General features: G+C 42.4%; 1 long non-coding RNA gene across 1 annotated transcript; it reads left to right on the forward strand.

Annotated features, from left to right (window-relative positions):
* Positions 1-18,194: 18,194 nt before the first annotated feature.
* LOC132648287 (uncharacterized) lies at positions 18,195-100,011 on the forward strand. Its single transcript, XR_009586657.1, has 4 exons — positions 18,195-18,390; positions 85,090-85,602; positions 86,933-87,169; positions 99,687-100,011. It is a non-coding gene; the product is annotated as an uncharacterized LOC132648287 (long non-coding RNA).
* The last annotated feature ends 44,168 nt before the right edge of the window (positions 100,012-144,179 follow it).

Here is a 144,179-nt window from a genome sequence, read left to right on the forward strand (position 1 = left end):
ATGATTCTCTCTCCCTCCTGTTCTTACCTTCCAAGAAGCCCGCAGTGACTGCCACAGCCACAGGTTGCTTTCTCCACAGACTGTCACTTGAATCCAGCACGCCACCTGGAGTGGCTCCAATTCTCTGTCCTTTTCATATATTTTTCCTCACCAGATATTCATGACACATATTTATTAGTTACACTGTGCCTCATAAATTTCAGTATATAGTGGATATATAACAGTCAGATGAAGAAAACTGGCTAGACTGTCTGTTGCCTTGGACACTTATCAGTCCACTGTGTCAGGGATGTTCAGAGTCCTCTCTTAGAGCTCTTTTGTGAGAGTTGCCAGCTGTAGCTGACTGTGATGTAGATCAGCAGTGATTTCTTTTCTCATAATTAATCTTTAATGGGCTCAATTCCAGATTTGGAGTTTGTCTCTCTTGGTTCCAGCCAAAGCTACTTTCTGCCTTCATGGCCACCCTGGACAATTGTTCCCAGAGGTTTTGTTTTCCACCCATCCCCTCCTATCTAATTGCCCTGTTCTTTTCGCAGTGACCTTATACCCGAGTCCCAGCCCTGCCTCTTTACTCTTAACTCTAATCTTCTCTGGTTTGAGCCTCCAACCCCAGAGCTTGCTGGGAAATTGCAGTCTAGGTTTGGGTTTATGTTGCTTGGGTTGGTGGCAGCATAGTAAGTATGGCAAAGAGCAGGTACTTAAGACTCCAGCTTCCAAATAAAGCTGCTATGAACATAGTTGAGCAAGTGTTCTCCTTGTATGGTGGAGCATCTTTTGGGTATATGTCCACGAGTGGCATAGCTGGGTCTAGAGGTATGGCTATTCCAGGTTTTCTGAGAAAGCACCAGATTGATTTCCAAAGTAGTTTACAAGTTTACATTCCCACCAGCAATGGATGAGGGTTCTCCTTTCTCCACATCCTCTCCAGCATGAGTTGTCACTTGAATTTTTGATCTTAGCCATTCTGATTGGTGTAAGATAGAATTTCAGAGTCTTTTTGATTTGCATTTCCCAGATGACTAAGGACATTGAGCATTTCTTTAAGTGTTTCTCCTGGAAACAACCTAGATGTACCTCAACTGAAGAATGGATACAGAAATTGTGGTACATTTACACAGTGAAATAGTACTCAGCTATTAAAAACAAGGGAATCATGAAATTTGCAGGCAAATGGTGGGAACTAGAAAAGATCATGCTCCACCACGCAACAAGGACAATTGCTCAACTATGTTCATAGCATCTTTATTTGTAAGCTGGAGTCTTAAGTCCCTGCTCTTGGGTGAGGTAACCCAGACCCCAAAAGACTTACATGGTATATACTTACTTAAAAGTGGATATTAGCTGTATAATACAGGATAAACATACTAAAATCTACAGACCTTAAGAAGCTAAACAAAAAAGAGGGCTCTAGGGAAGATACTTAGTTCTCATTCAGAAGAGAACTGAGAAGTGGTAGAAGAAAGAGAACAGGACTGGAGCTTACCACAAATCTCCTCTAAAATACTGTATCCAGCAAGGGATATAGGTAGATATGCAGAGACTCACAGCCAAACTTTGGACAAAGCATAGGGAGTCTTATGGAAGGAAGGGGAGCTGGAAGGGCCCAGAGGGGACAGGAGCCACACAAGAAGACAAACAAAGCCAAAACATTTGGGCCCAGGGGGAACTACAGAGCCTGATGCATCAACCAAAGATCGTGCATGGAGAGGACCTAGACCCCCTGCTCAGCTGTAGCCCATAGACAGTTCAGTTTTCATGTGGGTTCCCTAATAAGAGGAGAAGAGACAGTCTCTGACATGAAATTGGCTCCCTCCTCCTTGATCACTTCTCCTGGGAGGGGTGACCTAGCCAGCCCAAGGAGGAAAAGGATCCAGGTAGTCCTGATGGGACCTGATAGGCTAGGTAAGGTCAGACAGTAGGGGAGGAGGAAGACTTCCCCTATCAGTGGACTAGGGGAGATAGATAGGGGAGGAAGAGAGAGGGAGGTTGGGACAGGGGAGAGATGAGAAAGGGGACTACAACTGGGATACAAAGTGAATAAATTGTAAAAAAAAAAAAAAAAAAAAAGAAGACTTCAGCTTGCTAGAGTTTCAAATCCCACTTCCCACTGGTTCTTTTGTGGTTTCAGGGAGTCACCTGATCTTCAGTTTCTACTTTCTCTTGTGGAGACAATAAAAAAATGTCTAAATACTTCTACAATTTAATCTGTATCATATAATATATAGCATAATATAATGGAGGTCTAGATGGAAAAAGTACATAAATCACTTGTACATTGTTTTGTTTTTTTGAGAATCCAGAGAATAGTAGACTCTAACCTGAGTCTTGATTGTGACAGGTGATCAATTTTTAATTATTTTTAATTAGCCATATCATAGTCTGGCTGGTTTTTGCTATGCAGCTCATAGTCTTGAACTCTCTTAAAAAGAAACTAACTTTGTTTTTATTGATTCATGTGTGTGTACCTCAGTCTCTCTCTCTCTGTGTCTGTTTCTCTTGTGTGTGTATATATGTGTGTATGTCTTTGTGTACGTTTCTGTGTGTGTGTGTGTATGTATATATATATGTCTGTGTGTATGTATGTATGGGTATGTCTGCCTGTGTGTATGTGTGTATATGTCTCTGTGTGTGATGTTTGTGTATGTATTTGTGTGTCTGTCTGTGCGCATATGTGTGTGTGTGCACACACACTCCCACATACAAGCCATGAGAATGCCAGTACCCATGGAAACAAGAGGAAGATTTGAGATTCCATGAATCTGGAGTTATAGGTTGTTGTGAGCCACTGAACATAGGTACTGGGAGGCACACACATGTCCTTTGGAATAGAGGCAAATGCTTTTAGCTGCCAAGCCATCTCTCAGTCTTGAACTCATAATTATTTCACCTTAGACTCTCAACTGATAGGATAGCAGTCATGTGCCACCATGCCAGCTTTATCATTATCTTTCAACCTTATCACTACTCCTTATTTTTGAGATATAGCCTTGGCTGACCTGGTATTCACTATATAGCCCAGGCTGGTCTCAAACTCTTGCCAATTCTCCTATTTCTGCCATTCAAAGATCTGTCATTATAAGTTTGTACCACCTTGCCCATTTTCACCATCATTATCATTACTGTGGAAATGATAATCTCCACAGCTCTTTGAAGAGTAGGGCCTGGGAGCCTTTCTTCACACTCTAGCTAGCATTGTTGGTTCAGCCTGAAGCAGTCTGAGAAGTCAGGATCAACACAGGAAACAGCAGCAAGTCAGCTTCTCCTCAGCTTTGCCAAGCCAACCTTGACATCTTTCTTTCTCCTCACCCGTGAGACTTTCAAGTTGCCTCTCATCTGTGCACATCTGGAACATCTGATCAGCCCATTCAGATTCACTGGAGCCTGATGATCCCCAAGGAGATCTCTCTCTCCTTCCCTGCCAGTTGAGGCCCTCAGTGCTAGCTGGGTGGTAGCTGCCAGAGATGGGCTTACCCAACATCACCTTAATTGGGCATCTCATTATCCCATTCCCCAGCTGAGAATATCCCCAAGCATTGGCAAGGTGAGCTAACCACAGACATGGCGGAGAGAGCCTGTGCAGGGCACGAGGGAGAGGAGGACCAGAGCCCAGGTCCCGAGCCTTGCAGATGACTCCCAGGAAACCCATGATTGCATTTAGAAAGTAATTTCTTCCTGGGAGGGAAAAGTCCCTGTTAGATTGATTTCCTCTGCAATGAGGCTGGTTTATTCCTGCTCCCACTCCATCACCCATCCCTATTACTGTCCCAATAAAAACCGCCTTCCCTCTCCCTCATTGCCCCTTAAGCAGCTTCCCTTCCTCTCTCTTCTTGTGAGAATTGAGTGTATCCTATTCTGTTGTCTTTTTCTGATTTGTCACTGTTTCTGCCACTCAACTAGGTATCACTTTCAAACATGGGTGCTTCTTTCTACAAATTTCATTGTTTCTACAAACTTCTACAAACTTTCATTGTTTGGGATTAAAGGTATGTACCGCCATGCTTAGGCTTTACTTTACCTGATACTTCTCTATGCCAGGCTGGCCTTGAACTCAGATCTGCTTGCTTCTGCCTCCTGGATTAAAGGCATGTTTGATTCCAGCTGGCTCACACAGACCTAGAAGGTCTTTGGATATGATCTCTTGCTGGAGCAGCCATGTTCTGAATTAAAATTCCTCTACAAGAGGGAGGCACACACACACACACACACACACACACACACACACACAAATACATATGTGGGGTGGAGAGAGAGAGAGAGAGAGAGAGAGAGCACCGAGAGCACACATATCACGGTGTTCATACCACAGAAGTCCAAGAAGATTTGGGAATTGTTTCTGACTTTTCACAGTGGTTTCTGGGGGTCCAGCTCAGGCTGAGAAACTTGTATGTTGTTGTGTGACATTATTCCTGGAGACATGGGCATAGGTGTCATTATCGCAGATAATAATCTGAGAAAACACCAAAGGACACATAACATCAAGGTCTAACTTGATGAACCAATGAATTTTATTGGGGTTACTTACAGGAACATGGGTGAAGGATTACTTGCAAGAACAGAAATGACTCAATGACAGCTGAATCACTCAGTATAGGTGAGGTGTACGAACCTATAACCCACGTAGCTTGCAGGTGGCTCAGTGGGTTAGAAAGTGCCCTTTCAAGGTGGCTGCCTTGGTCTGAAGCTCTTCCAGGCAGCTCATTTGGTCTTGGTTGCTTCTAGGTGGTTCAGTTGGTGTTGGCCTTTTTCAGGCCACTGGGTTGGTTTCTGTTTCTTTTTTGTGGCTGGGCCTCTCTGAGAGTGACTCTCAGTAATCTTGATTGTTTATAAAACTGGGTGAGGGTAGTAGTGAATCTTCTCAATTTCAGGGACTTCCTGAAGCTATTTTGAGTTGTTTATTCTTGTTTTAAAGAGCTTACCCCTGAGAATGGACTGTTTCAATCTAGAGGAAATTGCTACACAGAACATGGCAAATACTTTTACCCTATGAACCATCTTGTCCCCCCATTTTTTTTTATGATTGAGTTTGCCTAAGTTTAGCCAGTGAAAGTGGTATAAAGCCAGATACTCTACTATTCAATACCCCATTTTATTCTTTAAGTATTCCCATGGTTTCTGATTTAACAAGGTGTTTTTTCCTATTCCCGCTGTGGGGCGAGCATTTGTAAAAGGTTCTCTCTGTTTTTGGTGGAGAATAGTGTTGCGAAGCCAAGCTCCACCTGTGCAGTGTGCTGGCCGCTCCTGTTCTACCTGTCCCAACCAGTGCACTCTGGCTGTTGATTTTCTTACTGTGGTTTGTTCACATTCCCCTGCCATTATATTGACTTAATTGCTCAAGTCTAGAATAACAGTCTGTGGTTTCAGGATTGTTCATCCATGTCTCTGTGAAGAGACCCTATTGACTAGAGTTAAGTATTTGTTTACATTCCCCTTTCAAAAGGTAAACTCTCCTTAGACCCGCATGTGTAAATTTGGAGTGTACGTATCAATTAGTTCTGACGAATGCACGGAAGTGGTGTAATCCACATCCTTCTCAGGAAAGAACATTTGTATCGCTCAGATAACATTTTTATTTCTGTTCCCAGTAACCCGACCACCCTTTAAGAGCTGGGCACTGGTTTACTTTCCAGTGTTCTAAAGCTTAATGTAAATTCTTTCACTTAGCATAATATTTGTGAGGTCTATTATTAATTTATAGTAGTTTATGCTTTTCTACTAAGAACTAGTATTTCACAATGCCTCACTTTTAAATCCATTCTTCTATTGATAGATGTTTATTACATTTCTCCTCTGTTTTGGCTATTATGAACAAAACATCTGTGAGCTTTCCATGCCTGTGGCATGTTTTCATTTCTTTTGTGTAAATAACTAGAGGTGAAATTTCTGGGTCAACGGGGTAGGTAAATGTTTAACTTTTTTTATTAGTTAAGATACTGATAAACTCAAACACCTTTCCTTTTCCAGATGGTTTAACAGCCAGTTTTGTGAAATTCAGACAAGGTGTGGAACTTGGTTTTATGTCTTCACCAGTCTTTCTTCCTCTCTAAAGGTTTTTAAAGTTTATAACAACTGACAGCTCCTAAAAGTATTTATCTTCCAGCTTCAGAGTGCAGCGTTCTGATGGATGTCTGTGTACCATGTACACAGGGGAATTAAGCCCACACTAATTAACGTGCCCATCACTTTAATCACCTGACATATATATGGTGATGTCATGGAAATTGACTTTGCTGTCATTTTGAATATAGAGTCCATTATCACCACTTTGACATCCTGGTGTTTAGCAGATCTCACGACTCGCTTTTCCTGTCTAGTTGAAACTCTGTACCCCGTAGCCTGTAACTGTTTGTTTTCTCAGTCCTTTTCCAGCCCCAACCAACAGTAGCTACCACTTCTCTCCCTCCATTGCTTGTATGAACTAAGTGCTTCTTTTCTTAGACTCCAAACCTGATTGAGGTAATTATGTTTTCAACTTTGTATGTGTATTATTGCACTTAGCATCAACTCTTCTAGGTTCATCCATGTTTCCCTGGGAACAGCACCTTCTCTTTTCTAAGATGAATACTGTTCCATTGTATACACCACATTATAAGTTCATGGCAAAATTCTTAGCACTACAGACTGTAGGGAAATAGCAAAGAGAACCAGTGAGATATCACATCATACCTGCTAGAATGATATTTTAAATAAAAAAGATGAAAGATAAAAAGTGTTGGCAAAGAGACAAAGAAAAGGGCATGTTGTGCTGTTGGTGGGATGTAAATTATCTGTCTCAGAAAATAAGAGCTACCTCATCCACCTCCCTTTTCATTTTCATTTCATTTCGTTTGTTGAAAATGCCAGTCATTTGGCCTGTAGAAGACTCCACATTCCAAAGTACTGGTTTAGATTCCTTTTTTCCTGCTGCTTAGCTCAGTACCAGGTTCTTAATACTGCTGTGGTGGAGACATTAAGATGCTCTGGGATCAGTTGTTTTCTCCTGACAAGAACTCCTCAGAGAACCACAGTTACAATTCACTCATTGTCTTAGGGTTTCTGTTGCTGTGATGAAACACCATGACCAAAGGAACTGGGGAGGAAGGGGTGTATTCTGCTTCCACACTGTAGTCCATCACTGAAGGAAGCCAGGATAAGAACTTAAGTAGGGCAGGAACTTAGAGACAGGATCTGATTCAGAGGCCATGGGGGTTGCTGTTTACTGGCCTGTTCATCATGGCTTGCTCAGCCTTTTTTCTTATAGAGCCCAGAACCACTGGCCCAGGGATGGCACTGCCCACAATGTGCTGGGCCCTCCCTCATTGATCTCTAACCCAAAGAGCCTTACAGCTGTATCTTTTGGAGGCATTTTCTCCATTGTTCTCAGTTGAGGCTTCCTGCCCTCTGATGACTCTAGTCTGTGTCAAGTTGACATAAATCTGGCCAGTACACTTGTGTTAGTGACCAACTCCTTGGTTTCGTGGTGGAGCATCACCACCATCCCTTCTTGTCTAACTTACTGTGATTTTTTTTTCCCAGTAAGAACTTGCCACCAGCATTCTTTCATTCTGCAAAACAGAGTCTATATTGGCAAGGCAGGATAAAACATTGGCTTTTGTATGGTGTTAACTTTTGCAGTTGATTAGCAATGTCCCATGGCAATGAGTATCATTTCTGCTTTTTATTCTGATTAGCTCATGAGCGTTTATAAGTCCCATGCCACATTAAAAGGAGAAAACATCCTGAGAGATGGATGCATTGTTAGGTGATGCTGTCGTGGGGTCGTCAGATCTTCACTTCACTCAGAGCTTGATGGTGCAGGTCAAGCACCACGCCTGTCCTCCTCGTGTCATCAGGAGGTGGTCAGCATGGGGTGGCAGAGCACAGCACACTGCTCGACAGTGAATGAAGCGGGTGTGTGCTCTGAGACAGTGACTACATTTGCACAGCATAGTGGGGACGGAAGCAAGCAACTTAGTCCTGCAGTATTACGCATTTTGTGCTGTTTCCACAGCCATATTGCTATACTTAGAACCAGAACTGCAGCTGACTGTTCACACAGCATCTCCACACACACCCAAGAAGCACATCATACTACAACACTGCAGTGGCAATGGCATCGGCAGGAGAGAGGAATTCTTCAGCTCCACTGGAACCTTCTGGCACAGCCCCGTGCATATTGCCTGCTGTCAGCTACAACACCCTTCATGGTGCGTCACTGTGCTTGATGTTTTCATTCACTGTAATTGTACTTTTCCCTACATTGCGCCATCCTAGGACAGTGTGTGCCTTGGACTTGGGTCCTGTGACTTTTCAGTATAGCCCCATTTGTTGTTAACAACATCTTTACTTTCTTGGCACAAGATAGCTCAGGCCTGGAGTCTCTCTGTGGGAGGAGATTTTCAGAAAGAACTGTCTGGCATTTAGGGCTCATTGCTTGGGCTGTCATTGTTTTTAGTGGTTTAAAATAGGAAATATGTATATATGTTTAGAAAGAACAAAACTAGAAGAACATGCTGATATTTTCTACTTAAATTTAACTTCACAAGGCCTTTCCTTGTGTCTTTGGTATACACGCTGTGATGGTCAGCTTAAACATTCGACTTGACACATGAGTGCTTGTCTACATTGGGTGTGTAGACATGTGAGCACATATATGAGGGATTGTCTTTGCTTGTTGTTTTGTTTTTTGTTTGATTTTTTGAAACAGGGTTTCTCTGTGTAGCCTTGGCTCTCCTGGACTCACTTTTAGATCAGGCTGGCCTCAAAGGCAGGGATCAGCCTGCCTTTGCCTCCTTGAGTACTGGGATTACTGGTTTGCACCACCACACCCAGCTGGTGGGGGATTGTCTTAGGTTAATTGATGTGGAAAGCTCGGGCTTCTTTAGGCAGCACCATTCTCTAGACAGACTGTACTGAACAGTAGGAGATGAGTACAAGACAGCAGCTGAGCACATGGACATTCATGTCTCTGCCTTTGACTGTGCTGTTGTTTGACATTTTTGCTGTGTCCTCCCCACAATGATGATCTGCAACCTGGAATTTTAAGCTAAAACAGGCACCTTTCTGCCTTTTCTTTTTGTCAGGGTATTTTTATCACTGCAGGAGAAATGAAACTAGGACACACATATAAAGCCAGTGACATAAAATCAATCACTTGCCTTAAAATATATACGGTAATTTAAAAGCAATGCCATGTTGCTGTGGTGTTCAGTTCATACGGTCCAAGGTGCCAATGATTCTCTTGCAGTGGCTGGGCTTGTCTGACCAGTGAAGAAGGTCCAAGGCAGCTCAGTCCCATGCCTGGTGCCTCATGGGAAGGGCTGATTGGATGGCCTGTGGTCTTTGACTCTGGAGTCCTTCTGTGTGGTGATCTCTAGAAGGCGAGAAGGTCTTCTTACGTGGTGGCTCAAGTTTCTAAGACTGGTGGAAGGTGCCAGCCTTCTGAAGGACTAGGCTTCTGCTGCCTCTTGTCATCTCTTAAAATCAGATTATTTTGGTGAAATCAGCCCAACATGAGAGGGCAGGAACATAGATCCAATTATGCAAGAGGGGTGTCAGAATATTCACACCTACCTTTAAACAGCCACTTCTGTCCCCCTCTTTGAGTCATAGCTTCTAATGTCTTCTAGTTTGTGCCTTTTGCCACTGAGTGATGTAACCAGGGAGGCAGTATCACATCAGCCGCCGTAATGTGGAGTCTTCACTGCCTATGCACTGAGGCCAAAGTCTGAAAGCAATACCTTTACTTCAACTCTCCTGCCAATACAAAAAACTTGGCAAATATCCTTGGGTGCACTCCATTTTGTATTATCTGACAGTTATGATTTCTAGACCCTCCTTACTAGATGAAAAGACAAATGCACATGAAATTTGGATAGAATTTGCCACAGTCCCTTTCATGTATTAATGTATATGTTCCTGAGTCTCTACAGTCTCATAGGGAGCATTGTGAAGATGCTGGAGTTTTGCCAGTATAAGGAGAAATGGCATTGAGTTTACCCTATTTGTATGCTTTAACTTTATTGTGGCTCATTCTACAAATGAGAACAGAAAACTAAATTTTAAATGTAAACATTATGACATATATTTTGTAAATGTTTGCTATTTGTATAAAGGTATAAATATTCCCAGAATCCAGAAGATTTTTTTTATTCTTTTAAGCCAATATTATATAAGAAATTGTAATGTAATTTTACTAAATTTATTATTATTATTATTGTTGATGTTGTTTGATTATGTGCGTGTGTGTGTGTTTGTATGTGTGTGCTTGCCTATGTGGAGGTCTGATGACAACCTGGAGGAATCAGTCTTTCTTTCTACCATGTGGGTCCTAGAAATCAAATTGAGGTTGCCAGCCTTGCAGGGAAGTTGTCTTTACACATGGAGCCATCTCTCTGGCCCCAGAAGCCATGCCATTTTGATTATAATAAGATGGATTTCTTGACGTCATATTAATGAATTACATAGTGTGCACATTTTTTGGTTTTTACTTCTTTCTCCTCCTCCTCCTCTTCTTTTTTCCCCTGAGGGTAGAGTTCTAGACGGGGTTTCTCTGTGTAACAACCCTGGCTATCCTGGAACTCACTCTGTAGATCAGGCTGGCCTCAAACTCACAATGATCCTCCTGCGTCTGCCTCTCTGAGTGCTCAGACTAAACGTGTGCACTACCACATTGGCTGTTCTTTTCCCCTTCATTCAGCGCGCTATCTCTCAGATGCATCTATAGATGCTACACATTGCAGATTGGTTATTTATTACTGCTGATTAGTTTACTATAAATATGTCCACAATGGAATCAGTCCTGTTAATGGATATATTAATATAACATGCAATGACATATTGATTCTGTGTGTGGATTATTTCCAATTCTGGGTGTTCTTTTGAATAATGTCAGTATGAATGTTTGGTTTATAAAATGTACCTAGTCCTCATGAGCATGTATTTAAAAGCAGAAATTCTGCTTATGAGATAGGCATATATTTACCTGTTCTTAACCTTGCCCCAAATGCTTTTTCAACATGGTTGTACCAATTTGCATCTCACCTGCATCCCAAGTTCTCGTTGACCCATCTCCCACCAACACTCATTACTGACCTTTATAAGTACTAGCATTGTAGTGTGGTGTTGTGATGTCTCATTGGGATAGCTACTTGCATTTACCTCTAAGCCAATGGTGTTCAGCTTCTTTCATAGCTGGCTTACTTTTTTTCTTCAGTGAAATGTCTGTTCATGTCTCATTCTTAATGATTTGGGATCCTTATTCTGCTCTGTGGACCTTTTGTTATAGATTGTGTCAGTCTGTTCTCATTCTGAATGAAGTTGAGGTGTTCCAAGCTGTCAGTTGTTAGTCTGGGCTTGATTGAAAATTCAGTTGTCCACCTTTCTTCCTTACGAGATCCCTAGCTAGGACATTCAGTACGCTGGTTCCCTCTGCTGTCACTGACTTTTGACTTATATGTTTTTCTTTTTTTGTCTTTGCAAAGTATTTTTAAAATGTCTTCACTAATATATATTTTCTTATTGGCCTTAGATTTTAAGTCATAGCAAGGACAGATGTCTTCAGTTAACTTTTGGAAAAAGTACCAGTCCATTAGGAATTTATCATGATTTATGATGTATGAGGAATGAATCTATTTTGGGCTTTTCCCATATGGTCACGCACTAGTCCCAATAACAGTTATTAGAGCTATCTTTTCTCTTTTTTAGTTGTCTACTGTCTCAGCACACATTATGTTGCAGTATCTGCTTAGATCTGGTTTGAGCTCCCTGCTTTGGTCCATTGTTCTGTTTACCGAGAATGTAAAGGGCAGCTTTGTCCACAGGACTGTAATATGCTTTGCTATCAAGCAGGACTGGTTTCATCTCCTCAGCATGGTTTTTGGTTTTAGAGTTTACTGATTTTTAATATTTTCATATGAACTTTGTTAACTTGCTTAGCTACCACAAAAAATAAATAAAACTTGATGGATCTTTATTGCATCTCAAAAATGTAAGTTAATGTGAAGAAACTGGCATAGTTTTGGTGTTCACTTTTTCTAAGAGAATGCGAGTCCTCATTGGTTCAGATTATTTTGTTCTCAGAAGCAGTGTACACTTTTCTCACTCAGGCCATGCACTTTTCTTCCTAGTTCAGTGCCTAGGTATTTGGTTTCATTTGTTCTTTGTGAATGGCTTTTAAAATAATGGTCTTCTGAGAGCCCCACCCAGCAGTGGATTGAAACAGATGCTGAGATCCACAACAAACATTAGGCAGAGGATGGAAACTGGTGTGGAAGAATTGGGGGAAGGATAGAAAGAACTGGAGGGGACAAGAACTCCACAAGGAGACCAACAGAGTAAACTAACCTAGGCTCATGGGGGCTTACAGAGACTGAAGCACCAACCAAAGAGCATGCATGAACTGGACCTAAGCCCTCAACACATATGCAGTGGATGGGCAGCTTGGTCTTCATGTGGATCCCCTAGCAAGGGGAGTGGGAGTTGTCTCTGACATGACTCTGTTGCCTGCTTTTAGATCACTTTCCCCTAGTTCGGCTGCCTTGTCTGGATTCAGTGGAAGAGGATGTGCTTGGTCCTGATGTGACTGGATGTGCCAAGGTGGATTGTAGGGGGCTCCCCTTTTCTGAGGAGAAGGGGGGAGGAGAAAAGAGGGTGGGAGAGTGGGACCAGGGGGAAGGCAAGGAGGGGACTGTGTTTGCAGAGGGTGGCAGCCGTGGGAAGCAGACCTCCCATGAGAGGTCTGTTTGGGCAGTTGTCCCTGAAGCTACACAGTGAGACTGGCTCTGTTCCTCCTAGAGGAATAAATAAATAAATTTAATTAATAAAAATGTTTTTATTTGTTATCTTCTAATTGGTTACTTCATGTACATGACATCTGTGATTTTTTTGCATGTGTGTCAAACAGCTCCGTGAAACGACAGAAATAGCACTAGTTATTTCAGCAGAGATCATTGAATGGAATTGTAAAGATGTAAAGTGGGAACTGGAAGGGAGACTATGAGGATGTCATAGAAGAAAAAAACATGCTTCAGGAAACAGCTGCCACCCCCAGGGCTGAGTAGCAAAGGGGCAGAATTGCAGTTATTGACTCTGGAAGCATGGAGAAGGGCTCCGAGAGCCTGCAACTGAGCGACACAGTGAGGCTGGCTCTGCTCCTCCTAGAGAAACTGAGAATTACATCCAGGAGCTGCCCTTGGTGTGCAGAATGACTTATAGGGGCAGTCACAGCAGCAGGGATCAGGCAGGTGGCCAGTGGGACAGAGTGAGAAGATCCTGGAAGGTACTCTGCCTCCAGGGTGTAGCCACAAGGGAACTCCAGTCTCTGTAGCTGCAGCTTTGTGTAGAGGGGTGGGCTGGGAGCCAGTGGGAGAGAGCTTAATGCTGACATGTATAGTAAACGCATATTCAAATATTTTATTAAATTATTTTAATATAGTCTCACTCATGATTTTTTTAGGCTTCTGTATTGCCTACAAATACAGATAGAAAAATACTCTTCTTTCTGTGAAATGTTTGCAGTTTAACTTTGTCCCAAAAAACGTCTCTACCCTACAGTTAGGAAATGTAATCCCCCCTCTCTTGAAGTCAGTTATTCTCTGAGCAACAATGTGAGGATGGGTGAGGGTGTGCAGGAACAAAGGCCTTTGCTTTCCTGTTTTTTATGACTCTGTGTACACATGTGCGCACTCCTGTGCGCTCACATGCATGTGTGGGTATATGTGTGTGTCCATGCATGTGTGTCCATGCATGTGTGTCCATGCATGTGTACCAGGACCACTTGTCCTCACTTTTCCTATTTGAAACAATCTCTCTGTTGTATTGCTGTTCCTTTTTTTCCGCTAGGCTACTTGGCCTGAGAGCTTCCAGGGATTCTCCTGTCTGTCCCTCCTCTCATTATGGGTACACAGGGTTTATAGACACATGTCACTGTCTTTAGCTGTAAATGGGCTTTAGGGATTTGAACTCTGGCCTTCATGTTTGCATAACAAATGCTTTATCCAAGGGCTGCCTCTCCAGCTGTCATGTTTCTTCTTGTTGTGTGCCTAGAAAGAACCAGTGCAGTGTTGGAGGCAGGTTCTTGGCTGTGTTTAGGATGCTTGAAGGGCCTGAGAAATGGTAAGTGCACAGACTTGCCTTCACATCTCCTCCTTGCTGAGACCTGTCTGTCCTATTACTGCTTCTTCTGGAATATGAAGGAGACTCGTGGCTGGTTCGGGAATGGCATGGTTTCAAAACTAAGCCAATAAAGCTCAGTGTTAGAATTCTTGCAGAAGCCAATGGAAGGAAGCGTCTCTTTGTTCTTGGGTCAGTTATACATGCTATGTTGGGTGCTTATGACGTTTATTTTCTCTTTCACTGGCTGTCATGAGGGCACTGGAGAAAGACACATTTGTGTGTGTGTGTTTTTGTTTTGGTTCCTGGACCTAAGTTGTGTCTGTAAGTTTAGGTCTGATGTTTTTAATGTGAGAAATGTCATTGTAAACATTTAAACCATCTTCACCTGGAGTTTCCATTCCTTATAGCTAGGCAAATCCAAATTGGCTAAGATACAATTGCAGTTTGCTCCTGGTCCACATGAGAGTGCATCATAGAGAGCCCTTACCATAGACAGGCATGTTTGCTGAGCCGTGCTCCTATGTTCACAGCTCCTTGCCTTTGCCTTCAGAAGTTGTCCTGACCCTGGGGACTATTTCCACTTTTATTTTTTTTGCCTCCCACCTTTGTGGAGGAAACCTGTGGGCTATTGCCAGTCATGGGTGATTATTTTGAGGACAATCGTAGATCAAACACAGAAAGCTTGTCCCTTGCTTGGGACGGTGATGTGCTTATGTAGAGGCAGAGAGGGGGCACCACCGTGAGCACTAGCCTATGTCCTCTGCCTTCTTGCCAACCCCCCGTGTGTTTGTGCACACATGTGTACATTTGTATGTGGATGGGCAAGTCAGAGGAGAACCTCAGTTATCATGTACCTTTGAGGTATCATCATCATCATTATTATTATTGAGATAGAGTCTCTCAGTGGCCTACAGTTTGCCAACTGGACCAGGCTGATTAGCAAGAGAGTACCATGGATCACTTGTCTCCACCTCACCAGTGCTGAGATTAAGGCACATGCTACAATGTCTAGCATTTTTTTTAATTTAGGTTTTTGTGGGTTGTCAGAACAAGCTTGAGAACCAAGCACTTTATACTTGAGTCATCTTTCCATCACATCCTCTCTGGTTTGTGTTGAGGTTTCTAGGCCCTTTCCTCATCATCATTATTTTAGATTTTTAAAAATTTCATGTACACAATGGAATATTACTCAGCAATAAAAAACAGGAAATCATGAAATTTGCAGGTAAATGGTGGGATCTGGAAAAGATCATCCTGAGTGAGCTATCCCAGAGGCAGAAAGATGCACACGATATATACTTACTCATATAGACATATAATATAGGACAGACCTACCAAAATCTGTACACCTAAAGAAACTAATCAAGAGGGAGGACTCTTGCTAAAATGCTCAGTTCCTATCCAGAAAGGCAAAGAGGATAGACATCAGAAGAAGGAGAAAAGAGGGAACAAGTCAGGAGCCTGACACAGAGGACTTCTGAAAGGCTCTGCTCTGCAGACTAACAATGCAGATGTGGAGTCTTATGAATAACCTTTGGGCAGAGTGCAGGGAATCTTAGGAAAGAAGTGGGAAACAGTAAGATCTGGAGAGGACAGGAGCTCCACAAGGAGAGCAACAAAACCAAAAAATCTGAGCACAGGGGTCTTTTCTGAGACTGCTATTCCAACCAAGGACTATGCATGGAGATAACCTAAGACCCCTGCACAGATGTAGCCCATGGCAGTTCAGTATCCAAGTGGGTTCCATTGTAATAGGAACAGGGACTGTCTCTGACATGAACTGATTGGCCTGCTCTTTAATTACCTCCCCCTGAAGGGGGAGCAGCATTACCAGGCCACAGAAGAAGACAATGCAGCCACTTCTGATGAGACCTAATTGACTAGGATCAGAAGGAAGGAAAGAAGCCCTCCCCTATCAGTGGACTTGGGGAGGGACATGCATGCAGAGGGTGGAGGAAGGGAGGGATTGGGATGAGAGGAGGAAGGGAACCGCAGGGGGGATGCAAAGTGAATAAAGTGTAATTAATAAAGAATAAAAAAAGTATGTGAAAAAATTCATGTATATGTGTGTTTTGCTTGCATGTATGGATGTGTACATGTGTATGCCTGGTGCCCAAGGAGCTCAGAAGAGGGGTCACATCCCTTGGAACTGTAATTACAGATGGTTGTGAACTACCATGTGGATTCTGGGAACCAAACCCAGATCCTTTGCAAGAAAAAGTGCTCTTACCTGCTGAGACACTGATCCAGCTCTTGTTTCTGTCCTCTGTTCCACAGAGTGATTGAGGTGACTCCCTTGAAGGGAATCTCTCACACCTGACCTAGGCACTGTATGTTCGTAGCATTTGACTTCTGCAGTCCATGTCTACAGCTTTCCGTATCTGCAGCCAGCCTTCTGGAGAGCCACTGTGTCCTCATTTACTAAAAGTTATGTGTGGCATCCAAAAATGAAAAAGGGCAAAACTGGCAGAAGGGCTTATAATGAAAGGTGGATGACTGATGTGGTCTGTGGAGTCAGCTGTGTTGGCCAAGAGCATACTGTGCCAGTGTGAGAACATGTGTTCCTGTCCCAGAATCCACATGAAATGTCAGGCCTTGATGAAGTACAGCAACTTCAGCCCCGGGAAGGTGGACACAGGCAGGTCGTTGGGGCCTGCTGACCATGCGATATGGTTGACCCAGTGAATTCCAGGCCAATGAGATACCTTCTCTCAAAGGAGTTGGGTGACGTCCTGAGGGCGACACCTGAGGCTGTCTTCTGGCTGCCACGTGCATGTGCACACACGCACACACTCTCACCCACATGTGCACACACGCACACACTCTCACCCACATGCATGTCCTGACGCCGACCTAAGCATGCAAACGTGATTTCCTCCCCAGGTACAAAGGAGAGGAAACATGATACCTGTGCATGTGCAAATCACACTTTGTACTTTTTAGTGACTATGGGTGGTGGAAAGCAGCTAGTGGAGAAAGCTGTGGAGACATTGACGGAAACTTTCTTCTCACACTGCGTGGTTATTATTCCTGTCACTAATGGTGAAACTTAACTGTGTGCTGGCAGCATCTCTCAACATGGACATGGATTCAGTCTCTCCATAGAGGAAGACAGGGACCCACAAAGCAGCAGAAGACAGAGCACCAGATGAGGGAAGGCTCATTATCACTGGCTTCATTTTATTTCTCTTTAGAACCTTCTCACAATTGATAAGAGGCCTTTTCCATCCTCTGCAGTGGTCCTTATCATAATTTTAAGACCCTGTCTACATTTTGTGTGATATTCCTCTTGAAAAAGGACAACATTTTGCCTAACAATCAACTGCAACTCAAGTTCTTTGAGATTAGGTTAGGAATGAAAAGAGTAGTCATGTTGTTCGGATCCCTCATTATAAGAACTGCAGAGAAAAGTGATAAAGGAAGGTGCTCTCAAGAGAAGGCTTTGGGAGAGAAGCTTAATATATCAACCAGACAGAAGGAGGAATTGGACAAAACCTTCTCGCTTACAACTGTACCAGGGCATGGAGAGAATGAGTCGGGCTGATTAAAACAACTTATCACCTAAAAAAGTTGAGGGTGGGGAAGTCTGGGTTTATGAATCATACCTCTGCTGATCTAGCAGTAAGGTAGTCTGAATGAAAACAGCACACCATATCTCAGGCCTTTCTTATCTCCTGCATTCTTCTTGAACTTCAAGTGTGTTTACTTCAGTCACAGAGATCTCCCTCCTCTCCTCCTCCCCTATCTAATCTTTCCCCTTTCTCTTTCCCTTCTTTCCCCTTCTCCTCTTTCTCCCCTTTTCTCTTCTCCCTCTCTTCTTTTCTTTCCTCCTCTCCCCTCTATCTCCTCTGCTGCTTCCTTTCTTCTTTCTCTGCTTTACCTTCTCATTATTTTCATGTAGCCCTAGGTTCCATTTAATGATACAAGCATAGAAAAAGCTCTGTGTCTGGCCCTTCTACAGGAAATCTTTGCAGCTTGGACACTTTCACAGCAGCCATTGGACACTCAGTGTTTGTGAGTTGAATTTAAATTTGTAAACAGTTCTTGGGTCCTCACAAAGAGCCAGGCATCTTGGATGTTTTGAAAAGAGGAAGAAACAGAAGCAGAAGAAGGAGGAGGACAAGGAGGAGGAGGTGGAGGAGAAGGAAGAGGAAAGAAAGCAGCAGCAGCAGCAGCAAAAGGAACAATGAAGAAGAAGAAGGAAGGGGAAGAGGGGAAGAAGAGGAATAAGCAGCTATTTTTGCCTTTAATTTTCTTATCAACCAAGAAGAGCAATCCATTGACACTGTCTTGTGTTAGGTAGGTGACAGGTGTCTGATTTATTCTCCCCTTCCCTTGCCCATATAAATTCCCAATAGGATGGTAGGGGTCATTACATAGGGACAGGACCTGGGCAGTGTGGCAGAGAGGAGTGGTTAACACTTCCTGGATGATTGTGGGTGATGTCATGTGTGAGGCCACTTTGAATGGAGAGGGAATTGGCCAGGTGGACAGAAGGAACAAACAACAAGTTCCATGGGTGAGACACAGTCCAATGTGCCTAGAAGGTGGCAGGCACTTGTGTCCCGGAGCCAACAGCCCTAGAAAGTAAGGCTCAGTCACTAAGGACAGAAAGGTAGTGTCTCTGCATAGCAGCTTGTGTCTCCTTTGCCACGTCCCGCGGGAAGTCTACCCATATGTGAGCTTGTGGTGAGGATGAATGTGACATGGACATTGTCTCCTCCTTCTTTGGAGAGCAGTCCCTTGTGCTGTGAGATATCCAGCTCTGGGGTGGTCAAGGGCATCTTTGATTCTTGAGTGGAGGGAGCGCATGTCTCTGTAGTCCTGAGCCAGACTGCCACACAGCTATGTCCCATGCCTTCTAGCCATGGATGGAAGGAGCAGCTACATCGTGGCAGGGTGACTTCCGGGGGGCTCAGAGTTTATGAATATAGAAGAGCTGGTTGTTTTTTATTTTGGGGGGGAGTCATTAAGAACCATTGCTTCTTAGTCTTTAGGTAACATCAATGAGGGGGTGCTTTGGAAAGAGCTCATAGCACAGAAGTTGTCAGGGAATGCTGACAGGCCAGACTAAGCTCTACGACTTTGGGTTCTAGGTTAGCTTTTCTCAGGAGGAAAGGCAGGTCCTCTCTGTCAGTGGAAGCTCTTGATGGGAATGTAGTAGAAGCCACAGAAACCCCACCAGTGAGAATTCCTTGGTGAGAGACTTTTCTGACTCACCAGAGCAGAATTTTGGCATTTGGAGAAGGAGTAAGGAAGAAAGGGGTGGAGGGAGAAGGGGAAAGAGAAAAGGGGTTCTAGTGTCTAGGTAAACATGAGTTTAATTGGCCCATTCATCCAGCTCCTAATGGACTCTGAATCCTGTTCTTAGCACTAATTCCCTGGTACTACAATATACAGAAACCAGTAAGGGGAACGTGACTAAGAAAACTCATGACATTTCAACAGTTACAGTGTAGTATGCCCCATTGTCAAGTGCCCGTATGTGCCAGGCACTTAGAGACTTTTTGACTAGAGTGAACTTGCCACACAAAATGGCCAGTTTTGTTTCCATTTTACAGAAGAGGGAACTAAAGCTCACAAAGATGAGGCCACTGCTCCAGGATCTATGCTGGTTCTCAGGGTGGAGACGGGGTCTGTTATAGCTCATTATCACATGATAGATGTTCAGTAGATAGCTGATGGTTAAATTAAAAGCCAATCACATCATTGGAAAGTGCCCAAAGGGGGTTTGGCACTTGAGACTGTAATTCAAGAGCAATTCCTCCATTGTCACATATCAAAGAAAGCAGAGTGCAATCACCAGGAGGAATATGGTGACTCTAAGTGGCCGAGGAGATCAGAAAGAGAATTCACAGTGGCCTTGTGTGGTTGGAGGAAGGACTTTAAGACAGTGCAGTATGACCATGGCTTTGAAGGTCAATTTAAATTGGGTAAGTGAAGGGGAAGGGGAAGGGCTGTGTCCCAGGCAGCTTGAGAAGTGGAAGGAAGTCAGATGGAAGGAGACTGGTTTCTGGGTGCCACTGTCCTGGGTGCCCTAAGAAGCCCTGTGACAGTGGGCAGGTTCTCTGTGCCTTTGTTCGTTCCTTTACAATGGGCTGTAATTCAAGATAATATGCAAAAGGACTTTGCAGGAAGGACCTGGCACCCAGAAACTAATTCAATAGAAACGATTTGTCATTATAGCAAATCAAAGTACTTCTTTAATGCGGCACAGGGAGGAGGGTTAGGAAGATGGGATGGGATTAGAATGCTCTGTGCCTTGCTAGCAGAGTAGGGATTCAGGATTTTACTCCAGCATTTAATGCATTGACAGGCTAATAATGCCTCTCACCCGCTGCTGATTTGATGTCCTCTCTTGCTTACTGAGAATCAAGAACTTCAGTCTGTAAAAAGCACACTACTGCCTCAAACCCCTCTATCTTCCTTTTTTATTTTAGTTTGTCTTCTGTTTCTTTGGGCGTGGAGGTGGGGGTGGGGCACTGTCTGAATCTAGTGGTACCTTTGCTGAGGCCCAGTAAATGGAGGCCAGGCTGGAGACAAAACCCAAACCAAAAAAATTCAATAAACACAGGACGGACCCGTAAATAAGCCCACAGCCTAGAGGAATCTAAACTTTATAAAAACACTTGATGATGAGAGGACTGTGAAGTCAGCTCGGGTCCTGTCACTTTAACCCCTGTCCTGAGAGATGGCTGCAATATCTCCCACAGCCCTTTGCACATTAATGTCTGAAAATCACAATAGTCCTATTTGTGAAATGTTCTTTTCAGGCAGCCTCTTTTGTGGTGATCACTAGCTGGGGATGCCTGCACTTGGAGAAACTTCACAAGTGGCTGCAGATGCCAGCCTTCATCCCCTGATGGATTAGCTTTGAGCTATTATATTCAATGAGAGTCTTCAGCCAGAGCTTTAAAGTGCTTTATGGGATGGGATCCTATAATTCTGACCACATAGTGACACATCAAACCATATAATTATCCCAGGTGACTTGTCTCTGTGCTCCTACCCATATTGTTTCAGTTTCCTTCTTGAATGTTTCCTTGAAAAGGCAAATATCTACAAAGTAATTATCAAAGTTGGTGTAATCCAAAGCTCCATGTGAAGAACCTCAAAGGTCTTGGGCTGTTGTGATGCTGAGATGTGGACATCTGAGACCTTCTGTTGCTTGGGCAATGTTTCTTGCTTGGAGTGTAGCTGGGTGGCAGAGTTCTCACCTAGCGTGCACAAGGCGCTGAGATCCACCCTTGTTATTACAAAAAGACAACACGTTCTACCTGTGCTGTACCATGGAAGGCGAAGAAGTTAAGATGTTTCGTAAAACGGTGGATAGAGAAGATCTAACACACGAAGCTCAGGAGGAACCTTTGAAGGAGATGTGCTCGAAGCAAAACGAGGCTTTGGAAAGTTACTGTCTGAGAAGCAGAAAGCTCCGTTTAGTGTGTGACAGGCCGTGCCAACGCTGGATACCAGAGAAAGGCTGGCTTTGGTGAAATCGCATCCACACCACATGTACCTGTGGAACATCTGACCTAGTACATGGCTTCTTGGCCCTGCAACTCCTACGTCTGTAAGATAGGAACTGTGACATCTATTCATAAGTGTTCTGGAAAACAGAAAAGTGCAAAAAAACAAAAAACCTTGGCACTGAGTGTCTGCATCATTGGTAGTTACTAAATACTAATTAATTACAGTAACAGATGGAAATAATCCTCGGTGGCAAGAAAGACATGAGTTAGGTAAAGCATGTGTCGTTCAACATGCTACCTTGTGACATAGCTTGTTTGGAACAGAAATTTAGGTTGATGACATAATTTGTGGGACATGCCCAAGGGAGGAAGTCTGAGAAAAGAGAAAAATAGCTTCTTGGAACTTACAGACATAAAGTTGTCTTTTCTCACTGTATGAGCTCACTGTGTGGTTACCTGGGCCCAACCCTTGAGTAGAGTTACCGTAGAAACTAGCCCATGCGCTCGGCATGTGTCTATCTCTCAAAACTCCTAGCCCATGTCAACAGAGCTGGGTCTGGAGTGAGGAGCTGCTTGGAACCCTTGACATCTGGCATTGGGATGAATTGTCTCCATTCGTGAAGCCATAGGAGCCCCGGAGAAGAGAGACTGGGCGAAGGAATCCCTTACCACTGTTTCACACAATTGTAAGTGATCACTACCCTACTGAGAAGTTGAAGCCATCTTGAACACCTGCAAGATTTCCAAAGGACGTGAAGGGCTTCCGTCTTTTTGCTATGGGGCAGTGTGCAGCTCCAGGCACAACATTTTTTCTCAGTTCTGTTTCTTAAGAAATGACATGACATATCAGAAATCAGGGGCTGCTGAGAATATTCAGGTCCAAATTTTGACCTCTGAGTTTCTGTCCCACAAATTGTAAAAAAAAAAAAAAAAAAAAAAAAAAAAAAAAAAAAAAAAAAAGGCGAAAATCTACACAAAGGCAAATTTTATTTCCTTGGAAACTGAGTACATATACCCCATTTTTAATCTTGGGGAACATTTTAACAGCTGAGTCTTTAAGTCATCCTGATAAAGGATGAAGATAGAAGAGCCACTTTTAACCAGCACACTTTCTGTCCAGGTTTGATTACAGGTGGGCAGATGGCCACGCAGATGGCAGGGACTGGGACAGTTTAAACAAGGGTAGATTAGGGGCTGAGGGAAAAAGTGGATTTTTAACATTAAATAACAGCTCTTTCTAGTGTCTGGGAAGATGATTTAAACTGTTTGGCTTATGAGTGTGAGGGCCTGTGTTCGACCTCTAGGACCTGTGTAAAACCCAGACATGGTGGAACATCTGTGTAATTTCAGCAATGGCAAGACAGAGGGGCGGAAGACACAGGGAGCTCCTGGATCTCCCTATCCACTAGCCAAGCCACCTTGGCAAAGGTCTAGGCCAATTTGCCCTGTATCAAGCAAAAAGCTAGCAGATGTCAGAATAAGGACACATAGAGTCACCCTTTGACCTCCACATGGATGTGCACAGAGCGTGCCTGTGTGTGTCATCTCCCCACACATGCACACAGCATGTGTGCACACACCCCCACAGCATGACTAGTAGGCTGCCCTCTCCCAGTTCCATAAATTTCAGCGGTGCAGCCACGGGAACTTTGGTGGAACGGCCTCTCGTCATGAGAAACTCCTGTGCTGGCGGAAGGGTGGGGCTTTAGGTGCTCCAAACTTGAAACTGTAGCTCATGTATTGACATCTTTTTTCTAACCAGTTCTCCAGTATAGTAGACAGAGCGCTGAGAGAGGAGCTAGCATTACAAATGTCGTTTACAAGATCCTTTAAATTTAAGACAGAATTAGCTAATTTTCTAGGGATTTGGATCTTCCCTCTCCTATTCCTGAAAGTGATGGATGCATGAATTCACTCAAAGCATGATTTTGACACTAAAACATCAGATCAGTGTCCCCCAGAGGGAGGTCAGGTGTGGCCGAGAGAGGAGCTGCTCAAGCTCATCTCAGAGACCGCCGAGGCAGCCGGGCGGATAACTTTAAGTCACTCTGTTTTGCAAAAACATAGACAAACACACGTGTCTTTACATGATGTCATAATTTACAAAATAACCATAAATTTGCAGGGCTTAGCAATTTCAGTGACAGCAGTTTTGTCCAAACATCTGCCCTCCTTGGTAGCCTGGCAAAGGGAAATGCGTATTCTTTATTCCTATCTTAATGACTAATCTTAACTCTCAAAGCACACAGCACACAGTAAATATTTTGCTGTTTACATGCATGTGGGCTGCAGAATGAATACACGTTAAGGTCACTGCAGCAGAGGGTCAGGGTTTTCAGAAGTGTGCTGAGGAAGAGTCCGTACTGATAAAACACTGAACCAGATCAGTGCGGGAGGGAGCTGCTGGAGTCTGCCTTGAGAACAAAGATGCAGAGTTCAGCCATGAGGTGGGGTGCTGATCTAGGTCTGGACCCGGAAGTGGGTCAGGAAAAGGAAATGGCCAGTCATGTGCAGGTCCAGATGGGTGAACAAGTGGAGAGGCAGGCAGCTGAGTAGGCTGCTTGTCACCAGCTGAGGAGTGAGCTGTCTAGGAGTCCTTGGTCTCTGACACAAATCATTGCCAGATAATAAGCTGGTGTGGGCTGAGCCACTGCAGTGGGAGGAGTCTGTCGGGGGCAGGCGAAGGGGTCACCATTCTTCCATCACAGGTGTCTGCTTAGTTCTTGGGCCTGGTTTCCCTGAGAGGATTTTAAGGTTTCTTATGTTCCTTGCAGTTCCCATTTCTTCCTAACGAACTTGTAGGCTGGCTCCCTTCCTCTTCCCAGGAATCAGTCAGCTGTTGGTTTGTGCTGGGTGGGTGATGCCAGGCAGATGGTGCAGGGGTTAACTAGTTTTCCGTTGCTGTGGTAAAACACCATGACCAAGACATCTTATAGAAGAGAGTTTATTTGGGCTATGGCCGGAGGGATGGCAGAGCACATGGGAAGCATGGCCACTGGCAGCCAGCACGGTGGCAGGGACAGGAGGTGGAGAGCTCCATTTAAACCACAAGCACTCAGCAGAGAGACTGACCTGGAAATGGTGTGAGGATTTGAACTTCAAAGCTACCTCCAGTGCCATACTTCCTCTAACAAAGCCTCAGCTTCTGCAAACCAGCTGGGAAGCAAGTGTTCCAATGCCCAAGTCAATGGCAGGTATTTCTCATTTGACCTCACACCTGCAGTTTCTAGGTCATCCTTCACTCTCAAATAGAGCCAGAAGCTGCTTGTAAATAAGAGTTGTCTAGAGCAAAGCACAGCTGAACATACTGTTTATACAAAATGGCATAATTTAGGGGAGGTCCTCCTCTCCTTCCTTCTGATCTTAGTCTATCAGATCTCATCAGGAGTGGCTGCATTGTCATCTTCTGTGGCCTGGTAAGGCTGCTCCCCACTCAGGGGGAGGTGATCAAAGAGCAGGCCACTCAGATTATGTCAGAGGCAGTCCCTCTTCCCATTACTATGTAACCCACTTGGACACTGAACTGCCATGGGCTACATCTGTGCAGGGGTTCTAGGTTATCTCCATGCATGGTACTTGGTTGGAGTATGAGTCTCTGGGAAAACCCCTGTGTTCAAATTTCTGGTTCTGTTGCTCCCCTATCAGTGGACTTGGGGAGGAGCATACATGAAGAAGGGGGTGGGAGGGTGGGATTGGGAGGGGAGGAGGGAGGGGCTCATGGGGGGATACAAAGGGAATAAAGTATAATTAATAAAAATAAAAAAATTAAAATAAATAAATAAATGGTTTTTAAAAATAAAAATAATGGCATAATTTAGAGTAGGGCATAGCCCAATTTCAACATAGTCCCTTCACCTACCCACCCACCCTAGGGCACAAAAATTCTGCATGGAAACTGACTTCTTCTTTTGTTACTAGGATATGCAGTTTTTTAACCCTGAGGAGATAGCAGAAATCCCTGAAGTGGGGAAAACTCCTTAGCCATGAAGATGTCTGCCCCACACCCACCATGCTGACTCATGCATATGTGTAGGCTCCAGGAACCAGTGTTTTAATCAGTGGCATGGATGCTTCACAAGTTATACTCTGAAGCTTCTTGGAACATTTCTCCTATTGAAAAAAGAAATCTCTCTTTCTTCATTGGGCTAGTTAGTTGTGCCAGAAATGAAATCAACCTCCCAAGGTGACTAACTTATTTATATTCCATATGACTTTGGTGTCATTATGTCTCTGTTTCGACATTTGCAGAATCTCCCTCCTTTTAGTTTCACACTTTCCTGGGGAAAGAAGGAGGCTGGGATGTGAATCAGTTGATCAGACTTGAGATTCCCTGTCTCAGAGTCTTTGTATTTGGAAGTTCCTAGCCTCAACTTTCCTATAAACGACAGGTTGATAATTCACCGACCTGCAGAGGGGCTGAGCTCTCGTGGAAGTTTCCACTGCACAACTCAGCACAGAGAAGGGTCCAGGCTTCCATCCCAGACTGCTTCCTGTGAGTGCACTCGTGGGTCTGTCACGTGGGGGTTGAGGCTCACTAAGAAAAATGTGCTGGGTGACCTGTGGATGCTCCTGGCTTTGTTTGGTTCATGCACCCGAGCAGAGGCAGCTGGAGACCAGGGGGGTGCAATGCTCTCGGAGATAGCTTGGGGGGGCAGGGTTGCTGGAGAGCATCATTGCTTACCCCGATGGAGTGAGATGAAGCATTTTGCATGTTGCATGTTATCACAGAAGAGGAGCAAAGCAAGCATGTCTGTGGTAGTTGGGGTAAGGTAGGGGTAGAATCTTCAAAAGCAGCTTTGAGGAATTTTTATCTTGTTTCATCTTGCCCAAACTCAGCCTGTGATGGCCAGGAGCAATGAATTGATTTTCTTCAAACTAAAAGGTAGCATGTGTGTGTCAGAAGTTAGAATGCCTTGTCAATGGAGCAATGAGGCCAGGACGGTGATTGCATGCTCCATGGCTGATGCCTCTCTGTGTGAAGCTGTATGGCCCTTATCCATTCAGTTAACGCATTCCATAGTTAACATTCTTCCACCCAGGCCTTGTGCTGAAGCCTGAGGCCCCAGGGATGCCTGGAGCAGTGTTAGCTTCATGGAGAGGCACACAAAAATGTAAGACTGTGGCTGTGATGTAACACAGTCCTGAGCTCAGACTTTCTAGCCTAGAATTCTGGCCACTTACAGCCTGTGAGACTTGCTTAAGTCACCTAATCTGTGTGGGTCTCTGGATTTCATCTCTACGTTTGAGATTATAATTTTACCTCCATCATAAACTTGTAGGGGGAATTAAAGAAGATAATGGAACAAGGGCGGGGGAAACTGCTCAGCTGGTCAAATGTGGCCTGGAAAGCAGGAGGATCTGAGGTTAAACCCTGAAACCCATTTAAAATCAGTGCCTCTGGGGGCACTCTCTTGTATTACATTGCTGGGAGAGGGAATAGGTGGGTCCCTGGGTCCTCATGGCCATCCACCCTACTCTAATCAGTGAGCTCCCAGCCAGTGAGAGACTGTGTTTCACCAAAGCAAGGTGGATTTCCCCTGAGGAAATCCAAGGTTGACCACTGGCCTCCTTACACATGTACCCACATAACACCCAAACAGACACACAGGCTCACACAGAAATAGAGGGTACATTCTAACCATAGTTAATCACTTAACTAAGATTGTTTCTGTCACAATCATCATTATGTTATTGCGGTCTTTAAAATGCTTCTTGGTGTATTGATGGGATAATTTTAGACAGGCGTTGCCTACGCGTGTAGAGCACCCCGGGAAATGGTAGTTCTGTTGAGTATTAGGGAATATGCATAAAGGCAGGGGTGTGTGTGTCTGTGTGTATGTGTATGTATGTATTATGTACGTGTATGTGTATATGTATAACATGTATGTGTGCATATATGTATATGTGTGTGTCTATCTGTTGGTATGCATGTATGTTTTCAACTGTTTATCACAGATTTTTGCATTCATGAATTTTATGAGTGTATAATGAAGATGTTTTTCTCAGGCTCCTCACCTTGTAAAGGGGATATGGAAGCATTCATCTTTAGCCACTAGAGACCTTGTGTAAATTGTTCCTCTTGGAATCAACCTCATCATCCCTAGAAAGGAGCTAGTTATCGCTCCTCCCATTAACTAACTAATTTGCCTAAGTCCTTTGATCATCCACTCAATAAATCATTTTAACATCTGTTCATTCCAGACATGTCAATTGTGTGTCTGTGAGTATCAAGGTGTCTGCTAGGTGCTGCCTGCTTATGGGAAGTCTCCTTTTACAGAGAGCAAAGGAACAGAGGGATAATTTGCGTATCCGATGACTTAGCATGACACAGATGGAGACCATGTTCCTAAGCATTTTCTGGCTGTAGCTGGCGATCTGTGCTTGGCCTGCAGTCACTTGAGGCAGGTCAGGTCAAGAGCGCTGTTGTTATTGCACTTGAGGGTTTTCTCATGCAGATGGGCACACAGAACCTCGAAGGGGTGCCTGAAAATGCAGTGTCCATTTCCCTCTGATGGGGCAGAATCCATTTTCTTTCCCTTTTAATCCAGCTGGCCTTGAATATCACTGTGACATTAAGAGTTTGAGGCCCTACACATTTACAGCCCAGTTCTTAAAATACTTGGTGCTATCTTTATCTGTCATTGCAAGCCACACAAAATATTCTGACTACTCAGAAGACTGAGAGAAGGGGGAAAGACAGAGAGGTTTACTCAGCCCTAAGCCCAGCCAGACCTGTGGATAAAGTAATCTTTGATTTTTCTAGCTCAAGAAGGTCATGCTTTAACAGGACACAAACAGTCGAGTCTGAGCTTTGCCTGGACTATTAACATTGTGAACAAAAAAAAAAAAAAAAAAAAAAAAAAAAAAGGCTGACTTTTAATGGTAATTTATGCTATTTTCTTTTTTTTTTTTTTCTCACTCTGTAGACCAGGCTGGCCTTGATCTCATGGAGATCCACTTGCCTCTGCCTCCCAAGTGCTGGGACTAAAGGTGTGTGGCACCACCATCTGGCTCTAAGCTACTCACGTTTGAAGTCTTTTGCTTTACAGCAGTAGATTGCTGTTCACATGCTAATTACTTCTTGGCATGAAAACATTCGCAGTGCTCAGACTTTCACTGTACATGTGACCCAAATTCAGAAAGATGAGAGCTTTGAAGATGAAAAAAAAAAAAAAAAGACAAGGAAGCAAAGCGTCTTCTTATGTCACACCCCAGTGGATATGGAAATGGTGGGGGTCAGGTACCAGTGTGTGGGCCTGTAACCCCTGTTCCAAATGAGCCAGGTTCTTCCAGCTGCTTCTGCCATGCCTATGCCTTCTGGGCCCTGAATGACAGGCTTAGCAATGTGTATGATGCTGGGTTCAACTGTGTGAGAGTTCACTACCTTCAGTACAAATGAAGGCCACCCTGGATGCTCATTCTGGCCATCCCCACAGTTACTGTGTTACAGTGCAGGCCACACTGGACATTTGTTCTGGCCATTCATCCACAGGTACTATGCTATAGTGTAGAGGAAGATGAGGTGTATGTGTGATTTCTCACCATTGCACAGGGCTCTACTCATATAAGGAAGGGCTCAGCATTTTCCTTCAGACAAAGGGACTGCAATGAACCCAAGTGTCCCTAACCAGGTCTCCGAGAAGCTCTGTACTATTCGAATACACAAAGATCTTCAGAAATCTTGCTGTGGGGCAGCTCTGGCTTCAAGGTCATTTGCATCTTTGTTAATGTATTTAATACTAGCCTTCAAGCAACACATATTGCAACTTGCCACGGGCTTGCATGAAGCCTGTATCCTACCATGCCTGCAAGGCCATGAACCATTAGCGGCATTTTGCTAATGAGGAGATGAGAAGGAAGAATGGGAGCCTCCTCCAGGACTCTGCTGAGCCAGTCCTGGCATCACATTTAAGAAAGGCTGTCGGTGCATGGCGCTCTTTCCGGCATGAGGGACCTGGCAGTAGGTGAGGCAGGTCAACAAACTCTGTTCCGGCAGCTCCCAGGCTCATGCAGAGCATGGCTTCTCAAATCAGGAGACGATCTCCCCCAGCACTGTCTACTTCATCCATAACAGGTCAGTCACCACATCGAGATGGTAGCTAGGCAGGCTGGACTCTTCACCCTGCTGTCCATTCATGTCTGCTCCTTCACTTTGCAGAACAGATAAAAATACCCACTCTGGGCTGCCCAGGATCTGGGATGATCAGACACAGTATGAAAGTAGCAAAGACTTTTTGCAGCACGTGGAGTTCCAGAAGAAAACTATTTGGTCTCTAAGATGAAGACCGCCTGTGGCTCTGAGCACCTTACTCTGGTGGGCGGGGCTAGCTAATTGAACATTCATCTTTTTTTTTCAGAGTTTTTCGATGTTCCACTGTACCCCAGTTGTTGGTACCAAAATAGAAGTAATAACAAACACAGGGGGTATGGTCCAGGAGAAAAGGGAAGTTCCAAGTGAAAGAGTAGAGAGATGCTATAGAGTAATGCGCAGAGGAGGAAGTGGACAGACCAATGGTGAAGGTTTCAGGAGTTCTCAGAAAGGCCTGGGGGCATGACAGTGAGTGGGTGGAAGAAGCCTCAGTGTGATCCTTGCTGGGACTCAAAGGGTGGGTAGGTCTCAAGGAGAGGAAGGGTAGGTAGGAGGGGATGTTCTCTAGCAAGCAGAAGTGAAGGTTTAGAGCTGGAGGAAGGAACAAGATGAAAGAATAGAGGGTGGTGGGAGGAGAAGGTCTATGAGGAACCATTTCTGGTTATGGGGGTCAAGAACCGAGGACTTTGAGGGCCACTTCACACTGCAGGAAAGCAAGAGACCCAGAGTGAAAGTGTCTGTGCCAAGGCCAGAACCCTGTGCTGATGTCTCCTCGAATGAACTCTTTACCTACTGGGTACTACTTGTGGAGTTTGGAAAAGGTGAGAGCAGGCCTGGGGTAGAAAGTTCTAGCACAGGCTGAGGATGCTTCATAACTGCACCATGAAAGCAACTGGAAACTGTCCTGAGAGGGATGCGATGTCACGCATGAGTGGCCTTACTGCAGAAAGTTCCCCACTAGGCAACTGTCTGCCTCAAGCCTAGTCCCCATCACCATAGCACCCTTGTTTTTCTATCTTCTGTCTTCCCACCCAGCAACCCTGAGCTTTCTCTTCCTTTCTTCATCTCCAGTATTTCTCAGGCAGCTGGAAATGTATCATTCGTTCATTATGCAGAGTGAGTGATTTTCTGAGTACATTTCAGTCTTGAGTTTGCTCTTGGAATGTTTCTTTCCCCTCTGAGGCATCTCTCCAGAGTAACTGTTGTGCTCCATACAGGAAGATCTGGTGGGAGGAATATTCCCCAGCTTCCTTGTTGGTATAGTCAACATCAAAAGTTGTTCCTAAGTGTACAGATTTATGTCAGGGTCTTCTATTCCATTCCACCAGATGGTTTCTATGCCAGTTCCATGCAGTTTTTAGTGTTGTTGCTCTATAGTACAGCTTGAGATCAGGGATGGAGATAACTCCAGAAGATCTTTTATTGTAGAGCATTGTTTTAGCAATTCCGGCTTTCTTGTTATTCCAAATGAAGTTGAGATTTTTTTTCTTTCAAGGTCTGTAAAGAATTGTGTTGGTAATTTGATGGGAATTGCATTATATCTGTAGATTGCTTTTGGTAAAATGGCCATTTTTACTATGTTAATCCTGCCAAGACATGAGCATGGGAGATCTTTCCATCTTCTGATAGCTTCTTCTAATTGTTTCTGCAGAGACTGGAAATGTTTTCATACAAGTCTTTGACTTGCTTGATTAGGGTCACACCAAGGTACTTTATGTCCTTTGTGGACTTGGGGAGGGGCATGGGTGGAGAAAGGGGAGGGAGGATAGGATTGGGAGGGGAGGAGGGAGGAAGCTACAGGGGGGATATAAAGTGAATATACTGTAATTAATAATAATAAAAAATCTAGTATGATATGGAAAGGATAGGAGCTTTACAAGGACCAAATATATCTGAGCACAGGGTCTTTCCTGAGGCTGATACCAAGGACCATCTATGGATATAACCTAGAACTCCTGCTCGGATGTGTCCAGTGGTAGCTCAGTAACCAAGTAGTTTTCCAAAGTGAGGGGAACAAGGACTATTTCTGACAGGAACTCAATGGTAGGCTCTTTGACCTCCCCCCCCCCCAGGGGAGGAGCAGTCCTGTTAGGCCACAGAGGAGGACTTTGTAGCCAGTCCTGAAGATACCTGATAAAACAGGGTCAAATGAAAGGGGAGGAGGTCCTCCCCTATCAGTGGACTTGGAAAGGGGCAGGGAGGAGGCCAGGGAGGGAGTGTGGGGTTGGGGAGGGAATGAGGGAGCAGGATACAGCTGGGACACAGAGTTAACAAAATGTAACTAAAAAGAAAAATAAAATTAAAAAAAAAATCTATCCGTAAAAAAGTTACTTTTACACCCCCCCCCCAAAAAAAAAAGAAGAGTTGTACTTAAGTTATAATGTTTGTAAAATTTGAGTTTTCTTTATCATTTGCCCAAGGAATGACTCCAGCCTGTAATTTTGTTTTCAATGAAAATGTTACAATTAATCTCTGGCACCTCAAGTCAGAACTGAGTTGGCAAAATGAGAAATGAGAAGCTATTTCTGGGTATACACAGGCTCTTATTGTGGAATCATGGTACTGTCTAGGGTAGACCTTAAGCCTTGGTAGGATAATGTGCAAGTTGGTTTTGACGACACTCATAGGGCAGCATAGGGTTGTGTGCTGAGGTCAGCAGAAGGTGTGTGTTTGTGTGTATGCACATGTGTTTGTATGAACATGTATATGTGTGTGCATGTGTATGTCCATGTGTGTGCATGCACATATGTGTGCTTGCGTGTGCACATGTATGTTTGTAGGCACATGTGAGTGCAGGTATGTGTGTGTGGCATTTGTGTATGTGTGTGTGTGTGTGTGTGTGTGTGTGCATGCTTGTGTACTTGTGTGGTGGTTTAAATGAAAATGGTCCCCATAGGCCTATAGGGAGTGGCACTATTAGGAGGAGTGGCCTTGGAGTAGCTGTCCCTCTGTTGGAGGCATTGTGAAGCTACGGAGCTGGCTTTAAGTATCAGACTTAAGCTTGGCCAGTGTGTTACTGTCACTTCCTGCTGTTGCCTGCAGATTCAGACGCAGACCTCTCAGCCTCTGCCCCCACCATGTCTGCATGCACCCTGCCATGCTTCCTGCCTTGACAATGGACTAAACCTCTGAACTGTACGCCAGCCCCAACTAAACACTTTCCTTTATGAGAGTTGCCTTGGTTATGGTGTCTCTTCACAGCACTAAAACCCTAGCTAAGAAAACAAGTATGTTGGTAGACAGTCTTCGGGTCTCTGCATACGTAGATCTACCAGCCTTTCCTATTGAGAACTAGTGTAAAAGTGAAGAGAGGAGCTTGGGTCTTACTTAGCAATTAAGAGACTAAAGTCCTTACAGAAAAATCATGGTTTTATTGCTTCTCCGTCTATATTGGAAAAAAAAAAACAACACATTGATTAAGGCAAAATTTTGTTCAGTCTGCAGACATGTTGGTTGTTTGGTAATATATTTCCAGGACTCCTGCCAGAGCCAAGGAGGCACACTTCACTATTATTTAATAGACTTTCAAGGTAGTATTAACAACTAAAAGGAATTTGCCTGGGCTGGTGGATGAAGAAGGCACGTTTGTTTCTCATTCTGCATTTATTATTTTATTTTTTGCACAGAGACGCTGATTATAAAAAATAGCCCTGAGGTTGACAAAAGCCAGCCTTCCCGAGCTTTCCCCAGCCTACTTAGAGAATTGCCCTTATTTCCAATTATCCAACTCGCTGCCCGCTAAAGTATTGCTCCTTCAGCGCTGCAGACAAGAGGGATTAGTTACAGAGGCAAATTGCTTTGTTGTGTTTCTCACTTGAGCCATAATTCATGTTCAGGGCATCCAGCATCACACGAGGCTCCTCATTCAAAGTGCATGTAAGCATGGAAGCATTCTCCTACCTCAGGCACCACTTGGTGAACGACCATACATCACCCAAACTAGAGCAGCCGAAAAATCTCCATCAATGTCTGGTCATTTTGGTGAACAACCACGTCTGATTCTTTAACACACATTACATAAAGCCTCTGGATGCTTTTGGAACTAGTCACCGTTATGAGTTGGAATTCCCTCTAGAGTCAGGACATTTTTATGATGGAAATGAGCATTCCAAAGCCTCTTGGCTGTTACCCACTTCTGAGTCTCAGCTGTACCTCTGCCATCAGTTATCAGTTCTGAGGAATCTGTTTTCTCATCTACAAATGGTGGTTAGTGTTCACCCAAAAGATAGAACAAAGACCAGCCAACAAGCATGAACTCCTTATGTCCATTGTGGTGTCCATCACTAGCTCCTTCCCAAGGTTTGCATAGACTTGTTCATTGTAGCCCACACTTAATGAGTTTCTATTGTATGGTAGGCAGTGAGTGGCAATCTAACAGCAAATCAGGCATGGTTGCTGCTCTCTGGAGTCTTACAGAATAGACTAAATGTTAGTGAATGCTATAATTTATTAAAGCAAAAGTGTGAAAATACACCTTCAGAGCCCTTTGGCACTGTAGGACACTGCCCCCTGAAGCAGCAAGGTCCTGGTGTGTACCAAAGTCAGCTTCCTCCTCAGCCCATGTTCCCAGCCTTAATATTTTGTTATTTTCTCATCATAAGAACTAGAACAAACCCTTCCCCTATGTATGGTTTATCCTGTCTCAGAGCTTTGGGAAACATGCAAAACAGTCAACCACAAATGACCAGTGGTCCCACTGCCCCATGCTTATTTTTAAAACAGATTTTTCAAAATATAGTTAAAATATTACTTTATCAAAATGTTGATCCTTTGGAGGTTTGTATAACTTTGGAGGTGGCACACTGTCTTGGTTGTGTAGATTACTTTGCCTTGTTGTGTCACTGGCACAAGGACTGTGCTGTACAAGCTTGGCTAGTGTACACAGGTATACCATAGTGTACATTGGTCTGTAAGACACAAGAGGTACAGGCAAGCTTATAAAGAAAATTTCAGGGTTAGGAATACAATGGTACCAACATTTAAGAAGCTTCATTAAATAAGTGTTCTGCTTGTGTGTGTGTGTGTGTGTGTGTGTGTGTGTGTGTGTGTGTGTGTGTGATGTAGAATGCCCTTTCAGCAGAGGAATGATTAGATTGGATGTAAGAGGCATGCTTGCTTCCAGGGATTTCCTCCCAAACATTTTTTTTTCAGAGTAAATTAACATGTTTGACTTGGACTGCAGATTCATTGGTGAAGGGTGTACTTATGGTTGAAATTACTCACCAACACATAGTGTGAGAGGACCTACTGCGTGACAGGAATCATTTAAGGTGTTGACATACAGTGGCGAGTGAAAATAAGTCCTAAGCCTTTATGGAATCTCTTCCATTCCTGTGTTCTTTGCTGGTCTTGACTGTCTGGTGTGGCTGTTGCCTGTATCACCATGGCTACATTGCCTGGGATCCCTGGAGACAGAGACTGGTGGGGTTTGCCTTCTCTCTATGCACTGTGAAAGGAAATGAGCAGGTTGCCAAGGGTTCTTGGAAGGGGAAGAAGCCCAGGCAGAGGGAAGACATGATCAATAGCTTCTAATATTATATTATAACAATTCCTTGAAAATAAGCAAGTGCAACCCAGAATCCATGCAGGCTTACATTCAGTATTTTACAAACCCAAACCTGTTTCTTAAACAGGCCCTTTAAAGAATTTATGAAGTAGACTGGGAAAGATGTTACTGTCTACTGCGGCTTACCTGCTCTCGGTGGTATGGTTTCCTTGGGCCTTTTGATGTTGATTTTTGGTTCTAGTTTGTGTCTGGTTACCTGAACGTTTCTCTATAGACTGCCACTGCAGTCTTGGTGGCAGGCTGAGGACTGCTGGTGACATGAAAGGTGAAGCAGCTAAGAGGCTGGTGTCTAAGAATAGACGCAAGCTTTCCTTAAATGCAATGAACCATGTGTGCCTGCTGTGAGCAGTGACTCTCTGTCATTTATAAATATAGCTTGGACCATTGATTTCCTAAAACCTGCGTTTGGTTTGGACATTGCTAGGGTTTGTGTGTAGAGGTGGTCAGCTAGGAGATTCTCTTCTGACCTCCTCTTTTAAGGAGTACGGGCATGTGTCCCTTCTGCTTCCTTCTCTGTGTTCTGTCTCTTCGCTCTATATCTCTCTTCAACCAAGCTGTGCACAGTGGTGTATGCCTATAATCCCAGCACTGGGGAGCCAAAGAAAAGTGGTTTTCCCTTTCCTATCAGTATCAATCACAAGTAGCTTCTTGGTTAGGGGTGGGACTTGGCGTCTTTCTTTCCCAGTGCTGGAGTTTTGTCTGCTTTAATCTTATGCACGTCCCTTGCTGTCACAGTCTCCTGTGAGTTTATGTGCTTATCAGTCCTGTTGTGTCTTGGGGACACTGTTTCCTTGTAGTGTTTCCATCTACCACCCCTGGTTCTTGCAATCTTTCTACCTCCTCTTTTGCATAGATTCCTGGGTCTTGAGGGAAGAAAGGGGTTTGGAAAAGACATCCCACATAGGGCTGAGGGGCACACATATTTAAGCCTTAGCAGGACTTCACTTTTTTTCTAAACAAATCTTATAGACTAAGAATTCTTTTCACAAAATGTTCTTGAATCAGAGGTTCATATGCAGTGAAGAAAATTTTAGGGTTAGGAATACAATGGGCTCTGGAGTATAAAAAAACACTGCCTTGAGGGAACTGGGCTAAAGTCAAGTTCAGATATGCCTCATTCTAATTGCATGATTTGGACAGGTTATGCAAACTCCTGAACTTCACTTTCCTCTATGTAAAATGGAGAGCATAGGGTTTAGAGAGCCCAGAAAGTATAAGATAAAAATGCTAAGGGCTATGGAACTCTTGCCACAAGAAACCTGCTCAGGAATAGTGTCCCTCATTCAACCTCTATCCTAATGCTCTTGGCCTTCCTCATATGTTGCATCATCTACTACCCCCTCTGTGTTTGGTAGCTGTGTTTTAGCCTTGTGGAACAGGAGGGAGTGATGGAGGGATAAACTTTAATGAAAACATAGGACAAAGTTCCCCAGGGAAGATGTTTTTTAGTATAATTCTGTTGCTTTGACAAATACCATGACCAAAAGCAATTTAGGGAAAAAATTGTTTATCTTAGTGTATAGGTTACAGTCTGTTACTGAAGAAAATAGGTCAAGAACTGAAGCAGGAACTTGAGGCATAAACCATAAAGGAATGCTGCTTGGCATCCCACTCACAGACTCAGGCTCAGCTGGCTTTCTTATATAGCCCAGGACCAGCTGCCCAGGAATGGTGCTTCCCACTGTGGGCTGGGTCCTCCTATGTCAATTAGTGATCAAGACAATGCTCTACAGGCAAGTCATAGGTCAATATGACTGAGCAATCCTTCAATTGAGCAATCCTTCTCAAGCAACTCTGTCAGATTGGTAGTTAAAGTGAGTTAGGACAAGGTGACAAATGAGATGGTCACCTTAAGTGCTAAGGATCCTCCCAAATAGAAAGAGGGAAGCATGGCCTCTTTGGGTATTGTTCGACATCTGGATAGAAGGGAAATGGATTATAGAACATTTCTTATGACAGCTAATGCAGAAGCTGGGCATGTACCAGCATCAACTGTTTGAGCACCACTCTTAGGCATGAGATGGTTTACCCCGACACGGGCCTCAGGAAGACAGAACTCTTCACTGGGGTGAATCCTGATAGAGCTTGACAGCATTAGTTCCATTGTTCCTAAGTCCTTGTAGACTTGGGTTCTCCCAGGGGTCCTTCTTCATCTCCTGGTCTTTAGAGCAGAAGTTGTACTCATTGTCTAGTAACTAAAAATTAAAGCAGAGATGATATTTAAAACTTGGGAATGTTCTTTTGTAGATGAGTGTTTAGTTTCTTCACAAAAGTGGGTAGACTTGACATAGCCAGCCCGCATTATGTTCACAGTGTCAGAGGTTTCTGCAAAGCAGGCCATGATAATTAGCCACTTGGAGTCAAGAGGAGCCCGTCTCCCTTTCCAAGAGTGACAGTGTCCTCCTGCCTTTCTAGACCACCCAAAACCACAGGAAGGCTTCTGTTGCTCTTGACCACTGTGCTGGCTGCCTCTGTCATCACCACATTTAATTTGTTTGTCACACAGAGGACTCTTTCTCTGTATCCATCCAAAGTGGGAAAATAAACTGTAGGAGACAGAAAATCAGGACTGAGCAGTCTAGGAGGGAGTGAAGGTCCTTCCTGCCTGGCTGCTGTAGGTATCTTATGCCACTTGGCCTTGTAGTTACAAGACATCTTAGCTGTTTGCTGGTTGGTGAAGTTTCACTGAAGCTTTCTTCACTCAGAGTCAACAGTTTCCCACCTGTGGGTTATGAGCCCTTTGTAGGTTGAATGACCCTTTCACAGGGGTAACGTAAGACTGTTGGGAGCCACAGATATTTACATGATGATTTAGCACTAGCTAAACCACAGTTATGTAGTAGCCACAAAAATAATTTTATGGTTGGGAGTCACCACAACAGGAGGAACTGTGTTAAAGAGTCACAGTTTTAGGATGGCTGAGAACCACTTCCTTTAAGTGAAGCCTTTAAGTTTTATGTAATTTGCCAACAGGTTTGGGAGAGACAAGCAGACTCTGACGAGATCTTTTCTTTCTTTTCTCCTTAAAGAAAACTTCATAAAATGAATGTCATAATGTGTTCTAGGAATGACTCTGTTCCAGAAGAAGACCTAAAGGCAGATATTCCTCATGGCTGCAAAAGGTCTATTATTGGGTGAGCTCTTCCTCTGTCTTCCTTATAGACTACCCTTGCCCCCTCTGCACCCAAGTACCAAAACATGTGGCTTTTAATATCAAGGGGATACTAACAGGCTCAAAGAATGTCTTCTGATTTTGTAGCAAGACACTTGTCCTCAGGGTCAATTGACTATGGCTCCCACAGTGCCTGCCCTATAAACGGTAGCAAGCAATCTTTCAAAATCAATCAAGTTCTCGGTCCGTTAAGCTCTGTCATAGAAAGGAAAAGTTTCTCTCAAGGCAATTTTCTGGTCATTCATGATTGAGAAGTCACATCTTGACCCATGAGATGAAAATAGCTTCACTCAGAGAAGTGACTTAAGACAAAGGAGACAAATTGAAGTTAGTCAGTGAGCACAGTCTAGAGAGTCTGAGCATAGTTGTGGCCTAAAGTGTTTGGAAGGATCTTGGAACTGGAGTGTGACATTCTACAGGGTCTTTGAGCACCCTTCCCAACCCCCAGTGTGTAGTTACTTTTCTCATTGCTGGGACAAAATAACATGGAAAAAGCCACTTAAGGGAAAGCAAGGTTTATTTTGGCTTACAGTTTGAGAACACAGTCCATCATGGTGAAGACGTCAAGGATGCAGGAGTTTGGAGGGGCTGGTTCATGGCATCTGCAGTCAGGAAATAGAGGGAACTGAACACGAGCGCAGTCAGCTCACTTCTTTGAATTCAGCATAGGACTGCCGTCCACCAAAGGGCGCTGCCTAAGGTACTGTGGGTCTTCCCATCTCAGTTAACCCAAGCAAGATAATTCTTCAAAAGTAGCCCCAGAGGCTGTGGCCTGTGTGATTGATTATGCATCCTTTCATGCTTACACTATTAGCCATCATCATATCCTGCCTCTGTGTGATTAGCTGGAATTTTCTGGTAGGGAGCAAGGACAGCTTTCTGCCTTCTTTTCTGTTTGTAGCCTGGGGAACAGGTTGACTGCCAGTACAGAAGCATGATGACTCAGGGTGGAAATCCCTTTCCAGGACTCAGTTAAAGTGCACAGAAGGCAGAACTGTGTGTCAACTGTCACTTCTGTTTGTACTTACACTGGAGTCAGCTAGTGCGCCCTTTCAGACCCCATTTACAAACATTTTAGTTTTCAAAATGCTGGAAGTAGTACCCAGGAATCTGCATTTCCCCAAGTCTTGAAAGATTCTAGTGCAAACATCTTTCGGCTCACATATCTGCCCAGTGCTTCTCCAAACTTACTTCATAAAGAGTCTCCAGCTAGTTAGAAAAGCACTTAAGGATTTATGAATATGTCCTCAGAGCTTGGACCTCAGCACTGCTTCAACAGACAGCCTTATTATTTTGGTTTTAACACAATGGAATTATAAATTATTCATTCTCAGCTGAAAAATAAGGAACTCAACTCATCTGGGAACTGAATGCACCATGAAGCTGACTTATGCTGTTTCTGCAAAAATTGAAATTCATATTCCATGGAGGTGTGAAAGTTGACCTTGCACCCTTGCCCTACTCTTTCCCTTCAAATGGTTAGAACTGTAGGGTAAGATGGGTACCAAGATTCCCATGAACTTCTTTCAGACCTCTCTAACTCCTCTGTTGGAGGAGCCCAGATCATTTGTTCCCAAATGCTGGTATGCAAACCATCTCCTGGAGATCTGAAAAACATATTAAAATGTGGAATTCTGGGCTACAGAGGCAGAAATTCCTGTTCAGTAGGTGTGGGCAAGACCTGAAACCCCTAAGGAGCAATGCACTGTTGCATCTCTGGGGCTGCTCTTGGGAAGTCCAGTAACTTATCCTTTAGTCTTGCTAAATGTAGTATCTGTTGATGAAATGTTTTTCTGGAGCTGAGAGAAGTATGCAAATCCTGAAAAACTGGGTTGGTTCCAAGAGATGAATAGAAAAGTGCAAAATCAAAGTTGTCTAGCAAACATGCTGACTCCATTCATTATTAAGTTCAGTCTTTATAAAAATTTCATTATATTTGAAAACAGTTTGTACGCTAGATTTTTCTCCCACTTTTCAAGAATTCCTGTGTATGTATAATAATCAGTAAGAAGCTACCGTCAGTTATAAAATGACTTGTACCTAGAACTTAAAGGCTAAATTATAAGAAATTCACTTCAAAATTATTACTTATTTGTGCTTATCATGGAGTATAGCTATAATTTAATATGTTTGATCTTATGCTTGAGTGGTCCTTTACAAAAAATACCCATTATAGCATATTTAGGGTTTTCTTGGTCTTTGGACCAATGGGTTCATAAGTCCCCATGCCCTTGTGAAATAGGGGTGCCTTTATATACATTTTAAAGAGAGAAGGAAATTGAATAGCATATAGACTTATCCAAAGGCTAACAGGATTAGTTTCTACCATTCTTAGGATTCCATACTTCATATATTCCAGAACTTCAGTGTCAGTGCCATGCCTCCAAAGACCCTGTACTGATATCACTTTGGGGTGCAAGGTATCCCATCAGTCAGGAACCAATTTAAGTCAGAGTAGAAATGATTTTCTTACCTCAGACCAGAAAGCAACATGTTGACTTTGATCTTAAGGAAGTTAGTAGGGAATACAGTTAGCATTGGCTTATGAGTCAAGAATATAGCACCCCTGTTTTCACTGTAGATATGGGGGTAGCATGTGGAGACTCTTGCTTGAGATGGCTATAGATCTGCCTTTCTAGATCATCCAAGTTGTATAATTCCTCTTCCAGTAAAGCCAGTGAGAGGCAGCACATGAGTTTTGTCATAAAGATGGCTTAATGCTTATCAGAAACCCAAGTTAGAAAACAGAAGAGCAGGGAGTGCTAGCTGTGCCTTAGACAGCTCTGTCTGATCACACTGTGGACCTCTGGGGCATCAAGTGCCTATAGCTGCTGCTCATGTGTGTCTTGCCACCACTCCTTCTGAGGCTTTAAACATTTGACAAAAAAATTGAGGGAGAAAAATCTGTCAATCAGTGATGATTTTTTTGTCCATCTTTGAACAATACATTTACATTTCATAAAACTGAGAATGAGGAAAAGCAGAAGTCTTCCTCAAAAACATCTACTATTAATTTCGTTGTAAATGTCATTTCTAAAGGTTTCTTTTTCCCTCTGTGTTTCTAACATGATCCATGGGCACTTTTGTTCACATTGCACATCCCTTCCATCTATCATCTCCCACCTGTGCCAGTGTAGGAGATGTGGCGGTTGACGTATTTCCAGAATAACAAGAGAACAAAAAAACACTTGATTCTTCAACATATGGTGCCTCATTTCAGATCATTTGTCCCCATGGTCCAGTGGAAATACTTTTAAAGTTCATGGTGCTCCTGGAAACATAATGAAATGCATTGTTTTGTGATATGTGCTGCCTTATGAGGGAGGTATTGTAAAGGGGTAAAAATGTATGCATGTTCTTAAGAAACATTTTAGCAGAAATCTTATTAGCTGACTGAAGAACATACACTGATGTGACCTAGAAGTCTTCCATTGTGTTCTAGGAGGCATATATACTATGTATTCAAGGAATACTGGTGTTCTCTGTGTCCTCAGTTTGAGAAGTCTTTGGCTTGACTTAAATAATTTACTCCTTTTGTTGTTGTACATTACAGTGTTCGTCCTCCCACCCCCATAACTCCCTGGAAATAATTGCTCATGAGACTCAATTATTACTTTACAAGTACCTAAGGTGTATAACTAGGCTCTTCTCTGACTAGCTCATATTTTACAGCAATCCATGTATTTTAATCTACATTCTACCATGTGGCCAGTTACCTGAACTCAGGTACCATGCATCCATTCTCCTCACATCCTACATGCCTGGCTCTCTCCCACAATCCCTTCTGCCTGCTGGATGTCCCACCTATGCCTCAGCTGTAGGCCATAGTTTGTTTTTTTTTTAATTGACAGGTGTTGTATCCATACAATATACAAGAGATTCCTTCTACATCCTTTCTTGTGCTCTCACCCATATCAGAACACAGAGGGATTAGGACACAGGTTACCCAGTTCCCAAAGAGCTTGCAGTGTAGATGTTGTATTTAAAATGACCTTCCCAGCTCATGTTTTAGACACACGCTCTTTAACTGGTGGCACTACTTGGGGGATTTGAGAGACTGTGGGATGTAGAGTCTCCTTGGAAGAACTAGGTAATTAGGTTGGGCCTTTGAAGATTAGCCCCTAGCCCCTAGTTTTGGCTGCTCTCCTCTTTGAACCATGGTGGTGAGAGGAGTCTCCTGCTGTTGTGAACTCTGCCACACCTGCTCTGCTATGGTCGACACAGACCCATGAAACAAAATAATCCATCTTCTCTTAGGTTGTTTCTGTCTACTATTTTATCATAGCAATATAACTAACAAAAGCGTTGTCAGTCAGCTAAACATTGACTAGAGGAAATGGTCCACCCCCTTGTTACACTTTCAGAGGGATGGGTTTTATTTCTTTCAGTTAATCACTTAAATCTTAGAAAACATTTTGATTTTCTAGTGTTGGTATGGCAGATTTTTTTCCTACATAGTCTTACAAATGAACAATTAGACTGTGTGTATGTGTGTGTGTGTGTGTGTGTATGTGTGTGACTATCACTTCTTCATAGCTTCCCTTCACCTTGTCCTCCTCTCTGTTTTCATGAATTGTGCACCTTTTGTAGGAAAAGCTTTTATTTTGGAAACCCTATCCTCCTTTGTGATTTTCTTTCTTTCTGACTCTCATGTTTGTGAGATGAAGATTTGCTCTGACCTTTTGAATCTTTAGATTTGCTCTCATATCTCTTCAGATGACTGATAACGAACTTTCCACTTTTCAGAAACTACTCAAGAAGTCTTTGTATTCCAGCAACTTTAGCTGACTACTCTGGCAATAAATGCTGCTGATTGTGTGACTTCTTACTCTTCAACATGTCTCCATTGAGAGTAGAGGTCTATTTCCTTTTCAAATCTATGCAAAAGTCTACCATCTCTAACAATAGAATACATCAAAAGTGCAGCTAAGAGACTTCCAAGGCCAGGTTATAAAAGACTCTAGACTTCTGGAAACTCTTGTTCCTAGAATCCTGGGAACTGTGCGATCCAGCAGCCCTGAGACTCTCATGTTGAAGATACCAGGTTTCTTCTAGGCTACCTCCCACTGCCCCAGCCTGGTCTCCATTGCAGTGTGTGTGAAGGGACATTCTCAAAATGGAGTCTTCTAAGTCAGCTGTTCTAACCAGCTTCCCAAGTCTCATGAGTCATTTTAGTTAAGGACTTGGGCACTGCATAACAAAAAAGGGCCAGCTTCGGTACCATTATCCAGATCTAACCTACAGTACTCACGAGCATGAAAACAGTGTTACACCACTGAACTCAGGGATGATTTGTTGCTGTTAGTTGCTGTGGTAAAATAATGTAATTTATGGAAGAAATAGTTTATTTGGTTTACAGTTCCAGAGGGATAAAAAGCATCTTGTCACAGTGAGGAAGAATGGCAGCAACTAGCAGGTACTGTGGCAGGAATAGGGAGCTGAAAGATCATATTTTAATCTATACAGGAAGCAGAGAGAGTGGAGCAAGAGGCTATAAACTCTCAAAGGCCTCCTCCAGTGGCCCACTTCCTCTAGTAAGGCTCACTCTTGTCTCCAAGCAGCTCCCCCAACTGGGGACTAGGTATTCAAATATCTGCATCTATGGGAGACACTTCTCATTCGAACCATCAGGATACCCCATTACCTAAAATAATTAGGTCAGAATCTACTGTCTTGAGGTGGAAAATCAGCATAACCCAAACCTCATATGAGGTGCATTGACTTTGTATGCCACACAGAACTCCAGGAGAATGCGGAAGGGCTCAAAGAGGAGCCTGAGGCCAACATATGGGAAGTTGAAGATGAGGCAAGCTTTGAAGGACATTACTGAGAGGCTGGGCAGTACTGTGACCTGTGGTAACATGGAAATTGAGGGTGTAAGTAATGAAATCAGCAGTACAACCAAGAATAGTTTCAGACAGTGTCAAAAGAACCTCTTGAGTTCTTCCTCACATCCAATCACATGTGGGTGGAGAAAGATGCAACCAAGAGTGAATATTTAGTATTTTGAGTGAAATATGGAACAAAAGTCGCCTGGACAGACTTTCAGATGCCAAACGTTCTTAAATTTAAGGAGATCCATGGGAAAAGTTTAACCCAAACTATTGCCAGTAAACAAGATAAAAAGGAATATAGAAGTATGCCTTTACCACACACTCCTTTTCATTAAGCTCAGACTGGGCGCTAATTTTGCCTCATAGATACTTTCAAGTACAAAAATAAAAATAAAATCTTCTCAGGTTGCAAAGAATGTGCTAAAAAACCCCAAGCATCTTGTTTTAATTTATTTTTAATTGTGTGTGTGTGTGTGGTGTGGGTATGTGCACATGAGCACAGGTGTCCGTGGAGGCCAGAGGAGCTGGATCCCCTAGAGCTGGATTGTGGACAGTTATAAGCCACCTGATGTCAGTGTTGGGAACTAACCTTGGGGCCTCTGGAGGAGCAACAGTCATTCATAATGACTGGGCCATCTCTCCAGCCCATGCTTCAAGAATCCTTTAAATTTTTTTCAAAATCATTTCCCCTTTTCCCTTTTTTTCTGACACACCTACAGTCACTCAAATTACTAGCCTCTTTTTCTTTAGTTTCTAAATGTATACATATAACATGCTCAATCTATATATCACTTCAAGGCTGACCACTTGTCATTAGATAACCAAATGAGGACTTTTCCCTAGGAAGACTCTTTCTCTTCTTCTTAGCATCCTTAGTTCTTGTAGTTCTTAGTCTAGGATTGAGGTCTCATGGGCATTCCTTCTTCCCAGCTAGTATGTCTATTGGCACTGTCCTTGTTCAAGTCATGTTTAGACAACCATGTTGATTAGACTTTATGGATTGTAGCTTCTCTGATATTTCTAGGAAATGAAACTGCTAAGCAGACTTCCTAGTCCTCCTGCTGAAAATATTTTTACTGCATTATTGTTGATTATTAATATTTAATAGTGATTTATCTTTTAGTTCAACGGTGGCTATTCCTAAACTGCCTGTATACACAAATTACCATACAGAGACTAGGATTTATTTAATTCATCTAGAGCACAATGCTGGGCATTAATTACTTCATCCTAAACTGCCAAGCCCTCATAGCTTTCTTCTATTCAGATTTCCCACATTATACTTTTTAGTATATCTTAGGTCCAGTTCATTTTTTCCTGATGTTTCCAGGTCCTCTCCTCTTGGCTCTCTCCTCCCACTCTTCTCTTTCTCCTCCCTTCTGGACCAGGATGCCCCATCCTCTTCTCTCCATTGCTCAGCATTGGCTGGTTGTTTTCATTGACAACACAGAGAACAAATAGTGGCATGTTTACATAAACTTATTCTAAGCATCACAATGCAATGTCTGGATTGAAACCATATTGTGGGGTATAGAAATCAGCATTTGAGGGATGGGGAGATGGCTCCGAGGTTAAGAGCATTGGATGTTTTTTCCAAAGGTTCTGAGTTTAATTCCCAGCAACCACATGGTGGCTCATAACCATCTATAGTGAGATCTGGTGTCCTCTTCTTGCCTGCAGGCACACATATAGGCAGAATACTGTATAAATAATAAATAAATAAATCTTAAAAACAAAATCAGCATTTGAATGAACAAGGGTAAATTGTATACATTCCACAAGAACATTATACCAACACTCCATTTCCAAAATGTTTCTTGAGCTTTAGGTGAGGGAATTGTGTTGTAGATGTATCTCTTAGGATTGGGCTTCACACTGCTACTGTAATGGTCTCTGCTTCTTCTAAAGAGACATTTCCTTAAAGAGGTGTCAGAACTGCACTTACCTGTGAGTATGGGAGTAAACATTTAGACTTTATTAGTAACTGTGCTGATTTAGTGAACTGGTTTAGGTAGTTGGCTGTTTCAAGTATCAAGCATGCCTTCTTGTTAAGTGTGCTTTAAGTGCAATTAGAGAGCTGTTGTTAGTGCCAAGGCATGAGTGCCACTATTGCAGCCTAGCTCACTCTAAGAACCTAATAGTTTTGCCTTTCAGTCGTCTCATAAGGAGCTGAAAAAAGAGAAGTGTTTATTTCTAAGAAATTTAATGAGTATGCATTCTTTGCTTTGGAGTAGATTTGAAATGTATTGTGAGAGATGCACATAGTTGTTTTAAAAGGAATAATCCCAGATTGGATTTCTTGAGAAAGCAGAAATACAAAATGGAAAGAAGTTTGCAGATTTCCCATGTTCTCTGGGTGGGAGGCAGTCAGGGGAACTACTCAGTTTCAAAACAAGAATGGAAAAGGAAAAACACCTTAGAATGTAGTCAAGAGCTCTGGAAAAATCACTCCAAGAGAAAGGATGGAGCCCTTAGCAGGGAATTCCCAACACTGGCCAGCTGAGTTACAGCATTGCCATGGTCATGGGCTGTGGCATGGCTTTTAGTTTCCCTTCTCTTTACCTGTGCTCATCTTCCTTGCCTGTCATGTCATTATGAGTAATGTCTGCTGGACGCATCAGTAGTTGTTCTTCATCTCTGTTTTATTAAGAATCAAACCTAAGCCTTCCCTGATGCTAGGTGTGCACACTACCACGAATACATATCTAACCAATTAGTCCTTTATAATATATTTTTAGATCAAAAGACCATATAGTCAAGAATATGAACTTAACAAGTTTCATTTTCACTGGTTGATCATGTTTTCACATTCAGTGTTCAGTGTCTCTGATGGGCATAGGATAGACGTACTATGTTCACCTATGCTATGTTCTGGGTTCACTGTTACTACGAACTCCTCCCGACACTCCCACTTTGACCTCATCGCCTGCCCTTTATTCGCCCCTCTCTGCATGGGCAGCAGCACCCCCTGATTTAAATATACTCCTGTGGAAATCAGCCCTATAGTCTGCCTTCCTTTAATCAAGGGAGGTTCGTCCTCATTTTTCATGTGCTTTATGCCATTGTCAGGATCGTAACTTGTTCTTTTCATCCCTGAAGGCAGTTTGTTCACAGATATTGTAAAGCTTCCTTGCTGCACAATGTGTTTCTCTGAGACTTCTCTAGGTCAGGGCGCAGGGGCAATAAAAAGTCATAGATCTTCTCCGGAATGCAGACATGCAGCGGACATGCAGTGATTTCCTGGTATAGACCAGACACTATAGACCAGAGAAACCTTGGCAGGCTGTGTACTGACTTCTTCCCCAAGTAGGCACCATCTTTTTGCTGGTTTGACATGGCTCAAGAAATCTCCATGTGTGGCTGGTAGGACCATGCTTTCATTTTGGGCCTGAAGTCTTGACTCTAATATACGGTTACATGTTCACAATGCAGTTTTTGAGCTATTTGTTCCAAGATTGGAAGAGCACATTTGTCATTTGATACTGAAAGCATGACCCTTAGTTGGATGATAGTTTTTGATGATAGGTTTTAAAATCTGCTATGATTTTTATAAGTATGGGATTAATATTTCTTTGTCTTTAACATAGCTTTTTTTTTTTTAAATTTCTGAGATACATTCTTAAATGGCAGTCTGTCTGTGTTGAGGGAGTTTAGCGATGCAATAGAAGTTCTGTGGACAGGGGTGCTTATTGGCGTGTCTGCCTATGCAGACATACTGAAGTCCCACGGTGCTCCAAATGAGACTTGCCAGAGAGTTGGCACACAAGCTCAATAATAGGTTCAGAGATGTTCTGATATTTTGACTGTCATTGTGTCAGCTCTGTTAGAGAAATTCTGATATTTTGACTGTCACTGTGTCAGCTCTGTTAGAGATTGCTGGACGTAAAATCTGAGCTAGGGTAAAGGGAAAGAAGTGGTCAGCTTGTACTGCCTGGGCCTGGCTGCACAATAAATGGCATCTCATTGGCCACTCACCCAGGCCATCTCGTTCCTGTTGTCTTGGCCAGGGGTCATCTTGTTTTAAAGGGCTGCTTTGTAACCTTGTTTCCTTGACTCCTTTACAAGTTATGCACAAACCCACCCCTGTAAAACCAAACGCGCACTTTCTCTTACATTTGGCAGGGGATGGGGGAGCCTGACAGAAGAGGTAGTAAATGATCTTGTTCTCTCAGTGTGACCAGAGTAGGAATAAACAAACCCCTGCAAGTTTGTGCATTGACAGAGTTACTGCTGTAATAAATACTGTCAGGCAGAGGCAGTCCCATGATACCCTATTATTGATGCTACCCCAGGAGAAAAAGTCTTTCTGCCAACAGTGTATCACTTTCTGTGATGCCAAGAGGGAGAATTGAGAAGGAAATTATGTCTGAGTGTCCTTAAAAAGCAATGTGAACTTTTACAGAAATTGTCCTTTTCTCTTTTGGTCAGGGCTCTGATACCAGTGTTCTCCCATGGAATTGACATTGGCACTTCCTCTTTCCACAGTGCTAGCAGCTCTCTTGGGGAAGTGGCTTTGTCTAATTCTTTATCCTTGGTATAACTTGGTAAGCACTCCCTCCCTATTTTTGGATCGAAGTGACTGTATGTTAGTTACTTACGGCAGAGAATATTTTGGCTCATGGTTAAGAGGTGTTTCATCATAGCCTGAGAGATCATGTCAGAGCTGCTCCGTCTAGGGTGGCAGAAGCCTGGAATGGCAGCTGTTCACCTTGCTGCAGACAAGAAATTAGAGAATAAATGCAACCAGGAGCTGAGCTGTCACTTGCTTCTACTTCTATTTCTACAGCTAGGCCCTACCCTTCCCTCTCTCCACACTTATTCACATACATACGAGTATATATATCCACATGTATATAAATGTATACATGTGCAATATACGTACATTGCACACATAGCTCATACATATCCACTAGAAGCTAAAATTCACATGTGATTGAGAGCATGCAGTATTTGCCTTTTGGGCCTGGGGTACTTCATTTAATATATTTTCCAGTTCAAGTCATTGCCTCATCCTACACAGCTTGGTCCTGGAGACTGGACTGGGTTGCTGAGGGGATGAATAAAGGGCAGACAAACCTACGGAAAAGCTGGGATGGGGTGGGCTATGCTCACTCTGATACAGCAACTATGCAACAAACCAGAACCTGGGTCTTTCTTGTGCACAGTGTAGGGGTGAGGAGTGATGGGCTCTGTAGAAGGTCTCTCCAGGCACCAGGCTCAGGCTGTTGGCACCTAGGAGGTGGAAGCTGTGCTGGTTGATATTTGCACACAAGTAGACTGCAAACACACATGTACACACGGTCAACACTGGGACTCATGCTGGAAGGGTTTGCCCCCCTCTGAGCCTGACTCAGATGGGAAAGGTTTTGCCACTCTCATGGATCTGGGTCCTGCTCATGTCAGCAATGCATATTCACCCAGGACTTCATCTACTCTTTACAGATTTCCTCAGGGAGTCTTTAGCTTCCCACAAGCCACTTCCTTGTAGATTTCATGATTTCACTTTTCTTTATGGTTGAATGAAGAACCAGAAATGCTGAAACTGCTAAAGGAGGAAAGAAAACGTACGGAAAACACCCCAGGCAATTGGAATAGGCAAAACTTTTCTGAGTAGAACCCCAGCAGCACAGGAGTTACTGCAAAGAATGGACAGACGAGAATACATAAAAGTAAAAAGCTTCTACACAGGACAAGAAACTATCAACTGAGTGAATGAGTAGCAAACGGAGCGGGAGAAGAGTCTTGGTCAGCTATACTTTAAACAGGGGATTAACATATGGACTATATAAATAACTCCAGAAAGTGAACACCCTGTTTCCTTAAACTGCATATCAATAAGTTAGTAAACAAACTAAGCAAACAGTTCTCAGAAGAAGCACAAATGACCAGTAAATATTTTTAAAGGTGTCCTGCATTCTTAGCCATCAGAAAAAATGCAAACAACAATTGGGAAAAGATCTTCACCAATCCTACATCTGGCAAAGGGCTGATTTCTAAAATATATAATGAACTCAAGAAATCAAACACTAGTAAATAACAAAAAAAATTCAATTAAAAATGAGGCACAGAACTAAAGAGCGAGTTCTTAACAGAGGAATCTTGAATAGCTGAGAAGCACTTAAAGAAATGTTCAACTTCCTTAGTCATCAGGGAAATGCAAATCAAAACGACTCTGAGATTCCATGTCATACCAGTCAGAATGGCTAAGATCAAAATCTCAAGTAACAGAGCAGGCTGGCGAGGGTGTGGAGAAAGGGGACTACTCCATTGCTGGTGGGAGTGCAAACTTGTCCAACCACTTGTTCAATCAATCTTGAGCTTTCTCAGAAAATTGGAATTAGCTTTACTTCAAGACCCAAGTGTACTTTCCCCTGGTGGGACTGTCTTGCCAGGCCATAGGGGAAAAGGTCATGCTCAGCCCTGATGCAATTTGATGAGCTGGGCTGGATGGGAAAAAGGGAGCTCCCCTTTTCTAAGGAAAAGACAAGGGGGGATGGGGACACAAGGAGAGATGTGGGGAGGGAAGGTGGGATTAGGTGGGGAGGAGGAATGGGCTACAACAAGGATGTAAAGTGAATGAAAAAAACTACGCTGAGATTCCATCTCATGCTGGTCAGAATAACTATTATCAAGAAGTTAAGGGACATCAAATTTTGAGGATGTAACAAAACAGGAACTCTTATTCACTGTAGATGATGGAGCAAACTGGTTCATCCATTAGGGAAGTCAGTGTGGAGGCTTCTCAAAAACAAAACAAAAACAAACAAAAACCTTAAAAATACCACATGTATCACGCTGTCCAATTGTACATTTTATTTGTATTGTAAGAGAGGTTGAGATATGGCTTTTCCACTCACCTTTCCTTCTGTTTACACCTCCACCACAGTCTTGTTTTCCCATCCTCATCAGACCTGCCCTGTTCAAGCCTCCCTTCTAAAGATGTTCACTAGCCCTGTGCTTCTCCTTGAAAGCTCTTTCTTTTTTTTCTTTCCTTTCTCTCTCTCTCTCTCCCTTTATTTCTTTCTCTCTTCTTTTTAGAGAACTTCCTGTTTCTGCCTAGCTCATTTTTATTTTTTACTTTTCTCTCTGTAATCAATATGTTTCCAAAGACAGCTGATCATTTAATTTAGTCATCGTTCAAGGATAAGGAAAACATATCTTGGTACTTGTTACAATACAAAACATATAATGAGCTGTAGCTTAGATTTTTCACCAAACATACTTTATTTAGGGTGCTTAAGCACCTCGTTTCCAACCACTCCACAATCTTAGGTAGGAGATTATTAAGAAAAAGGGCCGTAGTCCTCTCTGCTGCTTAGGGTCGATGGGTCTTTAAGGGGATTACCAGACTCAGCCATCAGGATACCAGTAGTCCAGTTCAACGGCCAACACGAAGCAGCAACATGAAGTTAGTGAAAGCTGCAAGACTCAGTTGGTTTGCCTGGAGAAGCTCTCTGGAATGTTTCTCTCCTCAAAGTCAAACGTTGAAGCACGAAGATCAACGCAGTGATGTGGATCCAGAAAGTGATATCTCACTGTGAGTTGGCCTCTATATATGTCCTCTCCTCAAAGTCCAACATGGATGTTCTCAGCTGGTTAAAGTCGTGCCCCTCAGCTTGTGAGAACTCTCAGGAAAACATCACATGCTCTTTCACAAGCCAACATAGGCAAAACATCAGGTGCCCAACTTGCAGCAATACATCACCTGGCAAAACTCAGTCTTCAGGGAAACCAGAAATTTCCACTTCAATGAGCAGTTAAAATTACAAATGGCATTTAAGCCTAAGGACAGTCAAAGTTTTGTTCTAAATTGGGAGCCTCAAACTAAATGGGTTAAACAGCCTTTTCAGCTGATACACGCAAATGCAACTAAATCTGTTAAATGTTAGTGTTTCTCTCAGTTGACTGGGCCAATTTGATCACATAAGTTTTGCTGAGATAATTGACCATAAGTAGGTAATTGTTATTAAATTAGCAAGGCCAAGGGCAATAATAATTCTTTTTAAAAGATTTATTTAATACCTACACAAAGGTTTTTTTTTTTGCCTAGCCCATTTTAAAATTCATTTGTTTACTTTCTTAATGTTTAGCTCAGGGGTGTGTGTCTTTACGTATTATAGTTGTGACTTCTGTCAGATGAACAGCTGGCAAATATTTTCTCTGCTTCTGTGGTTTACGTCTTCACCAGTTCAATAGTTTCTCTTGCTGTACACAGATTCCATTTGTCAAATGCTGGTCTTGTTTCGGTCTCTATCCCGAAAGTCCTGATCTGTAATTTGGAGGAATTCCCTATAATTTTGCCTGGTAGTTTCAGAGCTATGATCCACATGGAGCCGAGTTTCTATAGGCCAAGAGATAAAGATCTAGTTTAATTTTTTTCATGTTGAAATTGTTTTTCTTTTCCTTTTTCTTCATTCCTTTCTTCCTTTCTTCCTTTCTTCCTTCCTTCCTTCCTTCCTTCCTTCCTTCCTTCCTTCCTTCCCTCCCTCCCTCCCTCCCTCCCTCCCTCCCTCCCTCCTTTCTTTCTTTCTTTCTTTCTTTCTTTCTTTCTTTCTTCCTTCCTTCCTTCCTTCCTTCCTTCCTTCCTTCCTTCCTTCCTTCCTTTCTTTCTTTCTTTCTTTCTTTCTTTCTTTCTTTCTTTCTTTCTTTCTTTCTTTCTTTCTTTCTTTCTTTCTTTCTTTCTTTCCCTTCCTTCCTTCCTTCCTTCCTTCCCTCCCTCCCTCCCTCCCTTCTTTCTTTCTTTCTTTCTTTCTTTCTTTCTTTCTTTCTTTCTTTCTTCCTTTCTTTCTTTCTTTCCCTTCCTTCTTTCCTTCCTTCCTCCCTCCCTCCCCCCCCTCTCTCTCTTTCTTTCTTTCTTTCTTTCTTTCTTTCTTTCTTTCTTTCTTTCTTTCTTTCTTTCTTTTTTCCTCTCTCTCTCTTTCTTTTGTAGAAAAAGAACAAAGCTGGAAAGGGGGTGTCTGTGGGGAGGTGGGGTGGAGGGGAAGGGTGGTGTGTTGTATGATGTGTGAAATTTTCAGAGAATAATTGTTTAAAATCTGTCAACCACTACTCCTGTTAGCAGTTTGAGACAAAAACATCAGTTTCAACTTGACATAAAATATTTTCTTGAAGAAGTTTTAGATTGGCAAGTACTAATGAGCTCAAGGCCCTTTTTTATTGTGGGCATTTTAGGAATATTTATGAACCATATAGCTATTTAAATAATTTAAATGTTTTACACTTTCTACATAATTAGGTATGCATAAAAAGGCTTAGTTTAGATATATTAATTTATTTCTTGTTTTCATATAGGTTTCGTGCTTCCAATTTCTTCTAAAGAAATATTTTAATTTTTTTCTATAAAATTCATATCAACTACAATAAAACAGAAATTTCAAATCTTAGAAACTGGAACTAGATCTACTGTGTAACTCAGTTATGCCATTCCTGGGCACACTCTCAAAAACCTCAACATTCTATGACAGAGATGATTGAAGTCCATATTTATTGCAGCTGTCTTCACAGCAGCAAAGAAACAGGATCAGCTGAGATTTCCATCAGCAGATGAATGGATAATAAAATGTGGTACCTGTAACTTCTTTTTAATGACACTAATCTCTTCAGCAACAATGGCCAGGGGCTAAAGAGATGGCTAAGCAGTTCAGAGCACTTGCTGCTCTTGCAGAAGGACTAGGGTTGGATCCCAGAACCCATATCAGGCAACTGCTGGTATCCAGGGCATCTCTTCTGGCATCAGACATGCACATGCTTCATAAACATACAAGCAGGCACTCACACAAAATATAAAACCCAACAAAAATGGCAGACAATTTGCTGCAACCTTTTTTCCTGTGAGGCTTTAAATGCATCCGTGTACCTTTATTGGCCAATGCACAATTTGCAAGTTCTATACGTCTCACTTTAAACCCAGCCAGACCAGCAATAATCAAGCCAAAGGTTAAATGCTTTGCTGTCTTGAAATTTCTTCACCAAATTAGCTAATCTTTTGCTTTTTAACTCATTCAGCTTTGCTCACATTTCCAGGAGATGTGTAGGATATAATTCTTTTCTAGATTGTAACATGAGTGGCCTGTAGTTCATCCCAGATAGTCCTCATCAGCATAGTCTATTTTGTTTGCATTTTGATCAGCATTCTGCTCTTCTTAATTGCGCCCAGAATCACTGAGTGGGGTGTGTAGTGGGATTCTCTGCCAAACTCTGAAAAAAATTCTTCTCACAGGCCAGTTCCTCAGGTATAAGGACCAAACTGTCAGGTCTAGTCAGAGCAATGATGACATTCCTCCAGTACCAATTGTATTCATTGTGTTAATTTCATTTTTGTCATGGCCATATTTTGGGCTATATCCAAAATATCCAACTTAGAGGGAAGATGTGTTTTGGCTCACTGTTTTTGGAGGGTTTCTGTTCATCATAGCAGAGAAGGTATGTTGGGGTGTCTCTATTCGTGTGGCCTAAGATAGTAGTCTCATGACTGTGGGTTGAGAGCCTTCAACTCCCCCCCATGACCTAATTCTACCAGCTAGACTTCATTGGCAAAGTTCCAGAGCCTCCCCAAATAGTGCTACCAGATGGGAACAGTCACTGAAAGCATGAGTCTATAGGGTCATTTTAGATTCAAATCACATCAATGGTCAAATGGGATAAAGCAATAGATGCCTGCTATTCACAAACAAAGGGACAATTTCCCACTAGGACCCAGAAAGTTCCCATCCATTCCTGTGGATGGGTCCTTACAACAACCTGCACCAGATGCTGTTGATCTAGTCTTTGTGCTTGTTGAGTGGATATGAAGCTGTGACCAACGGTGTAGCCAGCCTGCCTAGGAGATAATAGCCAAGGAGCGCTGTGGATCCTTTGAAGTGTAGACCAATGGCTTCATTAGTCATGGGTGTTTGTTTCTGAAGCTAATTTGTTTCTGTAGAACACTTGAGAGTTTACTGTATGCCAAGAGCTGTTCTAAGTACTCCTGTTACAACTGACTATTGAATTTTTCTTGTGTTTTTATGAGGAAAGTCTAATGTTACTCTTAGCTATGTAGACTAAGTAAAAAGATTTGTCCCAGTTGACATGTTTTTGGCAGGGCAAACCTTGGAACAATACTTTTATGGTGTCTCAAAACCTTTGGTTGAACTAGAAAAAAAATCTCTGTAAGCTGAAAAGTCTAACATATTTTCATGCAGCAAAGATGGTGAGTGGGTGAGTTGCTTCTCACAGGACATATAGTCCTGAGTGAGCAGAGGTTCTGGAGACTGTTCATTCACTGGACTTAGTCAAGTGAAAAGCACAGGGAGCCTCTGGATAGGCCACTCTGGTTGATTACAAGAAACTCTTGGGTGATACAGAAAGGGGAAGCTCTAAAGGGTTCACCAAATAAAATGGCAGGTCACAAAGAGAACGCCATGCAGTGTTCTGTCAGGAAGGGATCCCCGGGAACCAGTGAGTGTTGTGTTTCCTGGACAGTCAGATTTCATAGGTCAATTAAAAAACCATTTCAGTTGAGTTGAGTTTACAGTTTTTATTTTGTTATTGAGGATATTTTTACAAAGCAGCAATTTGCTATAATTTCTTAAAAGAAAAGATGCTTAAAATTACAAACTATTAGAACAGGGATTCAGAATAAGGGTCATTTTCTTAAAAAAAAAAAGCCAGCTGTTGAGAGGTAAACTTTATACTCACCTGTGGATATAAGGGAACTTCTCTTTGCAACAGATGGAGACTACAACAGAAGACCACAACCTGTTGATTTGCAGAGGACAAGTGATTGCAAAGTGCCCAGTCCAAGCTGATATATCTGCTATGCACTCTTATACCCAGTGCTCAGGGAACATCCTGGAAGAAGTGGGCAGAAAGATCGTGAGAGCCAGAGGGTCAGGAAACAGGCCTGCTGTGTCTCTTAGAAATGGTAGGGAAACCTCACCTATGATGTCCCAATAGTTTGGCTGCCTAAAGAGGACTGGAAAAACTGCAACACTAACAGACGTGCCAACATGGAAGGGGGACATCCCGCCGGGCCCCATCCTCCAGCAAAGGCCTATAGGCACCTACTACACTGAGCTGAGCAGAAATACAGGCAGCTAAAGAGCTGAGGAGAAATAGTCTCCCTCAGGGGTGAGCCCTCTAATTGGTTATCCAGTAACAAGTGGTCAGCCTAAAATCATATGCAGATGAATAACACTAAAGTGATGTAGGCTGTATTTACATAGCCAGGGAATGCATGCGAGCACACAGGCAACAGTAATAATTAAAGGGAGAGGAGCCATGATTTCCAGATGGTGTGAGGGAGTAGTACAGAGGGATGGGGGGTGTATTAGTGTATATTATATGCATAATTTAAATTGATTTTAAAAATTGATAAAATATAAACATATAAAGAAGGAAAAGATAAAGGACAGTGAACAACATACTGTTGACATTTATAAAGAAACTGAACAGTGTTTCCTCAGTTTGGGGGTTTTATGATGTACAAAGTGTCAATCAATTTGAATGACAGCCACCTTAAATATTTTACTGTTGAAGATACGTACTAATTCAGAAATTACTGAGCTAAGGTATCTTTTTTTTTTTTTTTTCAATGCAGTTTATTCAGGAACATTGAACAATCCTCGGACCCCGGGGAAAGCCAGCCCACAGCTTAAATAGCCTCTGGGTAGCCAACCCAGGCGTGCCACGGGGGCAATGCAGATAGGTCCACATACATAGAAGCAAGCCAGATCCTCGGCCTTAGCCAAATGTGGAGTTGTTCGTGACAGAGAGCACTCACCATCAGGAAGGTGGAAGGCGGAAACCAGCTCCATCTTTAAGGCATAGCATTCCGCAGCTCTCTACAGTTCCCCCTTTTTGTTTTAGACGCGTCAGGCAAGAGTAGAGGTCTGATCTCTGATATTAGAAATAAATTGGGACTTTGTACAGATGTTCATTTAGGTGTCATCCACCCAAAGAGCATCAGACCCGTCCGATACCTTTTTCTCAGAGGCGGGACCTGGGGCATCAACCCGCATGCAATCAGACATGCTCTTCTCTGGGTCCAAAGCGGCTGACCCTGAGTGCAGTGCTTGAGCTAAGGTATCTTAGGTCACTTTTATTTTTTGTATTTTTAAAAATATACAAACAATTTCAGAAAAGACCCCTGTTCCCAGACTTTTGGGATCTGTTGCTGTCCTTGTGGAGTTCCTGTCCTCTCCAGGTCTTTCTATCTCTCACTTCTTTCATAAGATTCCCTGCACTCTGCCCAAAGTTTGGCTATGAGCCTCAGCATCTGCCTCCATACCCTGAAGGGCAGAGCCTTTCAGAAGTCCCTCTGTGGTAGGCTCCTGTCCTGTTCCGTTTTCTCCCTCCTCTGATGTCCATCCTCTTTGCCTTTCTGATTGGGGATTGAGCGTCTTAGCCAGATTCCTCCTTCCTGATTAGCTTCCTTAGGTGTACAGATTTTAGTATATTTATCCTATATTATATGTCTAATATCCACTTACGAGTGAGTATATACCTGAGTGTCTTTCTGCTTCTGGGGTATCTCACTCAGGATGATCTTTTCCAGTTCCCACCATTTACCTGCAAATTCCATGATTTTCTTTTTTTTTTTTTAAATTTTTTTTTTTTATCGCTGAGTAATATTCCATTGTGTAGATTTACCACAATTTCTGTATCCATTCCTCAAGTGAGGTGCATCTGGGCTGTTTCCAGATTCTGGCTATTACAAATAAAGCTGCTACAAATATGATTGAGCAGATGTCCTTGTTGTATAAATGAGCATCATGGAGATGGCCTGAAACCTCTGCACAGAGGTAGCCTATGGCAGTTCAGTATCCAAGTGGGTTCCATGGTAATGGGGACAGGGACTGTCTCTGACATGAACTGATTGGCCTGCTCTTTGGTCACCTTCCCCTGAGCAGGGAGCAGCCTTTCGAGGCCACAGAAGAAGACAATGCAGCCAATCCTGATGAGACCTGATAGAGTAGGATCAGAGGGAAGGGGAGGAGAACCTCCCTTAACAGTGGACTGGGAGAGGGACACGGGTGGGGAAGAGGGAGGATGGGACTGGAAGGGGAGGAGGGAAGGGGGTACAGGGAGGATACAACGTGAGTAAACTGTAATTAATAAAAACAAAAAAATCGAAAAAATAAAATAAAAACAAATAAACAAATAAAAAAAAACAAACAAAACTGTCCAGAATACCATACAGTATGTATTTGATACAGACATGTCTGTGGGGCCTGAACAAGTGGATCTGGGAAGACAGTTTAAGTATTCATAGACATCCAGTTTCACAGAGAGATGCTGTAGAAACAAGCCCTGGGCTCACAGCTGTGATCGCTGTGTGGAGTGTTCTTAGTGATCTGAGAGAAATGTTAGCTCCTTGGCCCTTGCCTTGAAGGCATGTGTAGCTGGGCTCTGGACAGCCTTGGGGTGTGTGGAGAAAGTCTGAAGATGCAGGGGCTGGCCTGCTCACAGCCTGCTGGTAGTGCTCATCTGAGTCAGTCCTGCTCAGGGGCTTGCTTTGTTTAAATTGTCTAATGTCTCTGCGTCTCGGCTGGATACTCTCCCTCCGTCACACAGGAGCAAGGTTCTGAGAGGCTGACCATGACTAAGATGCTCATTATTATCCTGGTTCTTCTCATCCTTTCCCCATGCTCACCACACTTTAGACACATGTGTGCCAGGCCCTGAAGGTAGGTTCTTCAGGTGTAGCCTTGCTTGCCAGAGCATGGGTGTGCTTTCTACCTCTCTGTACCTGAAGACAGACAGGGTACCCAGCTACCCCAGCACGCAGAAGGTCCACACAGCATGGGTCTCTTTTGGCTTCCTGTTGCTCAGCTCTGGTCTACCGTTGTCAATTGTCATTGCCAGTGTGTCGTTCATGATCCTTCTGGCTGTAGAAAAGAATGGGAAGTCCAGAGTTTAAATGGGATTCCCCAATCTGTCCATTTTGTCATTCAAAAAATACATGTATATGAAGACTACAGAAACACTATGTGAGTCTCCACGTAATAAAATGCAGTGCAGGAGTGACTTAGCCTTTTGACAGCTGAGTTTAGACTCCCAACAAACACATATCTGTATTCCCCGTTGCTGGGGCAGGGTGTGGGCAAGACAGGCAGAGCCCCAGGGCTCTCAAACCAGCCAGGCTAGTAGACTGGGAGCTACCAGGTTCAGTGAGAAAATCTGTCTCAAAACAGTGTGTAGAGCAATAGGGGAAGACACTAGTTATTGATCTCTGGTCTCTCCATGTACACAACAACCATATTACACATGCAAAACACACACACACACACACACACACACACACACACACACACACAGAGAGAGAGAGAGAGAGAGAGAGAGAGAGAGAGAGAGAGAGAGAAGCATGCTATCTTTAAAGTACTATGATTTCCCTCAGTCATACAAACTGTGCCTAAAAGACAGGCAGGTAGCCAAAATCCAGTGACCATGAGAGTAACTCTGTGTTCCATACCTCTTTAAAATTTCTAAGTTGCACAAGTTCCCTTTAAATTAGGAATAAGAGGCAGTAGGATGGCTCTGTTGGCAAAGGTTGATGGTTCTCTGAGTTTGGGCCCTGGGACCCACACTGGAATAAGAGCACTAACTCCAGAAAGTTTTCCTCTGACTTCCACATGCATGCCATGACATTTCCCACAATAAATAAACAAGTAGATGTTAAGACATCATTCAGAAATAACAAAAATGGTAGTTTGTGGCTGTGCCACTTTGGGGTCCACCTTCAATGGTGATCCCCAAGCTACAGAAAGAGTTCTATGCATATCGTTAGCCTGATGGGTTTATTTGTCTTGTGAGAACTGGAAACATGCCCAACAGTTGGGCCTTATGTGAGTGAAACATCGAGTATTAATGCAGCGGGATGCTTGGCAGTCACATATGATGGCAAAGCCAATATGGCAGAATGTTAGGTGAGAATAGAACAGGAAGTTGCTTAGCACTGGGATTTGAATTGAGCTGAGAGACGCCACATACACAGGACAGACATGCAGAAAAAACAGCATGCAGTCTGTTGTCAGCTTCTTGGGCAACTTTTAACATGTCTCTCCTGGTTTGGTCTTTCCTAGCAGTCCTTAGTGAGTTTGTACAGCTGAAGGAAGGCTGTCATTAGCTGCCTTTGGGTGCTCACTGATCTGCTCTTTGTTTCCTAGTGAGGCAAGGGTGCTTCATTCCACAGAGATGTACTTCCCATCTCTGCTTGGCTTCCAGGAAGCATGCTGGTCAAGTTATTGTTTGATAAAGCAATACTATTAGCTATAGGATTTGATTAATTCTTCCCTTTTTAAAATTTTACATTTAGTTTATCTTATTTTAAAATTAATTTTATAGGGATTTTTTTATCACAAACTGTAAGGACTATTTAGAAGTAGGCAATATAAGTATTAATAAATAATGCATATATAACCAAAGCAATGAGGACTGTACTAAGTAAAACATATATCTATCTATATCTATCTATATCTTTCTATCTATCTATCTATCTATCTATCTATCTATCTATCTATCTATCTATCTATGCATGAGTGTGTGCACACGAGCGTGTGCGTGTGTGCGTGCACACACACACACAAACAAACAACTTTGAGTCCCTAGGAATTTTTGGTAATCTAAGAATGTTGACTACTTTCATCTTTGCCGTTCTTCTGATTTTAGTGTCTCAGGCCCTTACCTACTCAACTTATAGAAGGTATTAATGAGAGTCATTTAAATCTAGTTAGTGTTTAAAGGAAACTATACAGAAACTGTCTGCAGAATCTAATTCTGGATAAATATGAAAGCTCAAAAATTTTCTTTGCTATTGACCAAGATAAGAGCAGCTCAGTGTGGAAACACTTTACTTGGTGCTGATTAGATCGTTTAATTTGGAGTCAGAAATGCCTTTTTATACATAAAGACTCTGGAAATAAATTGGTAATTAACAGTCAGTATATTTGAAAATCTCAAAGCCTGGTGTTTGCGGAGAGAGGCTCCTTTTGTGGAGGGGTTGGGGTGCCCCTGGCTTCTGGGGGCATCAAGCACGATCACCAAATGGGTTTCTCTTCTGAGCCTGACTGAGGGGCTTCGATTTTCAGTCTAAATTGGAAGCATTTTTCTTCTCAGTGCAGCAGGCTTGTACCTTAATCTAGTGGAATGCCCACATGCACGTTAGTGCCCTGCCTTCCGGCTGTGTGTGCTCACCCCTCAACGTGGCCAGCACTGATGGGCCTATTAGCACATGGGGCAGGTGGATCTCGTCCATTCTCACAGGAGACACTGCCACTGGCTGGGAGGCTGGCCTGGCCTCTACCCTCCTTTGGATGGAATAACCATCTTTAAACATGGAAGGGAATAACTGCTTCTTTATCCCAGGCCTGTCTTTAACAGGATGAGCACAGGATGCCAGCTCAGAAGAGAGATGTCACAGTGCTAGCTCGGGTACACAGTGGCTCTCTGATGGAGGGAATGTGAAACCTCCGTGAACACAATATTTGATCTGATCACACAAGAGCACTAGAGAAATTCAAACTGATGTTTCCCAGCTATCAATGCTTCACCATGCTGAGGGGCACTGGTCTGTCCTCACAGATCATCCTATTTTGCAAAGAGTGCTGTCTTCTTTTTTTCCCTTGCTTCTTTCTCTGACATGTTGTTCCACAGGACCTGACATCTTGGGTGATAATGCTGCTTCTTTGCTCACAGTGATTTGGAAGACAGCCCTTTGGCCTGTATCAGTTACCTGTTGCTGTGTGACAAGCTGTCTGAGATGCAGTAGCTTCATCAGTCATGATGCGGTAGCTATGATTCTGTGAATCACTTAGGAAGCTCCTGTGCCAGCCTCCAGTGCTTTCTTCGTGTGGCTTCCATGGCTCGGGGGAGGGGACCCGTGGCACGTGGAAAGTCTTTACTGACGTATTTAGGATTGTTGGCTAGCAGCTTGTCTTGTACACACTACACAGTCTCTAAGGGCAGAAATGGATCCTCAGGGTTTCTTATGTTTAAAGTCGGATATCAAACCTCACTTCTTCTGCCCCCGAAGCAACATATATCAGAGTGCTGGTCAAGTTTTAAGCAAAGTAGGATGTATTTCACTTCTCAGTGGAGGGGTGGCAATACCCCATTGCAAAATTTACCATATCCAGGGGCAGAAGGAATAACCAAGGTTCCGAGTAACAAATATGTCTCTGAAGCCCTTAACAGCTATCGCCCCAGCTTGCAGAGGGAATAGGCTGCCGCAGTGAAAGTCAGGAAGGAGGGCTGGAGGCCCTGAACAGATCAGAGCCTCAGGGGCAGTACCCTTGCTTTTCCTGCCAGAGAGCCCCACCCTCTCTTCCCTAATTTGATTTGAGTTGAGTTTCTGTCATGCTTTCCCCAGGACAATGACTCAATATCTGCTGAGCCTCTCCCCTTTGTCTACCTTTCTCTGGAATTGTGGAGCACGGGCTGAGAGTGGAGGTCTGCGAGGTTTAAATTAATTACACACAGAGCCTTCTTTCCCATCCTCAGCCAGCTGAGGACAGAATGTACTGGCAACTTCCTTCCATCACCGTGATTCACTCTGAAAATAAAAAGGAGCCTGGGCTCCCAGGGTGTAGAATCCTATGAAAGATGGTGCTCAGTGATGGCTTCACAAGAGCATGGGGGCTCACCAGGTTCACCTTCTCAGGACAATGATTGCAGCTTGCAAATCCAGAGTAACTCCCAAACATCTGTGCCAGAACACTGAGAATGGGGGTCTCCTTGCTGCTATGAATTAAGTTCTTATGATGATGAATGAAATTAATTTCATACCAAAGGGCTCTCAGCACATCAGTGGGAGCCTCTCGATCTTTTTGGGGTTATCTTTGTGGACCAAATAAGCTGAAAAGTGGTTGCTGGTCTTTTGAAACTAGAGATTTGAAAACCTCGAAATCCTATGCTTCAGAAAGGAAAAGACAATGCTTAATTCCTTACCAACCCAAGGTAGAGATGATCGCCATTTCTGCAGATGGCCACTCCACTCCTCCCACTGCTTTTTCGTGGGCAGCAGTCCTGTGCTTGATTATCCAATTATCTTAGCAAACCTCTTCGTAAGAGCTGGACCTTTTCAGTGTTCTGTAATTTAATTCTCTAACCACATTACCTTTCCAAAGCGTTTCGTTTGTCCAACTCATAAACAATAAATATTTCTAAGGATGAGTTCTCAGACCTGACCTTGCAATGTACTCCCGCTGCTGAAGGCAGGAGGCCATTTGTCCTGGAGGAGGGTCACCAGCAGCTCTTGTGCTGGAGTGAAATTTGGACTGGAGTCACCTTTCAGGCTGGCTGCTAGGAAACCCCTCCCAGGTGCCATTCTCTGAGGAAGACAGGGGAAATGGTCACATTCCATTTTTCCCTGGAGTACTGTTCCTAAGCTACTTCCTGATGAGTCTGGAGAAATGGAAGAAGATGGAGGAAGAGGCAGATGGAAAGATGGCAGAGGCAGAGGCCAAGGGTTTGTACTCTGGAGTCAAACAGATTGGTGTGAACCCCTGTGACCACTGCCTCTCCCCACAACAATGGGGAAGTTGCTTATCTCCTAGGAGCCCTGGTTTGCTCATCTGTAAAGTGGGTACAGTCCTAGACAGACCTAGTGTCTCACTAGACACTTTAGGACTAAAGTGAATTAAACAGAAGAATGCTAAATACTCCATACACCACATATATTATCACACAGTATTTAGTTAAGCAAGTCTAAGTGGTCTGCTGCTTTACTCAGTTAGGGCTCTTATAATGAAGTGGCTCAAGCTGGTTCCTGATACAACGTAGATGCTCCCATCTCAGAGTTCCAGAGACTAAGAGGGACATCCTGTGTAGCACAGGGTCTGGGAAGGGGCATCTTCCAGGACACAGAATGAGAGCTTTTCAGGTCCTCACATGATTGAAGAGAGTGGCAGGGCCCTGCCACACAGTACCCAGGGCCCAAGATCCAACCACCACCCTAAGGCCCTACCTTAGGGTGTCATGCCTGCATCTTGGGTGTCAACATCTGGGTGCATGGTGGAGACAGGAAGCAATTCATCTCAGCTGTCACAGGGCAGAAGAATTCCTTGAGATTTTAAATGTAATCCACACATCCCAAGTCCTTCTCTGCTTTTCCGGGTAGATGGCAACGTGGCTTTTGGAAGTGGCTTGCCGTCAGTGCTAAGAGACTGAGGACAGTGGTTCTGATGCTCTGCTGTGCTTTCATGAGAGAGTTCACACACACCTTTTCCTGGTGCCCCAGACTAATTCAGAACCTTCTATAACCTAGGATTTCTAAAGCAATTATTCCTCATCAGCCTTCTCCGCTGGGTCCCTGTCTCAGTTTTTGTGGTGTCTGAGACTGTTCCATTGTGGGTGTTTTCAGATTGTCTCCAAATAAGCTGAGGTAAGAGCGGGGTTTAATGTCCTGTGCTGCTCTGGGTTGAGATGCAAGCCTGGAGTGGATCTTACATGATCTCACATGCTGCTGCTGTGATGTTTTACTCTGGTGCATTGGCCAATGGCATAATTTGGCCTTCATGCTTTATCCCTCCTAGTTTCATAACCGATTGTCTTGGCTTGCCTTTGACTCCATTCCTGGCCTGCTCCATCCTGTGTGGTAACCACAGAACCGGGCTGTAAGAGCCATGGCACTGATGCCATTCCCCACATTCAGCATCATGGGAGAAATTTCTCTTCTCTCCCAGCAGCAAGCTATCTGGCTATGTCTGGAGCACAGGACTGCATGGGGCCTGCTTCCAACAGTGACACCTTGTGGCCACAAGAAGCCATGATCATGTTGGTTCAAGTAGACTGGATCAAAAGCTGTAGAAAAACCATCTGTGGACTGCGTGGACTCCAGGGATCACTTCTCAGGAGTTAGGCAACCACACCCAATGTACTGTTAGAAGTAAGACAAGGAATCGGAGTGTAAGTATAAACAAGAGAGACCTGTGGCACCTGTGCACTTGGGGGATTTTACCCCAGTGCTGCTGTCAGCATCAAGGATTGTGGAGACAAAGAAGTATGAAGTGATCTGGAGACTGGCTGGAGTTCATTAGGAAACATTTGGGGAAGGGGTGACACATGATGCCCTGATTTTTAGATATGGTTTCTGAACACTGACCTAAGGTCCACACTTTTGTGCTGCAAACATTTTATCAATTGACCCATTCCTCCAGCCCCTGTTCCTTGTGTTATTTGTGTTTTAAAGGAAACAGACAAATCTCCTAGAGGGCATTTCAGATTCTTTCTTGTTTCTCTGGCCAGAAAACAGAGAAACAGAAGTTCCCTGGGAGAAAATATAATTCGAGGAATGATTATTTATTTACTTCAGTTCCAACCCAGCAAAACCAGGAGGGCCCAGTTTCTTCCCCATCCTGCAGGGAGTTTACTTCCCTGCTGTGGCCACATCATATCCCTGTGTTTTCTGGCCAGGTCAGAGAAAATGGTCCTCCCTTGTTCACTGTCTTATACTTCACACTTACATCAGTAGCCTTCTCAGGGGAAGACCCGTTTCACCTGATTTTCCCGTGAGCTGACATCTTCCTTCTCTTCCCGTGACATCACAAAGTCCTTCAGGTTTCATTCACTTGGACATAAACACATTTCTGGGAAAGTTTCTCTTTAGCAAGTGTGGTTATATCTGCCCACAGCTAGCATCTTAAAGAAGCAGTTCTGACAACTGCAACTCCGGGCATCCCCTCCAGGCTCCTTGCAAGCATCCCCAGCTAGGATGCTCATTAACAAAACAACATCGACGTGCATCCAGAGTACAGAACACTCACAAATCAAGTGCATAATTAGGTCTTCACTTGCCGGTGTAGAGCGTCCATACCATACCCTGATTGTAGGGTGTTATACATGCGTGGCAAGGGGCTGGCTTGTTCTTTTTGCTAACTGATGGATCTGGGCCGCATCCCTTAGCCTTTCTTGGGCCAGATGTAGATGTGGAAATAAGAATAATGGCTCCTGTTTATCAGACACTGCACTGTTACTGTTTATCATCAGGCAGTGCACTGGTTTCTGTTTTTCAGTCACTGCACTGGTGCCTGTTTATCATCAGACACTGTACTGTTACTGTTTATCATCAGGCACTGCACTGGTTCCTGTTTATCATCAGGCACTGCACTGGTTCCTGTTTATCATCAGGCAGTGCACTGGTTCCTGTTTATCATCAGGCACTGCACTGGTTCCTGTTTATCATCAGGCAGTGCACTGGTTCCTGTTTATCATCAGGCACTGCACTGGTTCCTGTTTATCATCAGGCACTGCACTGGTTTCTGTTTTTCAGTCACTGCACTGGTGCCTGTTTATCATCAGACACTGCAGTGTTCCTGTTTATCATGTCACTGCACTGGTTCCTATTTATCAGGCACTACACTGATTCCTATCAGACTGCATTTTAATCTCTTGTGTTCAGTAACTTAATTCTCTCAGAGATACCCAAGGAGGTATAATTATGTCCATTCTCATTTTTCCAACAAGACAAGGGACAATGATGCTAAGTAGCTTCCCCAGTGTCACAGGACTGGAAACCACAGAACCAGGATCCTTCTGAGAAGCTCAGACTGTAGAGTTGAGCTCTTGACTTATGCCATACCATTCTGCTGTTCCTGTAATGATGACGTCTGCAGAGGATGGCTGTGAGGGTGATGGAATCAGGTCCACAGAGCACACAGCACTGTGTCTGGCTTTGGTATGATCTTGTTAAATGTTCACTGCTGTGAGGCTACACTCTTTAAACAATGAAATGATTGTCAGTTACCATGTCTAAAGTTGTGGTTTGGGTTAAGTGGATTTGTTCATCACAGTGACTTCTATAATTTTGAAAATGAATTCTGGAACAAAACCAGAGTTAATTCATGTAATCCCCCTATCAAGGTGATCGGTATAAGTGAAAATAGAAAGATGATTATACAATTATCTCTAAGAGTATTTCCTTAGTCTTTGGGCTCATGCTCCCCTCCTTTGCCCACCTTGTCTGGGCCATACTTGGTCCCAATTTACTTGGCCAGATCTCTTAGATCACACTTTGTTTTGATGTCCTCTGGTGCTCTGATTGCAATGATTTGCCAAAGCTCTATAAGAAAGGTAATTTAACCTATTCTTATTAAGCAAGTCAAATAATATGCAAACAAATTCACTTGATAGCTATTTAATTAGAAGATGTTTTTAATCCCACCATTAGGTGATTGTCTTGATGGCGGAAACCCTCAAAAAGTATTTCACTCCCCTTGATGACCCTTGATATTGGGTTTAGAAGGAAACTCATTACTGGGATGGGTCTGGCCTAATTCCTCATAGGGGACTTTCTTGGAACACTAGAGTTGCTGAGACCTTTGAAGACAGAATGTAACTTCCTTAACCTGACAGAAAAGAAATCTGAGTTCTGATCTTCCAAGACTTTTGACTGTGTTAGAAGGTATTTCAGGCTATGGTACTAGATGAATTAATTATTTACATAATATGTGTGTTAGTTATGTTTTGTTTTCTTTTTATGTTTGTGATATACACATTCATGCATGCACTTGTGTAGAGGTCACATGTCAGCATCAGGAGTCTTCTTCCTCTATTTATCTCTGCTTTGATTTTGGGGATGAGGTCTCTCAATGAATCTGAAACTCACCAGTTTGGCTCTACTGGATGGCTAATGTGGTGAATATTTATTAAACTTTAGAGAGCATTTCTATGACCTGGCTAACTGCCAATAATGAAGACAGAGAAATATTGGTTTATTTAAACAGCTTTAAACACAATAGCTGGGCAGGTATGATTTAAACTAATTTTCTAAGTTAGTCTGGCTACCAACTAGCTGTATTTCCCAAATTACTTGTCAATATGTCATCCTGTCTGGGCTGTGTCGGCTTCATCAGGCTACATCTGCTCTCTCCATCTTTTTCCCCCTCTCTCTCCCTCTTCTCCCTGGTCTCCTGGTTCCTACCTGAGCACCCCAGCCCAGGAAGTGAAGCTCTGCCTACCTCTATTCTGCCCAGTAATTGGCTGTCAGCAACTTTATTAACCAACCAGAGGCAATTGGGGAGCACGATTTACACCACATCACTTGGTGTACACCAGGATATATTTATCTGGACTGCAACTGGATCGTGAAGGCCAGTATTTAGCATCTGAATACATAGCAGCACTAGACCACGCCCCAACACCAGTGATTTTTAAGGACTCTCCCACCCCTTTCTTCTTCCCTCTCCAGTGCCTGAGGTATAGATACTGCCATGCTCAGTTTGTCTATGGGTACTGGGGATCCAAACTCAGGCCTTCATAGCCCTCATTACTTTTCTTATTGCTGTGACTTTCACATATTTGACAGAAGCAACTTAAGGGGGTGGGGCTTGCTTTGGCTTACAGCTCAGGTGATATAGTGCATCACGGTAGGGAAAGCACAGTGCTGAGACTGGCTTGTGCTCATGGTGGCAGGAGTGTAACACGACCAGCCACATTATGATGTCCTGCTGGGACTCAGAGCACTCAGATAGGAGGGGGAAGTGGACCATAACTGTCAAGACCCACTCTACATCAACCTGCTAGGCTCTACATCCTGAAGGCTTCACAGCCCCTTCAGACAGTGGCCTAGCTCAGGACCAAGTATTGGAGTATTAGTCCATCAGAAATAGTTTACATGAAAATCACAGCAACATGTGTCTAAAATGCTATTAGCAGATTCTGTAACTAGGAACTGCTATTGTTTTATGTATCCAGCATTCTTGGTCCTGGATTCTGACGACTGCATCTCTCATCTGCATCCACTGGCCACTTGAGCATCTCATTCATATCATCCTCACATGAAGTGGCATCTCCTTAGTGGGATTCATCTTTCTGCTGTGCAATTTGTTGACCAAGTGGTGGATTTATGTCCCACATTGGGCTACTAATTTTGTTCCTTGGAATTTTTATTGCTGAGGCAAAAAGATTAATAAAGCATCTTTGATAGCAAGCTGATAAAAATTTGAATGTTATGGGCTGGCCTTTAATGCAGAAAATTTTTCTGAGGCAAAGAGAAAAGATAAGATATGTTGGAGAAACAGAAAGGAATAGGCTGATATGGCTGCCTGGGATCCCAATTGGGACTTCCTTAGGTCCTGGTGCATCCCTGATCTTTCATTTGGCTGAACATTCATTCCCTTGAACCAATTAATCCTCTTCATAATTAATTTAATGTCACTGGGACCAAATAAATACTAATGTATTCTGCCAAGCTATCAGAGGGCGCTTGAAGCTTTGTCCACAGGTGTCTTTACCTCAATCTTTACTTCTCCCGATAAAGTTCCAAAGGACACTTGTATTGCCCCAGACACGTGTTAGTGATGGATGGCCACCCCTTGGACTTCAGCATGGGGCTGACACAAGCATGCATTCATGTTCTTCTCTAGTTGTTGTTCCTGAACAAGACTTGTGAGTGTTTAAAAAGTGCTACATCTTATTTCTGTACCAAAGACAGATTTTGAGCTCAACCTCCATACCTAGCTTTCTCTTTTCTAGATTGTCACTACCAGCATAACCAGGAGATGTCACAAGCCACAGGAAGAACTGTTTGAAAACCCTATATTGTGAATTTCTTTCCTTCCTTCTTTTCCTTTCATTCTTTTCTTTCTTCCTTCCTCAATCTTTTTCTTTCCATCTCTCTTCCTCTCTTTCTTTCTTTTGTACCAAAAGTCACTTCAGCCTAATGTTTCCATAAAATTTCCCTGTCACTCATGCTGGAAGAGTAGAACCTTAATCATCTGTGTAGTTCCTGCCCCTTCCCGAGGATGCTGAAGAACCTAGAATACTGAGTGGTACTTCTAGGCCAGGGGAAAAGCCCTCTGATTTGTTGACATCCTTAATATTTCAACTCTCCTGGTTCCTAGAGTACCCATAACTTTTTACTTCCAAATAAGGCTGTGTTCAAAGGTTTCTGGAGCTGTTTCAAAACCACTCCAGCCTCTGACATCTTATTTGCTGCACAGGGGAGCTATGTAAAGGACACTGATGCCCTTGGGGTCATCTCCTTTACCCCATGTCCTAGTCTGGTGAAAGTCCACACTGCTTGCAAGTCTCCTGTCCTCCAGTTCTCTCAAAGATCTTAGTCTTCTTCAACTGATTTAGGCTTTTTACCCAGATTAGGAGCAACTAACTTCAAACATCCTACATTTTCTGCTCCTTGTATGAGTGGAAACCTCAAAAAATCTGAAAAATAAATTGATGGCTGGCTCAAAACTATGAACTAGAATAGGCCGAAGACTATAAGGGGAAAGTCAGCAATTAGTGTTAAATAACTGTCCCAATCCTAAGCATTTATCAAAGGATACAACGTGTGAGAGATAGCACTGCTCCCGACTTATGTTCTTGTGATTTGATTCTGGCACACTGCAAGTTTCTTGTTGTCAGCTCGATGTTTGAAATTTTTGTTGTTGAGATTTCTCAAAGCATATCCTGAGCAGTCTTTGGGATCAATTTATCCTCACTGATAAGGTGTGAAAATGGGTATCCATTCTGTGACATCATACCTAATGATTAAAGATCTAACCTGTCATCTCTGCCTTTAAAAATAATATGTGTCAGTCAGCTCTGATCTTGTCCACTCATCATTGTACTAGTCCTAGCTGGAAAATATGTCAAGAAAATGTCATATACATTGGAAATGAGAGAGCAAAGTGGCTGTTTTTTTTTTTAATAGCTACTTCAATAGCCGTCTTAGTAGAAAATTCAAAGGCATTTAAACATAACATTATAATTCAAAACTCATCAGAACTAGTCAGTGAGTTTATCCACATCACCAAGAAAAGGCTGTTCTAACAACAAACAACTAGATATTGAAATTTAAAATAACACTGTTTGCAATATCAGCAAATCCATGGAATATCCAGGGAAAATTGAAAAATGAAATATGCCTAAGAGCTGGCTGCCGAGCTGGCTGCCAACAACTACAAGCTAGACCGAGAAAAATATAGGGGACAAAGAGAAATGGAGCTATACAAGCATGTTCATATATCTGAAATCTTGAAGCTGTTAACTGTTAATTTGCCACCTTAGACTAACTGATTCATGCAACATGATTATAGTCAACAGCAGAATTATTTTTCTGATTCTAGAGTTATGTGGAAACTCAAAGACTTCGATAAAACAAGTTTGAGAAAGAGTGAAGATATAAGAGACACATTGGTAGACAGACAGAGAGAGAGAGAGAGAGAGAGAGAGAGAGAAGATAAAGGAACATATCTACCAACAGGCAAGTGAGTCAACAGGTTGTGTATATTCACACAGTAAAACAATTAACAACTATTTTTAAGACCAAACAACTTAAACATTCAGCAGCATGAACACTAATATGTTCATAAGTGCTTTACCTGCAAGCATGTCTCGCCAGCATGTGTATCCCTGCTGCCCTCAGAGGTCAGAAGAGGGCATTAAACTTCTGGGACTGGGACTACAGAGTGTTGTAAGCTTCCCCAGGTCCTCTGCCAGTGATGCTCATAAACTCTGGAGCCATCTTTCCAGCTCTACCATAGATGTTTCCTAAAGTACAATTGTAAGTGTAAAAAGATCCAGATAAAGACTACAACACATTCATCCACTCATATGAATGTTGATAAAAGGCACAACTATGGCAATAGAAAGACCAGGAGTCATATGATGGCTAGGCAGAGGAAACAGACCATAAATGTACATGAGCTTCTTGGGAGAAAGCAGACTGGTAGATACAATTCCAGACAGTTATTAATGTTTTATAATTGAAGTTGCAAATTTTGTTGTAAGCAAAGCACTGTGATAAATCTTTTTTTATCACTGATAAAACACTGATGTTGCCTAAGTCATGTCTGGCATAGGGATCTTCTGGTAGTGTTACCACTTGACCTAAGTCATGTCTGGCTTAGGTATCTTCTCATAGTGTTTCCATTTGACCTTCATCCTAGTTCTTAAGAGACCATCTCTGAGCCTAAACTCAGACAGACTTCCAGGATGTGGAGAGGAATTTGTTCAGAAGAATAAGACCCCAAGTCAGCAAGAGGAGCTGGGCAATGTAAAAAGTGAGAGAAACATTTAGGAATTTTCTCATACTCTGTTATTAAGAGCCAGTGACAAGTGTGCACTAAGAATACGTCATGCAGCTTACATAGCCCCAGTAGGTGACTGGCTTACTCCATTATAACCTATTCTGAACTTTTAGGACTCTTTTCTACTATAATTTGACAAGCTATTTGTAAGTCTATTTTGCTTTAATGCAGAAATCATTTATGGATGTGATGTTTAGAAGTCTAGTTCTCCATGTTGGTTTTATGATTTGTGGCCATTTATTCTTAGATTTTAGAAGCTCCTTCCTAGCTTCATATACCGTTGAAGAAAACAGGCTTTAGCTATTGTGTCAGATACAGCATGGGGTATGTGTATCTCAGTAGCAACTCCTTGCTCATTTATCTTTTTTCTTTCATTTTTAATGAGTTCATTTATTTTTTAAAAATAATCTCATGTTATTTTCTCATGCCAGATGCTGAAATTAGACTAAGATATAAATAAAATAACTGAGTAAATTACTTTATGGGAGTCAGAATGTAAGAGAAAACGGGTTTCAAAAAATCTATCTACACAATAAATGTAGCAAGGAAGACAAAAATAAGCCACACAGCAAAAAACTGGAGGAAGTCTGAGGATACCATGAAAGTCATGGATGGGACATTCCAGTTGAGATGTGGATTGCAGTAGATTTTCAGAATGTTGCAGAAGGAAGAGTATTTTTCCAGAAGTTCAGGAGGATGTTTCGCTTGCATAAAGGACTGGGGACTGGGGAAACCTGGTTACATGTGAAGGAAAATCAGTGCAGGGGGCTTACGGAAGGGAATAGCTTAGGCAGGGGCTGAGCCATGCAGCACCTTGTATGACTGTGCTTTGTAGAAAACAAAACAAGTTCTTGACAAATCTTGATCACAGGACTTGTTGAGTTCACAGTTACTTTTTAGAAGTTTAACTAGTTACTTGGTGAGATAATGACTGGGGAGCAGAAATGGAGGGAGAAGAACATTTCTTAGGAAATGTATTCTATAAACCAAACCTTTGGATGTGTCTCATGCCTCCAAGTTCATCTGCTAAACTACATGACTGGACTCCCTTGCAGCTAAAGGTGGCATAGGTCCCTAAATAAATATGATCAATGAGATATAAATTGAAGACTGCTTAAGATTTTTGGCCAAGTTTTGTCTCTTCTGAGGTAAATGTCCTCATTCCTTCTTTACATTTATCTTCTTTCTGTATGAAACATGAATCCAAGACTTCAGGTAGGGCAACTATCAAACATCCTTGAGTAAAGAAAGGGCTAGGAAACTGTTGATTATGTAGACATGGTTCTGCTTTGCCCCCAAGTTATTTATTTATTGAATGAGACCTCTATTTGTTGACCTGTGTAGTTGAATGTGGACACTAATCAAATTTGCAAGTCAAGAGAAAATAAATTTAAGAAAATCTTAGTGTGGAATAGAATGGGACAGTTGAGAAGAAGAAAAGTCATTTAAGAGCCTTTAGAATCTGAGATTTAAACTTTCACAAGAAGAACTTTGTCATATTTTTGCTCTTGTGGAAACAATTGGAAGACTGGTATACAGCCTGAATAATTTTATGTACTTTTATCATTTTTTTGTTTAATCCTAGAATATCTATTTTTACCATATCCCTTTTTCTTATTCACAGCCTCCAACTTTTTCTTTTCTTAAATGTCTTCAATAAGGGTATTTAAATATCTTTATTCTAGGCAAAAATCCAAATATTTTAATAGTGGACACATATTTGGGACAGACTCATTTGAGTCATTTCTATGTTCCTTATAATAGATAAGTAACTTCAGATAATTGTCTTCAATATTTAGACACAGGATTTTTGCCTAGCATTTAAGGGTGCTTAACTTGCAATATTATGTGAGTTGAATGAGATAATGAAAACATTTCCATGATATGATGACTGCATCCCAGGTGATTTTATCAAGTTCTTTGAAGATGGAATTTTGATGCCAGTATTTTTAAAGGCCCCTGCACTGCTGAAGTTAGAACTCATTGGTCATGGCAGATTTGCTTGATGGCTAACACTGGGTTACAACTATCTATATTCTCAAAACATCCATAAACAAAACCTAAATATTAAAGATTCTGTTGACTAGACAAAAACTACCAGATTGTCATATGTCCCTTGGTTTCAACTGCCAAGGATTTTTGTCTTTTTTTTTTTTTTCTTTTTTCCTCTTCTTTACTTTGTGTTGAGACCTATTAGGTCAGCTCTCATAAAGAAAACAATTTTTCCTTGCCATTTTCATGGGAATAGTTGCTAGAGAACTCTCAAAGCAGAGAAAATGAGGGAACTGAGTGAGCCAGTGAGTTGATATAGCCTTAGAATATAGTGGCTGGTGTTTTAGGAGCCATTTTGGCATTCCTTTTAGCTTCCTTGACTCACTTAGAGCCCATAAAGAACTCCTACAGTTGTTCCCACAATTACAAAGGCCTCTTGGGGACTTCCCTCTTTTAAGGCCAAAACCCAAGAGGCGCTCCACATGGCAGCGAACCAAGAGGGGCATCTGGTAACCACAGATCTGCCCTTTGGGGCTCCCATTTGGCCTCCTGCTGGTCATCATGTTCCTGCTGCAAATATTTTCTTAACTGCAGGCCCAGAGACTGACCTTTCCCATATCACAGGACATCTTCATCAGAGGGATGAGCCCCAGGATTTGAATGTTTGAAGTTGGTGGAAATGAGAAAGGAGGGATGTCTGTGTATTGCCTTACGCCAGGTCTTCTGGTTTATTACAAATGCTCTGGTAATGGTGCTTGGTCTTTCTGTGTGACCTTTCCTGAACTTTCTTGGCAGTTGTCCTCTTGCTTGTGGAAAAACAGCTCATGAAGACTCCTATGTGTAGCCTGAGCACCGTTAGCATCACAATGACACCATGGGAGGTTCTTGGAGGTAGAACTTAGAGTGGCAGGATGCACAAGTGCAGATGGAGTCCCACAGTCTGAGTTCTTAAGCCAGACTGGGAGTGGTTCTGGGAAGCTGCACCACTAAGAAACAAGGCCATTTATTGCTGTATTGTGATCTTTGTAAAAAAAAGAAGAATAGGTTTGGCTTTCTATTGTCATTCACCATTTTCTTTTTGGAGGAAAGCAATCTACATGGAAGGGAAGAAATTTCTACAACTAAGAGTTCTACAGCAGAGAGTCCCACAGGCTACATCTGGTCCAGCACTAACCCATGGAACACATGTGATAAGAACTGTCCTGTCAGGCTGGAGAGATGGCTCAGCCATTAAAGGCTAGGCTTACAGCCTCCTAAGAACAGTCCTGTCTGGACTATATTTGCAATTCTGGAAGAAGGTATGGTCAATTTTTACTTGGAGGCCTCATGTCCAGAAAGTGCTGGGCTGAAGAAGCCAAGCCTAGGGACCAGCACAATATAATGATGCTGAGAACAAATTTTTCTTTTGGAGGGGGATTTTCTGTAAACACAGACCCAGGGCAGGGGGAACATTGGGCTATGGCCAAGGTTTAGCTTAGCCTTTTTTTCTAAATTGGTTGAATTACCCCTCATAATTTTTGACATAATTTATACAATTTGTCATAAAGGTCTCTTTCTTTTTCCATTTTCTGTGCTGAAGTTGAATTCAAATGACTTCAAATAAAAGCAGCCCCAGTGAGCTTGAGACGGGAAAGGAGATGTGTTTGCTCAGCAGAGTTTTGGGGTATTAGTTACTGACCGTGGTGAATTGTGGTTGCAGGGAAGGCCATGTTCTAGTTCTGGACCTGACAGCTGAATCAATATGGGGCTAAGAGAGCAGAGGTGCTTGCCATCCAGGCAGCTGCTGCACCCTGAAGCCTCATCTAGCCACTCATTCTGTTCCACAGGGGTCAGGCAGGCGGGGGCACGTGGCCATGCTGCCTTATGCTTTGGCTAGCTTGGAATGTTGCCTTCCCCTGCCTGTTCAGGCTGAACACACAGTTCCATGACGGCTGATCTTAACCAGCTTGATGTAAGGAGCATGCCAGGTGCCCTGCTATGATTATTATATAGTATATGCAAGGACTGACTTATTTAAAGGACTCCATAAACACATGCAAATAGAACCTCCAAGGAAACCGATCTCTGCATGTGTCAGTGAGAGATTAGAGTCATTAGGTTAATCGACAAGGCTCACCCTACACGTGAGCAGTGCCGTTCATGGGCTGGGCACCTGGATGGAACAAAGCTAAACAAGCTGAGTGAATTAGTCACCACTCTCTTTTTCCTTGCTGTGGGATAAAGCACTTCCTGCTCTCTTCCAACTCTTCCTGTGAGTCAAAACGAAGGAACCCTCTGAAGTTGCTTTTGTCAGTTCTCTTGTCCTAGCTCTGAGACAAGTACTAATACAGTCCCTTGACATTTAATCTTTGAGTTCGCCTGACAGCGCTAGTCTATCTGAGCCTCCGTTTGCCTTCACGGTACCTACCTTAGCTTTCCCTACAGTTCTTTACCATTCATTTCTTTACTTGGTCTTAAGCATCTGAGATTCACCCAAAGGGCTGTGTACCTACATACCTCATTGCTTTTCACTTTATGTAAGACTTATTCTTACATAAATATATATGCATGTTTGTGTATATACACATGTATGTTTTTACAAATGTTTAAATGACACATAATAGTTGCACATATTTATGAAGTCCTTTAAAATATTCCTAATCTTGTATATAATTACCTCAGAGTAGCTTGCACATTCCTTACTTCAAACATTTATCATCTCTTTCTGTTTAGGGTATTCAGAATTCTATCTGGAAGCTTTTTGGAAATGCACCATTAGCTGCTGAGCAGGAATCCCAGGATGTGCTATAGAATGTTAGAAGTCACCCTGCAGGCCAGCCACAGCCTCCTACGTGTGTGAAGCAGCCTCTCTTTGCTGTGCAGCCTCCAGAGCTCCCCCAGGTTCCAAGGAATCAATTTCTGTTCCCTGCTTCTGCGAGCTCAATTTTTTAAGTGATTAGGTGGTGTTTGTCCTTCTGTTCTTGGCTTCTTTAACTCAACAACATATTGTCCTTCAGGCTTTTTCACATTTCTGAAAATGCCAGTCTGCTACTCTTTTTGTTCCCAAATAACAGCTCACTGTGTATACACAGCACATTAAAAAAAAATCCATTCCTTTATCCATGGCATGTGGTTGATTCTATGCCTTGGCCGTCCTGAATGGTGGCATTCAGGGCTCTGTAGAAACACCTGGGAAGATGGTTTCTTGGGGTGGAGTTTCTTTGTTGTTTGCGTTTTCCATTAAACCAAGTCAAGAGATCAGGGCGCATTGGGATGGCTGGAGATCCCTGAGGCAGTGTCAGCTCTTTGAGGGCACAGGGGTAACCGGGGCAAGTAGCTGGCTAGTCATGAGCAGGGCGATGGTAAGCTTCTTGCTCACTGAGTTTCTCAGAGCAACACTGTCCTCTTTGAAGCAGGTTCTACCTGACATACAGTGTGGCCTCCCAAGCCTCCCAGGGCCCTGCGCAGCCTTCACCACACTATGCTTTTCTCTGATAAAGTCTCATGCATCCTGGACTCACTAGGCTCTGAGAGCCGTGTGCATAGGACAGGAGGAGACAGGGGCATTGCACAGGCCTCTCTGCCCAGTCACAGGCTCATTGGTCCTCTATGGAGAAAAAGCAGTGCTTCTAACCATGAGGATTATGATGTTAAGTTACAGTGGCGGCTTCTACCTTCCATAGCATTGAAAGGAAAGAATACAGTCTGGGCATGGGTTATTCATTCTCCCAAACTTGTTACTGTTTCCCTGTTTCCTCTCTAACTTTGTCAAAGACCGGGTTACTAGAAATGAATTAGCAACTCTCTGCTTTCTTGGGACAAAAAAATGAAAGTTGTGGTTGAAACTTGGCCTGGCAAGTTTGGGACCAAAGTTGAACTATCACACGCACACACACACACACACACACACACACACACACACACACACACTGCAGCATTGTGTCTGTTGCTTCTCTCTGGACATCCCTTTTCCTTCCTTTAATTTATGAAATTTTCATAAAGAGCGATTATGATAATTGCAACAAGCTGAAAAATTCAGATGCAGAGGAGACAAAGTGGCTGATCCCACCCCCTGGGAGCCAGATCTACAGGACTTGCTGCCCTCCTCCCTCCTCTCTTTCCTCTCCCTGCAGACCTGGCAGTTGGTATTTCTTTCTGGCCTCTGCAGGTGTCATTAGCACAGAGGTCTGAAGGTGGGTAGAGATGATCATGCTGGGGCTGGGTAAAAAGTTCTTTATTCATAAAAGTATTATCTGGAGTGAGCTATCCCAGATGCAGAAAGACACACATGGTATATACTCACTCATTTAGACATATAATATAGGATAAACCTACTAAAATCTGTACACCTAAAGAAACTAATCAAGGGGGAGGACTCTGACTAAAATGCTCAATCCCCATCCTGAAAGGCAAAGAGGATGGACATCAGAAGAAGAAGAAAACAGGAAACAAATTAGGAACCTGCCATAGAGGGCCTCTGACAAGCTCTGCCCTGCAGACTATCAAAGCAGACGCTGAGACTTATGGCCAACTGTTGGGCAGCGTGCATGGAATCTTAGGAAAGAAATGGGAAATATCAAGATCTGGAGAGAACAGGAGCTCCACAAGGAGAGCAACAGAACCAAAAAATTTGAACACAGGGGTCTTTTCAGAGACTCATACTCCAACCAAGTACCATGTATGGAGATCACCTAGAACCCCTGCACAGATGTAGCCCATGGCAGTTCAGTGTCCAAGTTGGTTCCATACTGATGGGAACAGGGACTGCCTCTGACATAATCTGATTGGCCTGCTCTTTGATCACCTCCCTCTGAGGGGAGCAGCCTTACCAGGCCACAGAAGATGACAATGCAGCCATTCCTGATGAGATCTGATAGACTAAGATCAGAAGGAAGGAGAGAGGGACCTCCCCTATCAGTGGACTTGGGGAGGGGCATGCATTAAGAAGGGGGAAGAAAGGTGGAATTAGGTAGGGAGGAGACAGGGGTATATGGGGGATACAAAGTAAATAAAGTGTAATTAATAAAAGTTTAAAAACTTCTTTACATGGCTTGGGGAGAAGGCTTATTTGATAAACTCTTGTTACCCTGATTAAAAAGCTTCAGGTGTCCTGACACATGTCTGTAATCCCATCATTGGGCAGACAGAGACAGGTAGGGGCTTGTCGGCCAGCCAGTCTACGCCAACCAGTAAGATCCAGGCTTAATGAGAGACTCAATAAAATGGTGGGAAATGATGGAGGAAAATATCTGAAATTGACCTTTGGCCTCTCTACATGCACACACCCAGACAAGTATGCACACATGACTCATTTATACACATTTGCACACACACACATGCACACACACACAGAGATACAAATACAGAGACTAAGAGACAGAGATAGGCAGAGAGACAGAGACAGGCACACGCAGAGATTGAGATTGACATCTATCTTCATCATCATCGTCAATCATCATTGTATCATCTCCATATTTGTATCTATGTCTATCTTCTATCTCTCTCTCTATATATATATATCACCCTATGTCTTTAATGAGCTAAAGGTCTGTATCCTGATGCTCATTTTTTGCTACCTTGCAAAAGATAGGTGGTAGGTGTCATGATAGGCTTCTGCTCTGTGTTAGCTTATTGAAATTGAATTTTCCTGTCTATCTGTGAAATAGATGGTTGGCACACTTTCTACCCACTATGCAGAAGCATCAATATAGCATGACACATTATTATTATGGTTACCTAATAGTTTGTGTGATTTAGTTTAGCATTTTATATTGTTCAGGAATGACCTCTATGCCTCACCTTTTGAAAACAGACCAGAGGACATAGTCCAAAGGATTGAATTTGAACTTGTGAAATCCAGTGCCTTGTTCCTAGGACAACCCCTCCATTTGGGAATGGGAAGGATTTCTTGCTCTGATTTCTGCACGGAGGGCGGTGCTTGCATCTTAGGCTGTCTCTGATTCACACTCCTAGAGGCTCACTTCAGGTCTGTGGGCGGCTTAGACATTTGTTTTAGAAACATGGTTTATGTATCCATTGCACTTTCTCTGTGGTTCTCTCATTGTCTATTTCTGACAATATTTACATGAAACCAGATATCTGATTCGGAGAACATCTGTTCTCACAACTCATTCCCCACCTGAGCCACGTTCTTCCGACAGGGCTGCAAAATCTGCTTTGCTCAGTGGCATTAGCCACTCAGGGTGGGGAGAGGGGGGGCTGCTAGGGAATTGCGGCCTATAAGCAGAGTTGCACCAGCTTTCACCCCGAGGAGTGATGCCTTGGACACTGAATAGTGTTGGGCCAAAGTTTTCAAATGGTGCTTATTCTTCCCAACACAAAGACTTAGAATGATGTAGCAGTTTTGTTTGATGACCTGTCTCAGATATGACATACATTCTTCCCCATTCAAGTACAGATAAGAGTGTGGGGCACTTCTTGCATGCCAGGCTGTTTTCAGCCTTCGGAAGGGATTTCCATGCTTGTCATTTGTTTTTGTGGGTGTGTGCGGGTGTGCGTGTATGAAATTAGTGGAGGGGAGAAGTTGTTGGCAGAAGAAATGGCTGGAAGGATGACATGCTTCCTGGTGCTGAATGCGCTCCGTCTCTCTCCTACTATCATGTGTCCTATCCTCTCTGGGATACTGTATTTCTCTGTTACAAACGGGCTTTGCGTGTGAGGCTGGAGAAATGGTAGATATTAACTCGCATCTTTCAATTTAAGGCTGAAAGGAAAAAGTAACAGGTCCCATTCCCAGCTTTAAAGGAATCTCTTGTTCTGTGCTCAGGCTTTGAAATAATCCGTGCCCCTGAGCGATGGGTCCAGCACTGCGCATGCACCCAACTTGGAGGTGTTAGGGACAGGCACTGTGCTAGAAGATGGGCCTGGGGAAGCTTGTCCAGCGCCTCTGCAACCACACAGCCGCTGACGCTCACATAGAATGAGTGGTCAGTGGACCCTGGCATTTCCAGATTTGTTTGCAAACGGATATAGAACCCAGCAACTTGAAACTGTACCCGTTGGTTCTGGGATCCTTACAAACCAGTAATTGTTTTCTCCTAAGCTTACTATCACCATATTATGTGGTATTTCCATCTATCAAATTCCCAGTGTCCATTTGTTCTCACTCCCAGCACTCTATAACATGCTTGGGTTTTTTTTTTGTTGTTGTTGTTTTGTTTTGTTTTTTTTTGTTTGTTTGTTTGTTTCTCTGAGGATTTGCATCTTCTGGACATTCCACAAGAGCAGAACTTGTGTTAACAGATATTAAGAGTCTTGTTTCTTTCATTTTGCAATTTTTCAGACTCATACGCAACCTAGCATGTATCAATATTATGTTCCTTGTCAGCATTGAATAACATTCTATTTTATTGCTTTGTTTATCCCCTCAGAAATTGATGGATATCTGAGTTTACCAGTTTGGGGCTATTAATACTGAGTGGAACATTTGCTTGCAAGTCTTTATATGAGCATATGTTTATATTTCTTTTGGGCAAATGCCTCCGAGACATCTTAATTTCCCCCTATTTTCCCTTTCAGCAGCTTTTCTTTTATCCCAAGTATGTATGAATATATGTACGTATGCATATGTTCCACTACAGTTTTGAACTGGTTCACAGGTTTGAGAAAAACATAAAACCTTCCAATTTAATTACGGAGCTAATATTCGGATTTGCTGTAGGATTTAGCAAATGAGTGTATTCATCTTGGAGTCTGACTCATGTTCCACTTTAGCTCCTGTCCCTGATGGCAACTGAAAAGTCTGTGGCAGCTTCTGTGCTGGGAATGAAGATAGATTAGTGTGCATGCAATGAGAAGCATACAGAGAGAGAAAGCACAGCTCTGTTTTAAACCCAAGCTTTGCAATATATCTCCACACTGGCTTTGCTCTCATGCTTTATTTTTGTGTTAACCCCCTTACAGTCTTTTCTGGAAGGTTGTGGACTATTGTTCTGGAAGTCACCCAGGAAGGCTTTCTGGGGGCAAGAGATACTGAACCAAGTTTCAGGAGCCTTAATTGTGCCTGCTGTGAAAAAACCTGGGTACACAGTGTATCACTCAGAAGCAAGAGCTCATGAGATTGGGCTGACTCTTCTTCCATTTTGATCTGCCATCTTTAATTTACTGGCTTTATAGCAACACAACCTCAGTATCTAAGGTTATAGTCTATTTGGTTAAAAAAAAAAAGCTAAATGACAAAGAACAACAACACCCCTCCCCATATTTGCCCATTAGGAGAGGGTGACCACAAAAATTTCACCTATGTCTGGTGTTGTTTGATTTTTGGATTCAATGTTAGCTGTTTTGTTTTCTAATTTTCAAGGACTTGCAATCATTTTAGGGACAGGGAATTTCTGCAGTAACTTAGCACGGGGTTGGGAAATGCCCTAAGAAATGTCTGAGTTAGCTAAGAGAGCTCAAGTGTTCATTTGGTCAAGCTTGACTGATGCTGGATGGAGATCACTTCCTTAGCTGTACTTCCTCACTGTCCATCTATATCTTCACTCCTCCTCTTCAAGTGAGGCCCAATGGGAGAAGTGTGACCACAGGAAGCAGTGCTGGGAGAGGCAGACTCAAGCACTAGCTGAAGTAACCCATATTCCCTGCTCACCTCCCTTTGTAGGCTTCCTGCACCTTAGCTTTGGTATCATGATGCTTGAGCTTTTGGGCTTCCTGGACAATGTAGTACCCAGATCTTTGCCTAAGCGTTATTACTGGGTGAGTCTGTGAGGGTGTCTGCATGTGGTTTTAGCATCTGAGTTTGTAATGAAGAAGTTTGGTGTTCTCCTTGCCCCAAACCTGAATAGAACAAAAATACAGGAGCGGGAAAGATCTGTTCTCTTCAAAGGCAAATTTTTCATGGGACACATGTCTTCTGCCCTTGGCTGGGGACTTACACCATTTACATACCCAGTTCTCAGAACTTTGTATTCACATTCAGATTTAAACTTTCAGTTCTGATTCTCAAGCCTCTGCACTAGAGAGGTATACTAGCTTTCCTGGACCTTCCAATTCAGATGAAAGAATATGGCTTCTCTGCCTCCACGATCACGTGAGATATGTCTTTATAAATCTCTTTACCAAAGTATTCTATTTATTCTTTTTCTCCAGACCCAGATTATTGCAAGTTTTGTTTTCTTTTTTTATTGTATGTTTCTTTTTTAAAGTATAAACACAATTTCTGTATCCATTCTTTGGTTGAGGGACATCTAGGTTGTTTCCACATCCTGGCTATTAGGAATAAAGCTGCTATGAACATAGTTGAGAAAATGTCCTTGTTTTATGGTACACAATGGCATACTACTCAGCTATTAAAAACAAGGAAATCATGAAATTTGAAGGCAAATGGAAGGAACTAGAAAAGATCATCCTGAGTGAAGTATCCAGAAGCAGAGAGATATGCATGGTATATACTCACTTATAAGTGGATATTAGCCATATTGTATAGGATAAACATACTAAAATTTACAAACTTAAAGAAGCTAAATGACAAAGAGGATTCTAGAGAAGATGCTAAATTCTCATTAGAAGGGAAAACAGGATAGGCACTGGAAGTAGTAGAAGAGAGGAAACAGGACAGGAGCGTACCACAGATATCCTCTGAAAGACTCCACCCAGCAGGGGATTGAAGCAGATGCAGAGACTCACAGACAAACTTTGGACAGAGTGCAGGGAGTCTTATGGAAGAAGGGGGGTGTAAAAGGACCAGGAGGGTTCAGGAGTACTTTGTCTATCTGTGGACTAGGGAAGAGGGATGGGAAAGGGAGGGAAGATTGGGCCAGGAAGAGATGAGGGAGGGGCTACAACTGGGATACAAAGTGAATAAATTGTCAATAATAATAATAATAATAATAGAAAAAGGAAAAGAAAACAAAAAAGCATAAACACAGAAAAAAGCTGAGTTTTTCATTTTGCATGCTTTCTTTTGCAAGGCCACTATTTCTGAAGGCAAGTTTTTGAAGCTCTAAAGAACCTGCCTGTCATCTCGAAATGAAGCAAAGGATAGAACAGTAACAACCCAATGATCTGTTTATTAAATGTGGCAATATCAGCTACTGGATAGCTTAATCCACAGAGGTGGGGGAGAGGGCTGGGACAATTCTTGGAGCAGCTCTGATCCTGAAGAATCTTTTGCTAATCCCACTAAAGCCATTCTAACTGTGTTGCCCTCATCCTCACTGTCCTGGAAGGACAATGTGATTTCAGGACTTTTTCTAAAGATCAGCTTTAGCTGTGCCAAGAATCTAACCTCTGACTGTTTTATTCTATGTCCCTTATTGTTTCCTGAAGATTGCAACATGCTCAAATAGAACATTTGGATTAATCAATTCTGCCTCCAGAGCTACTACCCCAACCCCAAGATCCAAGGAGGAGAAGGATTTGGCCTGTTTGTGTACAGAGTCCCAGAGAGGGCACTTGAGGCCTTTATCTTCCTATTGGTCCTTTTGGCCCAGTTTCCTTTTAGCCTATCTTAGTAGTACCCTATTTTTGCTATGGTGAAGTCTGTTGTGACCTTAGGTCTATGTGGCTTACATGTTATTGATTCTGTCTCAAATTCTGGAGCTAGGGATAAGATGCAGGCCTGACCTATGAAACCCTAATCTCCATGGTGATGATATTTGTATTTGTGGCTTTTAGGAGGTCATGAAATCCAGACAGGGAGTCCTCATGCTAGGATCATCACTGCTACAGGCAAAAGAGGTTGTAGAGTTTGTGTATCAAGCTCTTGTGAATATTCACAGGGTTTGAACTTGCCTTCCATGATATTAAGCAACATGACCTATTGACTATTTCTTCTCTCTTGCTGAGATTGTCTTTTTGTAAATAGGATTAGAAAAAGCAGTGTTGAGGCTGTGCTTCTGCAATCTGTGTCTTGTTTTTTATTCTCTTAAGGACCATTTCTGGTAAATAAAGTCATCCTGAGTGAGCTGTCCCAGAAGCAAAAGGAAACACATGATATATACTCACTCATATAGACATGTAATACAGGATAAACCTATTACAATCTGTACATCTAAAGAAACTAATCAAGAGAGAGGACCCTGACTAAAGTGCCCAATCCCTATCCTGAAAGGCAAAGAGGATGGACATCAGAAGAAGAAGAAAACAGGAAACAACCTAGGAACCTGCTACAGAGGGCCTCTGAAAGCCAGAAGAAGAAAACAGGAAACAAACTAGGAACCTGCCACAGAGGGCCTTTGAAAGCCTCTGCCCTGCAGACTATCAAAGCAGATGCTGAGACTTATGGCCAACTGTTGGGCGATGTGCATGGAATCTTATGTAAGAAGTGGGAAATAGTAAGATCTGGAGTGGACAGGAACTCCACAAGGAGAGCAACAGAACCAGAAATTTGAACACAGAGGTCTTCCCAAAGACTCATGCTCAAACCAAGTACCAGGCATGGAGGTAACCTAGAACCCCTGCACAGATGTAGCCCATGGCAGTTTAGTGTCCAAGTGGGTTCCATAGTAATGGGAAGAGGGACTGCCTCTGACATAATCTGATTGGCCTGCTCTTTGATCTCCTCCCCCTGAGTGAGGAGCAGCCTTACCAGGCTACAGAAGATGACAATGCAGCCACTCCTGATGAGATCTGATAGACTAAGATCAGAAGGAAGGAAAGGAGGACCTCCCCTATCAGTGGACTTGGGGAGGGGCATGAAAATGGGGATGGGAGGGTGGGATTGGGAGGGGAGGAGGGAGGAGCTTATGGGGGGGTGGATAAAAGTGATTAAAGTGTAATTAATAAAAAACCTATAAAAAAGGCAGTAATAATTTCTTTTATATTTTGACTAGAATTTGTGTACATGTCCCCATTTAGACCTATGCTGCAGTTAACATGTGTGTGTGGCACTGACAAGGGCTAGAGCTGTGGTTTTCTTTTCTCTCTATTTGGCCAGTTGCTGTTGCAGTGTCCACTATAAAGACCACATGTTGCCCTGTTGCTTTGCAGCCATGTTCTCTCCCCACCCCCACCATCGAGCAATGCCTGTGACTGTGTGTGCTCTGTTTCTGGACCCTCTGGCCCAGTCCTTTGCCTGCCTCGCAGTAGTGGCATATTCATGGAAAAGCAGTTGAATAGTTTCATTAGGTACTGCAAGCCTTCCAAATTTCTTCATCAGTATTATTTAGGTTTTTTCATGTTCAATGCATTTTCATGTAAAATTTATAATAAACCTGCCAGTTTTCATAACAATCTTGATATTTATTGATATTAAATGTATTAATAAATTTTGGAAGAATTTTCTAAAAATATTGGCTGTTACAATTTTGCCTAATTTCTTCTTTAATTGAAAAACATTTTGTTGTTTTTGTGTAGAGAATTATAACTCCATTACTTTACTCTTAGATTTAACCTCTTAATTTTTATTATTTTTAAATTTTAACTGTTTCATACTGAATATTGATCATATTCTCTGTCTTTTCCCAACTCCTCCCAGGTTCTCCCCACTTCCCTACCTACCATCTTCAAGTTCCCCCTTCCTCTCTCTCTCAAAAAGGAATAATATTTGACCTTTCAAAATATTGTTGTAGATCATTTTGTCAAATTTTATTTCTCAAATTATTATTAATATATACCAACAGACCTGAGTTTGGAGTATTGACCTTAGAGCTTGGATGGGGGCAGCAGTGGATGGTCTCAGAGTAAGTCAGGTCACACAGCCTCATTTTTTTTTTTATTCTTCTGTTATACATTACATCTCAACAGCAGCTTCCTCTTCCTTCCCTCCTCCCAGGTCCCCTTCCTTGTTCGCAAGATCTTTTCCCCTTTGAAAAGAACAGGCCTTCCAGTGATATTGACCCAACACAGCAGAACAAGAGGCAGAAAGGCCGAATCCCTCACCCTTCAAGGCTGGATGAAGCAACCCAGTAGGACAAAAAGGGTCCCGGAAGCAGGAAAAAGAGCCAGTGCACCCCCACTCCTCCCACTGTTAGGAGTCCAGTGAAAACTCCAAGCTGAACACCCGCAGCAGGTACGCAGACCCGCGCAGACTCTGTGCTTGCTGCTTCGCTCTCTGTGATTAGTTGCTTTTGTGGCTCGTGTTCTGGTGTACTCAACCCTCCTGTCTTCTACAATCCTTCTTCTCCCTTGTCTGCGCGGTTCCCCAAGCTCTGCCTCGTGTTTGGTTGTGGGTCTCTGCATTTGCTCCTGTCAGCTGCTGGAGGAAACCTTTATGATGAGTACTAGACAAGGCACCCATCTATGAGTCCAGGTGAATATCACTAGGAATCATTTCATTGACTATTTCTGTCATTCGTCTTGGGTTCCACCCTAAGTCCCTGAGCCACCCAGCTTCTAGTTCCTGGCTATCAGGCAGTGCTGGGCATGGCTCCCTCTCCTGGTTTGGGCCTCAAGTTAAATGAAGGAGAAAGGTCTGGGCGGGGTGGGGGTGGGTGGGGGGGGTGTCACACATGCATCTCCCTGGGAAGGGGAAATAGAATAGATTTTGTGGGTGGACTGGTGGCAAGTGGGGATGGGAACAGAAAGGATTAGGTGGGGAAGTGGGGGACAGAGGGAGAGTGTAAGAGGAGGGAAGATTGGAATAGGTGGGCATTTAGGGGTGATGTGGAAGCCTAGTGCAGTGGAAACTTCCCGGGACCTATGAGGGTGACCCTAGGGAGGACTAGGAAGATATGAAGGCCAACGCCGCTATCTTCTATAAGCAGGCTAGGTTCCCAGTGATGCAAGACTAGGACACCAGGCCTGCCTCAAAATCTATGTCCCACAAGGGCAGCGGTGGCTCAGAGCTTGGGGGAGTGGACAGCCAATGGCTGTGGTGGCTCAGAGCTTGGGGGAGTGGACAGCCAATGGCTGGTCTAACTAAAGGCCCGAATCTTGGAGACAAAGTAGTTCTTATTTAACTGCTTTCTGCTAACTTGGGCAGTAGGAGGAATTGCAAATGGCTAAGTACTTCTCTAGACTTCCTCTCAGTTCTCTCCCTTCCCCAGAAACAGAGCTGCTCCCATAGCTAAACACTTCTTTTTAGAAGGCTCAAATAATCTTTGGTGGTATCGGGTATCCTATGGTCAGCATTCCATTAGGAATGCCTTTTGTTTTCTAGCTTTGAGACTTATTCCTTCTCCCAGTACAAGAAAAGATAGTTGGTCATTGGTCCCACATTCTAGAGGCAAAGAGATCTGTAGTTTCCATTGAATGAAGAAAGGAACCAAACTTTGTGATGTTGAGTTTGGAGAAAATTTTGTCCTGTTGCTAAACACAAAAAGCCATTTGCCAAACTTGCTTTTGCTATTTCAATGGTTAACAAATGGAATTTCTTTGAATTGTTTTATCATTGCCTAGAACAGGAAGAAAAACATTTAATTTGGAACTATTCCAGAAAAAAAATATGTACGACACCTTTCTACAAACTGTTCCTATATTTTCCACAGGCTAAAAGACTTGGTAATGTGAATGTATTTGAGTTTTCCAGCTAATCTCTCCAGTCACTAACTTAACAACCACTGAACACCCTTACTGAAAGCTCTACACCTGGCGGCTAGGGCTCAGCCCCAGAAGCTGAAGACTTACCACAGTGATGTCAAGCTCTAGACTACTAGCAAACTCTGCTAAATTTTACTACAAATACAGGCATTTCCAGGCTCAGAGATTTAATGCAGTAAGTTCGGAAGCAAACCTGGAAACTGAAATTTTGAGACACACCCTGTAATTCGCAGATCATGTTAACTGGGAAATGTAAAGCTAAATGTCAAGTATGTTGTATGTAGCCCTCCTGTGGGTACAGACTAGCCCAGGTGAAGCAGCCATCCAATAAGCTGTGCACTGTGTTTGCACAGAGGAGAAGCAGCACGGTGAAGGTGATTCACTTTGCTGGCGTTTCCCCAGCTGAATGTGTAACTGGGTTCATTTACGACTTTACCTTGTTGAGCAGTTCTTTAAGAGGTCAGTGTGGGACTCCATCTCATGTTCTAAAGGCTTGTTATTCTTGTTGGAAGAGTAAAGGAAAAAAAAAACTATAAAAATTTTCAATTATGTGGCAAGAGAAAAATGTTTCGTGTAAGTGTATATGATGGGTAAATAATTATTTATGATATCTGGGGTAGTGCTTGGCACTGGAATTACATGTGTATGTGTGTACTTGTGCGTATGTACCCATGGAAACACACATGTTTATGTTTCCCTCTAATCCTCTCCCTCTAATTTTCTGAAACAGAATATTTCCCTGAACCTGGATCTTACCCGCTTGGCTAGGCTTGCTGGTCAATATATTCCAAGGATCCTCTTGTCTTGGCCTTCCCAGAAAGGTTAAATAAAGTTGTTGCGGTGTCCAGTATTCTCTGTCTGTCAGGGATCCAAACTCAGGTTCTTCCTCTTGTAAGACAAGGACTTCAGTGGCGGAGCCATCTCCCAGCCTCCTGTAGCATTTGTGAATTGAAACTTGCAAGCATCACTTTTGAAAAGCTTAATGTCCTTCATCTATATCACCCACAGGTTTCAGAGTAGGAGAACCATCCCATTATCAATGGGTGAATGACTTCTGCCTCATTTCAAGCTTCATCAATCAACAGAAGCATCTCCTGGGTTGTGCAGGAGGCTGATCTAACATGAGTTTTAGGATGGCAGGTGTCTGATAGCTGTGAACTCTTGCAAAGAGTATCCACAGAGCTAGACTTAGAAAGATATGTGGACCTTCCCTTCCTCTGAAGGGAAGATACACTGGATTAATTTATAAGGTTATATTTTCCTTGTATAATGGCATCATAGAGGAGGTGGCTTTCTTGGAGCTGAATCAGGATTGATTCTTCAAAGAGGATCTCAACAATATTGAGTCCTCTAGGCTTTCTGTGAGTGAAGTGATTCGGGAAGCATTTCACGCTCACAGTGTGGGTTTGTCACGCAGGTGACACCCACACCCTGTGTTGTACACAGTGGTTCAGTTTGGATTAGCACAAGGCCTGGCTAGCACAGCAGCTCAGTGCACTAACTCAGGGTTTCTCAATCCAGGATGACTTAGATCCTCAACAGATACTCAGCAGTGGTTGGTATGATTTTTGATTGACACAAGTGAGGTTGAGGGAAGCAAGGAGGAGCATGGCACACTTATCTCCTGGGTTGTAGTGAGGATGCTGGTAAACTTCTTATGGTGTGCAGGCCCTTCCCCTACAACCAGGATTTATCCATCATGTTACTAGAGATGAGGACAAGCACTTCACTAGGATACAAATGCAGCTAATTCCAGTTTGCTCCCCTGGAAGCCCATAAATGTTTTAAATTATGTATTTCCACAGGCCATTAGAGCATCTTCAACAATGGGGATTCACTTTGTAAATCCATCAAAGCTAGAAAGAAGTGAAGTGGGCAGAGGGCAGGGCTGGGCAGGGAACTGTTGCTTCAACTACCTGCCCAACTGGACAGGAGCCCTGTCTCAGACAAGGTGGAGAACAAATCCAACATCCATGGTCATCCTCTGGCCCCACATGTGTATATGAATTTACACACACACACACACACACACACACACACACACACACACAAGGGGGGTTAAAAAGAAAGCAACTGTCCATCTCCTGGTGTGAGCTGGGTCACAGCAGTGGCAAGACTAAACACCTTTATCTAGCAGGGATTCGCTTCATCCCTCCAGCCCTATGGGTGACCCTGAGTCAGCCAGGGTGAATGGGGTCCATTGCTCATTAGTTTTAAGGAAAGTAATTAGTTCTGTAGCCATCAAAGTTGAGTTATGTTCAAAGAAAATTAATTACTTGCTAGTGGAAAAAGGGAACTTTATACCCCACATTCCAGGAATTGCTGAAAATCTGTAGCAATCTCAGGACATCAAAGGGTTGCTCGCTGTATATAACAAATTAAATGTTCATATCATAACAAATTAAATGTTCATACCAATTCGAAGCCATATCTAAAAGTTGTGTATCAAAAACAAGTTACTAGAAAGGAGCTTCCTCACTGCTTATAGAAATTCTTGTTAGGAGATGAGAAAAGATGTCTGGTGATAGAAAAGTGAAGACATAATTTTAAATGAGAAAGCTTTGAAAATTCTCTTTGAAAGAGATTTTCATAAAAGCAGAGTGTGCTAATCCCTTAAACACTGATTTTTTTATTATCTTAAAAGATGCAAAGATAGGAACCCTACAAGGAAAGAAACAGCAAAGCAGCCTTAGGTCAGGCTCCTGGCTTGCTTCCTCCTAGTCATCCTCAGGGCTTTGTTTACTCCCCGGAGTGCATTTTGACCAAATGGCCTTTTGTTTCAATCTGTCCATCAGTACATATTTTATTGATCATTTACTCTGTGCCAGGAACCATGGGAGTTAGAGTGTCCTCATGCAGTAAGTTCCTTCAACGCAAGAACCATCTTGTTTGAAGCAAAGTACATAAAAATAGAAATAAAACAAAACAGTGTGCGGAACATTTTAAATCACAGGCCAAGCTTTCTACTCCTTGAGAATACTGGATGCTTCCAGCTGAGAAGTCCACATGGTACCATGTTTTAGATCAGTGTCCTTCAAGCATAACATTCCTGCTGTTATGATTGTCTTCATCACAAGAGGCTGTGTCTACCCTCCGGACCCTCAAGTTGGGCCTGGCTGACATTCCCTTGTAGGAGGAAAATCCCAGTCCTGGACTCCTGTGCCGCCTGCTGCTTGATGCTACTCTCCCTGAGCCATTTGTGTGCTTTTGTTTGTGAGAAGTGATGGAGTATGTAGCATGGGAAAGAGCTACCACCGAGCCTGAGTGACACCAGCCATGCAGCTACAGGGTGACACATTTTGGTGATGAGGGTGTTAGGGGGTCATCTATACTCCTGTAAATAACCCTCACCAGACTCCACAAATAAGTCTAGTAAATCATTGGCTCACCAAGTTGGACTTTGGTAGAATGGTCCTTGTCTCTGTCATTGGTGCCCCATGTAGGGGAAGCACTTGTTTGCTTTCTTCAAGAAAATCTCACTCAATATATAGAAGAGTTTTCTAAAAAGCAAACATGCAAATATGAGGTCTGGACAAAGGCAATCTTGTGACACTCCCTCTCAAAGAAGTCTTGGTGAAGCTGCAGATACGGCCCAGTGGGTAAGAGCACTGACTGCTCTTCCAGAGCTTCAATTCTCAGCACCTACATGGCAGCTCACAACCATCTGTATCTCCAGTTCCAAGGGATCTAACACCCTTTTCTGGCTTCCATGGACTCCAGGCACACATCTGTTGCCTAGACATACATGCATGCAAAACACCCATGTGTATAAAATAAAGATAAAAGAATGTTGGATGTGCTTCCGGAGGACCCCATCTTAGTTCCCCGGCACCCGTGTCTAGATCCTCACAACTCTAACTCCAGGGAGATGGACATATCTGGCTTCTGTGAGCCCTGCACCCACTTGCATGTAACCACTCCCACATAGTCATAATTAAAAATAAAATAACATATTAGAAAAGAGGTCTTAGTAAAGCATGGTATCAGAATAAAAAAATGTAGTTTAGCGGCATCAAGAATGCCAATACGAGCAGGTATCAAGCACATCTTATTTAATTCTCATTACCACCTTAGGAGTTACATATTTTGATCATTTCCATATTAAAGATGAGAACACAGAGCCTTAGGGTTGTCCAAAGTGAGAATGTATCAGAGTGACTGGAAACCACAGGCTCTCGACCCTGGGCTCTTGACATGCTGGTAATTGAGAAGGCAAGTCTACTATCTGTGGCAGTGGGAGAAAAAACGCTACACGGAGTGGTGGCCCTGCTCTGCACGGCAGTTCCAGAAAGGACCAGGGGTTGAGCCTGGACGGACAGTCTTGTATGCATAGGAAGTGGAGGTGGTCTATTGATTTTACAATTCCACAATCGACTAGCTTGACAAATCTTATGGGTGAAACAGACTAGAGAGATAAAGTTGTAATTGATAAAGAACTAGCAGCCATTCATTCACCCTTGGGGGAGGGCTGATGTTTCTTGTGATGAAACAACCTTGACTGAGTGGATGTTCTTTCTAATGGCTCGTGGCCAGCAGGAGGATAATAGGACATCACAGTAAGCATCAGCATGTGGACTGTTGTTAAGGCTCAACTACAAGTTCCCTGACAGGAAGGGGCTGAGTGTGTGTGTGTGTCCATGCATGTGCATATGAAATCTTTTGAAATTAAAATAGAATTACATCCCTTTTCTTTTCCTCCCTCCAACCCTTCTCATGCACTGCCATTGCTCTCTCTTTCTCAAACCTATGCCTTCATTATATGTGTGTGTGTGTGTATGTGTATAAGACTGAACTCTGAATGTCAAATATAACATATATATAAGTATAAATATATATATATTTACATACACATATTTTTAAATATATAAATACAAACTGATCAGTCTGTATAAAGTTAGTCTTATGTATATGTTTGGAAGAGTCTACATATTGGTTATCCAATATTAAAGGGGCTACTCTTTTTGCCATCTCACTTTTGAGTGGTTCATATAAAAAGGCTGAGCCAGTTTGGCTTAAGTCCCTTTTGTGTCCAGTAGACCTTCCATGAGAATCAGGAGATGTCATAGGGACAAAGGCTTTTCAGTCTTAGAGTTATGATTGCTGTGATAGAACACCATAACCAAAAGCAACTTGGAGAAGGGAGGTGGTTTTTTTTTTTTTTCGTTTGTTTTTCATTTTTTTTTCTTTTTTTCTTCTGCTTCAACATGATGGTCCATCATTGAAGGCAGTCAGGGCAGGACCTGGAGGCAGGAGCCAGTGCAGAGGCCATGGAAGGATGCTGCTTACTCACTTGCTTGTCTTGGCTTGCTCAGCCTGGTTTCTTACAGAGCCCTGGACCACCAGCTGAAGAGCGGCCCACAATGGGCTATGTCTTCCCCCATCCATCACTAATTAAGAAAATACCCTACAGGCTTGCCTGCTGACAGCTCCCTCTTCTGGAGTTAAGTTGAGATTCTGAACCTTCTTACAGATAATTACAACTTGTGCCAAGCTGACATAAAACCAGCCAACACAGGACCTCTGACACTTAGCATCTAGGAAGCTCTCTAGCATTGGGTCATTTCTGTGGGAAGACCAGCGAGCCAGGGAGAAAGGATGGTATCTCCCATCACTCAAGAGCAGCAAAGGAGGTAGGAATATGGTAAATGGTGTTTGCCTTGCAGTCCCCTCTGATTGGCTGGACTTCTGTTTCCTCCCCCTCAACCCTCCTTTTCTCTCCCTTCTTTCCTCCTGTCTTTTAAAGACAGCCACTCTCCAGGGTTCCTCAATAATACCCTCCTTGTTATAGTTGACATTCAGAGTTCAGTCTTAGCCCTCAGAAACTAATTGTTTTTTTTTATAGAAAAGGTGTTTTCTGTCCCCTCCTCTTGAATATATTAAAAAAATAAAGCTGAGCTCATCAACTTGTCTTTTATATGGTATAAAGAAAACTTGAATCTCAGGACCATAGAAAATCCTGGTACAGCAAAATTCTTTGCTGCATAATTAATTTCCAGATGATGGGTGAATCTTAGCTCTATTTGCAAGGAAATATTTTTTTTCATATGCAAAGCTAAGAATGAGTAAAAATAGCTGCTGAATTTTAAGTGGCTCTCATATGTGTTTAATGAGCGAGTCTAGTCAACAGAACCATCACCTGAATGTTTGGGGGATGTTTTTAGCGAGTTCATGGTGTTAGATATCTTCCTCTGAGGCTAAGACATGGGTCTCCTCCCATCGCTGTACAGAGGGCACAGTTCATGTCATGGAAACAGCATTTTGCTGTTTTAGAATTGATGTTCTTGGAGTAATATCATTAAAGGAAATGACAGTGTTTAGCAACATCAGCAATATGAGAGCTGCAATAAAATAAAAAATATTAATGCAGCCTGTCTCTCGAATGACAAAATTTTCTCTGCTGAAAAGAAGACAGAACTATAAACATGTAAATAGCTAATATGTAAAAGAGAGAGCTCTCGAAAACCTCAGTGTCCCCTTAGCTTGAGTTTCCACACGAGACTAATTCAGCCACAGGGGCTGATGCGGGGGTGGGGGTCTCCAGACATTTTAGGTTCTCTTATGTCATACAATTCAGGACGTGTTAAGCTATGATTTGGGCTCTTTCACTGATATCAGCTGGCTGATACCCAAGAATCTCCATTTATAGGTGGGGACAATAGTTTTATAGCCATGTTTTTATCAAGAACACAGAAGGTTTGGGTGGGGTCTGTCATCTTAGAGAAGTTTCCTTGTGAATTTTGCTTAGCTCTCAAACATCACTATGACCACTGTTTCCTCCTCCTTCTCCCTCTTTCTTTTTTCCTTCTTGAAATTTATTTTGTGTTGTGTGTGTGTGTGTGTGTGTGCTCTGATACACATACATGTAAAGAATCTATGTGTATGTGTGAACTTTGGTACACATGCATATGTGTGTGTGTGTGTGTGTGTGTGTGTGTGTGTGTGTGTGTGTGTGTGTGTGGAGGCCAGAGGTTGCACTCAGATGTCTTTCCTATATTGATTTCCACCTTATGATTTTGAGGCAGAATCTCTCACTGAATCCAGAGCTCACTGGGCTGCTGCTGAGCTCTGGAGGATCTCCCCGTGGTCCTCACAGCCAGTGCTGCTCTGGAGAAGGCCCCTGGGTGCTGCAACCTGCCAGGGCTCTGCTTGCACATGTGTGTGAGCATGCCTGCCTTTACGTTGGCTGAGGTCTGAGCTCAGGTCCTCATGATGACGCGACAGCACGAGCATACAGCTTAAGCTCTCTCCCAGCCCCTGCCCCATCCCTTCCTAGTCCTAAGGGAGGCATGTACATTCCACACTGTGTCAGCTCTTCCACTGCTATGAAGGGTAAGGAATCAAAACCCCACACTGGTAATTAGTGAGCCGGGACTGAGGACATGGTTTCCTTATAGGACGCTAAGACTCAGCCCTCCAGCCTTCTATTTTCCCCATTTGCACACCTCACTTATTAATGTTTACTTATGTTGCACAGCTTAAATTAGTTTTACTATGATGTATCATGAGAACCCAGAGATGTGATCAGTATAATGACTTTGGACCTTTTTGGAACTTGATTTTATGGATTGCATTTGGATAGAGGCTGAGCTCCTTCTCTGTGGAAGTCTGTGCCAGGCAGGCTCTGAGAAAGCAGCACAGTGAACCAGGAAATGGGTGTGGAACCAGGCAGTGCTGCCTAAATTTACACAGTGGCTTTATTAGCCCTTTTGGTTGTAAACCACAAAGTCCTACCCTTATCATTTATTGCTGCAAGTCTCCAGTTGGAGGCACAGAGTCCACTATATTTTGGATCTTTGCTATGTGCATCAAAGATCATTATGATTAGACTTAGTTCCCAGTGTGGCATCATTGGATTATGGAAATTTTACGAAAGGGGGGGGCGAGTAGGAGGTTTGCACATTCGGAACATTCCTCTGAAGGAGATAGTGAGATTGTGGCCACTTCCCACCTTTTGCTTTTAGGTTATTAGGTGACCAGGTTCGATCTACCTCACCATGAGGGAATGACATTTTGTTCAAAACCCTGGGCCCATTGATCATGAATTGAAATCTCTTAAGATACGAGCCAGAACAAAACTTTTTCTTGATAGGAGTAAAAAGCATTATTAGATCAAGTTGCTGTGTGGAGGAAAACATGCTGACTCCACCAAATACCTAGATGGCCTCAGGGCCTAAGGACTATTTTACTTCCAAATGGGAAAAGCCACAAATGAATAAAGAGGGCAAAAAAGACCTCAAGAGAGAGAGAAAACCTGAAACACAATAGAAAGGTGAAAATTGGGAAATTTGTTAAAGGATTATTTCCCTTACAAATATTTGAACCTGTGGGCAAAAAAAAAAAATCTGCCTTTGTTTCCAAGTATGAATATAGAATACAATATTTCCAATTATCATTTTAACATAACATTAACTATAGTATAAGTCCAAAGAACACATAAAATGATTATATATGTCACAGCTATTTTATTTGTAATTTAAACATTTACAATTATCACGGCAAATAGAATTGAGTGTTATGTTAATAGGAAAGTTACCATGACAAGCTAGGGCTCATTCTAGGACAGTGTCAATTCATGAACATCAGGGAGTAGGTTAACTTCATGTAACTGGTTAACAGCAAGAACAAAATACCAGTGCAAATGAGCATCTTGATAGATACTACAAAAACATTTCCTGATATAAAACATCTCAGTCAAATGCCCACAAATGGACATGTTGACAATATTATAAAATTTACATTTATAATCCGCAGCTAGCCTTGGGCTTAGTGGCAAAACTCTCTTTAAAATCAGAAACATGAAAAGAATGTTCATTGTCATAGCTATTGTGTGGCTGTGTTTTTTCTGGATTTGCTAATCTGTTTCAAATAGAAACATAATGAGGAGAAGAAGCATTGTCAGGATTTACAGACTTTGAAGCATTAAGAAGGCCGTGCGGTTCCCTCTGTAGTCACTCAGAACAGCGTCCTTTCCATGGCTGGGGAGACAGGCTGGGAACAGTGAGTAGAGTGTAGAAACAGTTCAGTAAAATTAGAAAACACGTGCGTGCTTGCCTGTGCATGTGCACATGTGCCTCTATGTATTTATGTACTCATGTGTGTATGTGCATGTATGTGTGTCTGACAAAGCAAACAGAATAGAACACCACAAACTCTATTATATGCAGAATTAGCTGTTGTATTTCTGGATGACTGGATTATTAGATCCCTTACTGTCTTCTCTGCTCCCTGTGAAAATCACATGATCTTTTCTTTTAAAACAAGGTGCATGATGACAATGACTGTTAATGTCAATTTAAATATCAAGTGTATTTTTTCTGTTTCTTCTCTTTAGCCACATGTGTGTGCATTTGCACACACATGCATAAGACTCTTAATTCTTTGTATCCATGACAATACAACCATTGCCATTATGGGCTCACAGCATTTGTGGTTGCCTGCACCTGGCCTGCACAAGACTTGACCTGTTGACAGCCAGTCATGGATAGTGGAAAGCCACTCAGCAATTGGCTACTGATGTTTTCTGGGTAGGATGAGTCATGATCTTCAAGTGTATTCCCATTGGTGGGCCCACCAGGCTCCATTAGCTAGTGCCGTACCTATGGTCACATGGACAACCCTGGATAAACTCCATGGGTCAAAAAGGAACTTGTAGAGAGGAGAGGGGGAGTCTTGACAGAGGTAATGGGAAGGAGCTAGAGAATGTGGGTAGGTGAGAACAATCAGAATGGCTAAGATCAACAAAACAAGTGACAGCTCATGGTGGCAAGGATATGGAGTAAGAGAAACACTTGTACATTGTTGGTAGGGCAGTAAGCTTGTAAAGCTACCATGTAAATCAGTGTGGCAGTTTGTAAGGAAGATAGTTATCAATATACTTCAAGTTCCAGCTATACTACTCCTGAGTATATGCCCAAAGAAAGGTTCATCATACCACAGAGACACTAACTCAACCATGTTCATTCCTGCACTATGCATACTAGCTAGAAACTGGAAAGATCCCAGATGTTCCTCAGCAGAAGAATGCATCAAGAAAATGTGCTAGGTTTACACAATGGAGCATTACTCAGCTGTGTGCAGGCAAATGGGTGGAACTGGAAAAAAAATCATCCTAAGTAAGGTATCCCAGACTCAGAAAGATGAATATGGTATATATTCATATATATGTATATATGAATAATATATATATATTCATATATACTAGCTATGAAGTTGATGATAATGAAGCTATAATCCACAGGGTAGGTATGGATTAAGGGACTAAAGGGAACTAAAGATATTGTTGGAAAAGAGAAATAGAGTATATAGGTTTGGAATGGAAGGATCAAGTGAGGAGGGAGGGAGAGAGGGATTACAGAAGGGAATACAGAGAGAGGCACTAAAATTAGGGGCATTTGAGGGTAGTATGGAAACCTAATACAGTAGAACCTTCCTAAAATATATAGATATATGAAGGTGATTTAAATTAAATCACCAAATAATGGAGGAGATAGAGTTCCAAATACCCATCTTTTGTCACCAAGCAAATCTTCCAAGTAGCAGAAATGAGTTATATCTAATTCAGCTATTGGTCAAAGGTTGTCCCACAGAAATTCCCAAACCCAGTTTCTTGCCAAGACTACAGGTTGCTTTCCATAAACTGACAGCAAGGACCCATTGTGGAAGACAATACCCACACAACTCATTAAAGATGGAGGTGTCAAGCCGGTGCCTCCTGGTATGTAGAGCCTCCATCTCTACATACCAGCATCTTCAGTACAGGAACATAGTCTACATGCTCCAAAAATAAAAATGCAAACACCAAACTTACAACAACCCCCTTGTGTACGATGGTGTTCTGTAAAGTATGATGAGTAATGGTAGCGCAAAACTTGTGGGACTAACTAACCATGTTGATTTGACTTAAGGCCTCCTCCACAAGGTGAGTCCATATGCTACACTGCTTGGGTGACCAAGAACCTGAGACTAGATAGTTCAGGGAGCCAGGATAAAATCAAACAATACTGGCCTAAAAATTTTAAAAATGATTCCTAATGCTGTTCTGCTCATAGATCAGTGCCTTGGAATACCCATACCTAAATGGGATGTCTCCACCAAATCCTCCCCTCAGAACTCAGGAATCCAGTGGAAGAGAAGATGGAAAGAGTGTAAGATCCAGAAAGGAAGAAGGATGACAGAAAACAAGGCCCTTCAATTCAACTGAACAAAGCTTATTTGAACTTACAGAGACTGAAGCAGCACTCACAGGGCCTCTATGGGTCTGCACCAGGTTCTTTGTTTCCAGTTTGGTCATTTTATGGGGTTCCTGAGTGTGTAAACAAGGGGTTCTCTGATTATTGTGCCTCCTCTTGGGCTCCTTTTCTCTTGTTGGTTTGTCTTGCTCACTTTCAATGTGATGGTTTTTGTTTTATCTTATTACATTTTATTTTCTTGTATTTAAAAAAGGAATAAAGAAAAGAGAAAGAAAGGAAGGAAGATAGAGATAGAGAGAGAGAAAGAAGGTGTAGAGGACTTGCCCTTAGTTCACATCTTAAATCCCAAAAAATAAAGGTAAAGTTAGCTTGTAGAAGGGAAGCAGCCACGTTTGAAAGTAATGTCTACTTGAGGTGCAGACGAAGTGATGAATCAGAGAAAGATTTGACAGGTATATAATCAGAGTCAGAGACAGAATATACCCAACTCTCATGAGACAGGAAAGAGAGGCAACTTAAGAGAGCAGAGCAGAGGGAGGGGACAGTTGAGTTGAGTTTAGTCAGATCAATTCAGTCAGTTCTGGTAGTTCATCAGTGCTGGGCAGTAGAGCTGAGTTGAGAAGTCAGTCAGTCAGTCAGTCAGTCAGTCAGTCAGTCAGTCAGTCAGTCAGTTGAGTTAGCTGAGGTCATGTCAGTTCAGTTGTTTGCAGTTCAGTGCATGGAATTCAGAGGCAGTTTTACCAGGACAGTTTTACAGAGAGATGCTGAAGAGAGAACAAACTAGACCCAGGTAAAGATAGAATGAGACAGAAAATGACAAGGAGCCAGATGATGAGAACGTGTACCCAAAGTTAGTAGGAGGCCAACCAGAGAAATTTAGTCTGAAACTGAGGAAGCCAGTTTGAATCAGTCAGGTTGGAGAGGAGTTTGAGCTAGAACAGCTAAGTTGAACTAGCCAGGAAGAGTTCAGGAAGAATTAGAAAGGGTGAATGTATTCAGCAGTAACCTTTAGAGATAACAATTAAATCAAAATCAAGTGACTAAAAGGTACTTTTAAAGATCGGGACACGGCTGGGATACAGAGTTAATAAAATGTAACTGATAAAAAAAAATAAAAAATAAAAAAAAAGAATGTAAACTTTGCCACTAGGGTGAAGTTTAACCACTGAATTATCATTCATACCTGGTGGGAAAGGGAAGAATCAGTTTCCTTGAGCAGAGTGACCGTGGGTAGATCGAGCACTGCAGGGCAGGTCTTAGGATCAAGAGTATTTGACAGCACATAATGGAATCACAGGTTTCAGCTTTTCATTTTGTTTGTTTGTTTTGTATGTCTTTGTTTGGTTTCAGTTTGTTTTTGTCTTTTTTTCTTTTCTTGGGTGTGTTTTTATCTAGTCTTTTTGGTTTTAGGAGATTTTTGTTTTCTTGGTTTTAGGAGTTTTTGTTGTCTTACTCGGGTTTTTGTTTGTTTTTTTGAGAAAGAACTATAAAAGTTGGGTGGGTAGGGAGTGGAGAGGATATGATAGGACTTTGGGGGAGTGGAAGAATATGATTAAAATATACAAATTTTAAAATTGTTTTAAATGATAAGTATAATAAAAGAAAAAGGAAATGCATAGAAAAAAATAAAATGGACAAAAATAAATAAAAAATAAATTTCCAAAGAATTAACTTAATTAATTACAATAATAAACATATTTTTAAATTACCCTGATTTTTAAGACTCAATTTTTAGAATATTTTAAAAAGCTGGTAAACTTAGCAGAAAACATGACTATTTTGATAAAAATTCAAAGTTTATTTTTTAAACAATTCTTATAATTGTTACCAAGAGTAGATTGATGTTCTATGGGAATTTCATTATTACAGTTTCTGATTTATCTTAATGAGACAAATTTTCACAAACTTTAGCCATTGTACAACTTATACTATATCCTCTTGTGGTGTGATGTGCCTAAGCATTTCACTTTTGCCCCCAACTTTTCTTTTCTAGTTTTGAAAAATCCTATCATTTTATCCTAAGGAAAAAAAAAGAAAAAAAAACTTCTCATCCCCAAACGGTTTTTGCCTTTTACCCTTCCATATCATCATATAGTTCATGCATTTCTCTTGCTTTCTCAGCCTTCAGTTGTTTTTGTCCTTAATATAACAAATTACATTCAGGCTCTAGCCATGCAGCAAAGCAACATGACAAATGCATTAAGTTATTAAAAGATAATTGATTCTGAATTATCCTCATGACACAGTATAGCAAACCCAGACCACCTGGCTATACCTTGTTAACACCTTGGCTCTTGCAGGACTTTCAGATATTATTGGCATTTTTTCCTGCTTCTTCTTTTGAGACAGAGTCTTGCTATGAATCCCCAGATGGCCTTGAATTCTTCTTTCTCTCAAGTGCTAGGATTGCAGGTGTTAGCCACTATGCCAGACTTTACTTGGATATTTAAAAAGGTTCTTTTGTACATTCCCCTTCTCCTTTGCTCACATGATGTAAGAGTTACAGGAATGCTGCAGAAAAAAGCTGGGCCAACTTTAGCAAACCTTTAAACAACGTTGCAGAGAAAAACTATGTTGGCACTAGCAAGAGAAAGCAGAAGGAAGAGAAGTAGAGAGCGCCCAAGAGATAGATAATAGCCTTATAGTTGCAGTTGGGTACAAAAGCAAAAGGAACCTGATACCCTGAAGAACTGGATGAGAAAGCAAATGGCTACTTTGGATAGGCACTAGCTGCTGGATCCAGTGAACGCTGCCTGAAACCAGAGCACTTGTTCTATTCATAGCATTTCATTTCACCCAAGACTTGCTTGGGACAACCTGTAACATGTAAGCCACTAGCTAGAGAAGCCTTACTGTTTGCTTGCACAATCCTGTCATCCCTTGCTCCTGAGGATGACCCTTCCCACGTGCTGCCCTATACAGAGCTTTAAAAAATATTTATTTTTTATTTTATTTAATTATTTTTATTAATTACAGTTTATTCACTTTGTATCCCCCCTGTACCTCCCTCCCTCCTCCCCTCCCAACCCTACCCTCCCTCTTCTTCACCTGTGTCCTTCTCCCATTCCACTGAAAAGGGAGGGCCTCCTTCCCTTCCCTCTGATCCTAGTCTATCAAATCTCATCAGGAGTGGCTGCATTGTCTTCTTCTGTGGCCTGATAAGGCTGCTCCCCCTTCAGGGAGAGGTGATCAAAGAGCAGGCCACACTGAGTTCATGACAGAGACAGTCCCTGTTCCCATTACTATGGAACCCACTTGGACACTGAGTTGCCGTGGAATACATCTGAGCAGGGGTTCTAGGTTATCTCCATGCATGGTCCTTGGTTGGAGTATCAATCTCAGAAAAGACCCCTGTGCTGAGATTTTTTTTTTGGTTCTGTTGCTCTCCTTGTGGAGCTCCTGTCCCTTCCAGGTCTTTCATCTCCCCCTTCTTTTATAAACTTCCCTGCACTCTGCCCAAAGTTTGGCTATGAATCTCAGCATATGCTATGCTTTGATACCTTGGGGAGAGTGTTTCAGAGTCCCTCTGCTCGTGTCCTGTTCCCTGTTTTCTCCCTCTTCCAATGTCCATCCCTTTTGCCTTTCTGAATGAGGATTGAGCATATTACCCAGGGGTCTCCGTTCTTGCTTATCTTCTTTAGGTGTACAGATTTTAGCATGATTGCCCTCTATTATATGCCTAATATCCATTTGTAAGTGAGTATATATCATGTCTGTCTTTCTGCTCCTGGGATGTCTCACTCAGACTGATCTTTTCTAGTTCCTACCATTTGCCCACAAATTTCATGATTTCCTTGCTGAGTAGTATTCCATTGTGTAAATGTACCACAATTTCTGTATCCATTCCTCAGTTGAGAGGCTTCTGGGTTGTTTCTAGCTTCTGGTTATTAAGAATAAAGCTGCTACTAACATGGTTGATCAGATGTCCTTGTTGTATACTTGAGCATATTTGGATGAGTGAACCATAGCTTCAACCCCATTCCCAGCCTAGAGCATCCTATCTGGCCTCTTAATGTCACTGACGGCAAGTCAGTATTGGGCAAGCACCTATGGTTTTAACCAGAGGACTACATATAAAACTGCCTTTCGTGTGGATGGTAGTTATAAGATGGCAGCAGATTAGGTCTCCGGCCAAGCAAGACACCAAGCAAAGGTCTGACTGTTCAGTCTCCCTGGGTTGGTTTAGGGATTGTTTGTCCCTTGCTTGCTTATGTCCAGCATGCTTTCAATGTCCATAATTTTACAAGGGACTTTGGCAATAAGCAACAGGAAGTTCTCAGGTCTCTGTCACCAGAGAGAGAACAGTTAGGTTGCATGGTGAGCAGAGAAGGGGAAGTGGAGAGAGCAGATGTTGGAGCGTTTCAGGGCAAGACTTGGAGGGAGAGATTGACCATTTTAATGTGTTTGTGACCAGAAGAAATCATGATTAATGGGATTAGCTCCTCTGTGTGCCACCTCAGAACTGGTTTATCTAAAGTCTCAGGTGGCCCTTCTGCATTCACCAGAGTACTTCAGAGGGCTTGGCCTCTCAGGGTGGTGTACTACTAGGGAAAAGTTAAGGTTCCATCAAACCTGGGATTGGTGCATAGAAATCTGCTTCCTTACTTAGTTTTGGTGTCTGAAATGTGTGTTTCGTATGAGCTGTGTCTGTACAGGCATCAAAGGAGTAGGGAAACTGAAGAAGTGTAAGGCTGAGGATCACTGGAGGTCAGATGAGCAGAGGCAATTGTGGCTGCAGGAAGACATAGCCCAGCACTGTTGTCCCATTGCTTTAGGACATCCCTCAACAAGACTTGGACTAGATGAAGGCTGTCTTTGACATCGCTGTAGGAAATGAATCTTAGGACATGCCTTCCTTGGAGTTATGCAGATTCTGATAGAGTTGATCTACAAGGAGATCTACAATTCTGCATTTTTGACAAATGTAGTTAAGCTGCTCTACGAACCCCACTTTCAGTGTCAGGTTAGAATGTTGTGGAGTTGGCAAAATTCAGTCATTTATTTGGGAGCACGTTGGTATAGCTGCATTTTAATGCTATGAGCACATAATTCTGCCTGAAAACTTTTGGCTTTGAGACAGTGGAGGAAGCGATTAGCTGGATCTAAGCTAAGTATTTATTATTCAAGCTGTCATTTGAAAACCAGGACTTTGTTCATGATATAAATTTGAGTAGTAGAAAACTGGAGACAATGGAGAGGCCTTCTGACAGGGATAAGAACTAAACTAACCCACAGTTCTCTTGGGTACATGAGAAGCATCTTGAGAGATGCAAGTATGATGTGATTCTGTCCGCTTTTTCCTTCTTGCTGTAAGTGGTTTAGGATACAACTTCTGTGCATGTGTGCATGCCTGTGTGTGAGCGTGTGTGTGAGATGTTATGTATGTACATGTTGTGTGGGAGAACATGATTGTGTATGCATGTAGAGGTCCGTGGTTGATGTCTCGTATCTTTCCTCAGTTGCTCTGCATCTTTATTTTTGAGACAAGGTCTCTCCCTGAATATAAAGTTCTTCCCTTCAGCTGTAAAGTTCTTCCCTTTCTCTCTCCTTCCTCTGATCTTAGTCTATCAGATCTCATCAGGAGTGGCTGCATTGCATTTTTAATAGTTTTCTTTCATCATTTTTCATCATATAAGCATCTCATTAGTATATTATATTGTATTGTATTCTGAATTGAATTTAACACAAAAATTATTAAAGAAAATTTGGCTTGGAATTAGGACAGCATTTTCAAAAATTTAAGAACAACCCTAAGCATATTTTTGCCATTTTGTGTTATGCATTTGTATAAGTAGCATTCTCAACTGACTATAAATAAAATAAAATATTCATCAACATTGGAAATATTGAAGATGGTCTTTCAACATCAAATACCCAATATTTACTTCTTTATATAAAAATGAGCAGCCACACCCACCTCATTAATATGCAATTTTTAGACTTAATGAATGGCAAAGTTACATGCATACCAAATAATTGCTTTAATTTTATGATTTATCAATAAATGTATGCTTCATGTAACTCTTTTGTATATTAATGATGATATAAAAATTGTTCAGGTAAGTGGAGAAGTTTAAGAAGTTTGCTTTAGAACATGCTGTTGTGCTTTGCCTTTTAGACAGACTCAGGGAGTCTGGTTGAGAAGCTGGGCATTTGGAGATCCTCAAGCATGATCTGAAAGTCTTCAGGAGAACAGCCTTTTACTTTTTCCACTTTCTCAGTCCCTTTCATGTTTAATGTGATTCTCGTTCCCCTCCATTTCAAAATCTTCCCAGGAAGATGACTGACATAAAGAGTAACTGTTGGGTGTTGGGTTTTCCCATCTCAGATTGGTGGTTTTGTTGAGAAGGATGCTAAGGTTGATTTGTGATTCATCAGTTCTGCATGCTGAGGAGGTAGGTGTGAAACCTGTACATCGAATGGCTTCTCTCTGGGCTTACGTAGGAGGAAAGTCCTTGAAAGACTAGCAGAACATTGTTAGGTAGCCAGACTAGTTAGTCATGGGCCCCATAACTTGTGGTATTATCCTTTCTTTCATATTGTTAGGTTTTTCCTCTTTTTTCAGCATGTCGCTCCTCATCTGAGGATATCAGGCATTTTTTAGCTCCTGCAGTTATCTTTAATCACCCAGTCAGATGTGATTTGTTTGGTGTCTTCTCATTCTTATTACCTATCCCACGCAGTGTGCATTTCTAAAAAGTCAATAGATTCCTGGCTAAGTAAATAAGAACAATATACGTTAGTTTGTCTGGCTGGCGTGCTTTGAAACAATAAGCACGCCTGCTTCTTAAAAGGTGGAAGGCTGTCACCTATCACTCCTGAGTAGATTCCTGCCGAGAAAACACCTTCTCTTTCTCCCATTGTAAGCTGTGATGGGATCCAACTCCTGCTACAGAAGCCACACTGACAGGTGATGAAGGTTTATGAGGCAGTCTCCAACCATCACTAAAACCCTTTGTGGAGATTGAAGCAAAGGCAGTACTTACACACTGCTAGGTCAATTTTTGCAGGGTCATTTTCTTCAGACTTAAGTAAGAGTCAAGACTACAAGAAGCCACATTTGAAACCTCAGTGAGTCATGCAGATTAGCTCAGAATTGAGCTGTCTGTTTAGGCCCATCAGTGGTTTCTTCAATGAAAATCATACCACCGGCTCATCTGGGTGTGTGATTCTGAATTGTGCTCTTTCTCTCATGAACTGATTTCTCTGAGAAAGTCATTAACCTGGCTGAGCCTTCATTTTTGTCATCTGTAAGTTGGAGACGAGAGTGACTACATCCATCTAGTAGTCAGAATGTATGATGCTATTTTCTACACTCCTAATAATATAAATATCCAGTAAATGAGATTTTCCCCTTCTTCCCTTTTGTTTGATGGAAGATCTTACTGCATTTTGTTTTGATCTGATATTCTTTTGGTCTTAACAATGAAAAGCGTGCCTGCATGGTATTCTGTTACTATGGAACTTGAGGTAAAACGAAATGTGAGCAGAACCACAGAAGGTGTGACATCTGTAATACCTGAGAGCAGCTGGTTGGAGAGGTACTGTAGTTCAGTTCAGGATGCTTCATGCTGGAACAGTCTTCAAGGAATCATTAGTTTCTTAGGATCCAGATGTGAATGAAGTGTGATGGGGAAGGTGTACCTTGCAAATGTTTGGAAATATGTTATCCAAACAAGAATCTGAGACAAATTAGGGTCTAGATGATACTGTTTTTATTTATCAACTTGTCAATCTATTAAATCATTCATGTTTCATTTACTTGGTCCTTTTTGTGTTTGATAGTGCCAACCCCTGCCTCTAAGAACCTCGAGAGCAGAATGGGGTAATTATGATGCCTTATAGCATGTTTCAATTTAACTAGGACAACAGAGATAGGCTTCTTTCATTAATAGCTTCAAGCTCTAAAACAAGCCCATCTCTATTAGAATCTGTACCTCACCTCATTCCATTATCTTCTGAATGGATACAGTGAAAGAGACGACTTGCCCCATCCTCACTTGTATCTTAGAAGCATTGGGTTCTCCCCATTGGAGTTTGAGCAAAATGGAAAAATGGTAGTATAACTTCTGTTCCCTTACTTCAAAACTCTTGCTATTGGCTTTCACTTCTTCATCTGTCTGAAAGGCAACACTAAGCAATCTTAGAATGTTGACTGCTACTTGACTGAAAGACACTTAGACGATTTTGGTGGCTGCATGAGATTTCTCAGGACATAGATGTTAGACACACTCTGGGTCCAAACTCAGGCCTAAAACCCAAAGCTAAAATTTTGTAAACTAAATTGAAATGATCCCCAAGTCTTCACACTACAAATAAATAATCTTCACTCAGGGCCTCATCTTCACAAGTAACAACTATCTCTATTTCACAATAAGAAGAACATTGCATCTTGGTTGTGATGGGGGGGATGTGGGAGATATAATTTAGGGCAACAATGACAGCAACATGAAAACCAACAACTGATTAGGGAGTCAAAATGCAGTGCTAGAAAAAGAATGGTGTTGTTCTTCAAGGGTTATCATACATTCAATGCAGCAGGCCAGTGGCTACCACCTCTAGAATACAGTCTCACTCTGACATTGTTCAGCTGAAGCCTCCCTGTTAACACCTCAGATCCTTATGCCTTCTGTGGATCTCAAATGTGTAATGGTTATTGAAATTTATACAAGCAGGAAGGATTCTCTCCACTCCTGTACCACTCGTTAGTACATTCATCTATCAGATCAGATAGTTTCTGAATGTTCACCTCATGCCAAGAGGACGACTGATGTATGTTTTAGTGGAGACATGACTGAGAAACCCAGCAATCCCCGAGAAACATAAAAAGAATGTGAAAGAGGCATAAAATGCAAGTATGAGGAGATAAGAAACACAGATGGTCTTTCATGACTACAGGTTTCACAACCATGGATTCAACAAACAGTGCTTTAGCAATATGTGGGAGAATGGGTGAAAACAGGGATTACCCAGAGGGAGGGGTAGGAAAGGCCATATGGAAGCCTACTACCTTACAAACCAACTTAAAATGAGTAACAGTAGAGCACTTGTGAAAAGAAAAAAAGGGGATTAAAGGATTAAGCAGGGATGTATGCAGGGAATGGGTGAAAGGAGGAGTAATGAGTGGGTTAACAAAAATGAAGTATGTATGAAAATGCCTTAGGGAAACACACTAGTTTGTAGGCTTTGAAAAAACAGCTCCAGTTTGTACAGCTTCTAAAAAACAATTCTAGTTGGATTACCCAACATGGTTGGACAGTATTACTCCCAGAACACATGGGATATTAAGTAGAAATCACAGCACAGGGCGTGGGATGCCTCCCTAGAAGAAAGGAGGTCCCAGAGATCTCCAAAACTACATGGCCTATTGCCATTGCCCTTAGTTATCCACCGCAACTCCATGGCAAGACCCTATTGTGGAGGACACCACACACTTTGGCTGCAGGATATACAGAAATCAATCTTAAACCAACTTGGAAACTTCCTTTATTCAGCTATTATTCATAGTTCTGTACCATGCTATGCAGGCTACTATGAAAGAAAAGATGTCAGTGATCTCGTTCAGTGGTAAACCCATCATGCTGGAATACTGACCTGCCACGCAAGAAGTATCCTCTGGTGCATTAGTGGTAGGGCTGTTATGGGGCAACCAGCCACTTTCCTATTGGATCTGGAGCCTCCTCCACAGAAAGGAGTTTCATGTACTGTAATCTTGGCCAAAAGCTCCTAGCTAGAAAGGTTATGAGCCCAAGGATAGAGCCTGGCATTGTTATATTGATAAATGATTTGCTTTCAAATCACCTACTAAATATTATGTTTATTCCCATTGAGCTGGGCTCTCAGCCTTCATTGCAGAAGCTTCTTTTTGCAGTGCACATCAATAAAATCACAGATTCATAATTGGTCAAAGTGCTGAGAACGAAGACGGAGGACTCAGCTCTATATGCGACCTTTATATTAACTCCATCACCACCAAGGCTTTCCGAGAGTGATTGGGTCCTGCAGGCTCTGACCCAATTAATAGATTGATAGTTGCTGGGACCATTGGGTGTTGGAAACTTTGGTAGCAGGAACTGTTTGGAGACAGTGGCTTGCTGGACATGTGTGTCTTGGATTGGGACATCTTGTCTCCAGTCCCTTCTTCCTGTCACCAACAAAGTGACTACTTTTCTCCACCATATGTTTTATGCCATAGTGTTCTGCCTCAATGGTAAGGGGTCCAGGAGCAACAGAGCTAAGTACCCATGGCTGAAACTTTAGAATTTATCAATCCAAATGACTCCTTCCTTCCTTAAAGTTTTTTTCTCATGTGTTTGCCACAGTGGCAAACATGACTAAACATGGGGTAGGCAGGACCAGTCCATCAGGGAAGCCCAGGGATGACTGACTGTACTGTGGGAGCCAATGGAGACATGTGAGGGAGGCGTGTGATTAATTACATGCAGCAACCATACATATGCTTCCTCTCTCGCTAATTGCATCCAGTTGCAGGATCACTGAGCACATTGCTCTTGGTGAATGTCAGGACATTTCACTGGATTCCCCTCACTTCTCTGCGAAGCCACAATTAACTTCAGTAATTATTCCCTTCACCACATGTCCTTGGCTTGATGAAGAAACAAACTAATGAATGTTGATCTTTTAAAAACTTTCTTTTTCTAAAGCCGTCTTGGCTGCCATCCATTTAACACCAACAATGGCTCATTGGTATAAAATCATGAGTATCAAGTGCATCCAAAATTTCTGGGGTAGTGGGTGGCATTGGCAAGAAGCTGGGTGCACATGTAATTGGATATAATTTGGAAGCTTTTCTAGTGGATCAAGTGGGCATTTCTGCAGCTACTGATCTTTAGCAATGACTAGTGGTACCCTTGGCACACAAATGATGTGTGTCAAGATCCAGGCTAGACAGACAGCCCACTGCAAATGAACAAGAGTCTGTTTCAGCTGTCTGTGGAACCCTTGTAGTTTAGCAGAGTACCATTTACCTTAGGATACAGGTAACAGTGATAAAAGCATCTTCTATTTTAACCTCATCTGACTTCTGTCAAGATGTCTGTGGCTCTCCAGATAGCCCCACCCCACCCCGCTGCCTGTGTGTTTATGTGTGCATGCCTGTGTGAGTTTGTGTGCTTGTGTGTGTGTGTGTTTGTGTGTGGTATGTATGTTTCCATGTATGTGTGTATATGTGTATAGATATACATGCTATTCAGGTTGGGCCCTAATGTCTGTGTATCTTTCCTTTACCTTATCTTGTTTTAATGGGATGTAAGTTGTCACCTTTAATTCACAAACAGACACACACACACACACACACATTCTTCCTAAAGCATTCAGGAGAATAAGAGCTCCTCACATCACATCACCCAGTCAAGCTCAAGTGGCAATGTCATCATTGCTGTCTCTGCACAGCCTCCAGACCCCTCAGTCTGTGGAGTTCTTCATCCTAGCCAGTTTCCTTGGCTCTAACTTACAAGAAGTAATGTTTTTCTCTTTGTCCTTTGCATAGCAACTTAATGATACTCTGAAACTTTGGTAGTCTCCTGATTCAAGTGCATTAATCAAAATTTCTCCCACAATTTAAGAAGAGAGAGGAAACAAGAAAGAATTGCCTCTTCAGCTGGAATTCTTTCACCATTTGCCAGCAGAGTAGTACTCAGCTCATCCATTGCACAGCGCATCCTTCTGGCCCCACTTACAATCCCTGCTGCCCTAGTGAGGTTCCTAATAGTCACCTCTTTTAAGCGTTGCAATGACCTTGTGAAATAAACAGGGTGGACTGTCATGCAGCTGCATTCCATAGCTTTAGAGATTGAACAGCCTGTTTAGAAAGACCTGAATCTCCACAGCCCATTCTTAGTGAACAAAGTGTCCTTTCTGCATTCTCTCACCTCAGAGGGTACAGGAGAGAACAGGAAGTAGGGGGCCATCCAACGTGAATCCTCTCAATTTTCCTCCTCCAAATACCATCTTGCTGTGACGGATGCTCCTGGGTAGATGAAGCCAAGTGTGAGAAAGCCACCTGCTTTGGGTACTTACAATATTGCTCTAGATCAACATTATGGAAATTTTGTGCTAGATAATTACTGCAGAAGGAGGAGATCTGCCTTATTCCTTATCACACGTCTAGCAACAACCCTGATCCCTACCCATATCTGAGAAGGGTGCAAACAATGTACCACAAATGGATAAAACTAGAAAAAATTGAAATTGTGTGTTTTAACTGAAAAGAGGCAGTATGACTTCAGGTTGGAGGGACAAGAGAAAAACAGGATATAAAGACATAAGAATAGGCACCGTTTCTCCAGTATGAGCCCTTATGGGGGGGCGTTGCTACTCATAGATTTTTGGTTTGTTTGTTTGAACAAATGGCTCAAGTGATGCCAAAAACTCTAGTCCATTTTGGGAAAAGATGAGGTATTTGAACAGCTTGACACTGGAAGGCATAAATTGTTGGAGAGAAAAATGTGAGCTGAAGAGATTTGTAAATGTGGTAGAAAGTAATCCTGGTATTTCTTGTTAATTGTTTTTCTCAGGCAAGAGACCTTCTGTGATTTACATTGTAGAGCAAGATGATGGCTGAGCCAGGCAGCTCATCGCCTCCAGAGAAGATGAGTGGGGGCATGGCAGCTGCCTGGGAAATTAAAGAAGAGTCAAGACAGCATGCTCTGGTGCCTCAGTCTCACTTGTTCATCAGCTGTGCTGCCACGTGCCCTACAGGGGGACAAGTGGGTAACACAGAGTCCTGTACTCAACAGCTGCAAAGTGCAAACCCCTTCCATCTAAGGGATCCAGAGTGCTTTAGGCCTTTCTGGAGAGGACCCTGACAAACCTATATGGGGTGGACTGAGATGGAGAAACAAGAGATGTCAGAATGAATAGAAAGAGGTCTACAGAATAGGAAAACCTTTGGTCAGTGTACACGCAATTATCATCCCTCTTCTCTGTTAACAACCGATGCCGAGTGCCTTCCTCAGCTGCTCTCTATCTTATTTATTTTTTGATACAAGATCTCTCACTGAAGCTGAGGCTGATTCAGCAGCAAACTCTGAGAATGCTCCTGTCTCAGCCTCCCTCCCAGCTTTTGGATTATAGACACACACTGTCATACCTGGCTTTTTAATGTGAGCACTGGGAATCTGAGCTCAGCTCCTCATGCTCATGCTGCAAGCACTTTACCACCTAAGCCATGTCCTAGCCCTTCACACAGCTGTAACATTTACATGAGGCCAGATTCAGGGGCAGTTATGGAGGGAAATAGGAATGGTCAGTGTCTCTCCTGAGCCTGTGTTCCTTTGTTTGTCTTCCTGGAAGCAATTTGTTCAGAAGGTCACCTGCTATCTCTAAAGCACAGGGATGAAATAAGTTCTTCTTGTCTTGTCTGCTGAGTTGAACATATTCACAACTGCAGAGGCTCTGGGCAGCAGGAAGAAGAGGCTGGGGAAGATGCCTCTTGGTAAATGTTTAGTTAGGATTGAGCCAAGGAATCCCCAGGATCAGCAGGGCACTTAAATGAGAAACAGTGGTGTTGACAAGACATGCTAGTCTGGGCAATGACAAACTGTTCTAGAGGCCCTTCACAGAACTTCTGTGTCACAGGGGACTCAAGGAGGACTTTGAGGTTGTTAAAGGTGGCAGTTAAGTGACAGAGATCCCTTTAGGAAGAAAGTAATAATCATTGACTGTAGCAGGCATATACCCTGCTATATTTAACTTTGATTCCTGGCTTAACTCTGTTATATTTTTTAATGTTTGGCTCATTTTGCCTATTTCTGGGCCTCTTTGTTCCACTGGGGCTCCCAGTATTACCCTGATGGTCTAGATGTTGACTTTCAATTGTGTAGACATATTTATTGATAAACATATTTCTAGTCACTTCAGATAGACGGTAATGATAGAGCAAAGAAAGGATTCCACCCAAGTCTATGTTGGTCAGCCACTGAGTTTATTGAGTTTACTTGCAGGATCACAGACAAATAAGGTCATAAACAACAGCTTCTCCAATCACTACGTATATACCCTCAGGGACATGTAGGGCTCATGAGCCTTCTCTTCTTCTTCCTCAGGATCTTGGTGACAGGGCTCAAGGGGACACCCAGGCTGATTATAGAATTAAAGTTATCCAAGGTTTGCATGAGCCCATCATCTCTGCATAAAAGGAAGAGAAGTCAAGGGGAAGAAGAAATATTTATTGGGCGCTTGCTCTATGTTAGGTTCTGTTATGTGCTTTGCACCCGCGAGTCATCTGAGTCATGGCAATGAGGCAGCTGCCTTCTACACAGGAAGGCTCAGATATTCATACTTTATTCCTTGCCAGTGACATCAATCAGCAAGAGCAGAATGAGATTTGATCCCCATCATGTTTCATTAGAAGCCTGGTGAGGAAAGTAAAAGCCAGTTCCTTTGGAATTGCTTTGGCCAAAGCAGTTTGCAAATAGACTTGGCTGGTAGCGGGGCCCTGGGTTGACTGCATTCCCATCTACCTGTGCTGAGGAGGAATCTGTCTTTATTTCTCTGGGATGAGTTATCTTGCATTGGCAAGATGCAGACTGATGTGCCACAACTGGCATCTGATGGGCCAGGAAGTCAGTATTCCAGAGAGAGGAATTTTCCACTAACAGCATCATGCCTTTGCTCTCTCCAGAGCAGACCACTCTCAGCATTCATTGTCAGGTATCTCTGCTGTAGTCTGGGACATGTCTTGGGGAAGGGCATTGTGTGTGTGTGTGTGTGGGGGGGGTGATAGTGATGACAACGAGTAGGACATCAATGGTAATGTTGATGTGCGCATACTGTCCTTGACATAGGAATAATCTGATACAGAACTCACATGATTCTGCTCCACACTAATGACCACTACACAGACGGCACTAGCTTTGTATGGATGCATATGTGGTGGAGAGCTGTGCTCTGTTTATCAAAGGCAACATGTGAAATAATCCAGGCTTCCTCACTTTGGTTCTCCCTTTCCCAAGGTTTTGAACCTGGTGCGAATCAGCTCTTTGGAGAATCTCAAGCCAGAAACAAATATCCAGGCATGAAGACAGATTCATGTTCATCTTGCTGGGCACTTGAAATGATTAATTTTATGACCCAGGAAGACTGTTGAGTCAGGTTATTGCTTTTGGTGGACTGATAGGAAAAGAAAAGAAACACAGAACCTATAAGTCATAGCAAGCTGGCAGGCACAGTGAAGAGAGCTTCTCTAAGAAGAGCAGAAAGGTTGATTTTAATGTAACTAACGGCTTACAACCATGACAGCCTTTTCTTGGCATTTAATCAGTGTTCAGGGTCTTTTTCCTTATCCTTATAAATTCTCAGACTCCTTCCATCCACTGCCTATTAATCAGTCTTTGGTGGCTCAGATAATGTAGCTCCCTACCTACTGTCTTCTCAACTACCTGCTCCCCTCCTCCTGAGCAGAACTGACTGCAGAGGTGGGAGCCAAGTGTGAATAACCTGCAGTGAAGGGACTTGACTGATGTGAACAGGTAGTTTGAGAATGATTGGTTTTAGGAAGCTCTACACTTCTATTTCATCAGCAGAGCAACCCTACATCTCCTATCCCAGCCCCCACCCCCACTTATACCTGATGCTGAGGAGCCTGACTGGGGTGACAGAGACAATCTGAACAAGAACCACCCACTTTGGCCAGGTAATGCTGAAATCTCGCTGGTCAAGCCTGGACTCCCTGTCTACCCAGAATCTGAAAACTGAAGCTTTCTAAATGGCCAAGACAAAGGAAAGAGTAAATAATGTGGTTATTTAAGAGAACATGAATTTTAGAAAGAGCAAATCATTAGACACAATCAATATTTTGTAATCTGTTATTGTCTGTAATATTTGTGTCTGTGAGCCTCCTCCCCAGTAAGTCTGCAGGTCCCACAGAGGCAGGTGTGTGCCTGTTTTGTCCACTGATAGATTACTAATGCCTACCATAAAGCATGACACAATGTAAATCTATAATGAGTGTTGCGGAGTAAGTGGATAGATGTATGAATGCTTGAGCATTGGTATCCCTCATCTAGTCATGGGTGATGAACTCAGAACAAATTGGTCACTTTATTCTGGCTCCTTTAGTAATTTCAAAATCAGAATTGTCCACTCCCCATTTATATTTTATTCATTTAGAGAAATGCAAAGTTTGTAGAGACAGTCTTTGATATACTAGATGACAAATGGAAGACATCTGCTTACCTTTGCACATCCCTCAGTATTTCTGAGATAGATTGCCAGCATTCTTCACCCATAGTGCTTACATTCTTTATATATAGTACTTACATTCCTGGTAACTGTCTTTGTTGATCAGTTTTTTTGTTAGCTTGACGCAAACTAGAGTCACCTGGAAGATGACTCTGTAGGTCATGTTTTTTATTAACTATTGGTAGGTGAGCTAAGCCCACTGTGGGTGGAGCCACCTTTGGGCACCTTTGGTTGTACATGAAATATGGCTGAGCAAGCCACTGAGTGGAAATAGTATTTCTCCATGGCTTCTGCTTCAGTTCCTGCCTCCAGATTCCTTCCCTGCTAGAGATTCTGCCTTGGTTACCATCAGTGATAGACTGTGATGTAGAAATGTAAGCCAAATAAATCCTTTATTTCTAGACTTGTTCTGGTTATGGTCCTAATAACAGAAATAGAAACCAAACTAGGGCCAAGAATTATGTGTTTTCCAGAAAAGGGCCTATAAAGAAGGAAACCTGATTTAAATGGTGTCTCAGGCTTAAGAAGGAAATCTTAGGCTTTGCCTATTGAGTGTAAGAAACAGATGAGTATTAAAACTGTTAGCAAGAGATTGCCTGGACCCTTCGCAGTGTTCTTAGACAAGTGATCTCTGGTCTGCAGTGCTCAGTTTTGAGATGCTATGTAGAATCAGAGTGTGCCCAGTACAGTATTGGTGACATCCACAGCATTGGTGACATCTATAGCATTGGTTAACATCTTCTATCTATGCTATCCATAGCATAACATCTTCAGAGAAAGGATACAAATCTACCCCTCCCATACACACACATTCAATTCTTTTGCTAAATGAACCTTCTTGGTCTCCAACCTCAGTTAAGATCTGAATGCTTCCTTGCAGAAGGTGGGGACACACATATGTAAGATCTTCACCCGGATGATGCTTTCTCCACTGGCCCCTCCATGTGAGAAAAAGAATTTCAGGTTTGGAGATTACTTTCAAGAAACTCTGCACTCTTGACGCTCTCTTCATCTCCACACCCTCCGCAGCTTATTGTGCTCGTTCCCACCGAACATTCTAGCCCTGCTCCTAGGTCCGTTTGCTCTTTACTTTCTGACTCTTTACGATATGAAGAGTGTCCACTCCACATGCTCCCGCCATTATGAACCCCCCATGCCGACCCTGTCATGGTGGACACACACGCCTTTAAACTGCAAGCCCAAAGCAACCCGACAACACTGTTTCCATTACTTACTTTAACATCGCAGCAAACATAATGCCTGATAGAAACAGCCTATCAGGCGACATCGACTTGGGCTTCTACAGAGGGTTGTAGTTCACTATGAGGAGGAGTGCATGTTGGGGCTGACGGTGGTAAGAGAGTAGTGCGGAGGTTCTTCCCATCATGCTGAGCCAGGAAACGGTGAGCAGCTAGATCCAGGAACAGGGCTCGTACTTTCTAGAGCCTCGTCTTAGTGACCCATTTCTGCTAGATAAGCCCACTTTTTAAAGATCCCACAATTGTCCAAAAGGGCCACATAAGCTGAGTAATAAGTATTCAAAGCAAGAACCTGTGTGGGACATTTCTGACTTGATCCATAACTCTTCCAAAAGCTCATACTTGGTTCTCAAAGGCTTCCCTCACTCCCAGAGCTTCAGTTAAATAAGTCTGGTTCTGTGAGATAGGTCAGAGAAGAACTATAGTTTTAAAACAGAATGCTAAAGGGAAGATCTTATGAGCAAGTCTCATTTGACCAATGACTTGATGATAATGTATTAGTCTCTGCAAGAAAGAGCTGACTGGTTGCAGTGTTCTGAATAAATCTTAGCAGTAGACATGTAACAAAGATAAGAGTTGGGTGGTCATTACCTTGGTGTTCATCTTGATTTTATCCTCTTCTTTTGAACAGGTGTTTCTTCTTCCCAAAACACACACAGAAGCTTTCAACAATTCTGTATCAGTGGCTATTTACATTCTTTTCCCATGTGAGTACAAACATCTGCACATGTGCAGTTCCTGCCTCTAGGTAGACTGTGAGGCACTCAGGGGAGAGGCGGTGCTCACTAGTCTCGGACCCCGTGTTAAGTGTTAGTCAGAAAGCCATTGCCTTCGTAAGAGGAAAAGACATGTTTTGGATACATTTCAAAGGAAGTCAGTAGCAGTAGGCTTAACATGGAGTAACTGTAAAATGATTTGTGATGGAGGGTGAGATTAAGCTGCACTGTGGACGACAAATAGAAGTTTGATAGCGAAAAGGGAGGGAAGGGGCGTTTTCAACTGGCAAGATAGAATAGCCAGAGCAAAGGCTTAGAATTGGGGAGGACTGTGATTTATTAGGAGAAAAGCATGGCTGGAGCCCTGCCAATGTCTAATGAGAAGTAGGAGGACACTTGGAGGAGGCTGTGAGGATTTCTGCTCTCCTCTCTTAGAGCTGAAGCTTGACTTGTTTTTATTAATTACAGTTTATTCACCTTGTATCCCAGCTGTAGCCCCCTTCCTTGTCCCCTCTCAATCCCTCTCTCCTGATACCATCTGTAAATCTAAGCTATCTCCCCAAACACTCAGGTATTGCTGTCTGTGACCATGACCTGCCCAAAAAGCCAGAAGTGAAAAAAGCGTTCTCCAATGTCTTGCAATTAGGTTTTGGATCAAATACAAGTACCCTGTAAGGACACACATCTCAGAAACCTAAGCTCTTTGCAGGGAGGAAATAACTTCAGTGTCTTCACCTGGGTTTTTTAGATGGTGGTCCTAGAAGTAGGTGCACACAGGCTGGAGTGTGAGAAGGTGGGTCTGGCAGTTCCATGGCATTCCACAATAGGCTGGAGAGTAAGGAAAGATGAAGGCAGAATCACGTAGCCAAATGAAGAGAAGGCTAACCTCACATCAAGTCGGAAGAGAGAAGGGTCTGGAGAGCAGCTGGCATGAGCCTGTCAGAACAGAAAGGGAGGAACTGCTGACTGGGTGGGATCCTGGAACAGATGGTGCTCTCCCCTTCCCTGGAAGAGCTGAGGGAAGAGGAGGGTCATGGCTGGTTGCCCTGCTGCTCATGCTCAGAGTGGACCATACAATGTCCTATGGCAAGTCTGTTCATTTCAAAGTATCTAACGATGACAATCTGAGAAAGGTTTCTGAGACTGGGGACACAACCCTCTAGAAATGATGCCAAAAATGGGGAAAAATTAAAGGAAGGAAAATACCTATTTTCTGAATGAAGGGTAAGGCAAAATCCCTGGTAGACATTCCAGAAAGCAAAAGCCAAATATAACCTGTGGCTTTAAGCAGCATGAAATTTCTGCTAGACATGTCTTCATGGTTTTCAAAAAAGAATCCTCCCTCCCAAACACTTAAAGTGCACTTTGTCATTCCAGATTCTTAAATTGGCAATGGGATGATTAAGGTAAAGTATTTTGTTCAGATATGATTTGCGAAGAGCCTTAAAAACCTTCCTTAGCTCTAGGTTCTGCGTCTTTCGTGTGTGCCAGTACCAACCGCAGGAACTCAGCAGAGCTTCTAATCATGACAGGCTTTGGCGGTTGTTTGTTTCATTGGTTTTTAATGAACTTGTTCTTACAGCTAACACTACTGAAGGGAGGCTGGTCACAGCCACCCATTCCTCTTGGAAGGAAAGCAGGTATGTTTGAGGCTGGGGCCTCCTGGGGCTCAGTCTGGAGAATGCTGATATAAATCTCGTTTTGCTGTCAAATATACATCTGTATTGACAGGGCCTAGTTGCACATATTTCTGACATCTGCTATGCTCTTTTCTCATTGGATGCCCACAATGAGTGGGATTAGATCTGTCAGATATTTAAGACACTTATTGATGTCTGTTTCAATGCCACAGATGTCTGCCCATTACAGAGACTTGATCTCCTGTAAGGTTTCAGACAGAAGCTGAAAGGTGACAGAATGCGTGGCCTGCTGCTGGCTTTCGGATGTTTTCCACACTCTAGGGACAGGCCCTGTAACAGGAGAGGCCCTGTGCCGCTTGGAGAACTGGTGAGATTTCACATTCATTTGGAGGGTTTAACATCCTCCTGCTTCTCATGCATCCGTGCCTCCATTTCCTGGCTGTTCCCCTAGCTTTTGAAGACAGCTTGATGCACTCTCCAGGGGCCCTGCTGTGATGGAAGGATGCATGCACTTGCCTCTGTAATCAACTTCTTAAACTTTCACTAGTGGTCACTATGAGGAGGGCATCTTCACTATGAAGCAACTAGATGTCTATCCTGATACTTCTCTCCATCTTTCTTCCCTAGTGCAAAAACGCCTCTGTGTTCATCTACACCTAACACTCCATTTCATTGAGCTCCTTGGGACCTCTGTTCAAGTAAGACCAGTTTGTTCAGTCAGTTCTGAGAAAATCTACTTCTTCCCTGAAAGAAATATATTTTGTTTTCTATTTTTGGAAAGGGCCATTTGGAAGAGCTGGAGAGATAGCTCTGTGGTTAAGAACACTGGCTGCTCTCCCAGAAGACCTGGGTTTGATTCCCAGCACCCACATGCCACTTACAACTGTATGTAACTCCAGTCCCAAGGACCTCTGTGGTAATTGCATTCATGTGGGACACAAATATACATGCAGGCAAAACTTATACACATAAGAGAAAAATAAGGGAAAAACTTTGTAGAATTGTAGAGGCTGAAACATCCTGTGTGCGTTGTGTGGCTTTATGTGCAGAGCTTGTAGGAATTCCTCTGGAAATGATTCAGTGCTAACAACTGGACATTAAGTCACTGGGAGCAATTGCACGCTGGATTGGCAGAAGCAAGTAAGTGAGCTTCCTGGAGGCAGCCACTCTTTTTGCATTGCTGACGAATGGATATTTCCTTGGTGTAGGCAAGGATTTTGCCTCAGGGCTGCTTTTTGTTGCTATACTACCTTTCCAATGTTGTCTCATTACCTGGCCTGGCAGAGACCCTCACTGCTTATTGCTTCACTCTGTTGGGCAGAGACCCTCACTGCTTATTGCTTCACGCTGTTGGGCAGAGACCCTCACTGCTTATTGCTTCACTCTGTTGGCAGAGACCCTCACTGCTTATTGCTTCACTCTGTTGGCAGAGACCCTCACTGCTTATTGCTTCACTCTGTTGGGCAGATTACCTGCAGAATATTTTGAAGATGTACTTTCATGACATAGTGCTATTTAGATGAATTGATGATCTCATAACCCCAATGATGATTTTAAAGAATTTCTGACCTGATTCAAATAATTTTAGAAGCCTCCTGCAGTATAGCAAAAGCTGCTAAGAGCTCTGTGGACATATGGAAATATTTCAAGTACTTGAATTACACAAAGAAGGAAAAAAAAGATTGAAACAATTTAGTAATCAAAGAGATACCTTCATTCTAGGGTTAGTCCAAGGATAAGGCCCAGGTGTACACCATGATAAGAAAGACCATATGAATCTAGAAACAAAGAATAAATAGCTAGCTATACAAGACAACACAGGCACCTGTTTCTTAGAAAAACTTGCTTTGAACACATAATGTACATTGAAATAAGAAGATAAAACTTCTGTAATGAGCATATAGATAAAACCACTGCCATAAGCTTATGATAAACAAACTATCTAGTTTTATATTAGAATCGATAGTCTGGTTGTGACTTCCCTCTTATTGATTGTGTCTACTTTTGAATGATGTATTTTTCCCATACATAGAGAACCTTTGTATTAGATGATGTGAAAACCTAAGATAAAATTAAAGAGTTGTTGAGGCAACCCTCTTCATCCAAAAATGGGTCTGTCTTATTGTCTGTATATACATGCTGTTATATATGAATATTTATATCTGTATGTTTCCATATATGCAGATGAGATGTCTTTGGAAACTCCCCTGTGTTGTCTATTGATTGTATGTGTGCGTGTGTGTGTGAAGTTTGGAAGTACTTTGTCTGCCAAATATGCACATTTTTGCATGCTTCTAAGTTTAGTAAGTGATAAGCAGTCCGGAGTGTTTTATTGGCGGTCTTAATTAGGGCTCTACCTTCCAGCAAGCTGCTATTCACTGCTGAGCCATTAAGTGAAAAGGAACTTGGGTTTTTCTTTTTACAACCCCTTGTATTTACAAGAGGCTGTTGGGCTGTGGCTGCTTGTACTCTGAGTTAAAGAAGCCACCTGGCTTACCTGATTAAGAACCTCTCCTGTCTTTTCCTTTTGAGACTCTAGTGACCAGCGGCCCCTGGGAACCATGCTGTATATAGGGTTAAACTCTATTTAGAGTTAAACTGTACATACAGAATTAAACTGTATATATAGAGAGCCCCAAATAGCAAGCCAGAGTTAAAGTACATATAGAGAGTAGCAAGGACACCAGTCTGAAAGATTAAGAGTTAAAGTGTGGAGAGAAACACCAGCCATCAGCTGGTCTTCACTGATGTTGTGACCCACCTTGGTTCACCCTGTGTGCTGGAGCTGGTCTCTAGCATTAAATACTGTCACAAGCTTGCCTGGCTTACTCCCTTTTCACCCCTCCATAGAGAACTACCCTCTTCACCTTGTCATTTTATCCTCTGCGCTGATGTCCTGCTGTTTCTTTTCTTGGAATGCTAATCTTCTTCCAGAAAACTCCTTGATCTTTCAAGACCAATTTCGTGGGTTCCCTGATTGCTCTAGGGAACCTGCCCTGGCCCACTCACTGGGTAGGGATAACTCACTGTTTCTACTCACACACTGGTCAGATTCTGCCTCTCCACATGTTTGACTGGATTTATTGTTTGTTTCACATCTGCTTTTTCACTAGTTCCTTAAGAAAGGGGACACTCTATATCCATCATTGTGTCCTTAGTTCTCATATCAGTAAGGGGAAACACTAGTTCAGTAGATAGCTACTGAAGGAATGAATGCTCACATCATGTTGACAGTGTATAAGAATGATGTGATCCACCTGATCTTGCTTAAGAGACAAATCTTTCTTACTTGCTAGGATTCAATTTAATGGTACAGTATAAAAGTTGTGGCATTCTACTCATGAAAAAATTCTTACCTCCCATTTTCCCAAAATGTTCTCTACTTTGCAGTGATCATTCTTGAAGTTCAGCTGGAAGAAAGGATTTCTCAGTGTGAAATTATCAAGGGCTTCCTGAAAGGCCAAGGGGTTGTGGATTGGTTGATGGGGAAAAACAAGTGAACAATGAAGTAGGTGAGGTTTTCACAGGAGAGTTTACTCCAGGACCAGAGTCCGGAGGGAGACTGGCTTTTCTCAGCATCCTTAGCAGTGTCTTCCGGGCTCTTCAAGAACATGATAGAGCAGTGTTTCCCATGAATGAAAAATAAGCCTCCTTATTTCCCCTGTCTCATCCTACTATGGCAAACAGTAAATAATAATGATGCTCTTCTTCAGTGAGTCATCCAGAGAGAAAGGAGAGGGTATCAGGCAGCTTCTTTTCTTCAGTCTGACTGACTATCCAAGACACTGGGTAGGCCATTGTGAAATACACAAAATGAGGAACTCAGCTCACACCCTTTAGACTTCTACTGCATTCTCTTATTCTTATCTTGTGTCTACTCCATGCCCAGGTCCCCTAGGGACGCCCCCGCCGAGTCGCGCTCAGATTTGTAAGGTGTTACTGAGCGGTTCCTGTTTCTATTTAGCTCCTGTTCTGTGGTCAAGAAAAGGAGGGTATAAATGTGAGCCCTGCTTTTCCTCTTATTTGTGTTCTGTGCCAAGTCACTTGCTAACCACACTGTAACCTTGTAAGCAGGTGTTACAATTGCATTCAGCACATTTTGAAGAGGAATGTTTGAGACCTAAAACACTGCAGCTCCATGTAGGTTTGGAGAAGATCTTTCAAGGACACTAATTGAAGTATGCACTGTACTTACATTTGAGCAAAAGTAAGACAAATCAAAATGTCAAACCACTTTCTATGAATGTAAACCAGATTAGACCAAAACAAAAAGCAAACAAACAAAACCCATGAAATCCTTTCAGCCTGGTTCCTTTGCAGCTGTCTATTATCAGATACCCAATGGGGACTTTCCCTCATATTGTGCTCCTTTGCTGCCTGCCACTGAGCCAAGACCTCTGCTCTCCATAGTGAATCATTAATCACTTTATAATTTGCCCAAAGAATGAAGGCGCACATGTTTGCTAACAAGGGAGCATTTCTGTCTCAGTGACATAGAAATGAAGATTCTGTGAAATGTCACATAAACAGTCACCATGGCAGTCTTCAAGCTGGTTCACAGCAGTTCTCTGGTGTTTAATTGTGCTGAGGATTCCTAGGATTAACCTCTTGTGGTTTCCTCAGAAAGTACCTTCTACTGCTTTACGGAGTCTTGAGTAGATGTATCAGGGCAACAAAAGTATAAAGAGCTGATAGGAGACTGGCATAATGCACGAGCATGGGGTCCAGAACTCTGTGCTCACTATCAAGGGCTACACTGATTCGTTTTCCACAAGTACCATGGAACATGACATGCATTGTGTGGAAGCAGGGAAGCCATGTCAACGCAAGACTATGCACTGGGGAGTAACATTGGCAGAAGTTTTATCCCCTTAAAGGGAAAGTCCTCTATTATGAACTGGCCTGGAATCTGTCAGTTGAATATGTCACTCGGAACAGTATGTATGTGGTTTCCTTCTTGAGGCTCCAAAAATTATTGTTTGTGTACTTGATGCTGAATCGGTAACCTCTGTGGAAAGGGTTGCAGAGTGCTTAGTATGTTGCAAGGACTTTACGTACATGATTTCTTCAAATATTAAACACTACACAGGAGTCACTATTTTACCTGATTATTATTAGTATTATTACCCAGCATATGGCTGGAACATGAAGAGACTGTGTTGGAGTCTAGGCAGATGATATTTGCCAAGACCTCTAAGTTTTGACTGTAAGAAGGAAAGACTCAAACCCAGTTCTGTCTGATGCCAATTTATATTCTCCTCACATAGCTTTCTTTTTGACAAATGGGGAATTGTGGTGACTAGCATTGATTGCCAAGCTGACAAAAGCTAGAATACTTGGAGATTTCCCTTTGGGCATGTTTTTATGAGAGCCTCATAAGTACATTAACTGAGGCAGAAAGACCATCGCTCTGGGAATGGCACCATTCCCTACACAGGGGATTCTGGACCCTATTAGAGTGGGGAAGGCAAGTTGAGCACTAATATACATATGTTTATTGATCTATTTTTTTTCTGACTGAGATGTAGTATGAGTGGCACATAGGTTTAGATTTTTTACCTAACCTACTTTATTTAGGATTCTTAAACACCTTTATCTCCCTTCCAACTCCCTGACCCTAGGTAAATTAGTAGGGAAAAGGGTGATAGATCCCTTTTATCTCTTCCTGCTGATTAGGGTTGATGGGTCCTTAGGGCATTATCAAACTGGTCAGGATACCAGCAGTCCAGTCCAGAGGCCAACACCAAGCAGCAACATGAATCAGTAGAACAAATTTGCGAGAGCCACAAGACTCAGTTGCCCCTAGAAGTTCTCTGGAACATTTCTCTCTCTGAAGTCAAGTGTCCAAGGTGAAGATCACGGCAGTGCTGTCAATCCAAAAAGTGATGTCTCACTCTCTGTGGGCTTCTGTATATCTTTTCTCCTCAGAATCTACCCACAGATGTTCTCAGCTGGCCAAAGTCACGGCCCTCTCATGAAAAAGCTCACAGCAAAACATCACATGACTTAACCGAGTCTTCAAAGAAACCAGAAACTTCCACTTCAGTCCCTGCTTCAAGTTCTGGGTACGTTGGCTGCTGTACTGTGATAGACTATAACCTGAAGAGTAAGATCAAATAAACTTTTCTCCTTTAAATTGATTTTTGTCAAGAGAGTTTTATCACAATAACAGCAAAGAAACTAAAATGATAAGTAATCCATTTATTCATGGTGTTGAGTCACAAAGAAGAGTGTAATGAACACTGAGAAGTTTAGGAGCCATGCTTCTTATACTAGCAAACAACAGAGTCATTCCCACTCACCACTATGCAGGATGGGGAATGTACTTGGATTTCTTAATATGTTTTGTCTCTGTGTTCCTTGTAGAAGAAAAATAGAGGTTGCTTTAAAATGAGTGACTTGGTAGATTCGTAGGTTGTTTTGTTTGTTTGCTTGCTTCGTTTGTTTTTTCGTTTATTGAAAATATATTCTTTTCCTATATAATATATCCTGATTATAGCATTCCCCCCGTCTACCCCTCCCAGGCCCTCTCCACCTTCTGCTCCTTGTGGATACACTCCCTTTATGTCTTTGATTAGAAAAAAAATAGGCTTCTGAGAGATAAAAACTGAATGTGGCAAAATAAATATAATAAGAATACAAAAACAAAACCCAGCACATTAGGGCTGGACAAGGCAACCCAACAGAAAAAAAAAGATCCCCCAAATCAAGTACGAGAATCAGAGACCCACTCTTTCACACACTCAGGAGTCCCATAAGAATACTAAGCTGAAAGCTGTAACATACACAGAGGGCCTAGTGTAGACTCGTGTTGCCCTGTGGGCAGAACAGTGTAACAAGGCAGGTCATAGTGTCAAACAAGCACATCTGAATCAATGCATTGCTGTGTTCTATCGTTGTGATAGCAGGGTCTCCTTCTTTATAGAATGAGAATGGTGACTGTATATTTTATCAGGCGAAAGTGATAATTAGATATGCTAAAAGACAATGAAAGATCCTACTGTGCCTGACTGGTTGGAAACTTGTAACAAATATAAATTATTAGGTGAACCGCATGACATCTAAGGGTCCTGCTTTTGTTTTTGCTCGATGGAACAATGTTTTTCCTTCTAAATTCAGCATTTAGTAGATTTTCCTAGTAGTGATCCATTTGTAGCTTACTGTGGGATCCAAATATCATGCCAACATTATAGACCTTTGAAAATAAAGCTTCCTTGGGGAAGAAAAACATGTTTCTAGTGTGTTTTATAATAGTATCTAGTTCTCTCTTGGCGATGTGAGGAGAAATGTAAAGTTCCATACCTCGGTGATTTTGGCAAGCTGATTGCTTAAGAATTAGCCATTTATTTCACTTTGTTCTTCTAAAAACTATCCTGGGTTCTGTAGAAAAATAAGGCAATGGGTCATAGTTTACATACTGAGGAGCCCAGGGAGAATCTTCACGATGTTCTTTTATATTTAGAGCATGCCTAAATCTCCTGATTCTTGAAGTTTTTTTATATATGTGGGATTTCAATGGGAATCATCTTGTTATAAGAAGATTTATAGCATCTCTTATATAACTCTAGAAACAGATGTACAAAGGTTTCCTGAGAATGCATTTGTTCTTTCCGAATGACTTTTGGATGATACATGTGTAAGCGAATCAGACAGATATCGATTAAATGTCCTTCTGACACAAAACAAATTGACCGGATGTGCAAAGGGTTTGCAGAAGAGCAGCACTTGATCTCTCCTAATGACATTCGCTTGTTGATTTCTAGCTAAGAGGTGAAAAGTGGCACTTGTGCTTGGAATTGTTTTAACAGAGCAAAATAGAAGGCAAGAAATAATTTTGAGATGAGAAGTTTCTTGAATTGTGTTCATACTTCATGTATTTAGTTTGGGGAAAATACAAAACAAAAAGGGAGATTTGGTCAGTTCAAGTCTCCACAACACCTGGCCTCCTGCACCTGATCTCATGGCTTTCCACTATCTAATGTTAGCTCAGCCAGGTCAGGGTCTTGTGAGGAAACACTATGGTGGAACATTAGCCTTGGAGATTATGATAAGAACAAAAATAAAAATTATTCTGTGATTAAAACCCTGGACTATACCTTTCAAGACATTATCAAGAGAAAGTGACTAAGGAGATTGTCACATAATATCATAAAAGATGTCCATTTAAACAGATGAACAATTATCAACATAGAAATTCAAGAAGAATGAAATGCGAAAACAGTTAAACGAGTTAAAGAAAGCAACATGGGATCTGAAAGAGAGCCAGACATAAGTCACATAGGACACTAAAAGCTCTACAGGTCAGAGAAAACTGTTTGTCAGCTGTCCCAGTAACAGATTAGATCAAGCAGACAAAGAAATAACAGAGCTTGAAGGCAGGTCTTTGGAATCGTTGGTGTCAGTCAGAAAGGGCAAAGAAGAAGTAAAAAAGATTGAGGAGAAAATGCAAGAGCAGTATGATGGCCTTTAAGAGTGAAATATTCTGCCCATTGGCATACCTTGAGGAGAACATTGGAAGCCTAGAAAATCTCTTTAGTAAAATAAAAGCAGAAATTGTCCAAAACCTTGGGAAAGATGTGGACACCCAGGTATAAAAAGCATGTAGAACCTCAATCATATATGACCATAAAAGCATATATTACAGTTAAGTTTCTAAAAGTACAGGTGAAAGAGGAATATTATAGTCTGCAAGAAAGAAATATTAAATAATATTTAACAGCAAATACATTAGACTAACAACAAATTTCTCAGAAGTAACTCCACATGCCAGGAAGGGATGGAAAGATGTATTTCACATCCTGAAAGAAAATAACTTCAGTCAAGACTGTTGAACCCAGCAAGGCTTTCCTTCACTGTAGAAGAGGCCACTAGACCAGAATTACAAGAGATGCTTACGGGAGTTTTATAATCAGAGGAGAAAGAATTTAATAAATCCCAGTACAAAAAGAAATACACCAATGAGGTATAAGAAATAAATGCTAATACAGTCAACTATCAAATTTATAAGATAAATAGGAAGAAATAAGCAAAATATATTCAAAGCTTCTTGAAGGAAATCAGAATGTGATAAATTTATATGCCAAGTATTGGGATGAGACCTAATTTTTAGAAAACAGAGGATTTCATCCCCAATGTAACAGTGGCTACTTTCCATTTATTTATTTATTTATTTATTTATTTATTTATTTAATCACTTTACAGCCTGATTTCAACCTGCTTCATCCTCGCCTCTCATTTCTACCTTCAGCTCCCACCCCACCTCATTTTCCCCTCTTCTTCTTAGAAAAGGGAAGACTTCCAAGGGGTACCAATTCACCTTGGCATCTCAAGTCGCAGTAGGACTAAGGTCTCCCACTAAGACCAGACAAGGCAGCCCAGTTAGGGAAAGGGGATCCAGAGACATCTACTCCCCTACTCCTATTGTTAGGGGACCCACATGTTGACCAAGCTGCACAGCTGCTATATATGTATAGGGACCAGCTCATGGATGCTCTTTGGCTGGTGGTTCAGTCTCTACGTAACCCCATGGGTCCAGGTTAGTTGACTCTTAGGTTTTCTTGTGGTCCTTGATCCCTCCAGTTCCATCTTTCCTTTCTCTCACTTTCCATATAACTTTCCAAGTTTGGCCTATTGTTTTCCTGTGGTTTTTAGTATCTGTTTCCCATCAGCTGCTTGAAGGAGCTTCTCAGAAGACAGTTATGCTAGGCTTCTGTTTGCAAGCATAGCAGAGTATCATTAATAGTGTCAAGGGTTGGCTTGCTCATATGGGGTGAGACGCAAATTGGGCCAGTCATTGGTTTGCCATTCCCTCAATCTCTGCTCCATCATTATCCCTACACTTCTTGTAAGCAGACAAATTTTGGGTCAAAGGTTTTATGGGTAGGTTGTTGTCACCCTTCAGTGGGTGACTTCTAATAGCTGTAATAACTGCATAACCCAAGAAAACACCCCCAAATTTATATGATGGCACAGGAAGCCTAATCAAAGCAGTGCTGGAAGTATATAATTAGAGTTACTTTGAGACATATGGAAAACATGTCCTGATACTGGCTCAGGTCTGCTTCTTAGATAAGACTTAAAGGTAGAGAAAACAAGAAATGACTCCTGGAATTCCATGGAAAAGTTCTGCCCAGCAAAGCAGATGGGATTCCCTCTGTCAGCCTAGAGAGTGAGACTGTCAGTGGTGGCTTGAATGAAAGTGACCCCTATAGAATCAGATTTGAATACTTGTTCACTAGTTGGTAGGGCTGTTTGGGAAAGATTAAGTAGTACTTTGCAGGCTACCAAAGGAGAAATAAGAACACCAACCCCACCACAAAATCTTTGACCTATAATCTTTCCTCCCTGAAAAACATGCTAAAGAAATGGTGGCACAGAACCTGTGGGAGTAGTTGACCAATGTCTGATTTGACATAGGGCAACTTCACAAGACAGAACTTGTACCCCACACTGCTTGAGAAACCAAGGACCAGAAGGGTAGGCAGCCAAGAGACCTATGGCAAAACCAAACACTATTGGTCTAAATTAAAAAGTATCAGTAGAATGTCTCCTAATGAGACATTTTCCTATACTTATAGACCAGTGTCTTAGTCAGGCATCATCATCATCAGAGAAGCTTCCTCTGGCAGCAGGTGGAAACAGAGGAGAGTCTAAATTTGGAAGTCCCCATCAAATCTCTCCTCTCAGAGTTCAGGGAACCTCATAAAAATGAAGTGGGAAGAATTTAAGACCCAGATATGATGGAGGACACCAGGAGAACAATGCCTTTTGAACCAACAAAGCAAGGATCATATGAGCTCAGAAAACTGAAGCAGAAAGCAAGGCCTACACAGGTCTTCACCAGGTCCTCAAGGGTGAAATTAAGAGATTGCTTTGAGTCTTAGAGAGATATTGGACTTTAGATTTAAAACAGTGTTGATATGGAAAGACTCAAACTTGTAAAGTTGGGCTAAATTTATTTTACATTATAATATGGTAGGAGCCTATAGGACCAAGGATGGAGTGTGGTAGTTTGAATGAGAATGGTGCTAGAGAACCATACCTTTGAATACTTGGTCCCTAGTTGTTGGAACTGTTTGAAAAGGATTAGAATGTTTGCTTGTGTTAAAGTAGGTGTGTCACTGGGGGTGGACTTGAAGTTTCAAAAGACTCTGCCTCCTCCTTTGTGGTTCAATATGTAAGTGTTAGCCATTTCTGCTATGCCTTAGCTCCACTGTTATGGACTCTGGTTCCCTGGAACCACAAGTCAAATTAAACACTTTCCCTTAATTAAAATTAAAGTAAGGGAGATTTGAAGAAATTGAATTTTACGTGCTGATTTCTCTCAGTTTGGATAAAAGAGCATGGGGCTGTGTTAATGCCAAGAACAGAGACCAAGTCATGCCCTGTCAAATGAAGTTGAGAGGGAAGCCTGGATGTTTGTAAATAGAATATGTTCCTCAAGATCCAGCTATACCACTCCTAAGCATATATCCAAAAGAGGCTCAAGTACACAACAAGGACATTTGCTCAACCATGTTTGTCGCAGCTTTATTCGTAAAAGCTAGAACCTGTAAACAACCCAGATGTCCCTCAGTTGAGGAATGATACAGAAATTGTGGTACTTTTACACAATGGAATACTACTCAGCAATTAAAAACGAGGAAATCATGAAATTTGCAGGCAAATGGTGGGACCTAGAAATGATCATCCTGAGTGAGGTATCCCAAAAGCAGAAAGACACACATGGTATATACTCACTTATATAGACCTATAAGATAGGATAAATATACTGAAATCTCTTCACCTAAAGAAGAAGAAACAAGAAAGAGGACCCAGGGCACGATGATCAATCCTCACTTAGAAAGATAAATGGGATGGACATTGGATGCAGGAGCAAACAAGTAACAGGACAGGAGCCTACCACAGAGGGTCTCTGAAAGCCTCTACCTAGCATTGTATCAAAGCAGATATTAAGACTCATAACCAAATCTCGGGCAGAATGCAGGGAATAAAAAAAAAAGCAGGGGGGGGGGAGTTAATACGACCTGGAGAGGACAGGAGTTCCACAAGGACCAAATATATCTGGGCACAGGGGTCTTTTATGAGACTGTTTCTCCAAACAAGGACCATGTATGGATGCAACCGAGGGCCCCTGCTCAGATGTAGCCCTTGGTAGCTCAGTATCCAAGTGGGTACCCTAATAAGGGGAACAGGTACTGTTTCTGACATGAACTCGATGGCAGTCTCTTTGACCTCCCCCAAACCCCCCAGGGAGGAGCAGCCTTGCTAGGCCACAGAGTAGGACTTTGCAGCCAGTCCTGAAGACACCTGATAAACCAGTATCAGATGTAAGGGGAGGAGGTTCTCCCTTATCAGTGGACTTGGAAAGGGGCAGGGAGGAGATGAGGGTGGGAGGGTGGGATTGGGAGGGAAAGAGGAAGTGGGATACAGCAGGGATGCAAAGTTAACAAACTGTAACTAAATATTAAAAAAAAGAAACAGAAAAACCCCAAATATTTTATGTCAAGGAGTCATGGAATAACAGAATTTCTTTTGTCTGAAATATTGTATCCTTCTTATCTGATTACAGGAACTGGACCATCGGTCTCCACATATATACTTACTTTCATTCATCTAAAAGTAAGTTTTCAAATTTTTGAAATGCCAAACACTATTAGTAACTTTCTTATATTAAATCTCTGTGGTTCCTACCAGTGTATGGTTAGATTTGTCTGAGATATGCACAGTTCCTGATGATCTCATGGGTTTTATGGTTCAAGTCATTGTTTCCACACAGAAAGATTGGAAAGAGTCCAAGGGAAGTGGTTCTGAAGGTGACTGTTGGGCAGGTGTGCAGATGAGTTACTTGGCTTGCTACTTTCTGATTGGCTCTGGCAAAAGCTGGGATAACACTTGATTCTGGGACTTATTATTATACTTACGAATGTCATCTTTGCAGATTTGGTAATTTTTCTGGAACCTCTTTTCTGGTGCAAGACTCTAGCCATCTGCTGGATAAATACTCAGTATCAACTTTGAGTTGTATCAATTTCCAATCACATTGATGAAGTTTGTCTTAAACAGAGACACCCAACTTGGTAACAGAGATAACAGCTTTACAAGTGTTACAAGTGACTCCTGAGTTTCCAGCTATTGTCTTCTGGACTGACCAAGGAATGCCAATTATGTATTTATGTTAAGGCACTTAGATGATTCCAGACCTAAGTTTACAAGACAATTCTACTACTCAGCAGCACCTGGAATCAGTGACTTTGTTAATTACTCTTAAAAGATCTACTTATTTATATTTATATCCAGAGAATAGTGTCATTCTTTGCCTGGTCAAACTGCTGAGAATAAGTGTCTGTTGAGTGCCTGGATCATCAATGTGATTGCCTCAAGGCCCAGGGAGGATGGGAAAGAGAAGTAATTTGAAAGACTGTAAGAGGTAGTGGATGAGAAGGAGTTCCAAGAAATGTTTACTTGTATGACATTGTTTGTATGATCATGAACAACCATGGCTACCTGTATATGATTAGCACATACAAAAATACAGGAATGTAGGGGAGGATGTGGTTAGAAAGAAGAAAGGCATCTGTAGTAGTGAGAGGTAATGGGGTTGTGAATGTGATTGATCACAACATAGTGTATATATGTTTGATATTGTAAAACAGCTCTTTGCTTGGATACATCTGCTATTGAGTTAATTACAAAGGTCTTGATTTTTGACTCTAGCATTGGAGCAAATGCTCTTTTGTTATTAATTACAGTTTATTCACTTTGTATCCCAGCTGTAGCCCCCCTCCTTTGTTCCCTCCCAATCCCACCCTCCCTTCTTCATCTCCTCCCATGCCCCTCCCCCAGTCCACTGATAGGGGAGGTCTTCCTCTCCTTCCTTTTGATGTCAGTCTACCAGGTCTCATCAGGAGTGGCTGCATTGTCTTCCTCTGTGGCCTGGTAAGGCTGCTTCCTTCTCAGGGGAAGGTGATCAAGAGCAGGCCAATCAGTTCATGTCTCCACAGTCCCTCTTCCCATTACTATGGAAGCCACCTGGACACTGAACTGCCATTGGCTACATCTGTGCAGGGGTTCTAGGTTATCTCCATGAATGGTCCTTGGTTGGAGTATCAGTCTCAGAAAACAAAACAAATCAAAACAAAAAAAAAACAAACAATCTGCATTGCCCACGTGGCATGCTGAGGTTGGCTACCCAGAGGCTATTTAAAGTGGGCTGGCTTTACCCAGGGTCAGATGATTGCTCAAGGTTCCTGAATAAATTGCATTGAAAAAATAAATAAATAAATAAACAAATAAATAAATAAATAAATGTGGGACAAGTGAAAACAAAAACAACAACAACAACAACAACAAAAACAATCTGTGTGATTTTTTGATTCTGTTGCTCCCCTTGTAGAGTTCCTGTCTTCTCCAGATATTACTGTTTCCCACTTCTTTCATAAGGTTCCGTGCACTCTGCCCAAAGTTTGCTATAAGTCTTAGCATCGCTTTGATATGCTGCAGGGTAGAGCCTTTCAGAGGCCCTCTGTGGTAGGCTCCTGTCCTGTTCCCTGTTTTCTCCCTCTTTTGATGTCCATACTCTTTGCCTTTCTGAATGAGGATTGAGCATCTTACCCAGAGTCCTCCTTCTTGATTAGTTTCTTTAGGTGTACAGATTTTAGTATGTTTAGCCTATATTATATGTCTAATATCCACTTATGAGTGAGTATATACCCTGAAACACACACATTTTATATGGTTATTCATATATACACATACGCACATACCCATATATATATGGGTATACAAACTCCCAATTTCAAGGCTCAGGGAAAATCCTAGAAGAGGGGAAAGAACATTTGTAAATGCCAAAAGCTAAGGAAAATTGCTCCCAAATAATATGGCAGGGTTATTTCACCCATGAACTCATAGCAATTGTGGTTGCCGGCCCAGCATCTGTCAAAAGCTAGAGAATAAATACTTTAACATGGAGAGGGGGTTATAAGGCCCACACCTAGCTCAGGAGCTATTGACAGTTGATAGCAGTTTGAAAGGAGAAGAGTTTTATTCTGTGGTGAGGCCTAGGGTAGGCTATTCTGTGCTCTAGTGGAACAAGGCCCACACTCATGCACATATAGGCTTTAATTGGACTCAGTGGGTTACAACACACACACAAAATGTAAAAACAAGGGAACATGAAGTGGATGGACATGGAGGTTGTTTTCTGGGAAGAGTTGGAAGAGAGTTGATATGTCCTCAACCAATTGTGTTCATGTATGAAATTGGCAAAGAACAAAAGTTAACAAAGAAATGCATTCTAAAGAATATGAACTCCTTCGTAAAGCTGGTCTCAAGGTCAACACTAAGACACATTCTATACTGTCCACGTGACCTCCAGAGTTTAAATCCCTCTGGACATCGTTCACATTAAATTGTCCAAATATTCAGTGGCTGAATGCTTGATTTTATCAAACACACCATGGGCCTTTGATGCCCTGGCACAGGAGAGGGCTGGTTTACTGTCCTGACTTCCCCTCTAGCAGGCTGTGTGATCCGGGGGAGCTAGCTTTCTTCATTCACTGTGGAGTGACACAGTCCTCACACCTGTCATGTGGTAGACACTGTTGATAAAGGAGTCAGGAAGGGCGAGCAGTTGCACGCTTAGCACAGCGTCTGTTCACACTCAACAAATAGTGTACACATGGGTCAGAGTTGGACTGAAGACCAGTTCCAATGGGCATCGCAGTCTGTCTTGAAATTTGAGAAGGCCTTTGTTGGTACCTTTAAACTGGTCTTCTGGTGAAACAGAAAAGAAGGAAAAGGCTTTTTAATATTAATATCAAATATCCATGAATGAAGACAGTTCCACGTGAGCAGTTTCTCCAACATTTGCCAAAGTTTTGAGTTTGTTGACTATTACTGGTTAGCCCTTCCAAAGGCTAATTTTGTTGTCACAATAGCCATTTTCTTTTGGTGATGTGAAGCTCTATACTCATCTCCTGTCAAGTGGTGCATCTGTAGCTTTCTCCGCGCATGTCTGTCCTCAGTTCTCTTTCCAGAGATACTTGCATTAGGATGACACTTCTTTTTCTCAGCATTGGACTTGGATAGATGATGAGGATAAATGGGACACCGCAAAATTAGGTTCATTTTGGGAACATCAAGCTACTACTTGCTGCCCCAAATGGTAAATTACAAAAAATGACGGGTACCCTAAAGGGTTGATGGATTTCTTTATTCCATTTGCTCCACAGTTGACCAAGTGAGGGTGATTTTCCTCATGTTAGGACTGTGTCCTGGGAGGTAAGTGAGGCGTATTGGGAACCTCCATTAACTGCTTTTGGCCACGAAGCGCTCATTGCTACCTAGATCCTGGAAGCTCATGTGACTGCAAAGTGGCGCCTTGATAAGAATAATTTTAGCAGAATTACTTGTGACAGCAGAGGCTGGGTGTGTTGAGCCGGGGAAAATGTTCTCACTATATTACTCCTTTGAAAATGAAAGTCCCTGAAAGACGAAGCTCACAGCTGAGGAAAGACTTGGGATGCTACTGTCTGACTTTTACAGTGACTGAAAGCTCGTGCTTGTGGATGTCTGAACACTGGCCCATTCCCCAAACACCATCAAATTGATCAGCTGAACATGTTGTTTTATAACGAAGAGGAAGCAGAGAGGGAAGTACTGAGCTCAGAATCAAGAAAATCAGCAGCAGTTGGCCTCTGAGGGCATCCACACACATGTGAACACACACATACACATGAGGTCATCCTCACACATATGTGAACACACATGCACATGAGGGCATCCTCACACATGTGTGAACACACATGCACATGAGGGCATCCTCACACATGTGTGAACACACATGCACATGAGGGCATCATCACATATGCATGAACACACACATGCACATGAGGGCCTCTTTACACATGTGCAAACACACCCTTACACTTGAAGGCATCCTCACACATGTGTGACTATACACATGAGGGCATCACACACATATGAATATAGTCATACAAATGAGGGCATCCTCACACACTTGTGAACACACACATAAACATGAGGGTATGCTCACACAAGTGAAAACACATACACATGAGAGCCTCTTCACACGCATGTGAAAATACACATATATATGAAGGCATCCTCATACTTGTATGAATACATACATACCAATAAATAAAAATAAAAATTAATCTTAAGGAAAGCAAGACAAGAATGGATGCTGTGGGCTGTGAAAAGCCAGTATTCTATAATGAAGTTCTGTGTGGAAAGTAGAATAGAAATATGATTTAAGATGCTAAATCAATGACTAGCTTCTGTTATGAATAAACTTCTATTCATTACAAAAGGTTTTTCATATATTTTAAAATAAATGATAAGTGCCCTAAGTCCCATCAATGATTATTAAAAAGATCAAGTTGTTTTATTATCAAAGTCAGTGATTGCAACATGCTGAAAAATCCACCCTTTTTGGCTGTGTAAGCATGCAATAAAAAATTGGAGTCCACACTTTTTTTCTTTATAACTCCTCTAATGTAATTCTGTAGAAGTTTTGAACTTATTTGCACTCCTATATGAAAAATGGGGTTCTGATAAAGCAATGAAATGAGGAAAGAGTGCTGAGCATTTGGCCATGTGCTTACAACATCCCTCAAAGAAGCTCATGATGCAGTGTGGAGGACTGTCATGTTGTTTGCCCAGTAGGGCTTTTGGTTCTATGCCTAGATTCAATTTATTCAACCCCAAGAGAAGACAGTGTGTTCCAGAAAGACTTTTAGAGAAAAGCATGCTGGCCTAATGTACATCAGAACTTTTAGTTCTGAGAGGAGAAAGGAGTTTGTTTAAAAATCCTAAAATAGGATATTGCTAGTTTGCTTAAAAAGTAAAATAAGGGGAAATGGTGTTTATGTGCTTGAAGCTGTGGGATGTATACATAATAGTATCTCAAGAGAGACCGATCAGCTCTGGTGTCCTTTGACCCCTTTTTCCTTTGCTTGTTAAATGAACATACTGTAAAGTTGACCTGAGTCAACTTTTTTTTTCTGAGTGTTCATACAAGTACAGACTAATTAAGCTCCCACCAAATCAGGAGGCAGGACAGTCTCACCCGCAGCTGGGGTGACCTGCTGCCCTTTGTAGATGCATCTCTGCATTGTCACACTGCCCTGGCACACTCTCTCTTCTTCCTCAGAGGGTTGTTTGTTTGTTTGTTTAATGCCCAACACCATTAATCACCAGGAAATGCAAATTAAAGCCACATTAGGATTACCTATTAAGTGGCAGGCAACTTTCTGTTTTTACCCAGTGTGTCTTCATTGACTGGTAAAGTATGTATTTAAATTGTTTTCTCATCTTAAAATTATGGTTCTGTTCCCTTGTATACACTGAATATGACTTCAGTGTGACTTGTGATTTATAAATGTTTCTTCCAGACCGTGAATTACTTTTGTATTTTCTTAACAGCGCCTTTCCAGTAGCAGAAATTTGTAATTTTAGTGAAGTCCAATTACCGATTTTACCTTTCATAGGTTATATTTAGTGCCTTCTTGCTAACCCAATGCCATGAGGATATTTTCCAGTTTTTCCTTGGAGGTGTTATAGCTACACATGGGATTATGATCCACTTGAAGCTTATTTTTGTAGAAGGTACAGCTATAAGGTGAGATTCACTTTCTGTGCATAAATACCTAATTGTCCTAACACCATATGTCAAATACTTTATCCTTTCTCTATTTTTCTTTGTGATTTTCTCAAAAATTATATGCTTGTGTGGGTTTATTCCAGAATTATCTCTTCCATTCAATAAGACCCACGTACCTGTTCTTCTCACCATGTGAGTTTTGAAGACAAGCCCAGAGATCACGTAATGCTAGGCCTCTAACTTTGCTTTTGTTCTTAGAATTGTTTTAAAATTATTCACACTTTATCTGTAATTGAAGAGCTTCTCTGGCTGTAACACTTCTGGGACTCTAATTGAAAATGTATACATTCATAAATCAAGTTTAAGGAGATTGACACCTTAAATATTTAGAGTATTCTGCTTCACAGGTTTGATATATATATATATATATATATATATATATATATATATATATATATATATTCATGTCTTTGATTTCTTTTACTAGCATTTTGAGTTTTTAGAATACTGGCCTTACACAAATTTTGTTATATTCTTAGCATATGTAATGGTTGGTTTTACGTGTCAACTTGATGAGTTAGCACAGGCTTAGCTGCAGGTACAGCTGTTGAGCAATATAGAAGTCATGGCATTAGTATTAAGCAGGGTAAAACAGCCATTAGAACAACAGACAGTGAGGCTTAGGGCAGATACGTTGGGCTCTGTCAGTGACAACATGGATATCTGTGGGGTAAGACTGAAGTCTGACCTTTCTAGATGTCCTCTGAGCTCCACATAAGACAATGAATTTCCTTTCTCAGCTCGTTGCCCTCTCTGCCTGATCTGGAGAACCCCAGACCCTCTAGGAGAGTCACATAGTCCTCATGGGGATGACAAGCCAACCCTTCTCCCATGAGCCTTTTTAGCAAGCACATTGGGATTCATGGAGACACTACCTTATGTCAATGAGATGTCTTGGTGTCTTGGCTTTCAGCCAGTGACCTTTAACTGTACCTGGACTTCTTCTCTCACCCATAGGATAATTAAGTACTGCTTTCCCCCTCTTATGATAGGGCTGTTTTGTTTCATGTAAATCAAGTATCCCTAGCACCCCTAGCCCCAGTGACTTAAACATTTTTACCCTCAAAACTTTCCCCACTGCCCAAGCGTTATAAGTCCCTGATTCATGAAATAAACTCTTTCTCCATTCCTCCACCACGGTCATCTGAAATGTGTCACTTATTCTGGGGGAGGAAGGGCTCCCTAAAGAATCACCTCTGAACTGGGCTGCTGAATGTCCAAGCTTAGCTGCCAGTTGGGCAGCTACCCACCCAGCTGTCTCAAGCTTCTGGACTGCCTGGGGCTTGCTTGACTGTCAGTCAGCCGGCCACTTGCTCCTGGCCACTGTGAGCTTCCACTGTTCACCAGCATGCAGAACTGCCTCTTCAGCCATTGAGGCCTGCCTCATCGCCATGAGCCCTGTGTTAGCTGGACCTACATCCTGCCCGAACTGTGTCTCACAAGACCTGCCTTCCAGTGGATTTTAGGCTTTCAGCCATACCGCTGCCATTAATACAATGCCTTAATTGAAGGGCTGTACATCACAGGATTTTGGAAAGGTTGAGTTTCCACTGCTACTGTAATACCCAGGGGAAAACACATTTAACCCCTCACTCCCACCCCCGTGAGACTGGAAGCCTTTCCTTGCACAGGGTCCTCACCCTGAGTGCTCTAATCATTCCTAAGAGAAACAGAACCTTTGATCCTGGGGGTTCCTCTGTCCCTGTCTGGAAGGCAAGCAGTGCCTTCAGGAGAAATGTGCATGTCTGTTTCCCACCCAGCAGCCCAGCTGCAGGGAGCATAGCGCAACCACCATGCCCTGGACAGCTCAGGCTACCACCAGGCTCAGTGACAGATACCCTTCCAGGTGGTCCGGTTGTGTGTCCTTGGGCACATGCCTTCTTCATGATCACCTGGTATGCCATCTTTATGATCAAACAGGTCATGGTGAACATTTTGGGCTGGTACCCAGAAGGGGCAAGGTTGTTCCCATAGAAAGACACAACAAATCCCCTTCCTGCTGCCAAGAGGGGTCAGCCCCCTTCAATACCCTTAAAGTGACTCCTTCCATCTGACCAGGATAGGTGGTATAAGTGTGGCCGACTCCAGTGATGGACAGTGGGAGGTTCATCCTGTGCAGCATGGACATTTAACCTGCTGAGAGTGAACAGTGCCAGGTTTAGTTGAGTGTTTGGTGGTAGGAAGCCTTGTGTTTGTTTGATTATTTGTTTTTTAAGTATTTGGCATGTTCTTTCAAATGATGGCTTAGCCCTGAGGATTGTGAGAGGTGCCAGGGTGGTGGACAATTTTCTTAGTTTTGCAGAAACTTTGGAATTGGTGGCTTCTAAAAACCAGTCCATTATCAGTTTTGATTTGGAGAAGAAGCCCCATAATAGTGAAAATAAAGATCATGTGATTTATTGATTTTTTTTTTTTTTTTTTTTTTTTTTTTTTTTAGTTTTTATTAGCTTGTTTAGTTTTTGTAGTCCAGGGAATAGGTATAGACGGTAACAAATACAAACTTCGTTTTACCTAAGAACGGAATATGGGTGATATCAATTTGCCAGAGGGCATTGTCCTTAAGTCCTCTGAGATTGCTGCCCAGTTGTTGAATAGCAGGCTGTGGATTAGGGAGGCACAAGAGGAGCAAGTTTTAAGACTGTTTTAAAGGTGTTTTATGGTGTTATTGGTGAATTTAAGTTGTAGCCATTTTATGTTGATATGGGTTAGCTGATGGAGTTTTTTTTTTTTTTTTAGCAGCGAAGAGTGATATGGTAAAGACCCCAGTTGTGGCAATCTTATTGGCCAAGGCCTTACCCTCAGAGAGAGGTCCAGGAGGGATGAATGTGACTGTATTTGGCTGATAAAAATGGGACATGTTCTTGTTTGAAGTGTTATTGAGATTTTCATTAATGGGGGAACGAGGGGCACCATCAAGCTTGACATAGGAAGCAGCTGGCAAGGGAGGTAGTCTGACTGCATAAAGTCTGTCTGAATATAGATTAAATGATTCTTTTAAACTTGTTATGACCAGAAGAAAGGTGGCACACAGTTCTTGGAATTGAGGAGAAAAAAATGTGACTCATTGTCAGTATTTCCTTGATATCTCATGTTGGCAGCTTTGTTTCCCTACCCCAGTCTGTAAAAGCCATGGGGTCCTGAGGGCTAGGGGATGAAGAGAACAAGTGAAGAGAAAGCCATGTAAGCAATGGTATGGGTTGCCAGCAATCTGCCTTGGGATAGTGGTTGTCTATCTGTTTTGGGAATATGATGAGGCTTTAGCAAAAGAAGTGTGGTTTCTCAAGAGCCATTGAATGTCTGGGAGGGAAAAGGTAAAACAATTACGTAAGGTTCTTTGCCTATAGTTTGTAAGGTCTGCTCTCTTCCTGTCCTCATCATGGTGGGTAAAGTGTCAACCTCAGTTAGTAATCGAGGCATTCCCCTTGTTGGTGTATGGAACCATTCTAGGATCCCCTAAGGTTGATATGAGGCTCTAATTACTGTGGGAGATAGATTGAATATAAGGATTTGGATTGGTTGCTGTTAATCATATCAAGCCATGGAGGCATTTTTAATGTGCTTATTAATAGAACAAAGGGCCCCCTTGGCTGCTGGTGTCAAAGAGTGATGAGAGGAGGGGTCTTTGTCAACCTTGAGTAAGTCAATTATAGGTTATAATTGACTGGTAATAATGGAGAGCCAAGGTCTAAGCCAATTAATATTCCTAAGAAACTCTGAAGGTTATTCAGGGTTAATGGATTGAGAAGGCCAATAACAAGTTTAGCTGGACAGAGTGAGGTTAGGGTAATTTCAGTCTCTAGGAATGTGTTGGGAGGGATGAGTTGGATCTTATCCTATGCTATTTAAAAACCTCTTTCTATTGGGGCCTTCATGGCTTGTTGTTTAAGGTTTTCTAAAGTTAGTTTTGGTCCTGTCTTTTGTCTTGTCATATTAATAGGCCATGTATGTAACAGTATACATGGAGGCCTGATTTAATGATGGGTTTTAATGTGTGGGCTACAGCTTCTTGGAAAATTATAGCCACACCTTGAAGCAGTACTTTCGACTCATATCTATCTGCTGGTCCTGAATTATTGACTTCGGGTGCTGAGAAGGCAAACTGCCTGCAATATTTTTCATGGAGTGGTATTGAAAAGAAGCAATCTTTAATGTCTAAAACTAATAGCTGGGTATTTACAGCTACTGCACAGGCAAGGGGTGGTCACACTGAGGCAAGCCTCACGTTTTCATAGTTTTATTGATGGCTCTAAAGTCCTGGAGGAGCCTCCAGGTCCTTTCTTCTTACTCACAAAGACAGGGGTATGCCAGGGCCTTCTAGAGGGATGAATGTGTCCCATGTATAATTGGTATTTAACTAGTTGTAGCATAATTGTTAATTTATCCTTGTTTCGAGGCCACCGTTCGACCCGGACTGCACCTGCTGTGATCCATTATAGGCAGGGAGTAAGTTATTGGAGAGCGACCCTTAGAACTGGGGTTCTTCTTATCTTGATACTTCCTATCTTGATCTAGCTTCTCCACTAGCAAGGACACATTTATTTTTGTTTTGTTTTGTTTCTACATGGTGTTTCTCTGTGTAGCCTTGGCTGTCCTGGAACTCACTCTGTAGACAGATTATCCTTGAACTCACAAAACTTTGCCTGCCTCTTCCTGCCTGAGTGCTGGGATTAAAGACATATACCACTACTACCTGGTTAAATTTAAATTTAGCCACTACATTAAAATCTTTCAGAATATCTCTACTCAGTAGCTTTGTGGCCAAGTCAGCCAACCGGGCTGTAATGGTTCCATTTATTCCATCTGGGTCTTTTCATTGAGAAAAGCCTTGGGTAATAAACGCTTGGGCGAGACCACCTACTCCCATTAATTGAGGCCCTGGTAGGAGGGTCCAGGTGAGGAAACCTCAGCTTGTCTTAGGATGGCCGTATCTGCTCCTGTATCTGTCAGGCTTTTAGAGTTTTTTTTTTTTTTTTTTGAAGGATAAAGATGGTGTTTTATTTTTAAGTTTTTTTTTTTTTTTTTCAATGCAGTTTATTCAGGAACATTGAACAATCCTCGGACCCCGGGGAAAGCCAGCCCACAAAAACTCTAAAAGCTTAAATAGAGGCTATTTAAGCTTTTAGAGTTTTTATTACCATTTTTTATTGAAAGCTTAGAGTAGTATTCCATTGTGTAAATGTACCAAAATTTCTGTGTTTATTCCTCAACTGAGGGACATCTGGGCTGTTTCCAGCTTCTGGCTATTACAAATAAAGCTGCTACAAACATGGTTGAGCAAATGTCCTTGAGCCTCTTTTGGATATATGCCTAGGAGTGGTATAGCTGGATCTTGAGGAAGCGCTATTCCTAGTTGTCTGAGAAAGTGCCAGATTGATTTCCAAAGTGGCTGTACAAGTTTACATTCCCATCAGCAAAGGAGAAGGGTCCCCTTTCTCCACAGCTTCTTCATCATGTATTGTCACTTGAGTTCTTGATCTTGGCCATTCGGATGGGTGTAACACATGGTGCATAAGTGGACATTAGACCTACAGTGTAGGACAATCATCCTAAAGTCTATGCACCTAAAGAAACCAAGCAAGGAGGAGGACCCTGGAGAAGATGATCAATCCTCACCCAGAAAGGCAAACGGGATGGACATCAGAAGGGGGAGAAAATAGGGAACAGGACAGGAGTCTACCACAGAGGGCCTCTGAAAGACTCTACCCAGCAAGGTATCAAAGCAGATGCTGAGACTCATAGCCAAACTTAGGGTAGAATGCAGGGAATCTTATGAAAGAAGGGGGAGATAGAAAGACCTGGAAGGGAGAGGAGCTCCATAAGGTGAAGAAAAAAACAATCTGGGCATAGTG

This window comes from Meriones unguiculatus, chromosome 1 (genome assembly GCF_030254825.1).
Source record: "Meriones unguiculatus strain TT.TT164.6M chromosome 1, Bangor_MerUng_6.1, whole genome shotgun sequence".
NCBI lineage: Eukaryota > Metazoa > Chordata > Mammalia > Rodentia > Muridae > Meriones > Meriones unguiculatus.